Consider the following 144,179-nt stretch of genomic DNA (forward strand, 5'->3'; position numbering starts at 1 on the left):
AGGTTTGATTTATGATCTAGATCTGGGTTGCTATGTTTGAAAGTTTCCAAGTTTTATTGAATTTACCTCCCAAAATGGCACACTCATGTACACATATACATTTATCTATATCTATAACTGCACATGCATATTTATACCACATATATAGTCTATATATAATGCATATAACTATAAATATTTATACATATATTTATACACTCAGATATATACATATGCACAAATATTTATCTATATCTGCATACATACAAACAGATATATATTTATACATACTTATCTTCACATATCTGGGTATGTACACAAACATATGTAGATCTATAAATCTATCTATCTATATATATATGGATATGATATATGGTAGCCTGAAAATCCCAGGAGCAAGAAGTGATAGCCTCCATATCTATTAAGATAGACTGTTGATAATTTATCTTCATTTTTTGTTTGTGGAGAGCTGGAAGAGTCAAAGTTAAGTATGAAAAGCTTTTAATAATAACATATTTGGTTGAAAATTTTAATTTGTTTTATATCTTTTCTGAAAACGGACATTTGTCAGCATCGTTGGAGGCTGTTCTTTATTTTCTAGAATTAGAGTCATGAAAGAACCAAATTTGCAATGGCACTTTATAATAGGAATGGAAATGTTATATGTCACCCAGGTTTATGAACAAAACCTTCCCTTGACTCATAACTCTTCCTCATCTACTATGTCCAATTCTTTCCAAACCTTGACCTTTCTACCTTCCCATTTCTCATATATCTCCCCTCTTCCTCTTGATATGGCCACTACCTTAATATAAGCCCTCTTTACCTCTTGTAGGTTTCTCACCTCTCCAATCTATATTCACACAAATATGGCAAAGTGACATACTTTTTTTTTTTTTTTTAGTTTTTTTGCAAGGCAAATGGGGTTAAGTGGCTTGCCCAAGGCCACACAGCAAGGTAATTATTAAGTGTCTGAGACCGGATTTGAATCCAGGTACTCCTGACTCCAGGGCCAGTGCTTTATCTATTACGCCAACTAGCCTCCCCCAAAATGATATTCTTTAAGTCTATATCTGAATATAACCTTCCTTAATAAACTTTAATGATTCCTTATTTCCTTAAGGATCAAATGTAAAATGGTTAAAAACCATTTTACAACCTTATCACAAAGTACTTTTCAAAACTTATTAAACATGACTCCTCACACTTCATGATTCAGCTAAACTTGCCATCTTGCTCATTGTTTCATTTGCAGGAATCCTAGAAACTAGGTCATATGTATTACTTGAAGGAATTGTGTTATTTGTATCCTGGAGTAGAAAGAGGACAGTGGAAGAAAATGGTCCCTCTCTTCAAGCACTTGGGACTTGTCACATAAATTAAATGAATGAATGATCAATATTTTAAAGTACTCCCTTTCTCTCTCTCTCTCTCTCTCTCTCTCTCTCTCTCTCTCTCTCTCTCTGTGTGTGTGTGTGTGTGTGTGTGTGTGTGAGAGAGAGAGAGAGAGAGAGAGAGAGAGAGAGAGAGAGAGAGAGAGAGAAGAAGAAGACAAAGAAGAAGAAGAAGAAGAAGAGATGAGAGGACTCTCAAGAAATTTATATTCTCAAAGGAAAAACACCACATGTATGGAAATGGTTTGTCAGGGAAGAGAGCATCTGCAGAAATAAAGTTGATCCAAAGTATAGTCAGATAATATGACTCTCCCCCCCAGAACAAAGGTAATATTATAACATCAGTTAGGAAGTGACTATTATTTCTTTATCTCTATGGGAGTAAGGAGATGCCAGTCTTTTCATTTTTCCTATTAATGCCTATCATACTAGCCTTGGAAATACTTTAAAAAATCTCTATAAATGACCTTGGGATTCTTCTTTTGTGTGAAGGGCTCCTGAGAGCATGAATCTTTAACAGAGAAATGTTCCATTCAGGAAAATGTACTTTAATCAAGAGGGTAAGCATGTATCCATTATAGGTCATAGAAGTTGGGAGATAAGACAGTGATTACTGAGAGGGAAAACAAGATAAATCCATCTAACCATGTACAAGAGGAGGTGCACAGAAACAAGGATCCTTCAGGCAAGTCATTTATGTAGATACTGCATTTTGAGCAATAAATCCAGTCTTAACCTTTGGAGAAGTATATGCAATATTTGACTACTCATATACTTTTCAATTCTTAGTATCCATATAAGGTATAGGTATTCCCATGGAAAGGAGTTATCATCTGCTTTGTATAAAATTCTTGGCCTGGGATTATAGTATTTCCAAAATCTGCCTTAATAGTCCTAATTATTATTTCTCTCCCCCTTATATTTGCCAAACTGGCTTTGTAACTCTTTCCCATGTTTGACAGCTCACCTTCCACTTTTGGGTATTTGTATAGTGTTCTCCCTTATCTGAAATATTTTCTCTTTGGAACTCCATCTTTTCGAATACCCAGTAATCTTGAAAGCACAGCTTAAATGGTATCTCTTCCATGAGGGCTTTCCTTATTGTTCCCAATTGTTAGTGCTCCTTCTGTCTTGAACTTACCTTGGCTATGCTTTTTATTTATTTACTTTTGTACATTACACACTTTTAGCCAAATGCAAACTCTCTGAATTCTGTGACTTTTAGTTTTCTTTATTGTTATGTATTGCCCTGAATATAGTAGAGCATTTGCTCAGTTTATATGAGTTACCTTGACACTTATAGAGGGGATTTACTTACAGATATAACAAATTAATGATGGCTATTAGCTTCAATCAAACTAAAGGAAACAGTTAACCCTAGGGAAGACAGCTCACTATTATCTGGTATCAATAAGTTCAAATGTGCTATGATTCAGCTCATAAACCACTATTGTCAATGGCAATGCTAATTGGATGCCCTAATAACATATGTCCTTATACATATGATTGATCTGATAACACTATATTTTTATATCTCTTGAGGATAGAACCTTTATTCCAAAATTACTAAAATATATTTCTTTTATTTGAAATAATAAAATTTAACAAAATTGAGATTTTGCTCTCTTATTGTTTATGGCTCCTTATATATTTTTGAGTGACAATTTGGTCTATTCATTTTATATTATTATAATAATCTTGTTGTGAGAGTAAACATAAACCACCCTCCCCACAAAAAGAGAAATCTCAATAATAATGAGAGAGGAAAACAAAGGGCACTTCAGTCTGTGTTCAGATTCCAACAACTGATTCTGGGATGAGTTGCCTTCTTTATCATAAGTCTAGAAGTTGCTTCGATATTTTCCCCACAGTTGCTAGTACTAGATTTATTTCTCTCCACTCTTTTTCTCCCCACTCCCATTTATTCTTTTCTCTGTTTTTTCAACCTGTTCTTGCTCAGAAGTGTGCTATTTCTGAGTACCCTCTCTCATAATCTTTCCTCTCCTCTATCACCTACTCCCCCCTTCCCTCCTCCTCCATTTTCCCTTATCCCATCCCTTTCTTCTAATTTTTCTCTAGGATAAGATAGATTTTTATACCCTATCAAGTGTTTTATTTCTTCACTGAGCCATATGTGATGAGAATGAAGGCTCACTCATTTCCCCCTCGCCTTCTCTATTTCCACTCGACTGCAAAAGTTTTCCTTGACTCTTTTATGTGAAATATCTTAGCCCCCTTTTCCTCTCCTTTCCTCCAAGTACTTTCTTTTATCACCTATTGACTCTATCTTTATATCATATTATAGCATTATATTCAACTCCCTCCTGTGCTTTGTCTATAGATGCTCCTTCTAACTGTTCTTATAAATGAGAAGGTTCATATGAGTTATCAGTATCTTCTTCCCATGCAGGAATATAACCCTTCAACATTATTAAGTTCCTCATAATTAGTCCTTCTTGTCCACACTCTCTATCCTTCACCTGAGTCTTGTACCTGGAGATCAAACTTTCTGTTTAGCTCTGGCCATTTCAATAGGAAAGTTTGAAAGTCCCTTGTTTCACTGAAAGTCCATTTTTTTTCCCCCTGAAAAAGGGTGTTTACTTTTGCTGGGTAGTTGATTCTTGGGTGCAAACCAAGATCGTTTGTCTTCCAGAATATCATATTCCAAGCCCTATGAGCCCTTAATGTAGATGCTGTTGGATCCTGTGTAATACTGACTATAGAGCCATGGGAGTTGAATTGTTTGATTCTGGCAACGTTTAGTATTTTCTCTTTGACTTGAGAGTTTAAGAATTTGTCTATAATATTCCTAGGAATTTTTCTTTTGAGATCTCTTTCAGGAGGTGGTCAAGGATTTCAATTTTTATTTTATTCTCTGCTTCTAGGATCTCAGGGCAATTTTGCTGTATTATTTTTTGAGATGTGAAGTCCAGGCTCTTTGTCTGGTCATGATTTTCAGGTAGCTCAATAATTTTTAAATTATGTTTTCTGGATCTGTTTTCTAGGTCAGTTGTTTTTTGAATGAGCTATTTTAAATTTTCTTCTAATTTTTGGTTTTTTGGTATTGTTTTATTGCTTCCTGATTTCTTGCAAAGTCATCAACTTCCTTTAGTTCCATTCTACATTTGAAGGACTTATTTTCTTCAGACAGCTTTTTTACCTTCTTTTCCAGATGACCAATTCTGCTTTTTAAAGCATTCTTCTCCTCATTTGCCTTTTGGGTTGCTTTTTTTCCCCATTTGGCCTAAAGTTGTTTTTAACATGTTATTTTCTTCAGTATTTTTGATATTTCTTTCACCAAGCTGCTGACTTGGTTTTCATGATTTATCTGCATCGCTCTCATTTCTCCTCGAAATTTTTCCTCTACCTCCCTTAATTGCTTTTAAAGTCCTTTTGAGCTCTTCTGTTGCCTGAGTTCATTTTCTATTTCTCTTGGAGGCTTTGGATACAGAAGCCTCAAGTTTGACATCTTTTCAGTGTGTATTTTGATCCTTCATGGGACCAAAGTAATTTTCTATAGTCAGATTCTTCTTTTTCTGTTGTTTGCTCATTTCTTCAGCCTATGACTGATTTACCACATTTCCAAGACTTTGGGGTTTTGGGGGGATACCCCACAGGGTCCTCAATTCCTCCAAAGTCTTATGAGGGATTCTTTTGACTGTCTTCTGGTCTATGAATGAACATAGGCCCTCCCCTCTGCCTTGGAGTTGTGAGGTGGGTTACTGCTTGGCTATGGTAGTATGCAGGCCCAGATTGCGTCCTGGATCTGAGTGTGGGCATACAGCAGAGTCTTGCCCCAGGAAGAGCAGAAGGACCTCTGCAGTCTCCCCTGATCCCCCTTACTGTTTGTGGGCTGGGAGCTCTGTAAGTGCTAGGTGGCTTCTCTGATTCCCACTGCAAATTTTCACCACAGGGCTATTCTGAGGCCAGTGCTCAGCTTTGCATTTACTCTGGTGCAGAAGAATGTTCTCACCACCCCTTCAAGCTGTCCCGGGTAATCCCTGGGCCAAAAGGTTTGGAATCTGCCCCCTCTGCCATGGACCCAGGTGCCCCCACAAACCCAGGTACCCCATGGGCTGTTCCTGGAAGGCTGGAGCTGGTATGCTCTGCTCAGCTGTGCTGCTCTGTTGCTGAACTGTACTCCAGTCCCAGTGAAACAGACTTTTCCTGCAGAAATTCTAAATTGTCTTGGACTGGGAAATTGTATCCATCTGCCTTTCTATGGGTTCTTCCCCTCTAAATTTTGGCTAGAGTCATAATTTGATGGCTTTTGGAGTTTTTTGGGGAATGATTTCCAGGAATTCCTGCCTTCATGCCACCATTTTGACTTCCTTATATATATTTGTTATTGAATCTCTTTATATCTCCTCCTTCCATTGTCTTCTTTTTTTCCCTAATTTCTCCATTAGTTTTGTGTTATATTTCTTACATACCTTTGAGACTCAATGGGAATATAGTGCATTCAATCAAAGGGAATCTGATTATTTGAAACAGATTAGAAGATGATGAAAATGAAGAATTATGTGCTCTATTATGATGAAAAATGAAGCAATCCTATTTTGAAATGAAGGTATAAGATAAAATAATACATTAAACTTGATTTTAGTGCAAACTGCATGAAACAGAGTTGGACTAGGAAGAAACAGAAATAGAGAAAAAGAAAACCCTTAAAAATGGATATATACACTCTCTCTCTCTCTCTCTCTCTCTCTCTCTCTCTCTCTCTCTCTCCCTCTCTCTGCCTCTTTTTCCTATTATTCTCCTTCATTGTTTCTCTCCCTCTCTCTTCCTTTCTTTCCTGAAGTAGCATCACTCTTTCAGCCATTTATTCTGTTATTACTAAATCTTTTAAAAGACATGTTATATTATCATCATAGACAAAATCATATTATCAATTTTACTATTTTTAAAAGCATAATTTTATAATCATTAGTGTATATGATTTAATCAGTATAGGCAATTCCCTTGAAAGTAATTTTAGAGATTTCTTTGACTCAATATGAAATTAAGAGGTCAATAGGTAGCTTTCCACTAGTTCCCTCATGAGTGGACTTTGTTGGATAAAATTTATGGGATAAAATGGATAGGCATTATTTCAATTCTGTATCTCTTGTACAAATTGATGGTCTCATAGATACATTTAAATATGAACCTAATAGAAACAGAATATGCAAGCCTCCTTCAGTGAGGCAAATGTACTGACTGCCTTACCTGGTGGTTATTTGGGCAGTTAAAATCAAGATCTGTAATACTAAATATTAATATATAAAATATGAAATGTATCATTTATTCTAGGGGTGAGGAACTTTTTTTTCTGCCAAAGGTCATTTTGATATTTATAACAGCCTTTGCCTACCATATTTGTTAGGCATTTAATTTATTCATCCTTAAAAACCTCCTAGATTCATTGAAATGTCGAAGCTTGACTTCAGTTGTTGTTTGACATCAGATCACAGGCCAGTGATGTATGTACGACCAGTGGACTGGACTTTTGCCTCACCCAATCTAGACTATGGAAAATAAGTGTTATAATAAAAGGTCTATAAACATCATACCAGTGACATACAAAGGAATAGAAACAGGTATGCCATTATTGTCTGTGCTCAACTCATTTTGTGAGGGATTGATCAGTCTGAGATGAGGTACAACCCATTGCTTATTTGAGGAACATGCAAGGACAAAGAACAAGAGGCTTCAACCATCCCTTCCTCCCCCTCTCATCCCAAGCCCTTACATTACAATGATTCTTTCTGAAGGACACAGTGCTGCTATGTCAATACTCTAGAAGAGAAAGAATATTTCTTGAGCATATAATTCATGATTAGTGTTATGCTAAATATTTATATATTATATATAATATACACAAATGTATGTGTTTAACTATAGGTATGTATAATATTTGATTTTCATTTTGAATTCTTTGAAAATTATTTCCCATGGTATATCCAATTGAGAAAAAAATAATTAATTTCTGTTCCACACAATTATATGTTGATATCTCTCTTTAATACTGCATTAGTAATGATAACAGAATAAATAACCATTTATATAGAATTTCCCCTCCCCAAACAAACAAATTGAACTCAGAAAACTAATGCTTTCATGATAAGAAATGACATAAATAAAAGATTCATTAAAAACAAATGCTAGATAAATATATGATTCAGAAAAGAATCATAGAGATTATTACATTTAACCCTCTTCTGCCTCAAGAAAGATAAAGATAATGGTAATTAGAATGAAAGACAAAGAAAAACACTGAAAGAGATGCAGCATATTCATATAAAGATCTTACTAAGATGTTAAACTGACTGGAGAAATGCATTTATAGTATTTTATAAGCAGGTGTAAATCAAGTGGAGGATAAGTCTATTGACTAAGAAAAGAAATTATTCACATTTCTGGAAACTTAAAATAGTTAAACCTCTGAAGTTATCAATGCTTGGAGCAACTGGAATTCAAAAGTGGGTAATCAAAAGTAGAAATGGCCTGTGTAAGAGATGCATATGTGACTGGGGAAATAAATCCTCAAGAGAATGTGGTGATTTCAACAATAACAACAAGCTTAGAAAGTTGGGATGGGCTTGAAGTTTCAATTTTGAATATGTTCACTTTCTGATATCTGTAGAATATTCACTCTGATATGTCCCAGAGGCAGTGGGAGATGAGAGATTAGCGGGGAGGTTAATATTGAATAAATAACCTGAAAATCATCTGCATAGAGATGATAATTGCACCATTGAAGTTGTTGAGATCATTGAGAGAGGAGTAGTGAGGAAGATCACAGGAGGACACAGACATGTCTGAGGGGAATTTGGGGGCATCCATGATATTACCTGTAAAAAGGTCTGACTGAGAGAGGTGTTTCCAGAAAGGTAGGGAGAAGAGAGAACTTTCAGGAAAATGTTGAGATAAGAGAGTATTGAGGAGAAGAGAGTAAATAACAGTGTCAAAAGGTTAAAAAGGATAAGGATTGAGAAAAGAACATTAGATCAGACAATTAAGAGATGGTTAGCAACTTTGGAGAGAGCAGTTTTAGTCTAAAGATATAGTGTGGAGAGTTAAGAAGAGAGTGAAAGAAAACAATAAATATTGGGTGAAGAACTCCCAACTTGAAACTGTACTGGAGATCAATTAATGCAGGACAAGTGCCTAATAATAGATAGCAACTGCCAGTAACATTTTCTAAGCATTGATGTCCAAGTTGTATGAAATGGAGGCATCTCTTTCTAGTAATGCTGAAATAGTGTTCATGTAACAGTATAAATCTTGGAGGAGTTCCATCCCACAACTATGCTTAAGGATGACTAGTAAAGGCTACTGTCTTCATTTGGGAATATCTGCTGATGTTTTTATTTTTATCATAGTTATTTCTATCTTCAATAAAAGTTTTACTGTTTCAAATCTGTGCTCACATGTATCTGATACTATGGTTATCAACAGAGTATCTATGCTTGAATAAAAGTTCTCAGTTCAACTCAGGGCAAATGAATGAAGAAAGAGAAATGACCATGAAAAGGTCCCACAATAAATATATAGTCTATCTATTCATCTATGTATCTATGGATCTATGTATCTATATATCTATCTATCCATCCATCAATCTGTCTTTCATATATCTATCATTTTTCTATCTATATACTTTATTGAATATGAATACTACATTTCTTGCATGTTAGGAATTTTTTATATTGGTTGCTAGAGAAATTGCAGGTTGATATATTCTCTTAAGAAAATGTAATTTGGGAAATATATTTTTAATTATCAAGTTGATTAATGAATCTTAACTATAAAGGGACTTCCCGATTCAATATTGTCTATTCCTGAGTCATAATTCAAGTGAATTTTTTCATTTTCGTCCTAGAGTTCAAATAACCCAACCCCAAGTAATAAATATAAGTCCTCATGCTCATCAATTTTCACTGATGTTTCTTTAACAAAGGTCACAAAGATTAGAATATTGAAAGGAACATTGATCATTTCACAACTGTCTGATTATTCATCACACTAATTTGAACAAAGTACCTGACATGAGAAAGACTGAACTTTGAATAAATCTTCAAACTGAGCTCATACAATTGATGGGAAAGTACAACATATAAATGTTGGACAAGATTCTATCGATTGCCATGAAATAGTTGCTAGATGGAGATTCTGATCTATTCCTCCTTAACTTTCCTTCTTGCAATCTGTCATCATGGAGTAAAGCAAAGCATCTCACATGAGTATAAAATGCCATTTGAGTGCTGTTTACATTATTGTCCTTTAAACATCTGAGTTTACTATTTAGATTGGAAGATATGTGATGCATTGCACTTGGGGTCAAGGAAACTTGAGTTTAATTCTTACCTCAGACATTTACTAATTATGTGACACAGGAAATAATTTAACTCCTCTATGCCTGAGTTTCCTTATCGTTAAAATGGGAATAAAAATAACACTTACTTCATAATACTATTGTATCAAATGAGATTATATTGTGTGTATTTCTGTGTGCGAATACAAATCCTAAAGCACCATATAAATATTATTATTGGTTATTCCTGATTACAAATGTGTAGTATAATGGAAAAACACATCTTAGTTCAACCACTTATTCTTTGTGCTGTCCTAGGCAAGTCTGTTAAATTTTTTGAGTCTCATTATCCTATATGTAAAGAGTGTTGGACTAATGACCTCAAAGTTTCTTTCTTAATAATCTTATAAAATTATATAATTTTTATAAAATATATAATTTTATAACAACCCTCTAAGTTATCCCTGAATAATACTAGATGAGATTTAAAACATATGTATCCTAAACTTATAACTCAAGAGAGAGTTCACTTTTCACATGGGGAGTAGAATAATCAAACTCCACCAGGGAGACCATGTCTGAATTGGGCTTTGAAGGATGGGAGCAGATAGGGAAGTTCCTTTGACAGAACTGGGTGGAGGGGAAATTCAATTCAACCAGATAAGAGAAAGTATAGAAACCATAAAAGGTCCAGGCTAGAATGGAAAATGAAGAATATTCTAGTTTAACTAGAAAATACAGATTATATGAGATAAACCTGTGATAAAAAAAAAAAACAACCAAATTTGAATGACCCTTGAATTAGAGGAAAATTTTATATTTTACTAAATATGAGAAGTCACTGAAGGTTTCCTAATAGAGAAATTGAGTGAATGAGTCCTACTATCTTCATTGAATAGCAGGCTGAACATATTTCATAATATTAAATTTGACTATCAAATATTGTGAACCCATTGAGGGAAAATGGATGGCATTATATTTCTTTTGTATGCTCTGTAACACCAAACAGGATAGGTAATGGATAAACAAACAAACAAACAAACAAACAAATAAATAAATAGATATTTTGTGATTAATCATTGATTTGATGTGAACTAATATTCCACATACCAATCTAATATGTTCAATAGCTCTATTTTAATAGCCCTAGTAGTAGAAACATGAAGCAAGAGCATTAAATCAATTCTGCTTTGGTTTTCCTCTCCATAAACAAAATTGAAATACTGAAACATGCTTCAGTGTTGACAGCTTGATAGCAGATAGCATAGTTCAGAATAAAGCACTAAGTAAGGTCACTATACCATAGCCAACTTGGTGGCATAGTGAATAGAATACCAGACCTGAATTCATGATGATCTGAATTCAATCAAGGCTCAGAGACTTATTAGCTGTGTGACTCTAGGCAAGTCATTTAATCCAGTTTGCCTCAATTTCCTCAACAGTAAAATGAACCAGAGAAAAATGTTAAACCACTCTAGCATTACTGCCAAAAAACCTTTAAAGGGGTGGAGGAAAATTGGGCATGACTGAAACAATTGAACAACAAAGGCCAACATTCCAAACAGCTTTGACCTAAAGTATTACAGAAATTAATAAGAACAGGCTGGGTTCATTTCCAGACCAGGCAGAACACCTTAAAATGTCAGAACTAAAAATGTGATTGCTTATCTCAGTTCCTGAAGAAGTCATTCTGGGTACCTTATTTACTCCAAGGAAAATTACAACTTTAATTGTTTTAAACTCAGTATTTCTTTGTTCAATTAGAGACCAAAGGCATATGAGCTCCTTATAAGTAATGCATCTGTAGTTATTGCACATTTGTTCAGTTCTGTCCAACTCATTGTGATTCCATGGACCATAGCAAGCCAGGCCTTTCTATCCTCTGCTGTCTACCAAAGTCTATCCAAACTCATATTCAATGCTTTTATGACTATTTATTTCATCCTCTGCTAACCCTTTCTCTTTTTCAACACCAGATTAATTTTCAATGAGTCATATCTTCTTGACAGATGAACAAAGTATTTAAACTTCAGCTTCAGTATTTGACCTTCCAATGAATAGTCTAGATTAATTCCTCTCTAAAGTCTTCTCCATCACCACAATTTGAAAGATCAGTTCTGTGGTGCTCAACTTTTCTTATAAACTTCTAGTCTTAATCATACATTGTTACTAGAAAAGTCATTACTTTGATAATAGAGACTTTGTTGGCAAAATGATATCTCTGTTTTTTAGTATGCTGATCAGATGTTCTATATAGCTTTCCATCCAAGGAGCAAGCAACTTTTAATTTGAGCCTAAGAATATAAAATCATTGTGGCCAAGAATATAAAATCTGACACTGTTTCCATTTCTTCTCCCTCTATTTGATATGAAGTGATAGAACCAGTTGTCATGATCTTAGTTTTTATCTTTTATTGGTAAGTTTTATTCTAACTTTTACATTCTCCACTTTCATCTGCCTCAAGAGACTTCCTAAATACTCTTCATGTTTTGCCAATTGAGTGATATCATCTGCATATATGAGATTTCTGATATTTCTTTCGACAGCCTTAATTCCAACTTTTGATTTATCTAGTCTGGTATTTTTTATGATGTACTCTGCATAGAAGTTGCATGAATAACTAATAAATAATTAATTAAATGATAAATAGGTAACAATATACAGCTTGAACTCCTTTTTCAATTTTAAATCAATCAATTGTTCCATAATCAGTTCTAACCTTTGCTTCTTGGTCTGCATACAGAATCCTCAAGAAAAATGTAAGTTGATCTGGAACTCCCATCTCTTTGAGGGCCTGCCACATTTTGATCCTCACAATCAAAGACTTCAGTGTAGTTAATGAAACAGAAGATATTTGAAACTCCCTTACTTTATAATCTAACATATGTTAACAATTTGGTCTCTAATTCTTTTGCCCTTTTGAAAACCAACCTGGTCTTCTGGTAAGTTTTGGATCATATATTGCTGAAGCCTAGTTTGCAGAACTTTAAGCAACAGAACTTTCTGCTCTGTGAAATGAACACAACTGTTCAGTAAGTTAAATATTCTTTGAAATTGTCCTTCTTTGGGATTGGGATGTGATTTGACTGTTTCTAATCCACTTGTCACTGCTGAGTTTTCCAAATTTGTCATATGTTAAATGCACTTTAATGCAACATGCATTAATTCTCTAAGATATAGAGTTTCACTTGTGAAGCAGAACTGGAGGAAGAAGATCTCAGACTGATGATATAATATCATATATATGTGTGTATAAACATATTTGTACATATGTGTGTATATATGTAACATGATGCAAATTTTTCATATTGAAATTGAGATTTTTGCCTTTAAAAAGAAAGAAGTCAGCAAAGGCTGATTCATCTTAATGGTAGAGATTCCTGGTCCATTTGGAATGTTTTGAAAAAGAAGGGAAAGATTAAAGAATTAATTTCAAGATAGTCTTTAGCTTTAAATCTCAGTCATGGACAATTTTATTACGGGTTGTTTCAATGGTCAAGGAATTTACCCAATTTACAACTTCACAAAGAATACTTTCAGGACCTAAAAAATTTCTTCTATGATTGCTTTTTTTTTTTTTAGAGGGGAGCATTACTATCAATGACTGACTCTGTGTGGCAATTCAAAATCTTATTTATCGGTTAAGCTAGGCTTGAATTTATAACTCTATAGAAGTACAGAAGCAAATAAATGCAATTGGTTGTTATCAAGATGGCTATCATCCACTGGGACTTGAAGATGCTTAACTTTAGTTAACAATCTCTGGAAATTCATATAGATGAGTGGATAGATATGCAATGTCCTCTCAAACTTTTACCCTTATTCATGCCCCTGAGCTAATGTAACAACTTGTCATTTTCCCAATAGAGAAAAAGACAAATGACTAAAACTTTTCTCCAATCACATGTGTTTTAAAGCATCTTAACCAATATTTTGGGAAGTGTTAAGATATATTATATTTCCTCTGGCAGAGAAATCCTTGGGACCTGCTTTAGCCCTTTTTATTCAGTATAATTTGTGACTTTGGCTTGATATTTCTATTGACCTGTTTTTTTGGTAATTCAGTGCTCAAACACTCCATGGGTCAAATGCATTCTTACAGTTTATCCCAAGATACAGATAGTGAACAAGAGCTTTACATCAAAATGACAGCAGATCTCTCATGGACTAAAATTGCTGGCAAAGTTGAAAAGACCTTCCCTCTTCTCATTGAGGTAAGTTCAATATATTATTTTTAGAATGTGTGTGGTTTATAGACAATATTATTTTTGAATGAACAGCAGAGTGGTAGAGCGGATCAAGGTTTGGCCTTAACATGAGAAAGATATGAGTTCACATTTTGTCTTATCCATATGTTGTCTGTGAGACACTAGAAAATTCACTTATCATCTCAGTGCTTGAGGCAACTCAATAAGATTATAAATTGTAGAGAATGTGTCAATATATATTGATAGAAAGAATTTATTAGTCTCTGAACTCCAAAGATTCAGTCCCCTATTTTGGATATTAAAGAATATTACAAAAGAAATTAATTATTTATATTTTTGAAGAATATTTCATAAAATTCATCTCTAAGCTAAAATTTTTGAGAACATATCAATAGTGAAAGCATTCATCAAGAAAGATTTTCATGATGTCAACAAGAGCAATAAAGCACCAAAAACCTCAAACAAAAATTAAGAAATGTTTCTTTACTAGGACCTGGCAGCAAATGTCTTTTGTGCCTCTTTTCATATCCTCAGAGCTTAACCTAGTGCCTGGCTAAATAGTAGAGCCTAAATAAATGTTTATTGATTATCTGACAACAATTGACTGATGGTTCCTTGGGCCACCTTTGTGGCATAGTTGTTCACCAATAGAGACTACCTACCTTTGGAGCTTTCCTTCTCCTTTATTCTTTCAGTTTCTCATTCTTAGTATGTATAGTCAGACAAGCTTGCAGTTGGTTGAGCATTTTTGAAGGCAGATCTTTTATGTGTCCAGCAAATTCCTAGGTTTATAAATTGTCCACTAGATGGCGCAAATGACCACATAATTCAATTGAGGCAAGTTGATTAATAAAAACTATCATTTCAGAACTGTATTGATTTCCTTGATGTGGAAACACGCTGAAACCGGGGAATGGTTGTTACAACTACAATATGACCAGATTCTCAGAGGTATCATCAAGCAAGAAAAACATGTATTTATCCCACTATCCCTCAGAATTTAAGTAGCATTAAATCGTTCTAGCCATTTTAAAAAAGTATCTCTTCATACTTAATGATCTGTAGTCACTTTTCATACTCTCTTCAAATTAATAATAAATAAATGGAAGTAAATAGCTTATATTAAAATAATTTCTACTCTTTTTTTTTAACTATAGAAAATAAGGTCAAGTTTTGACCTTCCGTTCTTGAGAATGTCATTTACATCCCCAGGTGTGTAAGTTGGCAGTTGATAAGTATATAGAAGATCAATCACTGTCTAGTAAGATGAGTTGAGTATTCATGTCTGCCAAAATTTCTGGGAATCTTTGTCTTTCAGACTGGAAAATTGGGAATACAGAGAATCTACCAAATTCAATAAAATCTGGAAGTCTTTCCAAAAGTTGTGCAGATTTATATATTATTATATAAATGATGGTAGAAGTTTAGGATGAACACAATACTTATTGTCCTTGATCCTTTTTGTGTCTTTCTTTCCTTCCTTCTTTTTTCTTTGCTTGTGTTTCTGAGTCTGTCTCTCATTAACTTTCATGAATTTAACTACCATTCCAATAAGAAGACTCTGAATTTTGGCTCTGATTTCTTTCTTGAACATAACTCTAGCATCATCAATTGCCTGAAAAAATTACTACTTGAATATTTTAGATGTATTGCTCATAAACAACAAAACAAAAAAGTGCATTGTCACCCCCCCCCTTCACATTGCATTACCAAACCAAGTTTCCTCTAAACTTTCCTTTTTTTCTGTTGAGGCTCGCCAGTGCTTATTAGGGAGTCTCATAGTCATCCTTGCCTTTCCCCTCCATGCATTTCTCTCCGTAATCAGATGTCATTTGTTCTTTTGACTTCCATATCTCCTATCCTTTCCTTTCTCTACTCCTATCAACACAGCCTTAGAGTTTAAGCCCTTTTCACTCCTAATTGCTACTCCTGCTTCTAGAAAAATTCATTTCTCTAATTCATTTTTTGCACAGTAGTCAAATAAATATATATTTTTTAGTGTTTTTGCAAGGCAAATGGGGTTAAGTGGTTTGCCCAAAGGTCACGCAGCTAGGTAATTATAAAGTTTCTGAAGCCAGATTAGAACTCAGGTACTCCTGACTCTAGGGCCCATGCTCTATCCACTGCACCACCTAGCTGCCCCCAAACAAATATTTCTTAAACACAGATCTATGTCATTCCCAGCTCAAAAATTTTTAGATGTTCCTGGTTATCTTTACCATATCATAAAATCTCCTCAGTCTTTTTCTAAATTTCTAAAAACATTTCAGATAATTTTTCCTTTATACTTTGTATTCCAGTCTAACTGACCTTCTGACTATTATTCACACCTAGCATCCCATCTTCTATCTCTTTGCCTTTACACACTTATGCCCTTATGTATGCCCCCTATGTATCTATCTCTATCTCTATCTCTATCTCTATCTCTATCTCTATCTCTATCTCTATCTCTATCTATACATCTACGCCTATGCCTACACCTATGCCTACAACTACAACTACACCTACATCTAATCTATATCATCTATCTCTGTCATCTATCTCTATCTCTATCTCTATCATCTCTTTCTCTATCTCTATCTCTATCTATCTCTCTATATCTATCTATCTATCTATCTATCTATCTATCTATCTATCTATCTATCTGTCTGTCTATCTACCTATCTATCTCTATCTATCTCTGTCTCTGTCTCCGTCTCCGTCTCCGTCTATCTCTATCTCTATCTCTATCTCTATCTCTATCTCTATCTCTATCTCTATCTCTATCTCTATCTCTATCTCTATGTCTATCTCTGTCTCTGTCTCTGTCTCTATCTCTATCATCTCTATCTCTATCTCTATGTATCTATATCTTTCTATCTATCTCTATCTCTATCTCTATCTATACCTATATATCTATATCTATCTATCTATCTATCTATCTGTCTATCTATCTATCTATCTATCTATCTATCTATCTATCTATCTCTGTCTCTGTCTCTGTCTCTATCTCTATCTCTGTCTCTATCTCTATCTCTATCTCTACCTATAGTGTTTCCTCTGTGTAATAAAAGATCCTAGAAGATAGGGACTATTTACTTTTTCAACTTTAACTGCAAAGGCCTAACCTAGTGCCTATCACATAGTAAACCCTTAAATGATTGCCTTATTGAACTGAATATATCATAAGCTTAAATACTGGCATAGTTTTATCAAGTACTGGAAACTGGAAGTAAAGAAAATAGCAACAAAATCAATTTCAAAAATTAAAGATAAAAAATGGAAAGTTCAAACTCAAGATTATAAGATACATACATTCTATATAAATATATAAATATGTATGTATACACACACTTATATAGAGCAGATTTTTGAAAGAAGAATGATCAATGGAAAAAGGGAAAAAAAAATCTCCCCTATCCTTCAAAGTAATGGGAGGCGGTTATGATCACAGAATGTTACATATGTTGACAGATATGTCAGCTTATTGCATCAGTTCTTTCCTTAAGTTTTCTTTGTTATAATAAAGGATTGAGTCATGAAATGACTACACTGTATAAAAATAGTGACATTAGTACTATGTGAGGAAAGGAAAAGGTATGTGCTTTGACTGCAAACAGATAGGTGAGGCATGGATGAAGTTTGAAAGGGTAGAATTCCTATTGGGTGATAGTTGATTCGGAATCTGACTATATTTGTTAAAATGAGGATGATTTGGGTAAGAGATTTTGTCAGGGTAATCCTGGGTCTTGGACTAGCCCAGTAATAATTAGAGGTAGTGCTGTGTGTAAAATTAAAGGGCTTCCTATGAAGCAATCTGGGTTCATCTGCTTTGAAGGGGTGAGCCTTGGGATAGCTAGGTGGAACAGTGGATAGAGCACCGGCCCTGGAGTCAGGAGTACTTGAGTTCAAATCTGACCTCAGACATTTAATACTTACCTAACTGTGTGACTGTGGATAAGTCACTTAACCTCATTGCCTTGGAAAAACCAAAAAAAGTAATAATTTCCTAACTGAGTGACCCTGGGCAAGTAATCTAACCCCAATGTCTTGCAAAAACAAAACAAAATGAAGAGCTAAGTCTCACTACATCTATTAAATTTAATGGGCAGGGAGAAGAAGGTGAGTTTCAGTTTTTTCTGATGCTTATTAATCTTTCCATTTTGGACTGAGAACAAAATCAGGTAATTTTTTTGATTTTTGGTAAATTTTACTCTTACTGATAAATTCTGCTTTTACATTCTCCATAGAAACTGTGAGACATTCCATGATCCCTATTCCCTAGGAAGTTTTCCTATTCCTTTCCAATTTCCTTTATTATCCTTGGAATATGTTTGAATATATTTTAATTATCTGTAACTATATGAATGTGGTGACTCCTGTGCCTAAAGATAGGTCACAACACATCATCTAAGTAGGAATTCTTATAGGGTTACAGTTGTAAGAGACTCAACAGATTATTTAGTTGGACCTCGTTTTCTCCACTCACTTCTTAGTTGAAGAAACTGAGTTTCAGAATAGTTAAAGTATTTGCCTAAGGTTGCAGAGGTAGTAAGTGACAGATAATGGATTCAAGCTCTAATCTTCTGATTTCAAATCTAAAGATTTTAAAAAATGTAATATATTGCCTCTTGAAGGTTGCTGCGAGCCCAATTTTTTTTTCCATTTGCATAAAGTCACATTTGGTTTGATAATGAGGCAATGTGGTCAGGAGTCAGAAAATTTTAACCTTTCTATCCTGGATCCAGCCCAGTCAATTTCTGTGACTTTGGACAGATTTCCATCATAATCTATTCCTCACTGGTACTATCCTTATGATAGGAACATTATTAAATCAACATAAATATTTATTAATCTCTTGAGAGATAGCAGACACTCTTGATAGATAAAATATATTGATAGATAAAAGCACTAGATAATATTTCTTTTATTACTTGTAAAGTGATTTTCTTTAATTTGACATGTCACTTCCCTACTCAATAAAGTAATGTTATAAAACTTCCCTAATCAAATGTAAATTCCTAGAATTAATTAAAAATTTTTTAGTCTTTCCAGTTTCTTTTTTTAAAAAATATTTTATATATTTTGAGTTTTACAATTTCCCCCCCCATTTTTGCTTCCCTATCCTGACCCCCACAAAGAAGGCATTCTTGTTAGTCTTTACATTGTTTCCATGGTATACATAGATCTCAGTTGAATGTGATGACAGAAATAATATCCTTAAGGAAGAAAAATAATGTATGAGATAGTAAAATTACATAATAAGATAACTTTTTCCCCCTAATTTGAAGGTTCAAAGCCCACAATTATTTCTCTGGATACAGATGGTGGTCTCCATTGTAGATAGCCCAAAATTGTCCCTGGCTGTTACACTGATGGAATGAGAAAGTCCATCAAGGTTGATCATCACAACCATGTTACAGTTAGTGTGTATAATGTTTTTCTGGTTCTGCTTATCTCATTCAGGCTCAGTTCATGCAAATCCTTACAGGCTTCCCCAAATTCCCATCCCTTCTGGTTTCTAATAAAACAATAGTGTTCCATGATATACCACAATTTGTTAAACCATTCCCCAATTGAAGGGCATTCACTTAATTTCCAATTCTTTGCCACCACAAACAGGGCTGCTATAAATACTTTTATACAAGTGATGATTTTACCCTTTTTCATAATTTCTTCAGGGTACAGATCCAGTAGTGGTATTGCTGGATTAAAGGGTAGGCACATTTTTGTTGCCCTTTGTGCATAATTCCAAATTTCTATCCAGAAAGGTTGGATGAGTTCACAGCTCCAACAAAAAATGTATTAGTGTTCCAGATTTCCCACATCCCTTCCAACATTGATCATTGTCCTTTCTGGTAATATTGGCCAGTCTGAGAGATGTGAGGTGGTATCTCAGAGATGCTTTAATTTTCATTTCTCTAATAAATAATGATTTGGAGCAATTTTTCATATGCCTATGGATTGCTTTGATTTCCTCAGCTGTAAATTGTCATTGCATATCCTTTGACCATTTGTCAACTGGGAAATGGCTTGGTTTTTGTTAAAGTTTGACTCAGTTCTCTGTATATTTTAGAAATGGGTCCTTTGTCAGAAATACTAGTAGTAAAAAATTGTTTCCTAATTTACTACATTTCTTTTGATCTTGGTTACAGTGGTTTTGTCTATGCAAAAGCTTTTTAAATTTAATATAATCAAAATGATCTAGTTTGTTTTTAATCATGTTCTCCATCTCTTTCTTGGTCATAAACTGATTCCTTTTTCCATAGATCTGACAGCTAAACTACTCCTTGATCTTCTAGTTTGCTTATAATATTGTTTTATGTCTAAATCCTGTACTTATTTGGATCTTATCTTGGTATATGGTGTGAGGTGTTGGTCTAATCTAAGTTTCTTCCACACTAACTTCCAATGTTCCCAGCAGTTTTTATTAAAGAGAGAGTTTTTATCCCAATAGCTGGACTCTTTGTGTTTATCAAACAGCAGATTACTATAATCATTTCCTGCAATTGCACCTAGTCTATTTCACTGATCCATGACTCTATTTCTTAGCCAATACTAGACTGTTTTGATGACTGATGCATTATAATATAATTTTATATCTGGTAAATCTAAGCCACCTTCTTTTGCACTTTTTCCCATTGAATCCCTGGACATTCTTGACTTTTTATTTCTCCATATAAATTTATGTACAACTTTTTCTAACTCATTAAAATATTTTTTTGGAATTTTGATTAATAGGGCACTAAATAAGTAGTTTAGTTTTGTTATAATTACCACTTTTATTATATTAGCTCGACCTATCCATGAATAGTTGATGTTTGCACAGGTATTTAAGTCTGATTTTATTTGTTTGAAGTGTTTTGTAATTGTTTTCAAAAAGTTCAAAAAGTTTTTGAGTCTACTAGTAGTTTTTTAGATGACTTTTTGGTATTTTCTAGGTATACCATCATGTCATCTGCAAAGAGTGAGAGTTTTGTCTCTTCCTTGACTATTTTAATTCCTTCAATTTCTTTTTCTTCTCTTATTGCTGAAGTTAACATTTCTAATATGATATTGAATAGTATTGGTGATAATGGGCATCCTTGTTACACCCCTGATCTTACTGGGAATGCTTCAAGCCTAAATCTGTTGCATATAATGCTTGTTGATGGTTTCGGATTGATACTGCTTATTATTCTAAGGAACATACCATTTATTCTTATACTCTCTAGTGTTTTTATTAGCAATGGGTGCTGTATTTTTTCAAAAGCTTCTTTGGCATCTATTGATATGATCATATGATTTCTGATATGTTTGTTATTGATAAAATTTAATTATACTAGTTTTCCTAATATTGAACAAACCCTGAATTCCTGGGATAAATCCTATTTGATCATAATGTATTATTCTAGTGATAACTTGTAATCATTTTGTTAAAATTGTATTTAAGATTTTTTTGCATCTATATTCATCACAGAGATAGGTCTATAATTTTCTTTCTCTCTTTTAATTCTTTCTGGTTTGGGTATCAGCACCATATTGATGTCATAGAAAGAGTTAGGCAGAGTTCCATCTTCACCTATTTTTCATAAAGAGTTTGTATAGAATTGGAACCAATTGTTTCTTAAATGTTTGATAGAATGCACTTGTGAATCCAACTGGCCCTGGAGATTTTTTTCTTAGGGTGTTAAATAATGACATGTTGAATTTCTTTTTCTGAGATGGGGCTATTTAAGGTATTTAATTTCCTCTTAATTTAACCTGGGCAACTAATATTTTTGTAAATATTAATTCATTTCATTTAGGTTATCAATTTTATTGGCATAGATTTGGGCAAAATGATTCTCAATTATTGCTTTAATTTCCTCCTCATTGGTGGTTCACCTATTTCATTTATGATATTAGAAATTTGATTTTCTTCTTTCTTTTTAAATCAAATTGTCCAGAAGTTTATTAATTTTATTTTTTTCATAAGACCAGCTCTTGGTTTTATTTATTAGTTCAATAATTTTCTTGCTTTTGATTTTATTAATTTCTCCTTTAATTTTTAGAATTTCTAATTTAATATTTAATTGGGGGTTTAATTTGTTCTTTCTCTAATTTTTTAGTTGCATATTTAGTTCTTTGATTTCTTCTTTCTCTAATTTATTCATGTAAGCATTTAAAGATAAAATGCATCCCCTGAGAGCTTCCTTGAGTGTATACCATAGGTTTTGGTATGTTGTTTCATTATTGTCATTATCTAGGATTAAATAATTATTTCTATAATTTGTTGCTTGATTCACTCATTGTTTAAAATGAGCTATTTATTTTCCAATTAGTTCTGGGTCTAGATCTCCTTAGCTCAGTATTGCATATGACATTTATTGCATTATGACCTAAGAAAGATTTATTCACTATTTCAGCCTTTCTGCAATTCATCATTAGGTTTTTTATGCCCTAGTAAAGGGTCAGTTTTTGTCTAAGTGACATGTGCTGCAGAAAAAAAGTATATTCCTTTCTATCCCCATTCAGTTCCCTCCATAGGTCTATCATACCTAGATTTTCTAAGAATCTATTAACCTCCTTAACTTCTTTCTTGCTTATTTTATGATCAGATTTATCTAAAACTGAGAGCCGGAGGTTGAGGTCTCCCACTAGTAGAGTTTTGCTTTCTGTGGCTTCCTGTAGCTCTTTCAACTCCTCCTCTAAGAATCTGGATGCTATACCATTGGGGTGCATACATATTTATTATTGAAATTGCTTTATTGTCTATAGTACCTTCCTCATCTCTTTTAAAGCTATCTGTTCTTGCAGCTGCTTTTTCTGAGATAAGGATTACTACCCCTGCTGTTTTCACTTCAGCTGAAGCAAAATATATTTTGCTCCAACCTTTTACCTTTACTATATATGTATCTCTCTCTGATTCAAATGAGTTTCTTGTAAGCAGCATACTGCAGAATTCTGGTTTTCAATCCACTCTGCTATTTGCTTACTTTTTTTAAGGGAGAGTTCATCCCATTCACATTCAGAGTTATAATTACTACGTCTTTATTGTTTTCCATGCTATCTTCCTTCTGTTTTCATTCCCCCCCCGCTTTTCCCTTTTATCCATATAGCCCAATGTTTTGCTTTTTAATACCTCCACCTTCAGGTTGTTTGCCCTCCTATATCAACCTTCTTCCCCTTTTCTTTCTCCTATCCCTTTTACCCTTCTTCCTTTCCTTCTGTTAGTTCCCCCTTTTCTCCCCCTCCCTGTCCCCCCTCCCCTTTCCCCCTTTTAATACTTGAAAGGTAAGTTAAGTTTCTTAAGTTAACTGAGTGTATTTTAGTTAACTTTAAGTAAAGTCTGATTAGATGAAGATTCAGGTTCTTCTCCTCTATTACAAGGGGTATTTTTACCTCTTGATGTGATGAGATTTATGCCATTTATTCTCCTTTCTCCTCCTTTCTCCTTACTGTCCTCCTTTTTATAAGGAGGTATTTTTTTAACTCATCCTATCTGAATCACAGAAAAGTTATGTGTCTATCACTTCTGGCTAAGTATATTCTCTCTAATAGAATTACAGTTATCAAGAGTTATGAGACTCTTTCTCCCAAGTGGGTATATAGCCAGTTTCATCTTATTGGTTAGTAGTTTTTTTTCTTTACCCTTGTTTAAAGAAACTTTTCATGTTTCTCTTGAGCCTCCTGTTTTATGTCCAAATTTTCTATTTAGCTCTGGTCTTTTATTCAGGAATATTTGAAGCTTCCCATTTCATTAAATGTCCCTTTCCCCTGGAAGAGAAGGTTCAGCTTTGCCAGCTAGTGGATTCTTGGGTTCATTCCAAGCTCCCTTGCTCTATCTCATTCCAGGACCTTTGATCCCTTAATGTTGCTGTGGCCAGGTCCTTCGTAATCCTTACTGTGGCTCCTTGGTATTTAAATTGTTTCTTTCTGGCTGCTTACAGGATTTTCTCTTTTATCTGATAGTTCTGGAACTTGACCACAACATTCATTCGTGTTTTCATTTTAGTATCTCTTTCTGGAGGGGACTAATATATCCTTTCAATAACTATTTTGCCCTCTGGTTCCATGATACCAGGGCAATTTTCCATCACTAAGTCCTGTAATATTAAGTTTAGTCTTTATTTATCTTCAAAGTTTTCATGAAGGCCTATAATTCTCAGTTTGTCCCTTCTTGTTCTGCTCTTGAGGTCTCCTGAGGTAGGTGTTCTTCTCCTAGCTTCTCTTTCTGGGTTTTGTCAATCAAATTTCTGTTAAGAGGTTTCTCTCATATTATTTTTTGAGGGGGAAAGAGGAGAACTTAACACAGTGCCTGTCTTCTCTCCTCCATCTTGGTTGGAAGTCCAGTCTTTCCAGTTTCATTGACCATTAATCCACTCTCTGAATTAGCCACATTTTTTCCCCAATCTTCACAAGTTACAGTCACTGTGTTCCCTACCTCCACGTGTTTACCTAGCTATCCAACATCGTTGGAATATTCTCTGTCTTGATCTCCACCTTAGATTCTTCCTTTTTTTTGAGAGGAAACTGTATTTCACACTTTCCATCAGCTTAAGGTCTTTTCTAATGCTTTTAACTTTTCTCTCAAATTACAGTATATATACATTTTTGCATTTGTAGTTCCATATTTACTGATGTATGTCCTTACTATTTTTATTAAAGTATAGATTCGATAGGGGCGGCTAGGTGGCATAGTGGATAAAGCACCAGCCTTGGAGTCAGGAGTACCTGGGTTCAAATCTGGTCTCAGACATGTAATAATTACTTAGCTGTGTGTCCTTGGGCAAGCCACTTCACCCCATTTGCCTTGCAAAAAAAATACCCTGAAAGTATAGATTCGATGAAAGTAGGAATTATTCTATTCATTGTATTTCTATCCCTAGTTCCTAACACCGTGTCCATATATTAGGTCCATTATAAATGTTTGTTATTGATTGATTGTCCTTACAGAAAATAAGGCAAAACTATATTAGGGAGGATTTTCAATGCCAAACAATGAAATTTGTGTTTAATCCTAAAGGTAATAGGGTACCATACTATGAAATGTCATTTTTTAACTCAAATGAAAAATGTTACAATTATGTCTATTAAATTTCATATCATTAAATTAAAATTCATATGTCTTCTAATCTGATTCTGCAAATACACACACATATACACACACATATGTATATATATATATATATATATATATATATATATATATATATATATACACACATATATGTTCTCAGAAAACACCACATGTCAGTCTTGGACTTAGAGATCATTGAGAGCTATTTAGAAGATGGGTTAAAATGGCAGCAGATATTGTTAATAAGCAAAAGAATTGTATGTAGCATATTCAAAAAAGTTTTAACTACTTGTGCTTCATATTTGGAAAATATGTGTATTTGTGAGATAGAAATCCAAGATAGAATTTGTTTATAATACTTTTAATCCCATGAAGATAGAAAAAATTATACTTGCTATAATCTCCCATAAATGCTAATTAATATGTGGAGAGGAATAATTTTCACTATGTGGATTATTGGTCAGAATTTTTTATGAGAAAGGTAGAGATTTCAGAAGGAAAAGTGCTTAGATAATTATTATTGTTGGCAGTTATTAAAGAAAATTAGGTGCTTCATTTTACACACAACTAACCCCAGATCCTGAATATTTATGTAGAGCATCGATGAACATGTTGTTAAGGTCAGGTTCAACCCAAGCTTCTTGACTCTTAGACTGATGCCTTTCCAACTTACTACTATAAGCTGCCCATCTCAAGGCAAACATTTTCTGTTTTGATGAAACAATATAACAGAACCTACAAATGATGTTGCTTTTGGAGCACAAATTGTAGAGAAAGGTATTACTTTTTTAAGTGACTGTTGCTGCCCCTTTACTCTTTTGCTTTACTTCGTGGTGTAGAAAAATGTTAGTAAAATATAAAATGAAATAATGAATTAGTTACATATACAGCATGATTAGGAAATTTAGTGATGGCAACTTAGCCCTTACTCTTCAAAGTTTCTCTTAGAAATAAAATTTACAGGAAGATCCCTTGCAAAGTCAAAAATACTCCAGTAAATCTACCTATGTGTGTGAAACTTGAAAAAGACTACTGGGAAATTCCCAATAAAACTTTTTCAGTAGCTAAATAGCATTTGTAAAAAATTATTTGAGGATAAAATCCTTTCTGCATGACAAAAATTGAAATTATATTTTAATTGAATTCTTTGGGGAAGTTTGGGCAAAATTGGTTCTGCTGCTTTGGAATTGAATAAATTTGCAAATGTTCATCTTTTTTCATTTAAGTGAAAATGAAGCTTTCCTTTGTAGTAAGTATTTTGTAAAAGTCATAAGTGGCAGGAACTATAAAACCTGTGCATGCTAAGCCTCTGGTACTTGTTGATGAAAGAGAGGGCCAGTCATAAAGGGCCAGGTTCACAGAAAAAAATTTAATTTCCTTAACATTCCTCAGTGGGGACACTACATAGGAAACAGCCTCGAAACTAGGTATGCTTCTTCATTGATGCAGCTGCTACCTTCATATTTATATAGGTTATAGGCTATAGGGCAGCATTTTCTTAAGGAGCAGGCTGGGAGTTTCTGTTTCTTTCCATGGGTACATTTATATTTTTATTTTTTTAAATTTATTTATTCATTTCAACCATTTGTGCATGCATATTTCCAAGTTACAAAATTTCCATCCACCCTCTAATCCCACCACCATCCCCTCCATATGCCGTCATATTCATGGACCATAACTTGTTCCAGTTGATAGACATCCCCTCAATTTCCAATTCTTTGCATTTAGAACAGAGCTATTAACAATATTTTGGAACATGTAGTACTTTTCCCCTTTTTTTATAATTTCTTCTGGATATAGACCTAGAATTGGAATTGCTTGGTCAAAGGATATGAACAGTTTAATTGTTCTTTGGGCATAGTTCCATATTGCTCTCCAGAAAGGTTGGATCCATTCACAACTCCACCTGCAATGCAACAATTTTCCCAGTCCTCCCACAACCTCTCCAGCATTGATGATCTTCTCTTTTTCTCATCTTGGCTAATCTAATAGGTGTAGGATGATACCTCAATGTTGTTTTAATTTGCAAATATCTAATCAATAGTGATTTGGAGCATTTTTTCATATGATTACATATAGCTTTAATTTCTTCATTTGAAAACTGTCTCCTCATATCCTTTGACCATTTATCAATTGGGGAATGGATTGTGATCTTTTCAATTTGATACAATTCTCTATATATTTTAGAAATTAGAACTTTATCAGGACTCCTGGCTGTGAAGATTGTTTCTCAACTTACTGCTTTCCTTTTAATTTTGACACCATTGATTTTATTAGAGCAACCCTTTTAATTTAATATAGTCAAAATCATTCATTTTCAGTGTATATGATATACTTGATTTCTTGTTTGATCTTAAAATTGTTCCCTTTCCATAGATCAGATAGATAATTTCTTGATTCATTAATTTATCTATGGTGTTGCTCTTTGTGTCTAAATCCTGTACCCATTTTAAATTATTTTGGTATAGGGTGTGTGATATGAATCTATTCCTAGTTTTTGCCATACTATTTTCCAGTTTTCTCAATAATTTTTGACAGAGTGAATTCTTATTCCAGAAACTGATGTTTTTGAGCTTGTCAAATAGTAGATTACAGTAGTCTTTTACTGTGGTTTCTTTTGAACCTATCCCAATCCACTGATCCATTACTTTATTTCTTATTCAGTACCAGGCAGTTTTGATGAATGCTCCTTTATAGTATAGTTTTAGGTCTGGTAGAGCTAGGCTACCTTCCTCTTCATTTTTTTTTTTTCAGTTTTCTTGCTATTCCTGCCCTTTTGTTACTCCAGATGAATTTTGTTACTATTTGTTACTAAAATAGTTATTTGGTAGTTTGATTGGTATGGCACTGAATAAATAATTTAATTTGGGTAGAATTGTCATTTTTACTATATTAGCTTGACCTAGCCATGCACATTTAACATTTTCCAATTATCTAGATCTGACTTTAATTGAGTGAAGAGTATTTTATAATTTTGTTTTTCTGGAGTTGTCTTGGGAAGGAGATTCCCAAGTATTCAATGTTGTCTATAGTTATTTTAAATGGAATTTCTCTTTCGATCTCTTGTTCTTGGGCTTTGTTGTTCATATATAGAAATGCTGGTGATTTATGTTGGTTTATTTTATATCCTGCACTTTTCTTAATTTGTTCATTGTTTTAAGGAGGGTTTTTTAGATGAATTCATTGGGTTCTCTAGGTATAACAGCATACCATCTACAAAGAGGGAAAGTTTTGCTTCCTCATTGCCAATTCTGATTACTTCAATTTCTTATTCTTCTCTTATTGCTACTGATAGCAGTTCCAATACTATATTGAATGGTAATGGTGATAATGAGCATCCTTGTTTCACCCCCTGATTTTATTGGAAATACTCCAAGTTTATTCCCATTAAATATAATACTTGTTGATGTTTTTAGATGGATATTATTTATTACTTTAAGGAAAACTCTATTCCTAAACTTTCTAGTTATTTTAATAGCAATGGATGTTGTATTTTATCAAAGACTTTTTTCAGAATCTATTGAGATAATCATATAATTTCTGTTATTGTTGCTATTGATATGTTTAATTATGTTGAGTGTTTTCCTAATGTTGAACTACCCCTGCCTGCCTGGTAAAAATGCAACCTGATCATGGTGTATTATCCTGTTAATAGCTTGTTGTGGTTTCATTATTAAAATTTTAATTTAATATTTTTACATCAATATTCATTAGGGAGATTGATCTACAAATTTCTTTGTTTTGGCTCTTCATGGTTTAGGTATCAGCACCAAACTGGTGTCATAAAAGGAGTTTGGCTGAACTCCTTCCTCTCCTATTTTTTAAAAATAGTTTATGTAGAATAGGAATTGACTGTTCTTTAAATGTTTGGTAAACTTCACTTGTAAATCCATCTAGACCTAGATAATTTTTTCTTAGGGAATTTATTGATGGTTTCTTCAATTTCATTTTCTGAAATGGGGTTATTTAAGTAATTTATTTCTTCTTCTGTTAATCTGGGTAGTTTGTATTTTTGTAAATATTCATCCATTTCTCTCAATTTAACCGATTTATTGGCATACATTTTTGGCAAAGTAGCTCCAAATTATCTCTTTAATTTCCTCCTCATTGGTGATTAGTTCACCCTTTTCATTTTTGATACTGATAATTTGTCTTTCTTTTTTAAATCAGATTAATCAAACTTTTGCCTATTTTATTGGTTTTTCATAAAACCAACTCTTAGTTTATTTTATGAGATCAATGGTTTTCTTTCTTTCCATTTTATAATCTCACCCTTGATTTTCAGAATTTCCAATTTGATATTTAATTGGGGATGTTTAATTTATTCTTTTTCTAGCTTTTTAAGTTGCATATCCAATTCATTTATCTCCTCTTTCTCAAATTTATTCTACAGAAATTTAGAGATATGAAATTTCTCCTCAAATGCCTTGGATGCATCCCATAAATTTTGGTATGATGTCTCATTATTATCATTTTCTTGGATATAATTATTGACTATTTCTATTATTTGCTATTTGATCTGCCCATTATTTAAAATAAAGTTATTTCATTTCCAATTAGTTCCTGGTTTATCTTCCCTGACCCTTTATTACATGTAATTTTTATTGCATCATTATCTGAGAAGTGTGTATTTTTTACTTCTGCCTTTCTGTATTTGATTATAAGATTTTTGTGTCTTAGTTATATGGTCAATTTTGGTGAAGGTGTCATGTACTGCCAAGAAAAAGGTATTTTCTCTTGTATCCTCTTTAAGTTTTCTCCAGAGATGTAGCATATTTAAGTTTTCTAAGATTTCATTTACCTTCTTATCTTCCTTCTCATTTATTTTCTTGTTAGATTTATCTAGTTCTGAAAGAGGGAAATTGAGGTCTCCCATTATTAAAATTTTGCTGTCTGTGTCTCCTTGTAATGCACTCAGCTTTTCCTCTAAGAATCTGGATGCTATAGCACTAGGTGCATACATGTTGATATAACTTCATTATCAATGGGGCCTTTTAAAAGGATGTAGTTTCCTTTCTTTTTCCTTTTAATGCAAATGAATTTTGCTTTTACTTTGTCTGAATTTAGGATGAGTACTCCAGATTTTTTTACTTCAGCTGAGGCATAATATATTTTGCTCCAACCTTTGTCCTTTAACCTGTGTGTATATCTATCTGCTTCAAATGTGTCTCTTGTAAACAAAATATTGTAGGATTCTGGTACTTAATCCATTCTGCTATCCATTTCTGCTTTATGGGACAGTTCATCTCATTCACATTTACAATTAAGATTACTAGTTCTGTATTTCCCTTCATGCTATCTTTCTTCATTTATATTTATCTCTTTACTTTCCTCTTGTTCCTCCTCTCCAAAATTTTATTAATGTTCCCCTTCTAATTTTCTTTTAAAAATTTAACTTTCAGTTTATTTTCACTTGTACTTTTCCTTCCCTTTTATTAGTCCTTTCTTCCCTTATTTTTCCCTTACCCAGTCCTCCCCCCACCCACCCCAGGTTAGATTGTTAGATTTTTAAACCCAAGTGGAATGTATCTTATTCCCTCACTGGGCTAAATCTGTTGAATACAATTTACTTAGTATTGACATTCTTCCATCTTTTCCTCTAAAATTATAAATCTTTGTGCCTCTTCCCTTGGTGTTATTTATTGCTCTTTTATTATTAATCTGGTATCATTGATCACAGTTGGATCCTATTGTTATCAATTATCATCACAGATTGTTTACTTGATTGCTTGATAAGCAGCATTGATTCAAATTACATCAAATTATAATTATAATCATTTGTGTCCTGCCCCCTTTTCAACTATCTTTCAAGTACACGCAATCCTCCTCAAGAGCTAAAGTATCATCCAAAGTCATATCATTCCTTGAATTATTTGTGCCCCTCCCCCCCAGTCCAATTTTCTTTCACATTTTAACTTAACCCCTCCTCACCTAGGGTACTTAATACCTTGTTAAATGAAGACCCCCTTAAGTCAAACCTTGATTTAAGTACTGAGAGGTTCTGGAGGTCTTACCTGAGAATTTAAAAATGATTATAACTGAGACACTATCTCAGGTCCTTGAACTTTATGATGCCTTCTTTCCATAGGCACTTAATACATATTTATTGATTGATTGCTTGGTTGTTGCTGCTACTACAGTGCTCCTTTTCTGATGGAAGTAGGAGGTTTCAGTCCCAAGATCAGTCAGGCTGGCATCACTGTCCTATTTTTAAATGTAGCTATGCAGATTGATCACATTGCTATTTGTAGCTTCATAGGTTTCCTAAACATGTGATGAATTTAGGATTTTTATATTTTTCTATTACACTTTTAAATGATGTGGTTTAGAAACAAAGGATAATTGCAAAATCAGCATTCTGAATAAGAATATTATCTCTGCTGCCTTGAAAATATGATGATGTGTCATGCTCTTCCAAAACATTTTCTGCATTTTTAGAAAAAGTAATTAAATGTTTTCTGAAGTATGTCTCTAACTCTCTTCATCCCTAAAACTGTGCCTTTTGTCAGTTGTAAGAAGTTATTAACTGATCTGACTGACAACGCATTTATATTATTGCAAATCAGTGCATCTATCATTTATTCTATCTCCATTTTACCCATATATAAGGTGGTATTGAAGGTTATTATAATGAAAATCGAGCTCACCTTGAAAGGTGTTCTCTTTTAACAAAGGTCTATGCCTGAGTTGATAAAGGTGCCAGCAAAATTGATGAGAATTTCTTTTATCAATCAGGGAAATAATAGATACAGATAGCAATTATTTTAGTTACTGTTAATTGAATAACTGAAAGCTAGTCTTTAGTGAGGACTAGTTTAAAACTATCACACTTCATTTAACCTGCAACTTTAAAAAAGGTAAGATCTTATACTAAGTGTGAAAAGGTTTTGAAAGGAATTACTTAACCTGAAATGACATTATACATACCAGACAAGAATTCTTTTTCAATAAAATGGGAAATGAGATTATATTTTCTGGAATTATTTGTAAACTATCAAGAGAGGTTAGAAATAGGAAGATTTCCATATGTGGAACATGTGGCTCTCTAGTCTTGCTTTTGAGGAACAAAAGTAGGACTGAGATGTGGGAGAGAAGGGGGCAGTTGAAGAGGGCCAACATCTCTATGGCAATTTGGAATAGAAGGCCTGGTCTGAGCAACGTCCCTAGAAAAGATCCAGTCTTCTTCCAATTTCACCTCAAAATGGTTGTCTATCCATAGATACTATAATATAATATGTTGTTTCATCATCTAAAACTTTACAGAAAATTGAATTCTTCTCAACCAAAAAGAGGTTATAATCAGGGAATAACTAAGAATAGTCATGGTTGTAATGTTATTTTGAGAACTCAGCCTCTGCTTAAATGTTATGTTTTTTTTTTTCCTGATTGGAGACTTGGAGTAATTATGAATGAACTCTGACTTTTCATCTGAAATAAATTCCCTAAATCTCAATAAAGTGAAATGATTATATTGGTCCCTAGTTTCAAAAGAAATTAATTACTGTAACAGAGTATTTCACATTCTTTTCATAGCAAAAGGGTTGGGTGGGATAATTATTTAAATGATTCGTGAAAGTTGTCATGCACCAGGACCCTTCAGAGTTAAAATGGGAGGAAGATAAACTGAAAAAAAAAATACAGAATTCTCTATTTTCAGAACATAACAGTCATCATCCATTGGAGAATGTGTGATATATGTGACACTGCCTGATACTCTGGTTGGGATACTTCTCAAGAAATTCTGAATTTGTGAGTATGTCACCAGAAATGGCACCCCAATAGGTTTCTATACATATTCCATGGGATGGTCACTTACTGTTAAAAGTGAAATGGAACCTTTCAAAAAGTTATAAAACCTCTTTTTAATATCTCTGTGTTGCTATCTTAAATAATTGAAAAGTACATACAATCATATCTCAAGAAAGTATGTATATGTAAAATTATAAGTTCAAACTAAATTGAAGAATAATATTTGCTTAATTGAACTTTGCTCCCAAATGAGTTTATAGTCAGAGAATATCCAATTTTATAGATGATGAAATTTAAATTCAAATAAATTAATACCTGATATCTATGATGTAACTGGAACACCAAAATCTTGCTGATTTCATTTATACTTCAACATATGTATGTATATATATATATATATATATATATATATATCTCCCATACACATGATGTAGAAGAACATTCAAATAAAATAAGGAATCTTCTCTTTTTTTCATCATGTAAATTGTGAATCATAGGGGTCTTCTTTTAATACAATAGAGACATGTGAAAGAAAAGAAATACAGAGGATTCAGGGACATTGGATTTGGGCAGATAATTGATTCTTTAGCTAATGAGAATAAACATTTATTTGGTGTGTATCTTTAGGTTTAAACTGATTATAAATTATTTAAGATAAGGTTGGGTATAATTCCTTTAATTTATTTAAATATTATCTTTGTATTTCCAAACATTTCAAATGGAAATACCTCATATATTTTTAATTTAGATTTACTTTGATAACTAAGGGGCAAAAGCAATTTTAAAAAATTTTTTAGTTGTTGGAAGAAAATAATTTCATTCTTCAGAGGAGAAATAGAATACAAGGGAGCAAGTCATTTCTTTGTGCACTTATATTAATTTTTTGACTGTTCAGGTTCAGAGAAGCCTGAGGGGAAAATGAACAATGATATGTGATTTCCTTATAGCTTTGCTTCTTTTTATAATCTCAGTTTTTGTATTTTAACTGTGGAATTTCTTGTATATTTTGAGATCTGATACCAAAAAACTTTCTAATCTCTTGGTAGTTGATCAAATTTATATCCTTACATGAACATTAACCTACTAAATATACAAAACAGAACAGCAACAAGAAAACCTAACCTTACTCTCTGAGGTCATATTTGTGGGACAAGTTCTCTAGAAGTCTAGGTTATTCAAGAAAGTTGCTATTTTTCATTGATATTTGATTTTTTTTTCATTTTCCTAAACTGAAACAGAGAATTTCTGTTTACTTAAGACTAGCTTGATTCTTTAAGAATGTTATATAGTAGAAACTGGGTCATTCATCATTCCTATTCCAAACTTTCAATCTATGCTTGAGAAATCCAAGCATTTAAGCAACAAATTCAGAAGAATTCAAAAAAGTAAATACTTGGCTTGAGACAATTAACTGATTCACTCTATTAAATTTACAACTAATTTAAAATTTATATTTTATTTCTAAAACCAACATGGAAACTATTAACCCTATTTTTCTGCTCCATTCTCCCAACTTCTCCATAACCAACAATTTCTAAACAGTACTAAAATAGAAGCTAAAATTTAGTTACTAAATGATATGAATAGAAGTATGCCATTAACCAGGAAACTCTCCTGATTTAGTTATCATGCATGATATACTCTCTTTTCACCTAATATTAGACTAAATGATTGGTGTTACTTATTTTTAGATTGGGAACAATCCTAAAAGACAAATCAAAAATGTTTCCAAACACAATTTCCTTATAATTGAGACCTACTTAAATCTGTTTTATAATTTATAATTAAGCTTTAAAAATTAGACATTATTTTCCCAGGCAGCAAACTATCATATTAAAGAGAGTGTTGAACCTGGGGTAAGGAAGATCTGGATTCAAATGTGACCTCAGTCACTTATAATCCCAAGTCACTTAAGCTTTGCTTGCCTCAGTTTTCTCAACTGTAAAATGGAATTGATAATAGAATTTATCTCTCAGGGTTGCAGTGAGGATCATAGGATATATAAGATGTATAAATACCTTAAAGCAATGTATGGCAGGCAGTAAATAATGAAGACCTATTTTCCTTCCTTCTTTTTTTTTTCTATTTACCTATATATCATCATCATCATCATCATCATCATCATCATCATCATCATCATCATCATCATGTGTATGGGTCAACTCAGTCACATATGCATACAAAGAAGTAGCACACAATTGGGGAGATTCTCTGGTTCTCCCCTTCTGAAGGTGAGGGGCAGAAGGCAATTTTTTGAAGGAGATTGAATAATAGAAGATGATCTTATGATAACAATGTTCCTGTATTCACCTCTCACTCTCACCATCTCTCTGCTAATATGCCTTACCTATGAACAATTCTTCACTGAGAATAATATGCAGCCTACTCATATTCCTAATGCAGCTTTCCATCATGCTTCAGTTTTTAAGAGGCTTTGACTTTCAATGACTCACTTCTATGAAAAATCACCAGAAACATATTAATGTTACTGCATGAGATTTTTGTTGCTGTTTTGTAGGGGGTGAAGAAGTATCAGATCATAAACATTCAGTTAAACCTATATATTTTTTCATATGTATACACATAATTATTTAGCAAAAACAAATCTAGAATCAAAGAGTCACATAAAAGGATAATGATCCCTTTAGAATGATTATTAATAAAATAAATGAACAGTTTTATGTTAAATAAGAGATTCAATTTAGCAACAAGAAAATATTCTGATTCTTCTTGTTGATGAAGCAGGGGTAGATGATGGGGCTTAGAAGGAGATTTAAAGATGGTTATAAAAACTGATGAGATGTCAGGTAGTATACTTCTGTGTTTGGATCAAAAAATGGAAGATGGTTTGTACCTAACCAGGAAAGGAGGCTTAAAAGAGGGCAGAATGTATGAAGGGGAATCAAAATATAAAGCTCGACTGTCCAGAGTTTTGATTCAAATGATCATTTGATGAGAGATTTAGCTAAAATATGACATGTCTTTAAGAACTCATATTCATTATTGTGACAATTATAGAATCACTTTAATGCATCTTTAGGAGCTAACCTTTAATTTGGGAAGCATTTTTAAAAAGGCAAACCTGGATTATAAACTCATTAAAAATAGCCTCAGAGATAATGTTTTGCTAAATCATTGGATTCACATGTATTTTTCAGTAAGTCTACAGGAGATTATCAGAATGCCCATGGGTAAAACAGAAACAACTCTAGATCACACTGTGTCTGGCCTTTCACCTGATACTCAGTTCAGTTTAATCTAAAATGGACAAAAGAAAAAAATGAATTTCCAAAAATTCTTCTATTCCAAATGTTTCTATATGGCAATTTAATACATGGAAACTGTGGAAGGGTTCATCAAGAAATAGAGATATTGTCCCAATATTTTGAAGGCTGAAAGAGACTTTTGAAAAGTGAATTTTCTAATAAAGGAATTCTTCCTACCAATGTAGTTAAATATGTACTCTGAAGCTTAGAGTTCTGTACATATACACATACACACATATACACATATGTATATATATATATATATATATATATATATATATATATATATATATATATATATATATATATGGTGCTAACAGATAAAGTTCTTTGTCTTAGATGACACTTCCTGTGTATGACAATGGTTGAATTCAAACCTACATCTTCCTAGTTCTACTGTTAGTTCACTATCTAGCAACTAGGAAGTGGGAGTTGACAATATATACAAAAATACAGATAGAATCAGGAGTCTACTCTTGAATCTTATAAGGACACAAAAATGAACTTTACCAATACATATGTTACTCTAGAAAGAAGGGAGAATTTAATTTCTATTTACTTGCTTTTAGTACCAGCAAAACCTAAAGATATCTACATTTTCTATTCCAATCTTACAATTTACACAGTAAAAATCGAATCTCTATTAGCAATACTTGCAGAGAGACATGATGTCCCTGCCAGCTCTACATCTTTGACCTTAGGGAAACAGTCTTCCTATATTAGCCTGAAATTTTCATATTTATCATTTGATTCATTATGTCCATGTCCTCCAATTTCTCATATATTCACCAGTGGATGGGCATCCATTTTCCTTCTATTTCTTTGTGCTTTTTTTCCCCCAAAAATAAGTAGACTATGTGAAAAGATTAGGATTCTACAGGCTTACTGTAAATAATGGCAGGTATATGGTATAGTTTATAGAATACCTGGCCTGGAATGAGGAATATTTTTCTTCCTGAGTTCAAATCTGGCCTCAGACACAGCCTAGTTGTGTGACTCTGGGCGTCACTTAACTCCATTTGCCTCAGTTCCTCATCAGTAAAATGAACTGGAAAGGGAAATGACAAATCACTCCAGGATCTTTGCCAATAAAACTTCAAATGGAGTCATGAAGAGTTAGATGTGACTGAAACAACTGAACAAAAACAAGAAATTTTAAATAAGAACTATTACCTTTATGAAAGTGAATGATTGTGCTAGAAAATGCTATTTGATTGATTTAATGAAATCTAGGATGAGGAAACTCCCTCCACTGGTTCAGATTGGCAACTTCTATGCAACATATAATCCTAGTTGGTTAAATCATGGAGAAGCTAAGTGACTTTCTGAAGTTGACAGTCAACATGTGCTGGAACCACTTTTTGAACCAAGGCCTTGCAAGTTCTGAGGCCACCTCTCTACACTCTGGGCAGGTTGTCTAATCTTACATGAAATTTAGAGAGAAAAAGAATGAGGGAGGGGTAGCTAGGTGGCACAGTAGCCCTGGAATCAGGAGTATCTGAGTTCAAATCTGTCCTTAGACACTTAATAATAATAATAATAATAATAATAATAATAATAATAATAATAATAATAAGACACTTAATAGCTGTGTGGCCTTGGACAAGTCACTGAACTCCATTGCCTTGTACAAACCTAAAAAAAAAAGAATGAGGGAATGGAAATTGGTCACTTCAATGCAAGCTTAGACCTTTCACCTTCCAATGTCACTTCTCCATCCCCAATTTGTTTCCCAGGTATTTCTAACTGAATATCCCAGTAGCAGTTCAAACTCAACATATCCAGTATTGAATAGATCATCTTCCTTCTTAAGTCTTGCACTTCCTCCAAATTTATATATTCTTTTCATTAAGCCACCTTACATATACACATATTCAAAAATTGGCATAGTAGAAACTGTACTATTTTCAGAGTCTAAGTTAATCCTGTCACCATAGGTGAAGCCTTTAATAGTAATAATGATAACTGCTACTTATGAAGTGTCTACAATGTGTCAGATCTTAAGGGAAATAGATGCTTTATCAATATAATCTTATTTTTTCTTACAAAATTCTGTGAAGTAGGTACTATTATCTTTGTTTTACAGCTGATGAAAGAGAAGTTAATTGACTTGAGCAGGGTCACATAACTAGTAATTGTCTAAGGTTACATTTGATTTGAGGCCTTCTTGCCTAGCACTTTATCCACCATAACATTTATCTACCTGTACACATATATATTTATACTCACAAAGCTTATATTTCTTTTCTATATGATAGAGATACTTATAGTACCTACCACAGAGGGCTACTACAGCAATAAAATGAGATAAAAGCATTACAAATATATATAAATATATTTTTCACTTAATCCCTGTACACAATCAATTTCTAGCTAATCACAATTTTCCCACAGTGATATTTCTTGCATCTTTCAGGTTTCCTAAATTTCTGCTGTCACCACTCTATGCCAGGGCTTCAATGCTTCTATACTAGACTACTGTATCAGATTTTTATGTAATTTTCCTGTCTCCAATGTATCCATCTGTTCTGCCATCCATATTTCATATAGTTGCCCCAAACTATAAAGTTCCGTTAATCAATGACAATTTACCTATCTGCAAGACAAGATTGAGGGGAATCTTTACTAAATCTGATTCACATATCTAATCACTTTAATCCTGTGCTAAAAAAAAACCCTCAGTAGCTTTCTATACCCAAAGGATATTAAGGAAACTCTTTATCCTAATATTCAAGGTATTCGATTACAGTTTAATTCAAGTGCACCTACCCTATCAAATTTCACATCACATCATTTTACATGCTCTTCTTAATTAGTTGTAAACTTCCTGAGGTCAAGGAATTTATAATTTTTCATCTTTGCATTCCCAACACATATACTCAGCACAATTATTTTTTTAAAGAATCAAAACATGATATTTTAGAGAGTAAATAAGTATAACAATCTGACAAATTTCAGAAAACATTAATTCCAAGAATTAAAAAAAGGCTAGAGTGGTCTAAAGAATAAAATCACCAAAGTGCTTCTCTCTGTCTTTTTAGAAAAATGTAGTATATAAAAAAATTCTCCTTTGGATTTTTGTGAACATATGCTCATTTTAAACTTAATATTAATAAAATGATATTTTACAGTGTTTTAGACTTAGATTCTTAAAGATCTCGTGGGAAATTTGGCACCCTATTTAAATTATAAGAGGAGTTTGATGTCTAAGTTCAATGCTTTGTTTCCTTTTCATATTACTCTCTTTCTTTTTGCAATTTCATATTTAATACCATCCTAAGATGTAGTGGAAGGAATTTCATGGATGAACCAGTTCAGATGAAGAGAATGGGGTTCCTGAATTCGTAGGATGAGTAGTAGACATTTGTAATCGAAGAGGACCATGACATCATATATATGATGGTATGATATGTATATTATGATTAATATAGTGAGGAGAATGTTGTGGAAAGACATCCTTTCCACCACCTTTTCCAGAATTGACTTGCCATATGACCTGATTTGATAGGAAACAGGACCACTGGTGATGGTCTGGATGCTGTGGGAATACTTGACCTTTTGAAAATGGTTTCGCTTCCATATCAATGAGGTATCATGACACTCCAGCAACATTGGATTTTGGCAACATCCAAGTCCAACTCTTGATGGTCATTAATCATCAGTATGACCTTTTCCTCTATGACTTGCAACCATATTCCTCCTGGGACCCAAAGATTTTGGTTTTCTGGAAGCTGCCTGGTGGATCATGAAAATAATGCTTCTGGATTGCTATTTGGCTTCAACCTCTGGCTTTTATTCTTGATTAATGAGAACATTTTTGGCAAATGCTTTCACTCTGACTTTCCCATACCCAAGTAGCAGGGCCAAAACTGGAATCTCATTCTGCTTCTTTGAGATCTGTTTCTAGTAGCCTTTCTCACATGGATGAAACTATACCACGATAAAAATGTGAGTATGAATTTTGCATCAAATCTAATGCGAAATGGAGAAATGGATAGCCTAGGAATCTTTTAATAAATTCAGTAAATGAATGCCTTTCAATTCACAAAGGAAACTTCTTTTTTTCTTATTTTTCTCTAACACATTGATACAGTCAGTCAGTCAATATACATTTATTAAAGAACCTACTATATAAAAGGTACCTTGCTAGGGTAAAAGATAGTCCCTTCTCTCAAGGAGTTTATAGTTTAATGGAAACAAACTGTAATACATCTTTGCTTGCTCATCCTGTTTTAGCTCTTGTCTATATCTTCCTTTATGATCACCAGAAGTGGACCCCAAGATGCTAGGATCCTCCCTTTAATCTTCATAACACCAAAAAAGGTTCAAAGGAAGCATGTTTGTCCATTTCTTTTAACAGAGATCCTATTGTTTACACCAAAAGCCCTTTGTAATACCTGATTTATAATCATTTTCTCTAGGGCTTATCATGGCAGGAAGGTGATCCTGGGCTTATAAAGGTTATGCAAATAGAATGAGAATTCTGAAATCTTCTTTAGCCTCTAACAACTTTCAAAATGGTCTCACTTGCACATATGTGTTGTTTATTAGCTAGGCAACTATGGAGAGGCTAATTACCAATGGACTGGTCACTTTCTGATTCTTTCTTTAATCATGTCAGCCCTTGATTGGACATGTGCTAGGGAATTCAATTTATATGCCATGAAATTCAATACTATGATTTTTGACATTTTTTATAAAAACTTTGTGGCCAAGTTGCTAAGTATATTCAGTAAATAAAAAGGAATCTTTCAATGTTTGAAAATCCTAACCATCATTTTCAGTTCTTTTGATTAGTATGGAAAAAAGAAACATATTAGACTTATTCAAAAACCTCATTCATAAAGTGCTTTCCTATTAATGATGAAATATCCTCTGACTCTGATGATATCTTTTCCCTCAATATGCTGAATGAATCATTTCAGAAAATCTTTTCCTTTTTCACTCTTTCATCTTTTCACATAATAGACCCCATGTTTTATCTCTGTTTTTTACACAGATGACATATGTATGTTCTTAAGTGATATCTCTTTTCTGTATTCAAAATGGGCAATTCTTTCTCTCCTTTATGTGACCTTTGTGACATCTCATCTTTTAATTAAAAGGGAATGTTTGCATGCAATATTTATGTTTTAGTTACTTATTCATTTTTATATACTTTGGACATGTATTCTTTTCTTCTCATTATAATCTAGACTCATTGTTTGAAAGTAACAGTAAATTACAGCTTTATTGGGATGGTAAAGATGCAGGATATTGCTTTAACCTTTGGGTTTTGAAAGGGGACATTTTCTTCTCCAGAGACAAGTTGCCTTGACCCTTTTCTTGTGACAAGTTCAACAATATCATGGAAGAGCACAGCTTTACACTGCTATCACACCCCAGGCAAGTCACCTTTTATACCTTCTTTTTTTTGCCTTTGGTTAACACAGGATTGGCTCTCCATCCCTCTTTCTCAAAATTTAATCTTTTATATCAGGGTCATTTACTCAATTTTCCTTAACTTAAAATATGTTTTTCTTCTTGACCCAATCTAAATTTTAGCCATGCTTATTAAAGACCAACTTTCAAATTTTCCTCCTTGAAGTCTGTCTTGACCACTCCATCATACAATGATAACATTTATTCTATCCAATCATCTCATCATTTGAATTGAGGAATTAAGAAACTTTATAATCAAGTTAAGTGCCAGAAACTATTTATATAGCTTTAGAAAATTTCATAAAATCTTTTAATTAATCTGACTTCCTATACAATCAGAATCACATAAGTTGAAGTTGGAAGGGACTCTCTGAGTCATTCCATAAACAAATCTTGATTACAACATGCCTAGCAAGTCTATGACCTTAGTATGCATAGAATTCATTTAGTTAAAAAAATCATCTACTACTACCTTATGTTGTAAAATTGAACTGTTATTTATGTGTTTTTCTTTAGCTTTCCTTATATGTATTCTTGTCTATCCAACTATATCTTAAATTATTTGAGAATAGGTATATTATCTAATATATCCCCATTAAGAGTCTAGTTTAAAGCTTTGTATATATATATATATATATTTCTCAATGAACCTTTGTTTATATTTTCCCTATATTATGACTTGAACATGATTTTTCTCCACCCCGTTCCAACTTACTTTAGTTGGTTAAATATTTTTCTTCCCTTTTTCACTGCCTTCCTTGAACCCAAATATTTTTCCCTATTTCATACTAGTACCTGAATTGGTTTTCTGAAAACAGGCCTTTAGGTGAAATAGTCTTTTACAGATACAGTGAATTCCACAAGAGTACAGATGAAGGATAGCTTTCTGAAAACTCAAAAGTAATATTATAAAAGTCTAAAACGACTATAGGGTTTTTTTTTTTACCTATAATAGTGCTTGGTCTGGGTGGACTTTTGAGACATTAACAAGGGATTGTAAAGGTATTTTGCAGAGTCTGGAAGATTCTAAATATTTAAACCTCATATATCAAGGCATCAAAAAATGTATCCCAAGTTTGAGACTTGCTTTCTACAGCATAAGAATGAAGTAGCAGACTGGAGGGTGAGAGTAAAGCACTCATCATTCTCCCTTTTTCCTTTTAATATTTATGTACATTTCTTTTTCTCATCTTGTTTTTTGTGTAATATTTTCCCTCTTCCAGTGTAGAAGGGAATTGTTATAATATATTTTCTCTTCTTGTTTCTGGTATATCAGCTCGACCTATTTCTCACTTCAGAATCATGTTAATTCTCATATACTTTCTCAGCGTCCATCTATTTTGTTTCCCATAGCTCTGCCATATATTTCTTTTACACTTAAATACCAAGTCTCTTTTTCTATTTTCTTGTATTGTAAGTTCCTTGTCTACTCTTCATTTTTTTCTTGGACGGAATATTTTTCAGTTTTTTTTTTGAATTGTTGTTATGTCCCCTTCTGTGCTATTTACTCCTCAGGCCCATTGCCTTTTCTTTCAACCTAGGCCAGTTTCTTCTTCCAAGACAGCCTTCTTTTGTGTCACAGATGCTCACCTTTACCCCCTATTCTGCAGTATCACTGACTTCAATATACTCCTCCCTTTGTCATACTCAACAGGAAATTTCTATTCAGCCCACTAAAGTTGATTTAAATAGCTGTGCTTTCCCTTGAAGTACATTTCTATCTCTTTTTTCCTTTTCCTTTAGCAGTTAAAGACCCATACATCTTCTTCATTTTGCCCCACTGATAATTTGCTATTTATCTTCTTACATGCAAGATTCATCACCTTTTCTACCCATTATACATCAGGTTCATATTTTTCCATTTTGCATTAAGGTTTTGTCAGCTCTTCAAAACTCTGATGTAGCACCTATTTCTCTCTTCCATTTCCAAACTTCTTTATTTACAATACAAGTGCTTTAAATTCTCTTTTCAAATTAAAAGTAAATAATTTTTTGTTGCCTTTTATGTTTTATAGCCAGGTCTTATTTTTCCTCTATATTAGGGATCCCTACTACTTGTCCTTACTTTAATTAGTTGGCTTCATAGTTCCTTTTGCGCTTCATTTTTTTTTGTTTGTTTTTGAGCCTGGGCATCTCAGTCTTGCCCAAGCTAGAAGTGATATAGCTGCTCATGGGTTGGATTTCTTTATTGATCTGTGAAAGAACTCTCATCTGCTCCACTTCTGATCTGTGTCAGTTTGTCCTTTTTTAGGCAACTCATTGGTGTCCTACTCTCAAGGGCTTTCCATATTGGTGGCAGATTTCCTGAAGATACCCTAACAGGATAGGTACTGTAGGCTGAGCTCAAGCTGTTCACTAGCCTTAGCTTCTGCAGTATGAAAGTGTTACCATGTATGAAATCTTTTTAAAAAATATTTTGGTCACATTTGTTTTCGTATGTTTATATCTGTTTATGAATGTCTGTGTGTATGTGTATATAGTTTCTAAATGAACTCTCTTCGGTTTGAATTAAAATTGTCTCCTTCTCTTTCTCTCTCTCTCTCTCTTTCTTTTTCTCATTGATGAGTTCATTTGAGTCATTTCTACTTTCTTAGTCATATCCCGGTTAGCTGGTCTTGTCTTTCCTTTTTTAATTTTTTTTAAAATTTATTTAAGGCAATGGAGTTAAGTGACTTGCCCAAGGTCAAACAGCTATTATTTAGTGTCTGAGGTCACATTTGAACTCAGATCCTCTTGACTCCAGGGTTGGTGCTCTATCCATTGCTTTACTTAGTTGCCCTCTTGTCTTTCCTTCTTTAAGATTCCAAGGATATTGATTAAGCACTGGCCCTGGAGTCAGGAGTACCTGGGTTCAAATCTGGTCTCAGACACTTAATAATTACCCAGCTGTGTGGCCTTGGGCAAGCCACTTAACCCGTTTGCCTTGCAAAAAAAAAAACAACCTAAAAAAAGATTACAGGATATTTCCTCTATTTGAATGTCTGCTCCCATTGAACCCCTTTGCTTATTTCCTTTTTTTGTATTGATATTTTTCTCAAAAACATGCTATGAAAATTTTTTCAACATTCATCTATATGCATATGTATATTTTTAAATTACAACATTTCCTTCCACCCTTTCTTCCCACTCCCCTCCCTTCAGTGATGAACAGTTCGATTAGCATTGTACATACATATTTTTGATAAACAGGCTTACAGATTAGTTATTTTTGGTATGAAAAATTAGGATTAATTCCCAGAAGCATAAGAGATATGTTTATTAAGTGTTCATCAGTTTCTGAAGGCTATTTTTTAAAAATTTTTGTTTTTTCTTCCTCTGGATGGGAATAGCATTGTTCTAATATGGTTGTCCTAGCTTTCTGTAGTGTCGAGAGGAGCTGCTTCCATCAAGGTTGATCATCTCACAACGTTGTTGTTAATGTGTGCATCATTTTCTTGGTTCTACTCCCTTAGCTCATTCCTTGCTTCTCTAGAGTCCAACCATTTATAGTTTCGTATAGAACAATAATATTCTATAGTATTATCGTACCATAACTAGTTTAGCCATTTCTCAATTGATGGGCATGTATTTTTCCCTTAACCCCTGACAGGGGGACATTTTGTTTTTTTGTACTATGTATGAATGGTTTTTGTCCTTGTTTTCTGTACTGCTAGCTTCCTGTGCTTGCAATTTCCTTATATCTCTTGCTTAGTCTTTTCACTTATCTCTAAGATATCCTTTCACTTATCTCTAAGATATCCTTTCACTTATCTCTAAGACATCCTTTCACATCTAAATTCTCAGAGTTCCTGACCTATTACACTAGCACCTAATCCACTGATTCTCTTGATTCCTGGATCACTTTTTTCCTTTTATTTTTTTCTTTTATTCACCCATAACTGCTTTCTCAACCCCCCCCTAATAATTCAACTTAACATAGTGATTTGCAATTTATAAAGAATGTCTCAAAGTGAGAAAAGCAGGTAATATAGAATTTTTCTTCTTTTACAAAGAAAGTAGTTAATGCCTGAAGACAGGAAGTAATTAAATAAATGTCCCATAGTTATGACTATGGAAAAGCACATAGAGGAAGAATTGGATATTTCTTACAATCAGAAATATATATATATATATATATATATATATATATATATATATATATATATATAGTTTATATAAAAGACAAAGCTCATATTAGCAATGATGGGTTCATTTAAAATGAATAAACAAACTCAGTTAGGATTCAACAATCATTATCCTTTCTATTACATCATGCTTTTTACCTTCATCCTTTGCAACTCAAATTCATTGAATTGGCTGTCTTTAACCTCTATACCTGTGGCATCCTATTAAGGAAAGAGAGGATAATGAGTTAATGTGGGTTTGAAACCTGGATCTGCTTCTGATTAATCTATGATCTTGGTTGAATCATTTTAGCAAATTAGATCTTGAATTTTTTTGGAGATAAATTAAGTAAAAGTACTAGATTTTTAAGGTTTCTTATTGCTCAAGTTTCTTATTGTTGGCTATTATACTCTAAATGTAATGACTTCAATAAATCTGATTTTGAAGAAGTATCTTGTCACACCTCAATTTCAATCTAGGTGCTTATATTTTCTCTTTGAGCCTTTAAAGATATTTTATTTTCTCCTTTCATATTTCATTGATTCTTCTGGTTCTTTCTTTGCATACAAATAAATTATATTTTCTCCCTTTGTTTACCAGGTAGGACTTTTATTTGTTTCTGTATTCATAGGTATATGGTTGTCTTTTCTTGGAATATTTCAAATGATGGTCACTTCTTTGTCTTTTTTCCCTTTTTGGTTTGGAATACTTTGTATTCTTCCTCTAATCCAAGTTTAGTCTCCTCATGCCCTTATGCTTCAAAGTATATTGTCTTTGTTCTTGGTGTATTTCTTTATCCTATTTCAACAATGACTTACACATATTTTGTTTTTCCATAACTGTGTCCCTCTTTGCAATTGAGATATAGAGATTCTTGTTTTTTCTTGTTTAGGCCAAAGCACATCTCTTTCCTCCAATAAAAACCCATTTTTATCAAGTCAGGACTTGATCTTCAATTCCTATTTGCTTGTAGTCTACCATATTTTATCACTCTCTGCCCCAGTCTCTGCTACCAAATGCATTATACTTCCCATCCATTAAGACTTACACAGATATTGTCTTTTGGCCCTAGATTCCAAAGGTGATTTTTATTTTCTCTCAGTGGATTACAGTTGCACTAATTTTGCAAATGTGCCCTGCTGCTTCTCCCTGAGGATATCTTTGCCTTCTCATTAGAGAGTTCTCATGATGCTTCTCAGGAATATCAGTTTTCCTTGAATGTGCCTTAGAGGCTTTGCTTCTGTGCCCAAATCACACACAGTATTGATGGCAGGTTAATTTGTGTGTGGGAGTGTGTGTGTGTGTGTGTGTGTGTGTGTGTGTGTATGCATGTGTGTGTGTCTCTGTATGTGTGTGTGTATGGGTGTGTGTCTGTGTGTGTATCTGTGTGTGTGTCTGTGTGTATAGATTGGACGGAGAGAGAAAGAGGGAAAGACGGAGGGAGGGAGAGGGAGAGGGAGAAAAGAGAGAATATTTCTATCACTCCCTTTCACAGAAGCTCTCAGTTTTGTATATTTTTATACGCATAAGGTAGTTTTTCCTCCTTCAAAATATGCTCTGGTGCTTCATTTCCTATAAGGTTCCCTAGGCGATATTGTTTTTCCTTTCATTGAGCATAGAGTCCCTCAGATAATTCTCTTGCAAAATACAGGACTCTTTTTTCCTAATGCTTCTCAGTCATGTCTTTCTTTTTCTTAATGATCTCCGATTGTATTAGGTCTCTCTCTCTCCCCCCTCCTTTCAGTAAGATGCTTCATTTTTTCCCACTGGACTCCAGATACGGCAATTCTTTCCCAGATGTATCATCTCTTCCTATGTGATCCAGATGTCTCATATTTTCTCCAGGTGCAATCTAGGTATTTTATAAATCCTCCCAGTTGAGTCATCATTTCTCTTGAGGTGTCCAAGTCAGCTGTGTTCCTACTCCCATCTCAAATGTGCCACAGATGCATTCTGTGGTACAGATGCATCATCTTTTGACCTTATGTTCTCCCCATTATTTTTTTCTTTATGGATCCCTAATATATCATTTTTACCACTAATGTTGCCCAGCAGTATTATCTTTTCTCACTACAATGAGATTTACTATTTTTCCCCCTCCAGAATGTGAAAGGAATATTATGATTTTTTTCCAGGTTAGGCCCCTGATGTATCTGGCTTTCTTCTCATACATGTAATGTATATTTTCCCCTTTGCCACTGCCAAATATTTCAACTCCTTATCTTATTCCTATTCTCAAAGTTAACACCTAGTTTCTATGATATTCATTTAATGCCTAATCAATATTGGTTTTAATTTGTCTTTAATTCTTATATATATGGTGGGCATATTGGGATATAAGACTCACTTCATTTGAATTCCACACAAGTTTGAATACACATAGGCACTATTTAAATTAAATACAACCTAATTTATGAAACACTAAGTTCCATGTATACTCCTGCTTCTATCTTTGTGTCCTTTAGCTTAGAATGATGGATCTGGAATCAGGATGACCTGAACGAAAATATAGCCTCAGACTCTTATTAGCTATGTGAATCTGAGGTAGTCATCTAACCTTTGTTTGTCTTGGTTTCTGCAATTGGATAATAGTGATAATACTGGTCTTGCTAGGTTTTTGTTAGGATCAAATGAGATAATATTTGTAAAATCCTTAGCATGGTACCTAGCACATGAGAGCTTGTTTTTCCCTTTCCCTTTCTCCTTGTGGTACAGATGGGTCAGCTTATCTATTACCCATATACTTTATGAGCATTCCAACTTTATGAGCCTTTATCAACCTTACATCATAGAGTCATTACAGGGAAATCGCCTTAGAAACTATAAAGCACTAGTGAATATTGCCTAGTCAGGTAATTCCTGCTACCGATGCAAATTATCAAATACCCTGTAAGTAGTAATAGTGAAAAGTAGTATGTGGCACTGAGAAGATAAAGGACTTGCCAAAGGTCTTATGTTCATATGGTCAGAGTGCTTAAAACTAGACCACTGAGTTGTTAACAATAATATTTATGTAAAGCATCATTCTTAATTTACAAGTATGTCATTCATTTTTTCCCCTTAGCTCCTTATAATTGTCTTTGATTTTGCTCTCTGTGGACAATAAGTATCCAGTTTCACTCTATATGACTTTGAATATGAGAAGGGATTTATGTCTTCTCTCCTAACCTGTCTGAGATGTGACTTTTATTTTCTCTCTCTCTGTGACTTTCATTTACTCACATTTTTGTTCTCTCTCTCTCTCTCTCTCTCTCTCTCTCTCTCTCTCTCTCTTTCTGTGTGTGTGTGTGTGTGTGTGTGTGTGTGTGTGTGTGTGTGTGTGATTATTTCCTTCTACCTCCCACAGAGTCATTCATTAGGTTTTCTCTGCCTATATCAAAGGTTTGCTGTTCTAAGTTACTGAATGTTCATATTTCATTTTTTTGCTATTTCAAAGAATCACATATTCTCCTTTTGCTTTACAGATGTATCTGTATATTTCATTGGTAGATGGTCTGTTTTCTGTTGGAAATCTATTTTTTTCTCCTATTTTATTAGACCATAATAGTTATCCATTTTTCCCTGAGTAATTTTATTATTATTTGATAAATAGATTATCTTTTACATAGCTCCATGTATCCAAATAGTGGCCCTGCTTGGTATACTGCTCAAGTCTTATTTCTCCATCAAACTTTTTCTGACCACTCCAAATCTTAATGATCACTCTCTTCTTCTTTTAAGTACTACCTGGATATATCACTTGGATCTCTCACTTTTAATATATATTCCTTTGACTTGACTTGTTAGCTTGATATTACAATTTGGATGTCTTATTACATTGTAAACTCCTTTAGAATAAGATCTAGTTCTGAGCTCTTCTGATACAGGGCTTAGAAAGATGTGCTGAAATTGGAAAATAGACAAACATATATATATATATATATATGTATATCTATATCTATCTATCTATCTATCTATCTATCTATCTATCTATCTATCTATCTATATATCTTTACCTGATTTTTTTCAATTGCATGACTCTATATAAGTAATCTTAGACTTACTCTCCTCTGAATGTTGATGATCTTTTATTTTGGGACCACAAGAAGGTTGTCTTACTCCTATAGCAGAAATGTCTTCCCATCCACACCTTTGGCATTTGTTCTTGGTACCAGAATTTCTGGTTTATTTATTCTTTATTTAATATGCTAACCCCTTTTTTATTCTTTCTATACTACTTTTGTTTCCTTCCTTTTGTTTCCTTTCTTGTTATTCAGAGTATATGTATTGTTCTGTACATTACAATGACTTCATAGCTTCTCTAGTGTTTCTGAAATATTGTGGTACAGTGAAAAGAATGCTAGAAATGAAGATCACCTGTGTGATCTTGGGCTAATTATTTATCCTAAGAGGAGGCATGTTATAATAGTTATGAGTTTATCAATGCTCCAATTCTGTGTCAGGAATCCTTTATCTGTGTGGACCTGGGCAAGTCAGTTAAGCTTTCTGAACTTTGATTTCCTTATTTGTGTAATGGACTGAATAATAAAATCTATCATAGAATTGTGAGACTCAAAAGAGATGTTATATATAAAATTATTTACGAACCTCAAAATTGTTATATAAATATGAACCTTTATTAACCTTTCTTCTCTTCTCCTTAGTTTCCTGGTCTATAAAACAAGATGGTTGGACTCCATGACCTCTACATTCCCATGATGTTTTACAAAATTTGATGTCTATGTTTGAGTCTTCTGAATGCTCCAGGTGCCCTCTCCCTACAAACTAAAATGTTGCTATCCTCTATTTTCATGTTCTAAAGTTTCACTATATCTGTCCCCTATTCATCTGTACTAGATTTTTTCCATTTTGATTCCTAACTGTATTGATTTTATTCCAAACACAGTTTAGGGGCATCACTTCTGTTTTGTCACACAATTGTAATATTCTGCTCCCTAAGCAATTCAAGTGTATGTTTATTTTTCCTCCCTTCACTACCACATAACCTTTTCCCTAGTATCATTTACTTTTAGTAGAATTTTACTACTTTGTGTGCCTTAGTTATAGTATCTTGTCCATAGGGTTTTGCTTCTTCTCTACATGTGCCACAGATGTTTGAGCTTATGTCCCTGTGAATCCACATTACATCATCTTTTTTTCTGCTTCATGTCCCACAAGCATTATTTTGTTTTCCTCTGCCTCTCAGGTTTATTGTTTGGGTCTCAGATGTGTTTTTATTCTTTTCTTTTCTTTTTATGCATCTCAGGTGTGACATCTTCTTCTAAAAGTTCCAGGGCATTACGTTTTTCTTCCTGAGAATCCCAAAGGTGTCTATGTTGCTCCACAGACCCATCCTATGTATTCACTAATTTCTTTCCACCACCCATGTGTGTCATATTTCCTGCCTAATCTCTCTTCATAACTCTCCCCCATAGTTTTATTCTGTATTCCACCTGAATTTATATTATAATTATTATAATGATAATAAAAATATTATCTATCTCACTTTCATAAAGATTTTTAAAGGATATAGAGTTTTTTCTTACAAAAATCTTGTTTTAGTTTTGCCACTATATCCCCTCTTCATGACATATAATGAATATTTACTTAATAATTGTTGACTGATTGACCATAAAATAGATAATTTAAGGATCTCATTCCCATTCAGTTGAAAACCAAAGAAGAGAAATTGTTTTTCTCAGGGTCACAGTTCCCTTAATTTTAAGTCTAGTGTTACAACACATCACCCTTTAGACCAAAATTCTTCATTATAATTTTGCACCTTCTATGCTTCAACTGTGTACTTTTTAAACTAATTTAGCATATGTCCTGTATTTTAATCCATCATATATACATCATCCATCCTCCATGTACCCATTCAAATAATCAAAGTTTCTCCAGAAGCATTTACTTTTGTCTATCTCCAGTTTTTTTTTCTTTTCCCCCTAAAACATGCTTCATTTCTTTTGTACAAAATCAGTATTATGGAGAACAGAGCAAAAAAAAAACATCAAAGAGATAGATTGACAAAAGTTTGGGTGGCACCTTGCTGTGTTTGAGAGTCTCCACAGCTACTCTTCAGTACTTCAGAGCTTCAGAAAACAGTGGAACTGTGGCAACAGCAAGCAATAATGCCAGCACACCTGCAGCTGTTTCTAAGGGAACCAGAGAGGAAGAAGTGGACCAGTGTATTTAGAATTCTATTGGCCCATACTTGGTGATGAGAGCATGTGGGAAGAATCCCTAAAACAAGTTCAAGACAGATTGATTGAGGATGATAGGGACAATGCAGCTGAAACACCAAAAATGTTTGTATCCAGCTCTTCTGCCATTGTGTTATTATTTTGGTGATATAGGGATGCTCATGAGTGTCTCTTTTATTCACCTTAATGTCTGCTGCTGTTCCAGAGAGATCTACACACACACACACACACACACACACACACACACACACACACATATACATATCAGAAATGGGAGTAGAAACTATGATAAAAGTTTTGATTATTCAGACTGGAGCTAGAGACCTCAATTTTAATAGTTAAATTCAATTTCTCCCCATTTTGTGGAAAAAATGTGCCCAATATTGGGCAGGAGACATCTTGTATTTCAGCATATTAGCTGCTTGTTTCTTTATTTATCAAAATTAATTCATTTAGAAGGTAATGGTTGAGATTAATGTGGTCTAAGCATGGATAACAAACATCTCAAAGACACTGGTTATGAGTTGGAAATGTACTGTAAGAATCCCAGTTTGCTTAGACTTATGTAAATGTTAGTGTAATATTCAATAAAGTTGACATTGTAAGTTGGAGTCAAGTTATGAAGACTTTTAAATGCTTAATAGGGAAGTTTATATTTGACCTTAAAAAGGGAGTAGATATAGATTACTGAGCAAGGAGAGACAGGCTTAGGTTTTAACATTAGGAAATTACTTTTGTAATTCTGTGCAGGACAGAATAGAAAAAGAGACAGTAGAGATAGGGAGACTAATTTGATGACCAATTAGGAATCTTCTGAAATAGTCTAAGCTGAAGTAATGGGGATATGAGCTAGGTAATTGCTGCATGAATAGAAAGAAGGGGATGGATATGAGAAATATTTTGAGGGTGAAAAGCACATATTTGGGGGGGAATTTTATTGAATAGAATATATGAGGAAAAAGAAGACATTTGGCAGAAATTAAGTTTGAATTAGAATCTTACACTATATGCCAGAATAAACTCTAAATGGATGTGTTTTCAAAATTTAAAGTCCATATTGAAAAAAAAAGAGAAAAATCAAAGGACAGGAAATTTCTTTAAAAATAAAGAATTTATGGCAGATAAAATAGAAAACTTTTATTAAGTAACAATTAAAAAGCTTATATATAAAATTAATGTAGTCAGAATAAGAATCTAATTGTGAATTAATAGAATATTTGCATGAAATACTTCTGATAATATAATATCCTAGACATATAGAAAATTCACAAAAGAAGTCAATAAAGAGAGAGAGAGAGACAGAGGCAATTTTCAAAAAAGAAATGATTGGTTAAAAATTTTCTAAACATCCAAACAAATCTAACAATTTTCTCCATATCATTGATAAGAAGATACATTCATGTAAAAAAAGCTCCATTTTACTTTCTAGTTGCCAAATTATGGAAATTTATTTATTTATTTAATCTGTTAATTTCTTTATTCATAAAAGGAATTGATTGATTGATGTTAAAGGGCCTTTGAATGGGTAGATTCCCAATATACTATTGGTGGAATTATGACCTATATTTCTGGAAATTCATTTGCATGAGAAAAATCACTTAGCTATTGAAATATTTGCTGGTACATAATTTCCAATGAGTTTAGAAAGAAAGTTCCTGTATGTAACAAAATATTTATATGTGTTTTCTGTGTAGTAGCAGAAAGAAGCAAACATAAAATCCCATACAAAACCAAACCAAATAATAAGAAAAACAAATAAAACAATAAAAAATTAGAGCAGAATAACAACCCATTCAGCAGATTATGGTATATTGATGTCATGGAATATTACTTCACAGTAAGAAATATTCAAGCATGATGAGTTCAGTTAAGTATGGGAAGTCTTATATGGGCTCATACATATTGAAGAAAGCAGAAAATACCTTTAGTGATGTCAGTTCCATAAATGAAAATAAGAAAAAGAAACCTGGCTTTGATGAATTATAAAGAGTAATCTCAGTTATGGAGAACTGATGAGGAAAGGCACCTTTGCCCTCTTAGGAGCAATGTGGGACCTGTGGAGGATCTGGAACTTTATAACATCATTTGTATACTGTGATTGTGTCAGTCAATGTATATCTAAATGTTTTATTTTTTTGGTTTGGTTACAAGCAAGGTTTTAAAAGGTGTGTGAAGATTAATGGAAAATGCCTCCAAATATAAAATTAAGAGACAATAATAAAACTATTTTACAAACAAGTGAGGACCTAGCATTCTTCATTTTATCATGAAGCAACTTTGGATGAACAGGGTAAGGTAATTTATATTTCAGGGCTAAATCATGTGATTCAGATGAAAATGTCTGCAGGACCTCAGGGTAAAAAGAATAGAAAAGCCAGAAAGACTATCTGAGGCACATTAATCCAGGGAAATGTTCTCATTTTGCAATTGTAACTCTTATTTACTAAATAATTTTGCAATACAGTCAACTTCTTAACAGGACAACAAAGAAGAACAGTGGATAGTGCATTGGCTTTGAAATCATGAAGAATCATCTTTCAAATTGGGCCTCAGACATTTAACTGGGTGAACCTGTATATGTGACTTAACCCTAATGAGCTGAAGAAGGAAATGACAAATCATTCAAGGATCTTTTCCAAGAAAATTCCAAAATGAGGTCATGGCAAGTAGGATATGACTGAAATGACATAACAACAATACAAATTCTCTTGCTAATCTAATCCTCTCCTCATCTTTTTCATTTCTTTTTCTGGGTTCACTCATCAAATCAATACTACCACACTACAACTCTTGTTCCTGGGAGGATAGAAGAGGAATGCCACTTCACTGCCCTGTGGATCAACTCATCAATAGCAATCCTAACCCAAAGAATATTTGTTCTCCTTCACTCTAATCCTAGACCAAAACTTTCTTACTGGGAATTACTACTCTAAAAGATTTTTTTTCTTCTACTACAATAGAAATTCCTAGGGGGGGGTTGAGAGGAAACTTTTTCATGTTGCAATTGTATTGCTCACTAGATGATTTTATATTCATTTATTTGAATTTTTTATTATTTCTTTATTTTTCCAATTATATATAGAGATAATAATGTCAACATTCATTTTTGTAAAATTTTCTCCCTTCTACCTTTCCCTCCCCCCTCTCTAAGATAGCAGGAAATCTCTTATAGGTTATGCATGTACAATCATGTAATGTACATTTCCACATTGATAATTTTATTAAAAAAGAATCAGAACAAAATGGGAAAATCCATGAGAAGGGAAAAGCTAAATATGAAATTATAATGGTGAAAATAGTTTGATTGAATCAGTATTTAGATTCCATAGGTGTTTTTTTGGATGTGAATGGCATTTCCCAACTCAAGTAGTTTAGAAATGTCTGATCACTAATGTATCACTTTGGTTCATTTATTATTTGTAAAGGAGGTTATGTTAATGGTTGCTCTTTTTGTTTCTGAAGGAATTTTGAAGTCTATGGGGGAAAATGGTATTTTTGTGTGATATGGAAAATCCTCATAGTCTCTTTATTTACTCTGTCTCTCCTAAAGACAATAGCTATGGGAAGGGTTGGTTGAGCCAGTTAAAAGAAAATAACATTTCTAGCTCTATCTCTTTTCCTATAATTTCTGATACTGAGGTGGAGGGAACTAAGGTCCCACTCAAGACTGTTCAGCTTATATTCTTTTTTTTTTAGGTTTTTGCAAGGCAAATGGGGTTAAGTGGCTTGCCCAAGGCCACATAGCTAGGTAATTATTAAGTGTCTGAGACCAGATTTGAACCCAGGTACTCCTGACTCCAAGGCCGGTGCTTTATCCACTATGCCACCTAGCCGCCCCTGTTCAGTTTATATTCAGTCCTTCCAACATTAGGCTATTAAAATACTGGAAGCAGATGCCAATTTTTCCATATAGTTCACTAGAACCAAGAAGGCAGTTCTGAACATGATCATTTTATTCTTCATATCTTCATATTGTGTTTTCCCCAGGAAGAAAAATTCCAGTGCTTGATTTTTAGCAAGGTTATTTTAGGGAAACTTTGAGAATGAATATCATTTTTTTATAGTACAAGAAAAGAAACATTATTGATCTGAGTTGCATATCAGACTAATCATAAATTGTGCACCTGAAACAAATGTTTCTGTGATCCTTTCCATTACCTTCACATTTGTTGTGAACATAGTATTTGGGGTTTTTTTTTGTTTTTGTTTTTATATTTAAATCTGAAATATCTGGTCCAAAATCTCTAATAATGTCCCCAAGCCATAATTGCATACATAGAGATGATTTGCATTATTTTTAATGCAAAGTGAGAGGATGATGGAGTGCAGAAACCTGTGAGCAAAGAATTTTGTATCCTGTGTCCCAGTGAAATCTTTATATGCTGGTAGTATCTGAAACTGAGAGGCATTAAATTGTTTAAATCATTGCTGAGTTATTTAATAAGAAATAAATGCATCTATCTTGCAAAAATTCATGCAGAGAATATTTATCCAGCATATGAAAAATGAATATCAGGGAGTGGCTGACAGTTAAAATGACTACAGCTATGAGTCACTTGAAAAATATATTATACATAATTTATAAACTAGATAAATTAGCAATTGATAACTTGTTATGCAAAATGATTCTTCATTTGAAACAGGATTTACATTATGATTCCTTTTAAATGATCAACTTTAAAGTATTTGAATTCTGATTTGATTCTTTTTTTAAAAAAATAACTTGTATTAAATCAAACATTGTCAACTCTTACTATTTTGGATTAACCTATGTAGTTTCATTTGCTCTCTGTTCTTAGAGAAATTATGCAATTTAAATTTCCAGTGCTGGAAGGGAATAATGAAAGGAATGGGGGTAGAGGGGCAGGCCAGGACTCCCTCTACCAAGGAAGATCTAAAACTCATCTCAAATTTACAATAATAGAGTTTCCTTAGGTAACTGAGAGTTTTAGTCACTTTTTCATGGAGTCAGGACTTGAACCTGACCAGTTCCCTCTCTTCCTGTTTCTTACTAACATGTACTTACAGGTTGCTTTAAAAAACAAAAGTACAGGAACTGTTTTTTAAAAAAAAAATAAATGTAAATTTTCTTTTTTATATGTATTTGGGAAAATAAAATATTATTCAAAGATAGTAAAAATGAGTGCACAAAATTCATTTTTAAAAATTGATCAGTTTTCCTTTTTTATTTAAAAAAATAAATTGCATTTATATCACTTACATTTCCATATTATTACCTCTTAGTTCTCTCCTACAGAGCCATATTCTCCAAATGATGGGGGGAAAGGTTCAGCAAAACCAATGAACACATCAAAAGCAATCTGAAAACATATGCATTCTTTTATAACCATAATCCTTCATTTCTACAAACCATCTAATTAAAAATCCAAATCAGGGTAGATGACATAAGAAAAGTAGCAAAGAGTTTGGGAGTCTCTTCTCATTACTGGCTATCTCTCCCCACATATCCACTCCACACTCTCCATAGATACTTCACTTTCTCTCCTATTATATCAAATATCTTCTCTCCAACTTTTCAATTTGTGGATATGAGCCCCAAGGATGTAATGTGACCCCATGTCACCATTTCACATGAATTTTATCCTTAAAAATACAATTCTTTTTTTCACTTTCATTTAATTTCATTGATGAGACATGTTCTTTGGAATGGACTTTCTGTGTCCCTCAATTTTTCTCTTTTAAGTTTCATTTGTTTTCTGGTAGCTATGTTCCCTTTTCCAACTGGCTACAATGAGGTGATACATTCTTTCCCTGGTCATGAAAAATCACCCATGCTACTTCTTTGCATCATTCGAGGACTCTGATGACAAAAGAAAGTGTTAAGAGCTAAACCCTTTCTATTCTTTCTTTTTCCTGAACAGATGGGGACAGTGGGCACCACTCACTTCAGGCACCAAAAAAAAAAAAAAAAAAAAGCACTTTGTGAAGTTGCCAGGAAGAAAAATGCAGACAGCAAAGAGCAGCTAAATTACTGGGCCCTCCTTGCCAGAATAAATAAGGTACTCCAAGGAAAAGAGACTTTATTATTAGACAGTGCTGAAACACCAGGAAGCATACCTGCACTGAGCCTTTGTCCTTGGTGATAGTATAAGGATGGTGGCATTTTTCTTCAGTGTCTTTTCCTCATTTTGGTTCTTTTTTCACTTAACCCCTTAGTTTCCTCTTTCCTCATTGATTCCCAGTTTTGTCACAGTTTCTTTTCATAGGAAATTGATTCAATAAACAAATTCATATTTATAGTATCATGAGATAGAGAACTGAAAAGTATTTTCAAGGCCTTCTAGTTCAATATTAATATTTTAGCAATGAAGGAAGTGGTAACTAGAAACTTGGAATGTTTTGCCCAAGATCATAATGGTAAAAAAAAGCTAGGAATTAACCCAAGTCTTCTCTTTCCAAATGTAGTACTCATTTTATTTAGTGAATGCATTTAGTGAATGTATTTGATCCAAGATTATTTGTATCTTCAGTTAATTCTATAGAGAGAAGGCATTGTTTAACCTAAAGGTGTCCAAGTCTTCAATTTAATTTTATTTTTATATTCTATCTATCACCTTTATTTTATAATATCTCCCCATTTCCCCCTTACTCAGGGCTACATTTCTAAGGGAGAAATTTAAGGTACTGAAGGACAGCAAGGTAGTATAGAGGATAGAGAGTTAAGCTCAGAAGACTGAGGAAAATTCATCTTTCCTAGTTTAATCTGGTCTCAGACACATCCTAGCAGTGTGACCTAGGCAAGTAACTTAACTCCTATTTGCCCCAGTTTCCTCTTCTCTAAAATGGAGATAGCAATAATAGCACCTATCTCCTAGGGTTTTTGAGAACACAGTGAGATAATAATTGAAAAGAACTTAACATAGTACTTGACATAATGTGGGTGCTATACAAATTTTATTTTTATTTCATTGTTTTATTAATAAAAAGAACAATTATCAATATTTATGAAAATTAATCATAACATTATCAATTATTTAATAAAAGACTATTAATATATAACTTTTATCATGAGTTAAGCATAAATAATCACAGAACCAGAGGGTGTCAGAGTTGGATGAGCATTCGAAGGTCATCTAATATGATCAAAACCTGGAAAAGAAACACTACCATCATTGACCCTTTTTTAAAAGATATCCAGTGTGGGGGAGAGTATAGGGGGAAATAATTATTGCCCACGACAGCCCATCAAAATAAATTTGTATGAATTGAGAATATAATTCCTAATAATTCCAAAGGATTATGTGACACCAACCTTCCATTCTTGGATACCAGGTAACATATCTAATTATAAGTATTCTAATACCTTAGGTGACAGATGCCACCCCTTGAATGAGAGTGGCCGACAGACTATTGAAGCTAGAGAATGGATATATGAAATGTTGCAGACATAAAATTTATAGGTCCTGACACCTTGTAAAGATTTTTTTATAAGGGGTAAAAGTTCATTCCAAAGTTTCAGATTTAGATGCTAGATTCCTGGGAAAGCTACTGACAAAACCAGGAAAGTGATGAGAAGATGCAAAAATTTTGGAATAATGTGCTTAATTTGGTGATGAGTTTAAGAAGCTTCTGGAAGTAGCTATCTATATGGAAGCATCTAGTAAATAGATGGAAATTCAAGCCTCAGTTTGAGGAGAGTGGAGATAGTTGGGATCTTTATATTTGAGAATTATCAGCCTAAAAGTGTTAATTGACCTAAGGTAGCAGAAATCACCAAAGGAGAGAGTCTAAAGAAAAAGACATGTGTCAGAACCTTAGCAAGATACTCACAATTATTGGACAGGAGGAAAACCAAGATCAAGAAGGAATGATCACATTCTAGTAATAAACAAACCAAAAACCAATCAAATAAAAGCCATCATTCTTATGGGGAGCTATGAGAGGAGATAATATTCCCATTGAATACTATTGAATATCAAGGGATCAATATTAGCTATTGCTACAGAATAAAAAGAAGAAAAGTATTAAGAAAATCAAGAAACCACATTTAACTTAGAAAACAGGAAATCACTAGAGAACTTTGAGTTGGAATTTCAGGAGGCAGATTGCTAGAGATTGAATGAAGTATTAAAATAGGTTGACGAAGTCAGTCACTTAACATTAAGTCAGATTATTAAATAACGGCATTTATACTGTACTTCAGGTATTGTGTTAAACACTGTAGAGAAAAGAAAGGTGAACAACAACATATCAAAATTAGTCCATGCTCTTAAGGAAGTCAAGTCTAATGGGGGATACAACATGTACATCACGCTGCACAAAAAAAATAAATAAACAAATAAATAAACAAACAAACAAATAAATAAATAAATAAACATATATTCAAGCTAAATGGGGTATAATCAGTAGGGGGAAGACACCAGCACTGACAGTAATAAGCAAAAGTTTATTGAAGGAAATGTGACCTTAGACAACATGTACTTGAAGGAATACAGGGAAATTAGGAGATGGAGATACAAAATAAAGTAAACAGAGTCAAGTAAACTTATGAACAATGCCACTAATCAAGTAGATGGAAAAAAAAAGTTATGAAATCCTAAAACAGAAGTTTGATTCCAAAGATATACAAAAATGATACTTCCCCTCCCTCCTTTGAAAAGGAAGAGGAGTCCACAGGTGTGAAACACTGCATGCAATGCCATTTTAAAATATAAATATGTCTATATGTACACATATATCTGGATATTGGTTTGAACAGATTTTTTCTCTTTCTCTTTTCTTTAAAAGCAAAACCAAACAACAACAAGATGAAGAACAAACCCCTTGATTTTGAAGAATGGTTTAAATTCCAATACATTGATGAATCATAATTTGTTTAGCCATTTGCCACCAGATGAATTTACTTTTTTCCAGTGGGTTTTTTTCGTTAACATGAAAAATTACTGCTACAAAATTGTGCAATTTTATGAACTATTAGTTTGCTGATCAATGTCTTTCTTGAGTATTTACCTAGAAATAGAATCCTTGGTTCAGATGGTATGAAAATTTGAGCCTTTTTATTTGTAGAATTCCAAGTCACCTTCCAGAATATTTGTAATAATCTACAATTCCAATAACAATTGAGTGAAGTCAATGAGTATTTCAAACACCAGTTCTATACATGCATATTTCAGTGTCTTCACCAATTTTCTGGGTATGGGTTGAATCCTTAGGGTTGTTCTGATTTACATTTCTGTCATCATTGGTGATTTGAAGCACTGGAAATCAACCAATGAACAGCTATTCTTTGGATCCAATCTTTCAACCAGTTTGTAATCTAATCTAGTCCATGTCTTATGATATTTTCACAAAAAAGCAATATGAGATACTTTACTGAATGCTTTGATAAACACTGGGGAAATTTGATTGACAGCACTTCCTTGATATTAAAAGTTTAACTTTGAGAAAAGAAAATAAATTTAGTTTGGCATGACCTGTTCTTTACAAAACAATTCTGTCACATCGTTACCTCTTTTATCTTGGCGTTCCATGACTAATGGAATTAATTATATATTTGAGAATTTTTAAAATACCTTGTTTTTAATAAGTATGTTAAAAAAGTCAGTGAAAAGAGAATTCATCAGGTTATCATTTGAAGATACTAGGGTTTAGAAGATTGATATAATTTGGAAAGAGTCCTAGAAATAAATGTCTTGGTTAAAACTGTCACAAATTTTATTCTTACTCTGATCCTTCCACAGAAATTCCTAAATGAGTTTAGCATCCCTAATGAGTTTACTCAGTTATGTCTAGTGAAATTAGTTACTTTGTTCAGCCCTTTAAAGCTAATAATCAGTTTTGTACCAAAATTTTCATTTTTAAGAGTACTAAAATGTTGTGATTAGAGTAGATTTAGTTGTAATGTCATCAATATCATCCTACATATATGTATATATAGGTATATATATATCTTAACAAAGTCTATCTCAACAATATGTTAGAAAAAAATTTTAGAATACTGTGATTCATTTTTACCAAAAGATGGTGCTCCTGTATCTTTTAAAAGTCTACTTAGAGAGAAATGACAGATATACTATGTATTTTCAATGCTTATAAATGTTGGAGACAGAAAAATTATTTTTTGGTAGGCTATTTACACTTTATAATATAGCATTTTAAAATGTAAACAATTTAATTGGACAGATATGTTTGCTTTCAGATGTGTTTTTAAATATCAAAATCCCACCAGAGAATTAGTCTGCCAAGTTGAAGCATTTGTATAGTGGACCTTGCATTCTCTAAACATTCTCTTGCTTGTTTTCACTTCCAAGAGAAAATTTCAAATTATGAAAAGAGAAAGTGAAATAATGAATAAAATTATAAGGCCAAACTAGCATATTTTAGGTCCTAGGGACAAGAATAGAAATGACTATTTTGCCCTCAGTGAGACAGAGAATGTCAGCTCTAATTGCTGTTAGAGGACAATTGTATTGTTCCTAATATTACATTTGCCTATTGTATCTCATGCTTATAATTTGTATAGTTTGGAATTGCCTAGAATTGCTAGTGGCTATACTCATAGACCATCATTTTTTTATAATGAAATTTTTAGAAAAGTACTGCATAGAGTAAGATATTTCAGTTTATGATAACATATCAAAAAATTCACTAACTGGTGACCTTGATAGAGGGCAGCAGCAGCTTCAGGAATTTTTAGTCCAGAGATGGTAAGGGGTCAGAAAGGGATTACAGGGATTGCTTGCACTGGGCATAACTGGCACTGACTGACAACTCCATCGCTCATATAGACTTCTGAGTCTCAGTTCAAGGGACAAGAGAAGCATTAGTGCTTGAAGATTCAGGGGTTTAAGGATCTTTCCAGAGTAAATATTGGAATGCCCAATTCTCTCATTATGATACAACTTTGAGAATAATAAAAATTTGTAAGCCCCCACAGTTTTCTCTGAAAACAGTGATATGAAAAAGTTTGATGTTTGAAGCAGTGCTTCCCCATTTCCAGCTGAGCAGTGCCAAACTTTAACATACAATTCAAATCAAGAAATAGACTGGAAAAATGAGCAAGTACCAACAACGAAAATAACTGAACGGTGGCAGCAGCTAGGTTGTACAGTGGTTAGAGCACCAGCTCTGGAGGCAGGATGACCTGAGTTCAAATCCAGCCCCAGACACTTAATAATTAACACTTAACAAGCTGTGTCATCTTGAGCAAGTCACTTAACCATGCCACCTTGCAAAAAGCAAAAAAAAAAAAAAATAAAAGAACTGGATCATAAAAATCTATATAGTGGCAGGGAAGATCATCAGATGAAATGTTTAAAAGTCACCAAAAATGTTTTTTACACCCAAAGCCAACTAATATTATTACTGGAAGCATTAAATAGATAAAAATTGAAAAGGAAAAATTGAGAAAACAAATGTGATGCAATAAAATTATGAAAAAGAGAATTAACAGCTTTGCAAAAGAAGCTTTAAAAAAAGTAAAAAGAATAATAATGTAAGAAACAAGATTAGTCTACTAAAAGAGACAGAAAAATTCACTGCAGAAAATAATTCCTTAAAAACAGAATTGCCAAGTAGGAAAGGGGTACAAAATCTCACTGAGGAAAATAGTTCCTTGAAAATTACACTTAGTTACTATGGGATAATTAGAAAAAATTAAATAAAGTCCAAAGAATGAAAAGAAGAAGAAAATATCTCATCTGTAAAATGTCTGACCTGGAAAATGATTGAAGAGAGATACTATAAGAATTATTGGTCTATCTAAAGACCATGATTTTAAAACAAAGAGCATAGTCATCATATTTTTGGAGTCAGTCAGGATCACAAAATATTTAACAGCTTCTATGTTAAAGTAGCAGAGAGTTAGGAATATGTTATTCTGGAATAGGAGCTAAGATATCAAACAAGAATAAGCTTTACAGAAAAACCAAATATAATCCTTCAGGGAAAATGATATTTAATGTTAAAGAAGACTTTCAAACATTATTGATGAAAAGCCCAGAGCTGAATAGAAAATTTGACTTTTAAACACAAATTTTAAGAGAAGCATAAATAAGTAAACATGAAAGAGTAATCATATATGGAAGGATGACACATGTAACTTCTAAAGATTTTATCATTATCAAGGAGGTTAGGAGTCAATATAGAAAGAAGATATAAGTATGAGTTGATTATGTAAGAATAATTCCCCTTCCCCCTCTCTCCAACAATGAAGGGGGGGGGGAGGAAGAGAGAAGCACTGGAAAAAGGTGAAAGAGAAGATAAAATGGGGGAATTTTCTCCAATAAAAGAAGTATGAAGGAAGAGTCTTTATAGAGGAGAGAAGAGTCAATGGTGGTAGCAGGTAAATCTTGAACTTCATTATTGAAATTGGTTCAGAGAGGGGAGAATGCATGCACACATTCACCCACCCATGCCCACACACACCCAATTTGGGTATAGAATCTATTTTATCTAATAGGGAAATGAGAGAGGAAGGAGAAAAAAGTATTGGGGTGATTAAAAAGGAAGATAGATCAAGGGAGGCAGTGTCCAGAAGTAAAATAGACTTTTGAAGGAAATCAGGATAAAAAGAGGAAAAAATATAAATAGGATGGAGGGGAAAAAAGCACTTAGTTATAAATGTGAATATGTTTGTGATGAGCTCACACATAAAACAGAGGTAGCAGAATGGATTGGAAATCAAATTCCAAAACTATATTGTTCATAAGAGATACACATAAAACAGCCAAAATAAAGAGTGGGGGAAAAATTAATTTGCTTCAGTTGAAATAAAAAAAATGGGTAATAAGTATGCTGTCATATGGAAAAAAAGCAAAAGTAGATCTAATTTAAAAAGAGATAATCATAGGAACAACATTTTCCTAAAATGTACTATAAACAATAGAACAATATTTTTTTATCAAGTTTCTCCTGATAAAGCACTAATTTCTCAAATGTATAGGGGTTTGATTCAAATTTATAAAAATGGGAGCCATTCTCCAGTTGATAAAAGATCAATTGAAATGAACTGACAGCTTTCAGAAGAAAAAATATCCCTAGTGATTAAGAAAAATTCAAATTGAAACAATTCTGTGGTACCACCTCACTGGTAAAACAGAACTAGGTAACAGAATAGACTGGAAAGCAGTTTGTAACAATGTTATTTACAAGAGATTCACTTAAAACAAGAAGACATACAGAAGAACTGGAAAAAAACCTAACAAAACTATATGATGTAAAGTGAAATAAGAAGAACTAGGAGAGCATCATGCACAGAAGCAGCAATGTTCTAATGATGACCACTGATAAAGACTTGGTAAGTACAATGATCCAAGACAATTCTAAAGGACTCATAGAAAAAAAAATACTATACACTTTTATACTAACCAAAGTATGCTTCTTTTCTTCCTTTCTTCCTTTCAATTTGGAACTCAATTTAAGTAGAAAATTATATTAAAAATAAACATAAATTTAAAAAAGAGAAAAACAAATTATCAACCAAAAATATATATAATTTAGGATTCAGTGACTAAATTTGTATCATTTCATTATCATATTCTTTAGTCATAGAATAGTTAAGCATCATTTTAAATTCCTATTCTTAGATAATAACAGAAACAGAATTAGTAGACAGTCCTGCTGATCCCCAGCCCAGTGTACTTTCCCCTATACAGTGAGAGATTCTAGGAGGTAATCTAATCCACCTACAGCAAAATAAAAATTTCCTTTCAATACATCTAGAAAGGAATCATTGCACGAGGTGGTCCTTCCTGAATCTATTTTTGGAGATCTCCAAAAGATAGAAAGGTTTTTCTTTTTTTAACTTAAATTCTACATTAACCTAGGTGATTTCCATCTGTAGATCTTGGTTTTGTCCTCCTTAATCAAGAAAAACGATTGTAATTACTTTTGTACCTGTCAACCTGTCAACTCTTTGATACAGGCAACAGTCCGAAGTCTTCTTATCTATAAATAAAACATTCTCAAATCCCTCATTATTGCAGTTACTTAAATTAGAGTATTATATGATTGGATTACATGGAATATTTTGTTTTATAAAGGTTTCACAGCAAGGATTCTCTATGTTTGAAATGCCCCCAATAGAACTTTTAAAATACTTGATTTATAAAAATTCAATTCAGTTCAAATGAAGGTTGCATGAAGAACAAAGGGAACATCCAAAAAGTTTAATTAATTTAAAAATTATAAATCCCCTTATTTTCTTAATTGGGGAAATATCAAATTTTGCATAAATATTCATTAATTATCTTGTGCATTATTTCATGGTCATAAAATCTGACTTCAAGATATGTTCTGGTGAATATTCCTATGCTATCATCACATAAATCCTCCAACCAGGATATTTTTTAATAAAGTTGTATAATGATGTTGGAAAGAATAGCTTTATTGTTATCGAACTATTTTAATATAAACATGCATTGGTTATTAAATTTTATATTTCTTTGAAATCTTTCATATGACTAGAGCTAGTTAAGCACAGATATGTATCCCAAAATATCTGGCTAATCTACTAATGCTATTTCTATAATGATTTTTTCATCAAATCCACAGAAAATAGTCATCACAATTCACCAGTGTAATTTAAAGTTAAGAGCTAAATTTCCCCCATAGTCAAGAAATGCATATTTAAAGATATTCTGGGTCTCTTTGAGCATTCATTTTAGCCAATACCCTCCCACCTTTCATTACACATGTCAGTCAGTGAAAATGGAGAACAGCTGGTCACCATCCTCTGTATAATATGCCTTCATATTCTTCTCTAGACCAAATAATCTCAATTCCCTTAGCTTTTCTGCCTAAGGACTTCTTTCTAACACTTTTATCATGTGGTTGAACTGCTTTGAATCTCTCTAGAGCTAACTAACTTTCTGTTAGATACCAATAGTAGTACTCTGAAAATCAGAATTCAAGCTCCTGCAGTCTTTATTTAGAGGTAGTGAACAATGAAATGGCCAGTCAAGCATGGTAAATGCTTCTGACACTGTTTCTTTTGGTTCCATACTACCTTCCAAATATTGGCTTACTAATTAGTAATCTAAGCGTGTATTCTAGAATCCGTAATAAGATTTATGTATGTATTATTATCTTTCCTTCTAATATGGTATTAGTTTGAATTCTTTTGGGCATTCTTACTACTCACTGAGGATTTTCTATAGTATTATATAGGGTATGTATAATGGGATACCTTAAGGTGGTGATTTTGAGCCTTGTTTATGTATTGATGGGTTGAAATTGCTTTATTTGAATATTTTGCCACCCAGGTTGATGTGGAGAACTATGTTACACAGAGGTTGGTTGCTTTTTGTCATATTACCTTTTATCTAATCCATTCAAATTGCTTACTTTGAAAATATTGAGAAGTTTTGAATGATAGATTCTAGGAAGGGAAGAAAGAATTATCATGGGGAGAGGTCTAAGTCAGAAAAATGAATCATATTCTTGAGTTTGTGTTGGGCCCTTCTGAGACAATCCTTAGGCAGAAAAGCTAAGGGAATTGAGATTATTTGGTCTAGAGAAGAATATGAAGGAATATTATGCAGGGGATGGTGATCACCTGTTCTCCATTGTCACTGACTGACATGTGAAATGAAACCTGGGAGGAAATGGGCTAAAATGAATGCACCAAGAGTACCAGAATATCATTATATTTGCATTTCTTTACTATGGGGAAGTTGAGCTCTGGGCCTGACTCTGGGACAGAGTGCTTAGTGATTAAAGACAACTTTCATCTTAGACTTACTTATTCATAGAGGACCCCATACTTTACCACTTGCCCTTATACAGATTCAACTACTTTACCACACTAGCTTTAAAAATTATTTCCCAAATTACTGCATTCCTTTTACTCTTGTTTGCATTGGTCTTATTTGTGGAAATCATTTTTAATTTAATGCTGTTGAAATGATCTCTTTTGAAATTTATTATGTTCTCTATCTTTTATTTGATCACAAATTTCTCCCCATTCCATAGTTCCAAAAGAAAGATTACACCTTGTTCTCTTAAGTGATTTATGATAATACCCTTTATATCTAAATCCTGTACCCATTTCAATCTTATCTTGGTAAATGGGGGGAGATGTTAGACTATTCCTAAATTTTGCCATGCTATTTTCCAGTTTTCTCAGCAGTTTTTTTTAATCAAATATGAGTTCTTATCCAGAAGTTAGATTCTTTGGGTTTATCAAATAGTAGATGACCTTAGTCATTTACTATTATTTCTTTTGTGCCTCTGATATTCCAGTGATCCACTTCTCTATTTCTTAGCCAGGACCAAGCAGTCTTGATGACAGTTGTCTTATATCATTTTAGATCTGGTTCAGTTAGGCTACTAGATGATTTTTTGTTACTATTCTTCTAGCTCTGTAATGGAATTTTTTGGTAGTTCGATCACTGTGTCACTGAATAAGGAATTTAGTTTAGTTAGAATTGTTGTTTTTATTATATTAGCTTGGTTTAACCATGAGCAACTGACATTTTTCCAATTGTTTAGGTTGGAAACAAAATGACAGTCAGTGCCATCAAGGAATTTTTTTTTTGTTTTTGTAAGACAAAATGGGATTAAATGGCTTGCCCAAGGTCCCACAGCTAGGTACTTATTAAATGTCTGAGGTCACATTTGAACTCAGGTCCTTACTCCAGGGCCAGTGCTCTATCCACTACACCACCTAGCCACCCCCATCAAGGAATTTTCAATTAAATACGGGAAGACAACACATAAAAGGAAGCTGATCCATGGGTTAGGGCTGAGGAAAGAGAAGGCAGCCATGCTGTGGAATGGTGAAGAAAGCAGTACAGAGTCTAAGACGTAGAGATCAAAACGGAACGAAGGGAATTATTGGTTTAGTTGGTACTCTTATCTCTATCCTGCTATGCTTTATAGACTGCTTTCTAGATTACTTGTGTCATTGTTGATGTGCAGGCAGTGATTAATGATGATTTTAATCATTACAGTGAAAGGACAAATCATCTTTCTTAAATCTTGGTTTATTCATTTCTGAAGTGAAATAGTTGGGCTACATGGCCTCTAACATCCCTTATATCTCTAATTCTATAGACCTAATTCTGTAATTCTGTAATAATTCTGCATAATATTCCTTCATATTTATCTATAGACCAAATAATCTCAATTCCCTTAGCTTTTCTGCCTAAGGATTGTCTCAGAAGGGCCCAACACAAACTCAAGAATATGATTCATTTTTCTGACTTAGACCTCTCCCCATGATAATTCTTTCTTCCCTTCCTAGAATCTATCATTCAAAACTTCTCAATATTTTCAAAGTAAGCAATTTGAATGGATTAGATAAAAGGTAATATGGCTTGTCTGAATTCTCCCTTAATATCGAAGGCTTAACTCATCAGAGGACGAGTTGCAGGAACAGAGTGAACTTTCATGGTGATAAGGCTATTGGAAATGGTGAAGAATATCTCTGTACCACCCAAAATGATTTTTAAAATACCTACCCCTACTCAAATTCTTTAAAAACTGAATAAATAATTAGGAGGTTGCATTTTCTTACTTTTCCTGTCTTGGATTTTCCTTCTCTTTACCCCCTTGTGATTCAGCTGCACTGGCCAACATGAAATATCTCTAACCCAAAACTCCATCTTTCAGTGCCTTTGGATTGACTGTTTTCCATAGCTGGAATTTCTACCCTTCATCTCTTTTTGTTTTGTTTTCTTGGCTTGCTTTTATTAACTATGTTCAAATGCCATTCTCTCTAAGATGTTTTTGTCAATCCTCCCAGATGTTAATGCCTTTTTCTTTCAGATTAATTTATATCTATTCATTATGTGACTTTTATGTACATAGTTATTTATATGCTGTCTACTCAATTAGAATTGTTCCTCAAGGGCAGGGAACTTGTCTTTATTCTTTTATCTGCAGAGCTTAGTACACATACTAAGTATTCAATAAATATTTGCTGACTGACTAGCCAGTGGTATGGACTAAATATATACTCTGATTCTAGAATCCTGAAAAGGCACTTGGGAAGGGTATGGTGATAAGTAATTTGCTCTACTTATGAGTGATTATACTGGGAATAATCAGAAGTCATTAGGGTTACCATAAAATAATAGAAAACCACCTAAACTTCTCATAATTTGTCTATAAAACATCCTTAATTATAAGGATATGATTAATGTTGATTTTATATTAACAGAAAAATACATCAAGCTTCACTTCATAATCAGTGCATTTAGTTAACTCAATGAGCCCTTTTAACCATTGTAGTCATAGTTTAGAGAAGCTAATTTGTAGTTGCTAATTTGTTACATGATGTAGTAGGTCATAGTGGAATGATTGCTAGGTTTTGTTTTAGTTAACAGTGATCTCAGAACAAAGTTACTTATTCTCAGTTTTCTCATCTGTAAAATGAGATCATTCAACTAATTAGTAATCTAAGAGTCTTCCAGCTCTCTAAGTTTATGATGAGAGCATATGTCTAGTATTATGAAAAAAAAAATTAAGTATGTTGGTCAAATTTTTCTCATGATTTAACAGTGGTACTTAGAATTAGTGGGGCCAGCAAAGTCCAAATGTAGTTCCTTAAAAGGGGAATATAAAGTTAGCTATCTAATTAATGAATTGTGTAAAGTTTTTAAATATAATAACACAACCCATGTCAATATAAAGTTTCCTGATTGGTTGATAGGGAGATGAAAATGGATTCTTTCCTTGCAATTAGATTTTTCAAGTATAATTGCATATCCTAGACCTTCTATAATCCTGAAATCCTAAATATCATCAGATTTTGAGCTTTTTTTTTTATTCTGACACTGAATCCACATTGGATTTGAATTCTGCTTCAAACCTATACCAACTGTGTGATCCTGAGTAAATCACTTATCTTCTCTGAACTTTATTTTTCCAATCTGTAAAATGGGATTTTGTAGATCCCAAGGCAAATTGCTTCATCTTTAAGTTTCCTAGGCAATTCTTATGACTAGAATTTGCTAAGAACATTCAAATTTGCGCTTGATAATAAAATTTCCTTCTCTGAGGGTTCCCTTGAAATTCTCAGGGAATTATTGGTTTAGTTGGTACTCATCTCTATCTTGCTATGGTTTATAGACTGCTTTCTAGATTACTTGTGTCATTGTTGATGTGCAGGCAGTGATTAATGATGATTTTAATCATTACAGTGAAAGGACAAATCATCTTTCTTAAATCTTGGTTTATTCATTTCTGAATTGAAATAGTTGGGCTACATGGCCTCTAACATCCCTTATATCTCTAATTCTATAGACCTAATTCTGTAATTGATTTTTGTAGAGGTGCTTTTTATGGTTGACACAGTGAATAATTAAGAGAATTCAAAGTACTCTTTACCCTTTCCTCCCAAGATCATAAATTCTATATGATAAATTTTGCCATCTTGTGTCCTGAAATGGAATTGACTTTAGGTTTCATAAAGAAGAAAGCTTCTCTATTTTAGTTGCATGAGTGAAATTTTATAATTATTTTGTGGTCAGAGTCTCATGAAACAGGGTTGTGGATTATGAGTTACAAGTGATTTCAGAGGATAGTGCATTAAAACCTCTCACTTTACAGATGGGAAAAATGGAATTCAGAGAGTTGAAATTACTTGCCCTAAATCTTACAGTTAGTGATAAGTGACAAAATAAGGATTTGAAGTTGTGGCTGTTGATTTCAAATTCAACATCTTTTCCATATAACTAAAATAAAACAACAATATGTCCCACTTTTTCAAAATGAAAAAAGTATATTAATTTTATGCTTTGTCAGGTTATTTTTCATTAACTAATATTCAAATATCTGTTTATTACTATTATATAATTATATACCTAATATAAGTAGTAAAATTATCTTAATTAAAATATTGAAATTTATGGTATTGAAATTTATCACTGCTTAATACTTTGATTTTTAATTCAATTTAATTTAATTTAATGTTAGTTTTATATATACAGAAACATTTTATTCATTGTGTATTGTTGTAGGTAACATCACTCATAAATGTAAAGCTTTTATAACTCACTATGGCTATTAGGCTACCTCTATCAATTTAAGAACTCATTTGAAGCATATTTTTAATTGATTCATACTCAGTTCTGTTTTGTATGTACACATGATAGAATTAGAAGCAGTCCTTATTGCAAAAATAATTGAAAGAAATTACATACCCTGGGATGTAACATAGTAGTTTAAGATTGTAGTAGAAAAAAAGAGATATTAATTCTGTGACATAATGTCAGCTTGTCATCACAGACCAAAGACAGAAGAGAACAGTTGGGACATGCAGAGGTCTGTAATTAACACCCTTGGGGCTTTAGTTAAATTTACTAAAATGATATGCAAATAATGATCCAGGAAGATGAAATCCCTTTGATTTTTTTTTTTGAGAATTGTAATTACAAGCTAAGTATTTAATGGTGACTGCTGAAGTAGATTTTGATCATTTTTTAATTACTTCAGGTGTTCTGGTAGAATTTATACAAATACCTTGTTTACTGATCTAATTAAGTGTTTACAACTTGTTCATTTAGGTTTCACTGAAATTTTCCTTTGTTATGATTATCAATTAAACAATGTGCAATTGTAGTGAAGAAACATCAAATTAAGAACAATTTGAAATTTGGATAAATTATAAATCTCTTACAATTAAATAACATATGTAAATTATTTTCAGTTGTGGTAATTTAGAAGAATTGCAACATCTCTTGTTTGAAAAGTTGGCCAGAGTTATTGGTTCTAGAGTAAAAAAAAAAATCTCATCATGAATTAGGTCCAATTCATAAAATCAATATATCCAAAATTGGGCATATGAATTAACATTTCATAACATCTTTAAAGATAAAGAAAGAATTATCAGAACTTATTTGTTTTAATTTCACATGGAATGATAAAACCTGGCTTTTTGCATAAATTAAGAGATCTTTTAAAGTAAAACTTATATATTTGCCAGCTCAACTTGAATCAGTTGAATAAGATTGAAAAAATTAATGTTTGAATATTTTCTAGATGATACTGTACAGATCATAAAGCAAATATCTTTTCTGATATGAAGAGACAATTTCCACCAATGTTTAATGAATTAAAGAGTGATTATATTATTAGCTACTTTGTGAATCCTGCTAAATCTAATGGACATATATACTTGAAAACTGTATCATCTATGTTCTCAGTTACTTTGGCTTCAGTTCAAACCTATACCAAAAGGTCAATGGAAGACACACACACACACACACACACACACACACACACATACACACAAAGTCACAATAACTTATGAATTCTAAGTTATATTTATATATTTTGACTGATTTTGGATAAAGAAGTCAGAGCAATTGAAGGTACTATATCTACTGTCACTAGACCTAGAAAACGCCCACTTTTAAAAGATGGTTTAAACTCAAGAAGTTTTGGGTTTTAATTTTATATTTGATTTCACTAACATTATTTACCTTCCCCATTTGATTTATGGTGATGTGTTATCCTTGTTACTTTCTTAAGTAGAAGCAATTTTATTTGAGCATTTGAGAGCTGATTTATCTGCATAGTAAGCCCTCGTTTTTCTGATTTCCCATCCCAAACTTCTACTGGACAATAGCAATTGCACCAACCACTGGACATATCTAAAACAGAACTTTCCTCCCCCCAAAAAAAAAAATTCTATCTTCTTTCAATGGCATTAGTATTATCCGTGATCCCAGATTTGCAGTCTTACTATTGTCATCTACTTCCTAGTCTCCCTGATTGCTCATATTTAATTAGTTAACAAATGTTCTTTTCTACCTCTACAATATCTCTAGCATTTTCCTCCTATTCTTCATTGACCATCTTAGTCTTGATTCTCATTGTCTTCCATCTGTTCTAGTTTAAGAACATCCTAATTTGTCTTCTAATTAGTTTCCTTGCTTTTATTCCTAACCCATTCCAAATCCATTCTCTATATAGCTGCCAAAGGGATCTGACTAAAATTTAAGTCTGACCTTGTCACCTCTCAACTCAATAAACTTCATGGGCTCCTTATTACTTCCATAAATAAGTGGAAGCAATTTTATTTGAGCATTTGAGAGTTGATGATCTGCATAGTAAGCTCTAATCCTTTTTCTGATTTCCCATACAAAACTTTTTCATTTAAAGCCTTTTTACATTCTGGCCCCCATCAGCTTAATTATATAACACTAATTATATACCACATTCAGTCAAAGTGACTTTCTTGTTTCTTATACATGGTACTGGTTTTCCCATCAAGATGTATTTTTCATTGATAGAACAATAGTTTTGATATGTATCCCACTCATTACCTTTCCCTCGTGGACTATCTAGTTATCTTCAAGTCTCAATTTATATGTAACATGAAATATTTCCTCTTCCCTAAACCCAGTCATTAATGTTTACCCTCTAAATTATTTTGTATCTTATGTATTTATCAAGATAAATATATGCTATCTTGTTTTGCTAGATTTGCAAGCTCCTAGGACACAAAGACTTTTATTTTTATTTTTCTGTACATAGCACTTAGCACAAAACTTGACATTTTCTAGTCACATATTTATTTATTGATTAAAGACAAGATGACAAGTTTCTATGAATTTCCTGCCCTTTACTTTTGTATTCAAGAACATTAATGAACAAACCCTTTTTTTTCTTTTTTTTGAAAATCACTTTCCCAGCAACCTTAACTATTCAAAATATGACAAAGAATACAACTTTTTTGCCACAAAGTTCACAACTTGGTCATAGGAAAGGATTTTAGGATCTTACTCAAAGGTAGTTTAATTCATATTTGAAAAAGATTTCAAACAAGTTTTATCATGAGATTTCACAGTTCACAGAAAATTAGGAACATGGAGATAGAGGAAAATGGCAAGATTAGAGAAAGGATATTTGACAGAGAGAAGGGAAAAAATGAAAACAAATTGACACAAAAGAATCAAAAAATAACTTTGTGGTCATTTGGTACATAGGAAAAAAGCCCTTTAAAGCACAATTTTTTGGTTTTGTGTGTGTGTGTGTGTGTGTGTGTGTGTGTGTATGTATGTTTGTGTGTGTTTAAGTATGGGTATTTTTGAGGGACCTGTGATTTTATTTGCATAATGGTATTCTCTTAATCATGAAGCCCTAAAACATTTTGATGAAACCTTGAGTCCCTTCTCAAAATATTTTTAAATGAATCAAATAATATACAAAGAATGATCAAAGAAATCAGCTATATTAAAATACATGGATAAAAATACTAAAAAAATAACCAAATTCATGACTAAAGCTCTTAAGAACCCTTGAAATTTCTTGATAAGGAACTTTCTTCTAATAATGCAAACTTGATGCAGTCCAAGTGACTTAGTGTCTTTAAAAGTTGAGAGTCTAAGTGATTTATTTAGGATTACATAGATTGCATAGGATAGGATATTCATAGGATTTGAACTCAGGTTTTCCAAATTCTAAATTTAGACCTCTAGTGCTATTTATCTCAAGCACATCATTGAAGAATATCATCATAGATGGTCATAGTGATGGCCCTGAGTTTTCTGGTTAGGAAAAATAAAGCACTAAAAATGACATAATATTTATTAGTATATCAGTTTCAATGGTTTCTCTCTTTTTCACTTTAGATAAAAAGAAAATATATAGATGCTACCTAAAAGCGTCATGTTCTAAGGAACTAGAAGATGAAGACATTGGAATATAATTTAAAATAATCTAGGAAAACCTGTAAAAGTCAATCACTGTTATTCTATTTTATTTGCAGCCTCTCTCATCAGGAGGTCTTGCCTCATACCAAATGATATATCTATAGTTATATAGTTTTATATAGCTATAGCCAAAGTTGAAATGTATAGTTGAATGTATAGTTGAAATCTATACATCTGGATTTCCTTTAACATGTTACAGAACTTTGAAGCCTTATTCCTATTTTAGAATTCACTTATTGCAAGTACCTCCTATGCTGAGGCTCTCCTTCTGATTGAATGGCTCTTCTTAACATTTCTATTTAAGGAAAGCATTGAAGCCAGCCAAGTCTCATTCTTCTCCAGGCTGAATTCTGGACTTTCCAGGACCTTTGTCCAACCTCCACTCTCTTCCAGTTTCCTTTAATGTAAAGTCTTCACTCATTAATATATAAACTCTTGAAAGTGGGAATTGGCTTTCTTTTTACTTGCATTTATATTTTCAGAATTTAGCACGTCTGGCTAATAAATTCTAGTTGCCTTGTTCTTCAGCTGTGTCCAACTCTTAATGACTCCATATGGGATTTACTTGGCAAAGATTCTTGCAGTGGTTTGCCTTTCTCCAGTGGATTAAGACAAACCAGAATTGTACAGTTAATGAGTGTCTGAGATGAAATTTTCAACTCAGGTCTTCCCAATTCTAGGACTAGACTCTAGCTCTATCTCCTCAGCCACCCAAATAGCACTTTTTTCTGTTTGTTTTGGGTTTTGCCTTTACTTCTTTTCTTTTCTTTATAGTACTGTATTAAGACTTTAATTTGTGGACATCTAGGTGGCAAAGTGGATAGAGTGATAGTCATGGAGTCAGATAGACACATTTTCCTGAGTTCAAATCTGGTCTCACACCCTAACTAGACAAGTTACTTAATCCTGTTGCCTCAGCATCCTCATTTGTAAAATGAACTGGGGAAGGAAATGATAAACTACACCATTATCTTTGCCAAAAAAATTCCAAACTGAATCACAAAGAGTTGAATAAAATTAGAAATATTTTCTCCCATCTGTTTGGTTTTATATTAATTAAAGTTGCATTTGCTTTGCTTGTGCAAAGAAAAAATTAATGTAATTCAAATTATCCAATGCATCTTCTGTGATTCTCTGTATCTCATATTTGTTTATCAAAGCGGCAAAGATCAGAGATGTTAATCACCATGCCTAGTCCCAATTAATTTTTAAAATTAAATCAGTTTATCAAATCAGGTGGTTTTTTTTTTCTTGAAAGACTAATGTTCACAATAGTAAATAGAACCTATTTTTGACTTTGTTCTAAGAACTACCAATATCATGCTGCAACTGAAATTTGCATTTGTTTCTTCTGATCACCTGTGAGATTAACCTCTTATTTTAGTACAATTTTCTAATTAAATCAAATGCTTTTTTATACAGTTTCTGACTACCAACATTCAATTCATATTGTGCACCTGTAATATCATATCTATATTTATTTTAGTTCTGAATGACATACTTTTATTTCTTTGGGTTCAGCAAACAATAATTTTACACTGACGTTCCCATGCACATCCTGAGGATTGTTTTCCTGATTTGTTGATGGTGCAAAAAACTTCAAAGTTTAAAATAATATTTTTTGAGAAAGTTGGCTAAAAAAATCTATACAATTCCAAGTTGATTGTTGCTTAAATTATGACCTCCATCTTCACTGAGCCACAGAAGGACCTTGTGTGAGCTCTTGACTACTAAAAAATTTCCTTTGTCATGAGAAAATCTTTCAACAACATGATCCAAGGGGGGCAATTTATATGTATGACATTTTTCCCTTTCTTCATTATATACATAAAGTATTATAATGGATGAATATAACCATAAATGGCAAATGGAAAAGAGACATTAATTGACTAATGCTTTATAAAGCATACTGTTTTAAAAAGAATCCACCCATGGCAATAAAAAGTAAGGCTGCTTAAGTTTGCAAGTAAAACAGCTCATTAAAGGCATCTTTTGTAATTGGCAAATTACAAAAGAATTTCCATTTCTTTGGGTGAATTGTTCTGAGGATTAAAAACTTTCACAAAGCAAGATTGGAAGATATACTGTTCAAAAAGCTGAAAGTAGTCACATGTGTCTTTCTATAAACTGAGGTGATTTCACATAATGGAAACTAAACATAAATTCTAAAATGTTTGGATTGTGAAATAGACATATTTTAAAGTGTTTGTCAGTTTAGGTTATAGTCTGTGAGGGATAAAACTGTACCCAAGTTCTATACTTTGAGATATGATGTCATAGTATTTCTTATGATGAGATTTTAAGTTGTGTTTAAATAAAAAATGAAAGGACTAAAAGAGAGACCAAACTCCACAAAATGTTGCCCCTCATTAGAATTACTATTGTATGCTCATATTCTGAAAGCTTCTCTCTGTGATTCTAATTCATCCTATTGATTAAATATATTGAATCAATCACTAATATTTAGGATTATAAATTTAGGTCTCGAAATGACCTCAGGATTCATTTAGTCAGATCCCTTCAATTTATGGAACAGTATTTTGTGTTTCAGAAGTATCTAAGGACACATAACAAGTAAATGATGGAAGCAGTATCAAAAAATTAATATATTAGTTTTCTCCAGATATATGTATGTTTTTAAGTTACAAAAATATCCTTCCACCCTCCTTCCCATCCCCTCCCCTCAGCAGGAAAAGTCAGGCTAGCATTATACATACATATTTTTGATAAACATGTTTACAGATTAATCATTTTCAGTATGAGGAATTAGGATTAAGGGAAAGACATACATAGGAGATAGTTTTTATAAAGTGTCCATCAGATTCTGAAGGGTTTTTTGTTTTGTTTTATTTTGTTATCCTCTGGATAGGGATAGCATTGCACATAAATGGCCTAATACAGTTGTCCTAGTTCTCTGAACTGCTGAGATGCTGCTTCCATCAAGGCTGGCCATCTCACAATGTTGTTGATGTTTACCTTGTTCTCTTGGTTTTGCTTCCTTAGCTTAGCATCAGATCCTGTAACTCATTCCATACTTCTCTGGAGTCCAACCATGTTTGATTTCTTATAGAACAAGGATATTCCATAGGATTCATCTACCATAACTTGTTTAGGCTTTCCCCAATTGTTGGGCATCCCCTCTTGAGGCAGGTTTTAAACACAGGTACTTTGAATTCCTTCAGAATTATTTCTAATGTATTGTTTGTTTGTTTATCTCAAGATAATGTCAGTGTGAAAACTAGCAGGGATGGGAATTCAGAGAAGTCTGGAAGGATTTGCATGAACTGATGCTGAGCGAGAGGAACGGAACCAGAAAACACTGTATACCCTAACAGCAACATGGGGTTGATGATCAATCTTGATGGACTTGCTCATTCCATCAGTGCCACAACCAGGGACAATTTTGGAGCATCTGTGATGGAGAATACCATTGATATCCAGAGAAAGAATTGTGCAGTTTGAACAAAGACAATTACTGTTAATTTTTTTAAAAAGCCCTATATCTTATTATATAATTTTGCTACCTCTTATATTTCATTTTTTCCTTAAGGATATGATTTCTCTCTCAAGGCATTCAGTTTAGATCAATGTATAGCATAGATACAATGGAAAGACTATCAGACTGTCTTCTGTGGGGGTGGGGGGGAGGAAGGGCAGCGAGATTAGGAGGAAAAATTGCAAAATTCAAAAATAAATTTAAAAAAAGAGAAGGAAGATAATGTCATTATATGAGAAAGTATTAATTAGCAGTTTTTTTAGAATTTATTCAACAGAACTCTAGGAGACCTGGTGAAATATTGGTGTTCTGTGGATATAATTATAACTTGGAAGATAAGATTAAGTGATTTTAGAAATATTCTTCAATTTAGATTTAGGGTTCCATCAGAAACTCTTGCTTAATTTCAACTCCATGGAGCAATATGCCCTGTTTCTGGGTATTTCCTGGTGAAATTCCATCTCCAGGAGATTTTAGCTTCCTTTATGTGTTGTGTTCCCTTATTAGATTGTAAACTACTTGGGTACAGTGATTATTTCTTTCTCTTTTTAAAAAAAATTACTTATTTAATGCAGTGGGATTAAAAGTGACTTGTCCAAGGTCACACAGCTAGGCTATTATTAAGTATCAGAGATCAGCTTTGAATTCAGGTCCTCCTGACTCAAGGGCCGGTGCTCTATCCACTGTGCCACCTAGCTGCCTGCTAACTATTTCTTATACATATATTTTATGAATAAGTTTTAGCAATTTATATTAAGGATTTTTATTTTCAGAAGTTGGCACAGTATTTAGAATTTAGTAGAAAATAAATGTTTATTGAACTGAATTTTAAAAGTTTTAATTATACCATTTGTTTTCATATCAGAGTAATTACTATATTTCCTCCTCTCATCAACCTTCTGCTAGGAAGAAAACAAAACAAAAAATAAATGAAACTAGCATCTTTTTGATTATATCTGATAGCCCAGAAGTCCCCTACCTGTTAAAGAAAATAAAAGGGAGGGACATTTCTTTTTATTTTATGGGCCTGGTTTGATTATTATAATTATACAATGTGAAATTTTGTCTTGTTTTCCTTTTAATTTTTGTTGCTGTAGTCATTGTGAAGGAGGCATATATTTTTATATGAAATTTTTATATATAATAAAAGATAAGAATAAAAATCTATAAAAGCTACAATTCCCTTGAGAACTGTTTTTTCATATCATTGGTAATAAACTCAAATGTGTCCCTACAGCCTGAATACTGATTTTAAAACCCACAAGTTAAGATTATCTACCTTTCATTATATTTTATTAAATTATTATTTGACTTATTATTATTTTGTTAATTTCCCAAATACATCTTTAATCTGTTTTGATCATTAATCAAGAGAGAGAGGAAAAGTTTAATATCACTTATAGAGTACTACTCTAGGTTTGGCACATTCATATTAATATATATATCTTGGATATCAGACTCTAAAAAAGGGATTTAACAAAGATTGCTTTCCCAATTTATAATTTTCTCAGTTTATAGTTTCTCTTCTTAATCTAGCTTCCCTGATTTCCTCCATAAGGGTCTTTTCCCACTAGAATGTTAAGTTCTCTGAGGACAAGGATCATCTTACTTGCCTTTATTTGTATCCTTAGCATTTTGGTACAATAACTTGCATATATTGAACAGTTAATAATTGTTCTAAATTATAGAATATTGTTCCAAAGATAATTAAACTAGGAATTAGTAGAGCTGGGCTTTGCCCTGGCTCACTTTAACTTGTTCAAATATCATGTCTAGTCATCAGGATGCCATTACTTCTTTGGCATAGATAGATGATAAATAAGGTTATATGTTTCTTCTTGAAGATAGGAGAAAATGGGCTTCAGGAAAAGGGACTTAAAGATTGATCTAAATGAAATCTTATGCGAAGAAATCACCGTTCATTTAGGCAAACAATTCTATAAAATTTACAAGGTATTAAAAATTTAACAGGTTACTACAAAAAGTTCACAGGTTAAGTTAGAGAAACAGCAGGATAGTGTGCTTCTTAAAAGACACTGATTAACAGAAATCATGTTTACAAAAGTCTAAAGGGAAAAAAGCTTATATCAACAGAGATTTGGAACTGGGACCAAATTGAATCCATCAAGTTAAAAGAATGAAGGTAAAGGAAAGAAGGGGGGATAAAAAAGAAACGTGGATCCAGATATATGGAGCTAGGGTCATATTGCTCCAGTAGGATGGTCCAGACTATGTGGATCCAACTTAGAGAAGAGAAGAGACAAAGCAGCCCCACCAGACTTCAAGGAGTAAAGTGGTTCTACCTGGGGAGATTATTGCTTAAATGTATTTCCATGGTGGATAGAACAAGGGTGGTGCTTGAAGATGGTTTAGCACCTGTTTCCAAGTATTCTCCAATATACATACCACAGAAATGGTCCCCAAGGAGTGGCTAAGGCAGCACTCACTGAATATGATCACTCGCTAGTCATTGGAACTAGTCTTCTTCTGCTCCAAAGGAAGTCACCATAAAGTAATGGAGATCACCCCCCCACCACCACAGTATAGATCTCTGTCCAGAGTTCTCCTGCTACAGTCTCAGATGTTTATCCTTAGCCTGTGCCTTGATGATCCCACCATATTGCTGTTTAGTCATTCAGTCATTTCTGAATCTCTGTGGTTCCATGGAGCATTCTATTTATGGGGTTTTCTTATAAAAATACTGGAGTGATTTGGCATTTCCTTCCCCACTGGATTAAAATCAATAGAAGCTAAGTGACTTACTTAAGGTCATGCAGTTAGAAAATGTCTGAAGCAGGTTCTGAACTCAGTCTTCCCAATGGAATCCATTCAGAGTCACCTGGGTGACTCTGATTCCAACACAAATTGATAAGAAATGAACAATTGAATCAGTAATCTGGTTTCACTGCTTTTTTCCCCACTCCCTGGGATTGGGTGATTTTGAATTCAATTTAACTCATGAAGTGTCTATCAACTCTGTGCCAGTCTTTATGGGCACAAAGATAACATACATTATTTGGATACAGTCATAAATATTGGATAGTCATTAATATTGCTATGCAATAACAACAATAATAACAATAATAATAACAATATTTTTTGCAACATATTCCTGGAAAAAGGCTGATTTCTTCAGAAAGTATTCAGTCTTCACTTTACAGTCAACTTTGCCAGTAGGTGAGAGATCAAGATCCATAACTATCTCCCCTTAAGTTAATTACAAGTTCAGGAAACAATCATTAGGATGCTGGACACTTGTCCTGCCCTCTTGATCCTTAATCCAAGGAAGAATGTGTCCTTCTTCATAATTGAAAAGGAGTATTTTTCCTGTCTTCCTTGTACTTAGATTCCAGTCTCCCCAACCCCCATTGCCCTGCTGTTGTATAAGTATCCTGGTGTCTCTCTAACCAGTGTGGTCTTTACCACAATGGTTTAATGATAACTTCCAGAGAATAAAACTTCATGTCTAACCTATATTTTCTCTCATTCTATTTTAACATTATATTTTTAAGATTTAAAGTTTTAGAGTTCACATTAAGAAGACTTGAGACTCTGACTTCTAGTATGGTTCTATTTAGGTCTTGCAATAAATCAGTTGTTATTGGTTTCTTCCATATGAACACTTCTGTTATGAGAACTCTAGCTGCTGAAACTGGTTTTGATTCACCATTTTTAGGAAACTATTACAAACCTCTACTAAAAAAAAAAGAAATCAAGGTTAGAGTTAACTTGTTTAGAATCACTGGGTAAATGAGGGTAGGGTCGGGGGTAGGGTGCTATATTAAACATTTTGCAATATGGAATGATCCAATACATGATTTTAATCTTTAATCCAAATATTTTCCCATGACTGCTTCAGGTTGTGACACCCTTTTTACCATCTTCAACTCCTAAATACCTTAACAATCTGATGTCCATTGTGTTGTCTCCACAAATATCAATATCAGGTGGGAAAACTAGCTGCTTGCTGTTTGTGACTGAGAAAGTATTTTGTGATTAAAATATTTAAAGAAATAATTTAATAATTATCTCTTTGGATCTCTTTCATACATTAAACCTAAGCTGTATGAAACCCCCTGTAGCAGTGTTTATTGAACCCTGAGGAGCTTAGTTTCATTTATGGGGTAGATAAAATGGAAATAGTTTCCATTTTGAAAAAAAAATAGATTTTATAGCTGTAGAGGATTGTTCAACATATCAAGGCAAATAATTTATCCCTTTGCTAAAGAATTTGATTGCATTTTTTCTTATGTAGCCTGAAGATATGCCCACCAGAATCTTGTTGAGGAGAATAAGCACATCTTGTGATTCTGGAGAACTATTATACCACATTACTATTATACCACATTAAAGATAAATAAAGTCTTTTGTCATCTAGGAAGTCAACTGAGTTGTATTCAACTTAAGAAACTGAGCCAATAGAACTGTGGGCCTTAAAGAAAGATTGAGGAAACCCAGAGCCAGAGACTAAAGAGATCTAATTTTCAGGATCTAGGGTATGGATAGTTGGTTTTTAAGAAAAGTATAGGGAAAAAGTGCCAGAAATAGATTTGAAACTAGATACTTTCACTTCCTAAACAGTGATCTTTCTTCTCTGTCATACTGTCTCCTCAAATGACATACTAGGTTTAAGTAATAAAAAGCTTGCCAGAGTTAAAATCAGTACAACATTCTGTAACTTGAAATTGTCACTTTAGTGACAGTATCATTCAAGGGGAAAAAAGGGGTGATGATGTGAACAACCAGTTAAATTGGTAGAATTGCAGGGATGAGCAAGAGAGGCCTGAGAAAGAGCTGGCTCAGATTAAAAGATGTTAAGTCTGATAATGTATCTGTTGACCTTTTGGAAAATAAGAAAGCTTCCTTTCAATCCTTGAATAGGGAATGTGGTAACATTCCTTTGTGAACTTGACTATAAATTATCTGATACTAGGGAAGAGAGAAGAAAAAGAGAAACCAAAAAAGGGTCTTTGAAAAAGACAGTTGTCAAAGTTACTATTAAGATTAATCAGCAGGCAAATGAAATTAGCAATCACTTATTATATATTTAATATGTCCCAAATTCTGTGCAAAACTCTAGACATACAGACGCACACACAGACACACACACACACACACACACACACATAAACACACATGGATAGAAAGGTAGATAGATAGATAGATAGATAGATAGATAGATAGATAGATAGATAGATAGATAGATAGATGGGAGTAAAAGTAGTCCCTTACCTCCAGGAATTCATATTCTAACAAGCCAGATAAGCATGCAAACATATGAGATATCTATCCATTCATCCATCTGTCTATCATCTATCTATCTATCTATCTATCTATCTATCTATCTATCTATCTATATGTAAACGCAGATATATATATAATATACATATATCTCTATATACATCTATCTATCTATCTATCTATCTATCTTTCTATCTATCTATCTATCTATCTATCTATCTATCTATCTATCTATCTATCTGCCTGTCTATTGGGTCAGCTAAGCGACACAGTGGATAGAACACTGTTCTTGGAGTGAGGATGGAAGTTCGAATCCAGCCTTAGATAAATGACTCTTACTAGCCACTGATTGTCTCACATCCAGGACTATCTCCAGTCATCCTGATTCATACCTGGTCATGGACCCAGGTGCTTCTGGAGGAGAAAGTGAGGCAGGTGACTTAGCAAAGCTCCCCCTCACTCAAATCCAATTCATGTTCTTGTCATGGCATCATCTCCCTGATGCTGTGGTTTTCCTTGAAAATGAAGGATAAAAAGACCCCATTATCTATCTATACATCCATCCATCCATCCATCCATCCATCCATCTATCTAATATCATTTTGGAGGGAAGAAATTAACAATGAGGGGGACAGGGAATAGTTTCTTTTAAAATATGAGACCTGAAGGAAGCTAGGGAAGCTAGAAAGGCAGAGACAAAGACAGAAAACATTCCTTGTATGGGAGATAGTGAAAGAAAATACAGAGATTAGTGAAAAATAAATCGATAAAGGTAGACTAAATATAAAGTTATTCTAATAGTTCTTAAATGAGGTGATAAAGATTTGAATCAATTTGAAAGGAGTAGCAGAATAGGGTACATACAAGATATATAACCAAAGAGAGAAATAACAGAACTTAGTAACAGATTGGTTGTAAGGAGTGAGAAGGTGTGAAGAGTCCAGGACAACATTCAGATTATGAACCTGGGCAACTAGAAAGATAGTGTTAACCCTTGACAGTAATAAGGAATTTAGGAAGAGAGGAAGAAAATGAGATCTGACTTAATATGTGTATGGGAAAGGCAATTCACAATGACTAATAAGCAGTTGGCTATGAGACTGGATATCAAGAAAGAAGTTAGGGTTGGATAAATAATTTTGAGACTCATGTGTTTAGAGATCATAGTTTAATCAATAGGAACTCATGAAGTCATCAAGGGAGGCATTAAATATATAAAGAACCTATCAAACTGAACCTTGAGGAATAAACACTGTCAGTGATATGAAATGGATGAAGAGCCAAGAAAAGAGACTGAGAAAGTCCAGTCAGACAGATAGTCAATTAACATCCATTAGCATTTTAATATTAGTTAGTACCTATCACATGCCAGGGATTAATTAGAAAAGCAAAATACAATTCTTGGTCTCAAGGAGCACATGGTGTAAGTTGTGAGACAATATGTAAATAACTGTGTATAATTAGGATATATAGAATATCCCAAAAATCCTGGTGTATTTTTAAGCTTTGATTGCTTGCAAATGTATTTGAATATTGAATAATGGGAAAAATCTCAGAGAAAAGATACTGAAATTGAGGAAGGCAGGGAAAAATACTTGCATAAGAATGGACTTAAGTTTTGACATGAAGGAATCTGGGGAAACTAGTTCAAAAGCCACAGTCAGTGAAAACAATAGCACCTGGGCATGAAGTGTCATATAAGGAGGAAGCTGGTATCACTGAAACCAGGTGAGAAAAGTGTCACAAAAAGCTAGATAGAAGAGAGTATAAATGCGAGGAGGGTTATTACTGTTCGAGTCATTTATGGCTTTCCCTGCTATTTGTAAAGAAATCAGTTTAAGGATTGACTGGGTAGGGAAATAAAGCAAATCAATAATCCCCATCCTCATGGATCTTAAATTCTAAATAAGAAAAGCAATGACATATATAAGTTTATTCTTAAATATTCAAATCAGTCCTTGGGTTCACTCATTTTTGTGTCTTTCATTGATAAAGCTGCCAACCTATCCATACCTTGCCCTCCTATGTGACTTCCATGCATAATTTCCCAAAATTTCATTACAAAGGACCCACCCAACCTTCTGGAGTCTTTTGTTCCTTTTCCCCCTATATCTTGAGGATACCTGTGGAGCACTCTTACTCACATCCTTACTCCCTGACCAGCTCATATTTCTTTCTATAATATAATTCCTTGATGATATTCATTACTACTGATCTTATTTGATATTTCTTAATTATTATATGTTATTATCTACTTCATACCCATTATATTTCTGTCTCTTTCCCTCTGAGTAATGGTCATCTTTAATTTATCACAGGTTGTGGTGTTGCATATAGCAAACATAGTAAAATGTTTGATTTTAAATGATGGGTTTTTGTTTTTCTGGGAAACTTGGGGTCAGGGAAATAACTGCAATTTCCTGAAAGTAATATAACTCACATTTTTCTTTCTCTTCAACAGTGAACACATTTTATTGTTTACCTTATTGTTTCTATCAGTTGCATAAATTGGAGGGTGCTCATTCAGAAAAATGCAGAAATCTGAGTAAATATGTGGATGAGCAGGACTAACTCCTGTAAATGATTCCAGATCTCTTCCAAGAGTTCTTCAATGGCTTGGGTCTTGATGTAATCAGCATACAAATAGGAAAACCCAGAGGAATTCACCTTCTACAGGGAATTCCCTCTTGACATAGACTCTGTGTTGAATGAACTGCATCAGAGTAGAAACTACTTTTGTTGAGCATGCATCAACTTGGTTTATTTTTTACCTGCTGAATATGTTAACAAAGCCACTGAATAGCTTTATTTCTGTTGTAACACTCTCTGAGGAGTACTAGATGACCTTGATATGTGTCATGGAGATATCTTATAAAAAGAGCATGCAGAACAGAATTTTGCTTAACCAAGAACAATGTTTTTCACTATTAAATCTAAAAGTAATAGAAATATTATTTTACAACTTTTAATTAGCTATGAAATTATAAGATATGATCTATAGTTGAATAATACTTTACAAAGATACCTTTTCACTACTAATATCTTTAGGGAGTTTTTCTTGGATTCATGTACAGATGACTCTCATATAAATTCTGTATAGATATAAGTAATTCTAGCATGTGAGCCTATGGTCAGTAATTGTCCAAGTTTTCTCATTGCCCATTTTTAGTAAATGAGGTTTAACATTTTTCAGACATCCTTGGAATTTTCCCTCTAAAGATAATTTAAATATAAGTTCTTCAATTTCCTTGTAATCTCAGTGTCTCCAGAATACATCTCCTCTACCTATTTTTTGGTTCAATCTAATATTTTTCACTATCTTTCCTCTTTCTTGTATCATTTTACCTTTTTAAGTATCTTAGAGACTGTGATTTTCAGATCTAAGTTCCACTATCCATGATGGGGAAAAGAATAAAAAAAAGCAAACAACAATAAAAGCAATTTATTTACTTTTTTGGAATAATTCCTCCTCCAAAAATATAAATAAATCCAGAAGATGCAAAATAGAATAAATACATCTAGATGTAAAATAATCAACAACAGCATAGTTTGGAAACAAAGATGCAATCAAATTGGAAGAGGGACATACAATGAGATCTGAAATAGGTCCATGTCAAAGACAATAATTTTGTTGAGTAAGTTGAGTAAGTCATTTTGTTAGAAGTAAGAAAGTGATTTTTTTGTGGTAGAGGTAGAATAAAAAGAAATAGCTAAAAGGAATTTTGACTCTGTGTGTCTGTGTGTGTGTGTGTGTGTGTGTGTGTGTGTGTGAGAGAGAGAGAGAGAGAGACAGAGAGACAGAGAAGGAGGGGGGGAGATACAGACAGACAGAGAGAAAGAGAGAGATAGAGGGATAGAGAAAAAGAGAATGACTTCTAAATTGGGGAACCCTGCAGATCTAATGTGTATTTTTATGTGTATGTGTAATATGGGAGTGTAAATTGTTAATTCTTTGTATAAAAGATTAGGAGAAGGGACTTATGGAATATAAGAACTGATACATTAATAAGCATATTTTTAGGATCTACCATATAGTATTCTCTATGTCTTAAGTTAGGGCTAAAATGACAAAAAAGGGAATAGTCCCTACTTGAAGGAGTTTAAAACTTCCATTTTGTGATACATATTGACAGAAGGAGAGACTAGGGAGAGATTATAAGGACTTCTAACTGTTCCTCCTTTTAAAAGGTTGGGTTTCAATTTGGTTAATTTTTTGACTTCTTTCTCTGTTTCTGCTGCCATAACTCATTTGGGTTACAGAATGGAATGGGGCCTACTGCTTGTTATTTTGGTTAGTGTGAGGGATGACCAACAGCACTCTGAACTGACAACTTGAATCTGGGATTTTGTCCTCATCTTAACACTATAGTAGTTTGAATCAGCCTGCTGATCTACAACTGCCAAATATGGTTTTGAACAAAATGGGGAGAGCCTTTTGGATGAATAGTTAGACAATTTTTATGTACTGAGTTGTACTCTCTCAAAGGGAATGGAAAACAAGTATTTGTCTATGGCATTATCCTCATAACACTGAACAGATGTCACCTCTTATAATAAAGCATGTGGTCCAGTTTTACTTTGCTCACCACAAGAACCATCTATTAACATTAAAAAGAAACTTCTGCTGCATGTCCTGCAGGCTAGCCTTCTAATTGAGCTCTTGGTTGGCATCTATCTCTGGTTCCCACTGGCATGTCATAATGTGAACAGGCAAAATGACACCATGACAGATGGACAGGAGAACAACAATGCCAGGAAAGCAGCATGCAAAATAGATTAGAGTAGTTGATACTGGATCCTTGCTCAAGAACATTAACATGAGAGGACTTGATGGCTGGCTTGCTATTTCTGAGAACTGAACTGAGCAAACCTTCCTTTGAAATAATCCAACTTAGAAATATCATATCTACTTGAAATTAATATAGAATTATTTTAATGGTTAAGAAGAAATTCAAAAGGATGAAAGACAGAACAGTAATTATTTGATCTCTGAAAATTCAGTTATTCATTAGTTTCTGTCTGTCAGATATTTACTGATATGTGTAACTAGGTTACAGATTTCCATTTTATTTAGTAGAATAGAAAAGACCAAATGTAAATCTGAGGTCCAATAGCTGAAGGGGTTCTCTATTCTATTGTTTACCTATATTTATCTCTAAAATATAAATTAAATTAAAGATAACATGTAAATATCTTCACTAAAATGGAATAAGATGGGTAGTTGTATAGATAGTTGGTGTGATGTAATGTATCCCTATTGGACCCAAGAGGAGATTATCTGGGTTTAAGTCCTTCAGTGACTCATTTAACTTCTCTATACCTCAGTTTCCTAATTTATAAATTGTGAATATTAATGGCACCTATCTTATAACATTGTTATGAAAATCAATTGATAAGATGTAGGCAAAGTCCTCTGAAAATCCTAAACTATATATAGATATAGTTATTATCATTATTGTGTTATCTACATACAACATGATAGGATAGGAATCTATTTTTGTACTGAGTGGATTTATTGTCTTAAGTAGTTGGTTTCATATGGGATTCAAACAATGAAAACCTTAAGTTTAAATGAAGACAACTAAAAATCCCAATGCTATTGAAATTATTTTACCATCTTTTGTAGAAATTAGTTTCAAAGACATGGTCTAAACTCTTAGTAAATTAAGCACATATTGAAATGTCTGAAAAATGTAATTTTCGTCAAAATAATATCTAAAACAGCATCAAAACATTTAACTTAGAGAAAAATAATTACTTCATGCCATAACTCTTGATAGCTTCACCGTAGGTAAAATTGTTGTTCTGTTGGAAATCTAACATTGTAACATTTTTCTCTACTTTTAACCACAAATGACTTTTTTCTGCCTGCCTGGCTTTGTAATCAGAAAATGTCAGAATTCCATTTGCATATACCTTCATTTGCAAGAGCAGACACTGTCAAGACATCACTTTTGATAATATAGTACATAAGGGAAACTTATAGCCCTTCTCAAAGTTTCTTATTTAACTGAGATACTGACGAAGATGAATTGAGTTACTCCAATGTTAGGTTACTCCATGCATGATTGGGCAACTTTCAATTATAGAATTCTTGAAGCCTCCCTTGAACAGGGTTAGTTATTAACATTGGTCTCACACTGAGATAAAACCACATTTTCAATCTTAAAGCACTTATGGTGTGGAAAGCACAACTGCTGTTCGAAGCTTGCTGGTTTCCTACTGCTCAGGTTCACTTTGTCATCACCAAGAGAAATTTAGCCTTTTTTGAATATTTAGCTCATGTCAATGGGAGAAAAGAGATGAAATACTGGCTAGTTTCATGGTAGGACATATTAAATGCAACCCCTACTGCTCTCTTACTCACCTCTCTAGAGCACAAACTTCTTTCATTACAAGAAAATCTGCCATTATATTTTTAAGCAAAAAAGAGGGGGAAAAAAGTAGTTTGCACAAAAATTAATAACAATAGTAATTTTTAAAAGCCAAGGGATCATAATAGAAAATTTTAAAAAGCAACTGTCAATGGAAGAACTGCTTTGAACTATTTCTCATTCTCAAATGCTAGCTGCCTAACAAATCAGTATCAAGAATTCATTAAGAGTATAAATGTGTAATATAATAAAATGAATGTATCTGTCGTGGGTAATCTTCACTTTTTATTTCCATTTGGTCAAAAGTAAGGAAAAAGGCTTTAGTTTCCTGGGATGAGGGAATAATGTGATACAAAAATTAAAAGAAAAAAATAATGGAGCATTTGATTTGTATTGCTATCTTTTTAAAAATTATATCACAATTCAACCTAATTCAATGACATTTATCAAGCATCTACTATGTAAAAGATATTATGCTAAATACTTAGAGGTACAAACAGCCGATAAAATAGATAAAATAAGATAATTATGAATTCCTTAAGGATTGAAGAACACTTTTTTAACTTCATGTGCTTCTTACAATGATTTTTGATCCTACTGATTAGAAAACAGTGATTAAAGATGTTAAATAACTTGCCAACCATTATACCACCACAATATACTTTAAACATTATTTGAACCTGGGACTATGTTGTCTCTAAACCAGATACTTTATTTTCTTTTACTATATCATACCATATCCAGAGGGAGCTTTCAGGAGACTTTTTATACTGTGAAAATGATCAATGTAGGAATAATCCAAGACTAGAATGATCCAAGGTCAAACTAATTCGAGCTCCAAATTCAACATCTTAGAATTCTTTTTGCTTGGTTTTGTTTGTTTTGGCTTCATGCCTCTGTGATGCTGCTGTTACTTATCTCTGGGGAGAAATTTCTAGTCTAATGAAAGGCTGTGAATTGAGAGGTATATTCTAGAGAATCAGTCTGGTTAAGATCTATTGAGTTGTTGAAGGCTGAGCCCAAGCCTATGTGTCAGTAGCTCCCTGCTGTAAATATTCTTGTAAATGCAACAGGTGTATCCCTGTCTTTGTTTCCTGTACTATTGGATTCCTATAAATATATTCCTAAAAGCACAAATCAAATTGTACATCAGAAAAAGATCAAAGAATATTATATAAATTTGTTGTTGTTTAGTCATTTCAGTCCAATTTTTCAATAGTCCACTCATTTTTTTTTTGGACAAATATACTAGAGAGGTTTGTCATTTCCTTTTCCAGATATTATATAATTGCTTTAAGGTAGTTTCTGAGCAATTAGTTCTTTTTTACTTGATAAGAAGTCTAAAAATCAGAAAATTATGTCCCACAGATTAACAGCTAGCTTTCTAATAAATTAAGTATCTTCTGATGGATATTCTTAAATCTTAGACAGTGCTACTTACATCTAATTTGATCCTTCCAAGATCCTGTAAGAAAGGACAAAAGGACAATAATTTGAAACTGGAATGTACCTTAAAGGGCAGTTAAGTCCAAAGTCATTTTACAAATGGCAAACCAATGCCTAAAGAGCCTAAATGATTTATCCTCAAATTATACAGATTGTAAGAACAAGACCTGGGATTTCAAACCATGTCCTTTGACACTATTTTCCAGTCTGTAATATTGCCTCTACTTACTAAGACAGTTTTGCTATGATGGAACATAGACTTTCCTAAAAATCTCTGAGCTATGCAATATTGCACAATAAAACCTCAGGGCTTATGGGGAAAAAATCCAAAGCTTCACTGATTGTTTAAAAAAATAAAAGGCAGGAACCTAATAAAAACGGTATCACCGTTTCATATATATATGTATATATATACATATATATAATGAAATAGTTGAGAAAGACATAAATATTAGTGTATATAGTAACTTAGTTGTTTCAAGATGCTGTGCCCTGGTTAATGGCTATGGAAGACTCTGCAAATGGAAAAAAAACTAGGGTGCAGGGGCAAAATTACATTTTGTGGGTTCAGACAAGCCCTCTTTCACCCACAGTTTCTTCATCACAAGATGTATAGTAAATATTGCACTTGATCTTCGAAAAGACATGATATTTGTTTGTGGCAATGGGTGTGGGAAAGGGTTGCAGTTTATGAGTTATTTGGAAGGAATAAATGAAACTTTTTCAGGAAAAAAATTAGTGAATTGAAATACCTGGTAGATGGCTAAAGTGTTTTGCATGTGTTATCTAGAAGGATCAGGTGGGTACAGTTTCTGTTTCTCACTGATAAAATTGCACATAATGAAAAATAAAATTATTTTATACTCAAATTGTTCCCTAATATAGCAAATGGAACAAATTTATGTTTTCAGAATATGTTAGGAGAATTGATTGTACTGCTATTTCCATTTTACAAATGAAGAAGGAACAATTAGAAATAGAGAAGTGGAAAAATGTACCCATGGTTGAATGCTGCATGTGCTTCCACTGTATTGTTAGTTTTATTTAATTGTTTTACTCTGTTATAAGAAGCCTCTTACTGAGTAGTGTCAGTTTGAAAAGAAAGTCAAGAATTATTTATTAAATAGTAACTTGCCAGTCACTATGGTAAACACAAAGGTAAATAAAAGACAAATACTTAGTCCCTGATATTTATAACCACAATACATATAGGATATGTTGGAAATGACAGGGATGGTGAAAGAATTCTTGTAATAGTGGGGTTTTATATTGGATTTGTAGAAAACTAGGGGAGTGAATAGAAGCAATGAGGAGGGAGGGAATTCCAGGCATGGAAGATAGTTAGAGAAAATGCAAAGGTTAGATTTAAATTGCTATATGCTTTGAACTGAGAAGAGACCAAGGTCACTGGATTGGAGCACATGTGAAGTGGGGAAAGTATAAGAAGTTTCGAAACATAGGAGGGTGCCAATCTATAAAAGACTCAGAGCCAGGGATATAGAGAATCACAGAAGATGAAATGTATAATTTTGAGAACATAGTTATAATTTGAAACACTACATCTTCATTATTCCCTAGGCTGCCTGGGTTCCCTGAGTTCAAAGATCCACCAATTTCCTAATTTTTTCCTTTTACCTACTTTTTCCTGTTACTGGTTCCAACAATTACTTCTCTTTCCTTATTTTACAGGCTATTGCCTTGTACTGTAAAACATGAAACAAGCATTTTCATAGCATATTTAAGACATTAAAGGGGGAAAATGGTGTCAGAAACAATGAACCAAAGTTCATCAAATGGAATAATAATTATAATTTATTAAATGTAATAATTATAAATTCCATTTATCAGGTCCTTCCTATGCATCAAGTATTGTGCTAAAGCCCTTTGAAGTTATCATCTCATTTGAGACTTAAAATAAATCTGGGATGTTAGTATAATTATTATTATCCCAATTTTAAAAATGATGAAACTAAGGGCAGCTAGGTGGCGTAGTGGATAAAGCACCGGCCGGGGAGTCAGGAGTACCTGGGTTCAAATCCGGTCTCAGACACTTAATAATTACTTAGCTGTGTGGCCTTGGGCAAGCCACTTAACCCTGTTTGCCTTGCAAAAAACTAAAAAAAAAAATGAGAAAACTGAGCTACAGAAATGTTAGGTGACTTGTCCAGTGTCACACAATTAGTATGTTTCTAAATCCAGATTTGAATTCAGGTCTTCTGGTTTACAGCTTTAGTCCATTGCACCACCAATCTATGTATATTGAAACTGAGAGAGAGAGAGAGAGAGAGAGAGAGAGAGAGAGACATACATACATACAGACAGACAGACAGAGGAAAGAGAGAATCATTCAATTCCAAATGGATACTTTGTACTATTCAAAGTTATAATTATCTAAAATAAATTAAGTCTAGCTCAATGGAAATATGTAGTCTTTAGTCAAATAATGTTGCCATTTCATGGGATTTATTGTTTGTACTAATCATGCCTAAGATTTCTAACTGGCTACAGCTCTCTGGATTAGTATGTTCTAACCTGAGTTCTCTCTGGGTTTTTGATCATATAAGCACGGTTAATTTGTAATTTTCACTACTGAATATTAGACTGCCTGCATTTGATTATGCATTGGTTATATTCAAAGGCAGAGACAACTTTGCCGACTCAGTCTTCATCTCCAAAAGAACTGGTCAAAATGAACATAAGCCATTTTGTTTACAACTTACTGAAATTTTATAATTTGATCCTTTTTTTTCCTCAGCCTGCTTGGCAAGTATCCATTGCGAATGCTTGTTGAACATGAGATTTGGTGGAACCTCATGGGCCTTCGTTGCTTCTCCATTCTACATATTTAATTAGGAATTAATGGATTAAGAACAGTGCCTCTGTAAGGTTTCAGTAATGTCTGGTCTTGAAAATAATCCTACATTTTGACAGGTTTTTTTCCTTCATCCCTATTCCTAAATTTATTCATTGCCCATAGATTCGGAATTTTCAAATTCTAAATGTCAAATGTTTGTAAAATTACTTGCTTATATGACTGAGCCTTCCTATCCATTCCTCTGCCTCAAAAAGTAGCTAAGCATATCTATTTGCCAGTGGAACATATTAACTCTATTTTACATTCATCTTCAATTCAATTCAATAAGCATTGAGTATACACCCTCTAAATAAATCACTGAGGTAGATTCATTATGAAGATGATGAAGAATAACATAGTTCTTCTCTAACATGCTTGGGATCCATCAGTCAAGAATGAAAACATTAAATATAATAACTAGCATTTATGTATTATAGTTTGCAAAGTCTTTGACAAATATCATTGTATTATATACAAACAGTACACCTGAGAAGTAAGTGATATTATTATTACCATTTTATGGATGAGAAAATTGAGGCAGATATTAAGTGACTAGCCTAGGACCATACAGCTAAAAAACCTAAGAGGGAAAGATATTCCTGTCTTCATAGCTTGGTTCTATACTTTACTAGATAGTTTCCCTGTTGGAAGTAAATTTTTAGGGGAATACTTCTAAAACTTTTATAAACGAATACTCTAAATTTTATGGGTACCTGATGAAAATATTTTGGTCTAGTTTTTATTATTGAATATTCAAATCCAGATGGCAACTACATCAAATAGCATGATTTATATTAGATATAAATTCGTTGTGACAAAAGAAAGGTCCAGAGGAGGAACTTTAAGAAAATTTGAGAAGTATCAGATTGTTTTCATCTAACAGGATCAAGTGCGTGTTTTTGGAAGAGTTTATAGCTAAGCTAACCCTGAGAGAAATATGAGAATCTTGAGAGTAAGTGTATCTAGGCTAATTTAGATATGAAAGGTTAATGCAAGCAGCTGTGATAGTATAAGATGATTTGAGGGAATAAATGTCAGTGGGACCAGTTTGTCTGAAATATAGAGTTTATGGAAAGGAATATTATTAAATAAGGATTGATATGTAGGTTAGAGGCACACTGTATAGGGTCTTATTAAATGCCAAGTCAATGAAATTTTGTTTAATGCTGTAAACAATAGGGAGCCACTGAAAGCTTTTTGAGCAGGAAAGTGATGTGATTACTTTTAGAATATTAATTTAAAAATTATTTTAATTAATTAAAATTAATTAATTTAATTAAATGAATGTAAGAATATTAAATTGCCAGTTATATCAAAGATATATAATGGGGGAAACCCAGAAGGAGGGAAACAAGTGTGAAGTTATTAATAGTTTTCATGAGAGCTGTGGAAGGCTCCAACTAGACTGGCAACCATGTGAATGGGGGGGGGATTGGACATAAGATTTATTATGCAAATAGAATTTTGGGGTCCTGATCATTAATTTGGCTGTCAGGGATGAATTTAGAAAGGATTGAAGATGACTTTCATAGTTTTGTAGCAGAACTGAACTTCCATTTTCTCCCCTTCTCTACTCCTCTCCTCCCCACTCCCCCACAGTGTTCTGAGCTGCAACAGAATTCAACAAAAGAATTGAAGAGAAGAGGAAAGTAGGACAAGATACCTGCATGGGCAACTGGCCTTCACTAAGCCTGAGAAATAGGCACCACTATCTAGGTGAAGCTAATAAAGATGTCTGAGAAGTCACTTGGATTAGAAGTCAAGAAATGTGAAGCATTGATTTCCTAGCATGCAAGGAATATGAGAAAGCTGTGAGGTTCAGCTTCCAAAGAAACAGAAATCCAAGGGGAAAGAGTCAGAAATTGAACAGAAAAGGAACTACTAAAGAAACAAAATAGACATTATCATACATTTCAGGAGGAAGAAAAATTAGCTAGAAACCTTGAGTATAAACAGTTAAATTAAAAAAATATTAATAACAAATAGGAATATGATCACCAGATCAGTCAAACAAGTACAGGTTTCAGTGAACAAAGGAAAATTAATCAATGTCTGACAATATAGAGTACTCTGGAGATTCCCAAGAAAGTGTTAAAATATTGAATGTTTCTGAATGTTTCAAAAGAGAAGTAGAATTGAGAAAGTAATATTTAGATTATTATAGGTTCAAAAGAAACTAATTATTATAGCAAATGACTATAGTAATCTACTATTTGACAAACAAAAAGACATTAGCTTCTGGGACAAGAACTCATTATTTGGCAAAAATTGTTGGGAAAACTGGAAAATAGTATGGCAAAAACTAAGTATGGACCCACATCTCACACCCTCTCCCAAAATAAGGTGAAAATGGGTATAGCATTTAGACATAAAGTGTGAAAATATAGATACAGGACCAAGAAATTATCTATTAGATCTATGGAAAGGGAGCAAATTTAGAAGCAACCAAGAAATAGAGTTCATTATAAATTTCAAAATGATTGATTTTGACTCCATTAAATTAAAAAGGATTTTGCACTAATGATATGAATTCTGCCAAAATTAAAAGGAAAGCAGGAAGCTAGGACAATTATGACAATTAGTAGTTCTGCTAAAAGTCTCATTTCTAAAATATATACAGAATTGCATCATATTTATAAATGGTCCCCAATTGATAAATAGTCAAATAATATGAATAGGAAGTTTTCAAATGAAGAAATTAAAGCTATGTATAATCATATGAAAAAATGCTCCAAATCACTATTGATTAGAGAAAAGCAAAGGTAAGTAACTATGAAATATAACCTCCCACCCATTAGATCGGACTAAGATGAGAAAGGGAAAATGATCAAAGTTGGAGAAGTCGGGAAATTTGGGACAATAATGCATTGCTGGTGGAGTTGTGAAGTGATCCAATCAATCTGGAGAACAATATGGAACTATATCCAAAGAACAATGAAACTGTTCATACCTTTTGGCCCAGCAATTCCAATTCTAGGCTTATAACCAATAGAAATCATGAAAAAAGGGGAAAAGTCCCACATGTTCCAAGGTATTCATAGGAGCTCTTTTTGTAGTGTCAAAGAATTGGAAATTGAAGGATTGTCCATCAATTGGAGAATGGTTGAATAAATTATGACTTATGATTATTATGGAATACTATTGTTCTATAAAAAATCTTTAAATGATCACTCTACAGAAACATGAAATTAATTGCAGGATCTGATGCCAAGTGAAGGGAGCAGAACCAAGAGAACACTCTACTCATTAACAACATTTTGAGTTGATTAACCTTGATGGATGCAGCTCCTCTCAGTAGTTCAGAGAGCTAAGACAACCCCAATAGATCAGCTATAGACAATGCTATCCACATCCAGGGGAAGAAAAACAAAAAAACCTAAACAAAACAAAAACCCCTTCAGAATCTGAAGAACAATACATTCACTTTTTAAAAAAATTATCTTATGCACTTCTTTCCCTTAATCCTAATTCCTCATATCAAAAATGACTAATCTGTAAATATTTAATCCAAATATGTATGTACAATATTAACCTGACTGTTTGCAGCTGAGGGGAGAGGTATGGGAAGGGAGGGTGGAAGGAAATTTTTTAACTTAAAAATATACATATGACTATAGATGAATGTTGAAAAATTTTCATAACTTGTATTTAGAAAAATAAAATATCAATAAAAAAACAAAAGAGAAAGTAGTATTTTTGGTCTACATTTGAGAAATAATTAGCAGAATACAAAAACTAGGGGCGGCTAGGTAGCTCAGTGGATAAAGCACCGGCCCTGGAGTCAGGAGTACCTGGGTTCAAAACCGGTCTCAGACACTTAATAATGACCTATCTGCGTGGCCTTGGGCAAGCCACTTAACCCCATTACCTTGCAAAACCCCCAAAAAACCCAATAAAAAAAACTGGAAATTAGAGAGGCAAATCTCATTAAGAAATAAAAGATAAAAATGAATCACATGCTTTTATTTCAAGAAAAATAATTAAATTTATAAAAAAATATTTCTTATGTACTTATTTCCTTCTGTAAATATGTTTATCAAAATATGTATGTACAATGCCAACTTGACTGTTTGCCACAGAGGGAAGAGGGGTAGGAATGGAGGATGGAAGGAAATTTTGTAACTTAAAAATATACATGTGCATATCAATGAAAATAAATAATTTAAAGGAAAAAAAGAAGAAGCATTAAAGATAAGATGCAAAGAGACAACCTAATAATGAAAACTCTCCCAGAAGAATAAGTAAAATAATCTGAATGTGTAAAATAATCTTAATACTATAATACAAGAAATATTATAAAAATTATATATTTTACTCAGTTATCTATATATTTGAGAAATGATACTTATTACAAATTTTTCTTCCAGTTTTCTGCTTTCCAGACCAGACTCAAAATGGCAGCAGAAAGCTAACAAACTTCAGGAGGTTTTTCCAACTCAACTTTAAATTTTGTTTTTTTCAATTTTTAACATATTTATATAAAGTTTGAGTTACTAATTCTCTTTCCCTCCCTCTCTCCACTCCTTTTTCCCTGAGATGGTATATAATTAGTTACAGGTGTTATTTTATATAAAAAATTTTCATGATAGTCATACTTTTGAAGAAGACTCAATCAAAAGAAGAAAACAAATGAAGGTGAAAATAGCTATTTCAATCTGTATTCAATCTATATCAGTTCTCTCTCTAGAGCTATATAGCTTGCATTAGTCCTTTGTGATTATCCTGGATCATTGTATTGCTGAAAATAGTTAAGTAATTTGCAGTCCTTCATTGAACAATATTGTTGTTACTATGAACAATATTCTCCTGGTTTTATATACTTCACTATGTATCAGTTCATGTAAGTATTTATATATTTTTTTCTGTTTCATGCTGCTTTCCATTTTTTACAGCACAGAATATTTCCTAAAATCCACACACCACAGCTCGTTTAGCAATTCCCCAATCCATGGGCATCCATTTCATTTACATTTCTTAACCACCACAAAAAAGCTAATATCAATATTTTTGAACAGAAGTCCTTTTCCCTTTTTCTTGGAGGTCTTTGGGATATAGACCTAGCTAATGTATTACTGTATGAAAGAGTGTGAACAATTTTATAGCCATTTGGGCATTGCTTCAAATCATTGTCTAGAATGGTTAGGCAAGTTCACAACTCCACTGACAGTGCATTAATGTCCCAATTTTCCCACATTCCTCCAACATTCAACATTTTCTTTTCCTGTCATATTAGTTACTCTGATAGCTATGAGGTGGCATCTCAGAGATGTTCTAGTTTATATTTCTCTTATCAATAATAATTTAAAGCATTTTATTTTTCTATAGATAACTTCATTTCCTCATCTGAAAATTACCTGATCATATCCTTTGACTACTTATCAATTGGAAACTGACATGAAATCTTATATATTTTACTCAGTTATCTATATATTTGAGAAATGATACTTATTACAAATTTTTCTTCCAGTTTTCTGCTTTCCAGACCAGAGTCAAAATGGCAGCAGAAAGCTAACAAACTTCAGGAGGTTTTTCCAACTCAACTGTAAATGAAGCCTCTACACAGATCTTGAAGGTATCAATACCACAAAAAAAAGAGTGAAAAAAGTTCTCAACTCAAGATATCGTTAAGGATCTTCAGAAAATGTCTCCGACTGATGGTACCAAAGACCTTGATCAGATCTACAAATGTTGTATACAATCCTTTGGTCTGCTTCTGGCATTTTTCCTGGAGTTTTTGGTCAGCAAGCACCATATAGACTTTTTCTCAACCCTTTCTGAAGCCACACTGGCTCTCAAGTAGGTCACCATCTTCTAGATGAAAGATAAACCAAGGCCACACAGCTAGGTAGTTATTAAGTGTCTGAGGCTGTATTTGAACCCAGGTACTCCTGACTCCAGGGCTGGTGCTTTATCCACTATGCCACCTAGCTGCCCCAGGATCAATCCATTAAGGTGGATTCTGGCAACAATTTTACCAGCAATGACTAAGAGAGAAATTCCCCTATGATCTTCACAGTACAGCCTATTCTGTTTATCTTTATAGAGATGGACAAAGGAGGCAGTCTTGAAATCCTGGAGAATAACCTCTTCATGTCATATAACCTGGAAAATTTCAGCATCCTTTTTCTATGGGCTTATAAAACTCAGCCTGGAATAGTATCATCACCAACTGTTTTGCCACATGAAAGGAGTCTAATAATATCCAAAGCCTCTTCTTCAGTTGGAACTTCATCTAAGGATGGGTTTACTTTATTTTGAGGTAAAAGTAATTGATTGATGATGGTCTATTAGGAATACTATGCAAACATTCAGCCCATCTTTCTAGGATCACACCCCATCACTAATTAAAGTGGTTTCAACAACATTGAATCCTTGAGTACAATTTACCTTTGACCCATAAATAATCTTAAGGGCACCATAAATACACTTTAGATTGTTACTAACTGCAAAAAAAATGAATTTGAGCTCCTTTCTTAATGAATGAATACTTTTGCATCTCTCTTAATTTTCACTTGTACATTACTTTTGATGGAATTAAATGTTCCATTCTTAGAAATGGATGAACTATCCTGCTGGTAAACTCTGTGGAGTGCTCGTTTTTCATTTAGCAGCTTCTGTTTTTTCCCATCATTTTTATCAAATCAATATTGATATTTGTGAATGTTGTGACCAAGATGAACAAATGCAATGCCAACCACCAACTCTCTGAAAGTTGACCACTCCTTTTCTGTTCCACTCTGGTCAACTGTATTTTGGTTCAACTATCCCTCCAAGTTAGCCACAGACTGTATCTGCTCAGAGAGACACTCTAATCTCTAGTTATTAGTTCTTCTGGTCGTCACTTTGCTTTAGGACCACCACGATGACTGAATGTGAAAATTTACCTTGGAGAGCATCATCTCTGATCAGTCCAGAACTCTGCCCAACACATTGACTTAATCACTCTCACATCCTGTGTATCTCTTCTTACAATCACATTATTAGATGCCAATATATCCTTCAAGAGTGCATGTAGGAAGCTTTATTGCATTTAGATAAAGGGAAGACAGTATTTGGGATGAGAAAGTCATGAAATGCACTAATATTCAAAAATAAGTGACCATTGTTGTTGGTGTTTCCAATTCTATTCCTTCCAAGAATTCTCTACCCTGTCTGAAAGTCTAGCTTTAAAGTCATCCCAAATTATAAGCTTTTCCTCTTTTGATAAATTAATTATAAGTATCTCCTGGTTTTCATATTTTTTTTTCCTTTGGGTTTACCGTGGTGAGAGCATAGGCGATGATGATGGTGGCTTGGCATTTTACTGCAAGAGGCATCTTATGGTCATGACCTAGCTGTTCACTCCTTTTGGTAGCCATGCAAGCTTGCTGAGCAGATTAGTTTGATTGCAAAACCTACCTAGCTTTATGACATTCTCCTTCACTGCTGTTATTCCAGAACAATGTGATTCTAATTCCTTTTATCAAGCTGACCTTTGTTTTCCAGCTTAGTTTCATTCAGGGATGCTATTTGGATATGATACCTGTTGGGTTCTCTTGCAACAAGAGCTATTTGTCTTTTAGGTCTTTTAGATCTTGTGCTGTCTGTGAGTGTGTACACATTCCATGTAACAATGGTGAGTGGAATCTCCTTTGAAGAAGGAAAATAAATGAAACAAATTTTAAAAATGGAAAATAGGATTGGCAGAGTTCTGGCCAAGATGGTGGAGAAAAGAGAGGCACTGAGCTAAGGTCTCCTGGTTTCCCTTCAGAAATAATATGAAATAAACCTTTTAACAGAAATCCAATCACAAAACCCAGAAAGGGAAGCTAGGAAAGGAACATCTACCAAAAGGTCTGTCTCCTGGGATCAAGGGTGAACTGGGGGGCCAAGAGCAGAGAGCTAGTGGGGATGGGGTATAAGGTGGACTAAACTAAGATCAGCCATGGAGACTTTGACTGTGGCAGCTTGAGTCCAAGGCCATGGAGGCTTTGGCTGTTGGGTGCAGAGGTCTGGGGAGCCACAGAACAGAAAGTTGCAGAATGCTGCTGGACATTGATCTACTCAACTTGGGTCTGTGAATTCCATACTTTCAGTAGAGTCGTTTTCCTAGAACAAACACAGAAACAACCTCCCCTCACTCCCCCCAGGCTCAGGTATGGGCAGCAGAGCTCCCTCAGCTGAAAAGGAGAAAGAAATTCTTCCCCTGGGGCATAGACCACATCATTCAAGTATAATTCAGACCATGGTGTCAAACCTCACTCCCTCCAGGACTAGGAAGATGCCATCAAATCAAGACCACAGACACTACAGAGAAAGCAACCAGCACCCCCTACTGGCCTGCCCACTTGGAGTTACTAAACCCAGTGATCAAAGTCTCTAAAGATCTCAAAACAAAAACTTTGTGAGCCTGCCCCTCCCCCAACCCAAGACCCTCAGCAAATGAAGAAAGGTCAAGGGGGGTGGAATATAATACAATATAGAATGGAATATAGAGAACTACCTATATTGTAAAGACTGACTCTGAGAGATCCAGAAATTCTGAGGGAATATGAATTAGTCTCCAGCCCAGAAAGACTTCCTAGAAGAAATTAGGAAGGGGTTTAAAAATCAATTTGAAAAATTGCATAAAAATATCTCAAGAGAAAATTGACATCTTGCAACAAGAAAACAAATCCTTGGAAAATACAATTACACAATACAAAAAGAAAATAATTCTCTTAAATCCTCTATTGGGCAAATGCAAAAAGAAAGTAATTCTCTCAAAACTACACTTGAGAAAACAGAAAACTTCTTCAAAAATAGAATTAACCTATTGGAAAAGGAGTTCCAAAAGGTAAATAAAGAATATTCTTCCATAAAAAAAAGAATGGAATCTGTAGAAACTAATGACTTCGTGAGACAACAAGAATCTGTTAAACAAAACCAAAAAATTAAAAAATAGAAGAAAATGTATAATACCTCATTAGCAAAACCACTGACCTTGAGAGTAGAATGCAGAAAGACAACCTAAGAAGTATTGGGCTTCCTGAAAACATTGAAGAGGAAAAAAAGTCTGGACTTGATATTACAGGATTTAGTGATGGAAAATTGTCCTGACATCATGGAACCAGAGGGCAAAATAGTCATTAAAAGAATAAATCCATCCCCTCCAGAAAAGGATCCCCAAATGAAAATGCCAAGTAGGGGCTGCTAGGTGGTGCAGTGGATAGAGCAACAGCCCTGGAGTCAGGAGTACCTGAGTTCAAATATGGCCTCAGACATTTAATAATTACCTAGCTGTGTGGCCTTGGGCAAGCCACTTAAACTCATTTGCCTTGCAAAAGCCTAAAAAAAAAGAAAATGCCAATGAATATTGTAGACAAATTCAAGAACTAGCAGATAAAAGATAAAATCCTGCAAGCAGCCAGAAAGAAACAATGTAGATGCCAAGGAGGTACAGTAAGGATTATATAGGATCTGGCTTATCAACATTTAGGGATCTAAGGGCCTGGAGTGTGATATTCTGAAAATCAAGTGAGCTTGGAATGAAGCAAAGGATTCACTATCCAGAAAAACTCAGCCTTCTTTTCCAGGAGAAAAGATGGACATTTAATGAAGCAGAAGTCTTCCAACATTTCCTGATGAAAAGACCAGAGTTTAATAGAAAATTTGGACTTCGGGGGGGCAGAGCCAAGACAGCAACAAGAGAGGATCATGTCTTAGGCGCTCTATCATAAATCTTCAAAACTAAGGACTCTAAATTTTCGAGAGACAGAACCCACAGAGGGACCCAGGGAGGCAGTTCTCCTACTGAAGGTAACCTGGAAAAGAGCAGAAAGGCTGTGCTGCTCACGGTTGGAGGGGTGGCTCACCAGAGGGGTGACCTGCCAGAGCAAAAGAACTTCAGCCTCCTGTAGGCAGCCCCAGGGCACTGGTAGCCATGGGTCACAGAAGCTGGGGAGTTTCCTGACTTACGCCCAGGGGAGCATCAGGCACAGATTCAAGGAACAGCAGGGGACCTCTCCCAGAGCGAGCACATGGAGCCCAGCCATGAGGGCACACATCAAGCAGCATGGCCACCTTAGCCCAGATCCAGGAAACAGAAGCAGGCAGAGCTGGTAAGCAGGAGCTCCTAGGGCATGAGCCCATTGAACCTAGGGAGGGGAGTGAAGTGAGACTGCTGAGCTCTGGCCCTGGAACAGGATGCTGGGGTTCTGACCACATTCACATCCTGATCTCAGTCTAGGTCCCCCATAGAACAGTAGGACCCTGCCCACCTCAGCCCCATGGCAGAGCGGGGCACATATGGTCATTCACAGATCAGGAGGAAGGACAGAGCCTCACACACTGAGATCCTTGTGGGAGTGTCCCAAAAGTTCAGGAAGCACTCCCAAAACAGGCTAAGGCTGGGAAAATGAGCAAGCCAAGAAACAAGAGGAACAACATTGAGAAATATTTTGCCTGTGAGCTCAAGAAGGATCAAAACACAAGCTCCTGCATCTAAAGACTCCACGAAAAACATAAATTAGGCTCAGGCTATGACAGAGCTCAAAAAAGACTTTGAAAATCAAATAAGGGAGTTAGAAGAAAAATGGGGGAAAGAAATGAGAGAGATGCAGGAAAAACATGAAAATGAAGTCAGCAGCTTAGTCAAGGAAATCCAAAAACATGCTGAAGAAAATAGCATGTTAAAAATCAGCTTAGGTCAAATGGATAAAACAGTTCAAAAAAGTTATTGAGGAGAAGAATGCTTTAAAAAGCAGAATGGGCCAGATGGAAAAAGAGATAAGAAAGCTCTCTGAGGGAAAACAAATCCTTCAGACAAAGAATGGAACTGTGGGAGGTTGCTGATTTTATGAGAAATCAGGACACAATACTTCAAAACCAAAAGAATGAAAAATTAGAAGAAAATGTGAAACATTTCATTGAAAAAACAACTGATATGGAAAACAGATTAGGAAAGATAATTCAAAAATTATTGGAATACCTGAAAGTCATGATCAGGAAAAGAGCCTTGACATCATTTTCAAAGAATTACTACAGGAAAATTGCCCTGATATCCTAGAAGCAGAGGGCAAAATAGAAATGGAGAGAATCCACAGAGACCCCCGGGAAAGAGATCCCAAAAAATCAACCCCCAGGAATATTATAGCCAAGTTCCAGAATTCCCAAGTCAAAGAGAAAATATTACAAGCAGCCAGAAGGAAACAATTCAAATACCATGAAGCTGCAATCAGGATCTCACAGGACTTAGCAGCAACTACATTAAAAGCTCGCAGGGCTTAGAATATAGAAGGCAAAAGAGCTTAGAATGCAACTGAGAATCAACTACCCAGCAAAACTGAATGTCCTCTTCCAGGGAAAAAGATGGACTTTCAATGAACCAGGGGAATTTCAAATGTTCCTGTTGGAATGGCCAGAGATGAACAGAAGGTTTGATCTTCAAATACAGTAGTGCTCAGGTGAAGCATAGAGATTGGAGGAGAAGGGGAAAATATGAGGGACTTAATGATGATGAACTGCATATATTCCTGTATAGAAAAATTATACTGATAATATCCATATGAACCTTCTCAGTTAATAGAGCAAGTAGAGGGAGCTTTTATAGTTGAAGTACAGGAGAAAGCTGAATTTGAAGATAAAATGTGGTGTAAAAATGGAGTCAATAGAAAAAAGGGAAATGTAATGGGAGAAAGAAAAAAGGAGAGGGGGGAAAAGGCCAAGATATTTCATATAATAAGATTTTTTTTATTACAATGATCTATTTCAATGATATGGGAGGGGGGAAGGCAAGGGGGAATGAGTGAAGCTTTGCTCTCATCAGAGGTGGCTAGGAGAGGAAACAGCATATTTACTCATTGGGGTATAAGCAACAGGAGTAAGAAGTAGAGGGGGGAGGACAAGGGGAAGGGGGAATGTGAGTGAACGAGGAGAGGATGAACCATAGTGGGAGAGTGGTCAGATATAAAACATTTTCTTTTTTATGTCTTGCAAGGAGCTGGGATTGGATGGCCTGTCTGGGACCATAGCTCCAGGTGGATGCTGGGCCTAAGGGGTGGTATGGGGGCTCTAGGCCTCTTGGCTCAAGGGCCGAGGATCTGTCTGCTATGCCACTCAGCTACCCTACAGCAGAGTCAGTGAAAGGAGAGAGAAAATATAGTACATGGAAGGGGAGAAATATGAAAGGAGGGAGTTGTGATAAGCAATGGCAATGGTGGAAAGATATGGAAGTAACTTTTGTGATACATTTATCATGATGATTGTGCTCCACCCACAACAGAGTTGGTGGTGTTGGAACACAGACTGAAGCACATTTTTTTATTATTATTCATTTGGGGGATGCAGGGAAAAGGGGGCTGGCTGGCCTGCCTGGGGCCACATAGCAGGGTGATCATTGGGTGTCTGAGTCTGTATTCAGACTCAGTTGCTTTTGGCTCAAGGGCAAGTTCTCTGTCTGCTACCCAGCCACCCCTACTATTTTTACTATTTTATTTTATTTTAGGTCTTTTTTTTTTCTTTTTTTGGTTTATGCAGGGCAGTGGGGTATGGGTGGCCTGCATGTCACACAGCTGGGTGATTGTTGTGTGTAGAGGGACAGATATGGGCTTGGGTTCTCCTGGCTCCAGGGATGATGCTCTGTCCACTGCACCACCTGGCCATACCTACAATTATTACTATTATTTGTTTTCATTTTCATTTTAATTTTTTTCTCTCCCCTTTACTTTATTGCTTAAGTGAGTCTATATTTTTTGGGGGGAGGAGGTATTTTGCTTTCTCTTAAACAAGAATATTTTATTAATGTATAAAAAACATTGTACAAAATGATAATAAATAAATATTAAAGTAAAAATAAATAAATAAATAAAAAGAAAATTTGGACTTCAGACAGGAGACACAAGGGACAGATGAAAAGGTAAACACAAAAAAAAGGATAAAGAAAAAACTGCAATCCATAACATGAAACTGGCTATATCCCTACCTGGGAGAAAGACTCTAATAACTCTCAAGAATTGTAACTCTATTAGAGACAATAATATTTAGCCAGAAGTGATGGACACTCATGACTTATCCATGCCTCTGATAGAATGATTTAAAAACAATATCTCCTTAAAAAAGGGGGGACAGTAAAGAGACGGGAGGATGGAGAGATTTAATGGGGTGAATCACATTACATAAAGAGGCACAAAGGACCTATTGCAGTAGAGGGGAGAAAGGAGGTGGTGAGAACCGCCTGAATCTTACTCTCATCAGATTAGGCCTAAAGCTAACATACACAGACTCAGTTAAATTTAGAAGGCTATCTTACCTTTCAAGTATAACAAGGGGAAAGGGGAAGGGGGAAGGAAAAGAGGACCTAACAGAAGGAACAAGGGGCAAAGGGAAAGGGGAAAGAAAGGGGAGGAGGTTTGGCTATAGGAGGGCAAACACACTATTCATAGTGGTATTCAGAAACAAAATATAGGGGAATATGGATAAAGTGAAAAAAAAAGGAAAATATAAAAAGAGGGAAGATACCATGGAAAGCAATAAAGAGTTAGTAGTTATAACTTTGAATGTGAATGGGATGAACTCTCCCTTAAAACATAAGCAAATAACAGAAGCAGAATCCTATAATATGCTGCTTACAAGAAAGTCATTTGAAGCAGAGAGTTATACAGAATCTAGGCAAAAAGTTGGAGCAAAATATATTTTGCTTCAGCTGAAGTGAAAAAAGCAGGGGTAGCAATATTATTTAAGACAAAGCCACTGCAAAAATAGATCTCATTAATTAAATGATATAAGGAGGAAATTATATCCTCCTAAAAGGTAACATAGAAAACAGCAATTTCAATACTAAATACATATGCACCAAGTGGTATAGCATCGAAATTTGTAGAGGTGAAGTTGAATGAATTACAGGATGACATAGACAGCTAAACTCTACTGGTGGAAGATCCCAACTTCCCGCTCTCAGATTTAGATAAATCTAACTGCAGAATAAACAAGAATGAAGTTAAGGAGGTAAATAGAATTGTAGAAATCCTCAACATGTTAGACCTTTGGAGAAAGTTGAACAGATAGAAAAGAATATACTTTTTTTCCCATAATCCATGGCACTTACACAAAAATTGACCATGTAGCAGGCCATAAAAACCCAATAATCAAATGCAGAAAGGCAGAAATAATGAATACATCCTTTTCAGATCATAATGAAATAAAAATCGCATGCCATAATGGGCCAGGGAGAGCTAGACGTAAAACTAATTGGAAACTAAATAACTTCATTTTAAAGAATGAATCTAGCAAACAATAAATGATAGAAAGAATAAATGATTTCATCCTAGATAATGTTAATAATGAGACAACATACCAAAACTTATGGGTAACAGCCAAGGCAGTTGTCAGGGTATGTATTATATCTTTATTTTATTTAAAAAAAATTTTTAGTTTTTTCAAGGCAAGGGGGTTAAGTGACTTGCTGAAGGTCATACAGCTAGGTAATTATTAAGTGTTTGAGGTCGGATTTGAACTCAGGTCCTTCTGACTCCAGGGACAGTGCTCTACCTAGCTGTTCCTATATTATATATCTTTAAATGATTACTTGAATAAATTGGAGAAAGAGGAAAGCAATGAACTAAATATGCAACTAAAAAAATAGAGAAAGAACAAATGAAAACCTTCCCCAATTAAATACCAAATTAGAAATTCTAAAAATTAAAGGAGAAATTAATAAAAGCAAAAGCAAAAAAACCCCTACAGAATTAATAAATAGAGAAAAGAGTTGGTCTTATGAAAAAATACAATAAAATTGATAAATCCCTGGTTAATTTGATCTAAAAAATGAAAGTGGGGCGGCTAGGTGGTGTAGTGGATAAAGCACTGGCCTTGGAATCAGTAGTACCTGGGTCCAAATCCGGTCTCAGACACTTAATAATTACCTAGCTGTGTGGCCTTGGGCAAGCCACTTAACCCCATTGCTTTGCAAAAATAAAAATAAAAATAAAAAAATGAAAGTAAAAACCAAATTAACAGTATTATAAATGAAAAAGGTGACCATACCACCAATGAAAAGGAAAGTAGAGTAAGAATGTCGAATTATTTTGCCTAACTGTATGCCAATAAATATGATAATCCAAGTGAAAGGGATGATAATTTCCAAAAATATGTTTCCCAGGTTAATGAGGGAATTAAATATTTAAATAAATCTATCTCAGAAAAGAAATTCAACAAGTCATTAATGAACTCCATAAGAAAAAATCTCCAGGGTCAGACAGATTCGCAAACATTTAAGGAACAATTGGTTCCAATTCTTTATAAACTCTTTAGTAAAATAGGTGAAGATGGGACTCTGCCTAACTCTTTCTATGACACCAATACGGTGCTGATAACTAAACCGGGAAGAGTCAAAACAGAGAAAGAAAATTATAGACCTATCTTGCTAATGAAAATGGAAGCAAAAATCTTAAATAAAAGCTTAGTAAAGGGTTTACATTATGATACATTATGATCCAGTAGGATTTATCCAAAGAATGCAAGGTTGGTTCAATATTAGGAAAACTGTTAGTTTAATTAACTATATCAATAACAAAAATATCAGAAATCACATGATTATAGCAATAGATGCTGGAAAAGCTTTTGACAAATTATAGCACCCATTCCTGCTAAAATCACTAGAGAGCATAAGAATAAATGGATTGTTCCTTAGAATGATAAGCTGTATCTATCTGAAACAATCAACGAGCATTATATGCAATGGGGATAAGCTAGAGGTATTCCCTATAAGATTTGGGATTGAAACAAAGATGTCCATTATCACCACTACTATTCAATATTGTGTTAGAAATGCTAGCTTCAGCAATAGGAGAAGAAAATGAAATTGAAGGAATTAGAATTGGGAAGGAAGAATCAAAAACTCATTCTTTGCAGTTGACATTATGGTGTATCTAAAGAATCCTAAAAAAATCATCTAAAAACCTTCTAGAAACAATTAGCAACTTTAGCTATGTTACAGGATATAAAATAAACCAGCTTTGGGGATAAAAACTCTCTCAGATAAAAACCATTGGGAATATTAGAAGTTAGTATAGAAGAAACTTGGATTAGACAAACACCTCACACCCTATTCTAAGATAAATGGATACAGTTTCTAGACATAAAAAACAATATTATAAGTAAACTAGAAGATCAAGGAGTAGTTTACCTGTCATATCTGTGGAAAGAGAAGCAGTTTATGATCAAGGAAGAGATGGAGAACATCATTAAAATCAAACTAGATAATTTTGATTATATAAAATTAAAAAGCTTTTTCATAGACAAAATTTGGCCAGGTTGACATTGCCATTAACTGTGCCAGCATAGCTGTTGCCTCTAAGACTTACAACTTTAAGAAGAATGAAGTTCACTCCCTGGAGGCCTTCCACAAGGTCATCCAGGTAAACCTCATTGGCACCTTCAACATGATCAGCCTTGCCACTGGGGAGATGGGGAAGAATGAGCCAGATGAGTGTGTGTGTGGGGGGGGCTGGCCACCACAGCATTATCATCAACACTGCCAGGGTGGCTGCCTTCAAGGGCCAGGTTGGACAAATTGCATATTTACCATCCAAAGGGGCCATTGTGGGGATGACCCTGCCTGCAGACTGGGACCTGGGTCCCATGGGAATCCAGGTGGTCACCATTGCTCCAGGCCTGTTTGATACACCCCTTCTATTGGGTGACCCTGAAAAAGTATGCTCCTTACTTGCCCATCAAATACTCTTCTCCAGCTGCCTGGGATATCCAGCAGAATATGCCCATCTTGCTCAGTCTGTGGTGGAAAATCCCTTGCTCAGTGGGGGAGGTAATCCAACTGGATGGAAGTATCCACATACACCCCTGACCCTGGAGGTCTAGGTTTTGGATGCCTGCCCTGGCCTCCCTTCTGGCCCTCAAGTCCTTCTCTGCCTTAACCTCTGTTAACCTAATAAAGGTGATTTCTCAACAAGGAAATAAAAAACTGTTGAGAAAATTGGAAGTTGGTATGGCATCAACTCAGATTAGATCAAAACCCCACACCTTGTGCTAAGATCAAAATGTATACAGGATTTAGACTTAAAAGACAATGTTATAAGCAAACTAGGAGATCAAGGAATAGTTTACCTATCAGATCTATGGAAAGGGAAGCAGTTTACCACCAAGTAAGAGATGGGGAACATCATTAAAAACAAACTAGATAATTTTGGTTACATTAAATTAAAAAGCTTTTACACAGACAAAACCACTATAATAAGAACAAAAGGAATGTAGTGAATTGAAAAACAATTTTTACAACTAGCATTTCTGACAAAGGACTCATTTCTAAAATATACAGAGAACTGAGTCAAATTTATTTAAAAAACGATAAGCCATTCTTCAGTTGACAAATGGTCAAAGAATATGCAAAGGCAATTTACAGGTGAGGAATACAAAGCTATCCATAGTCATATGAAAAATTGCTTTAAATCATTACTTTTTAGGGAAATGCAAATTAAAGCATCTCTGAGGTACCACTTCACACCTTTCAGACTGCCCAATATGACCAGAAAGGACAATGATCAATGTTGAAAGGGATATGGGAAATCTGGGACACTAAGGCATTGTTGGTGGAACTGTGAACTCATCTAACCTTTCTGGAGAGCAATTTGGAATTATGCCCAAAGAGTAATAAAAATGTGCATACCCTTTAATCCAGCAATACCACTACTGGGTCTATACCCTGATGAGATCCTGCAAAATGGTAAAAACATCATTTGTACAAAAATATTTATAGCAGCTCTATTTGTAGTAGCAAAGAATTGGAAATTGAGTGAATGTCTATCAGTTGGAGAAGACTGAACAAGTTATGGTATATGTATGTTATGGAACACTATTGTACTTTTAGAAATCAGGAGGGATGGGAATTCAGTGAAGCCTGGACAGATTTGCATGAACTAATGTTGAACGAGATGAGCAGAACCAGAAGACCATTGTAACCTTAACAGCAACATAGGGTTGATGATCAACGTTAATGGACTTGCTCATTCCATCAGTGCAACAATCAGGGACAATTTTGGGGTATCTTGTGATGGACAATACCATCTGTATCCAGAGATAGAATTGTGGAGTTTGAATAAAGACCACATACTATTACCTTTAATTAAAAAAAACAACAAAATGGTTATCTTATATAATCTTGCTATCTCATAATGTTTTTTTCTTAAGGATATGATTTCTTTCTCAACACATTCAGTTTAGATCAATGCATAGTGTAGCAACAATGTAAAGACTAATAGAGTGCCTTCTGTGGGAGTGGGGGCTAGGGAAGCAAGATTTGGGGGGAAACTGTTAAATTCCAAAATAAATAAATTTATTCTTAAAAAAATGGAAAACAATATGTTTGGATCTGCATTCAGGCTCCATATTTCTTTCTTTGGACATGGATTTTGGATATTTTGGACATTTGGATATTTTCTATCACAAATCCCATAGAATTGTCTTTGATTATTGTAGACTGAGGAGTACTAATTTTATTATAATTGGTCATTACACAAAATTGCTGTTATTGTGTAAAATCTTTTCCTGGTTCTACTCATTTCACTTAGCATCAGTTGATGCAAGTCTCTCTAGGACTTTTTGAAGTCTGTCCACTCATGATTTTTTATAGAGTAATAATACTCTATAACATAGTAAACCACAGTTTGTTCAGCCATTCTGAATTGATGTGCGTTCTCTTAATATCCAATTCCTTGCCAAAACAAAAGAATTGCTATATGTTTGTACAGATGGGTTGTCCCCCTTTTTATTTTTTAAAGTTTTTGCAAGGCAATGGGGTTAAGTGGCTTGCCAAAGGCTACAAAGCTAGGTAATTATTCAGTGTCTGAGACCAGATTTGAACCCAGGTACTCCTGACTCCAAGGCCAGTGCTTTATTCACTGCTCCACCTAGCCACCCCATGTCATCCCCTTTTTAATGATCTCCTTGGAATACAGATCTAGTAATATTATTGCTAGATAAAAGGGTGTACACAGTTTTATTGCCCCTTGGTACAGTTCCAAATTGCTTTCCAGCATGATTGGATCAGTTCACAATTTCAGCCACAGTGCATCTGGTATCTCCCTGAAATGTTTTAATTTGCATTTATCTAAAGACTAATGATCTGGAGCATTTTTTCATGACTACAGATAGCTTTAATTTCTTCATCTGAAAACTGCTTGTTCATATCCTTTGACCATTTATAAATTTTTCTCAGTTCTCATTTTAGAGATTCATTTTAGAAATGGGGCCTTTATTAGAAATGTTAGCTGTAAAAACTGTTTTCCAGCTTTATGCTTTCCTTTTAGCTTTGATTGCATTGGTTTTATTAGTGTAAACATTTTTTGATGTAATCAACATTACCCATTTTGCATTTTATGTTTCCTATGTCTTCTTTGGTTTTATATATTCCTTCCCTCTCCATAGATCTGATAGACAAACTAATCCATGCTGTCCTAATTGCAGTAGTGGAATTCATTAAGTTGATGCCAGTTTGTCAGAGTAAATTTTATGTTGAGTTTGGCAAACATTGTTAATTTATATGAATCCCACCACTAATTTGGTTGTGTTTCCAGCCTTTATGTCTAAATCCTGTACCCATTTTATTCTTATCTTTATTTAAATTATGAAATGTGGGTCTAGGCCTAGTTTCTATCAAATAGTGAGTTCTTAGAAGCTGGACTCTGGGTTTAATCAAACAGTAGAAAATTATTGTCATTTACTACCAATTCTTTTGTACCTATTTTATTTCACTGATCCATCACTCTATTTTTAAATAGTTGCAAACAGTTTTGATGACTGCTGCTTTATAATTTTAGAGCTCTTATGTGATCAACCATTGTATTTCTTTACCCATTAATTCCTTTGATATTCTTAAATTTTTGTTCCTCAGATGAATTTTGTTGCTACTTTTTCCTAGCTCTATAAATTAATATTTTCATAATTTGTTTGGTACAGCACTGTATAAGTATAGCCACTGGCTATTTGAGTTTAGTTCTGCCTATGAGGAATCATTATTTAGACTTGGGAAAACAAGAGTGGAAATAAAACAAAAATCTATTAAAAAGTTTACAAGACATAGGAAAGGCTAGGGGGAGAGAGAGAGAGAGAGAGAGAGAGAGAGAGAGAGAGAGAGAGAGAGAGAGAGAGAGAGAGAGAGAGAGAGAGAGAACAGCCAAGCAGTACTGTATGGGCCTGGTCAGAGAAGACTGTGATCCTGACCCAGGGTCCAATCCAGGTTTTTTCTTGCCTCTCATCCAGAGGGAAAAAGGTGAACTCCCTTTCTTTTCTCTTACTGGACCCAGAAATAGGTAGAGGGTAAAGCCTAAGGAGATCAGGTTACAAATTTTACGTTAAACAATGGATCAATGGTATATCAAGAATGGGGGTGGTCTCCATGCAAGGAGTCTTTAAGCCTTTCTAATAGAACAATAGTGTTCCCTAATATACATATACCACAATTTGTTCAGCCATTCCATGACTGATGGACATTCACTTCATTTCCAATTCTTTGCTACCACAAACAGGGCTGCTATGAATATTTTTTGTACAAGTGAACTTGTTATAATTTTTCATGATTGCTTTAGGGTATAGGTTCAATAGTGCTATTGCTGGAACTGTTTCTGTTACAATCATAATTCGGGATTCAATTTACATCTCCACCCAATTTCTACATTCACAATTCTCTTCACCTTTCCCCTGTAGCATAAGTAATTTATTTAGGTAGTATTGTTATTTATATTATAATAACTCAACCTGACCATGAGCAATTGACATTTTCCCAGTCATTTAGACCTGATTCTATTTGTGTTTAATTGTTTTCATATAGTTTCCGGGTTTTCTGGGCAGGTAGATTCTCAAATGTTTTAGGTTGTTTACAATTATTTTAAATGGCATTTCTCTATCTTTTGCTACTGTGATTCTTTGGTAATATTTAAAATGCTGCTGATGTGTGTGTGTCTTTTATATAATGCTACTATGCTAAAGTAGCTAATTGTTTTAAGTAGTTTTTTAGTTGTATATTAAGTATATATCATATCATCAGCAAAGAATGAGAGTTTTGTTTTCTCATTTCCTATTCTAATTCATTCGATTGCTTTTTCTTTTCTTATTGCTAAAACTAGCATGAGTAATAGTTGTGATAAGGGGAATTCTTGTTGCACTACTTATCTTATGGAATGTTTGCTGATGGCTTTACATAGATACTGTTTATCATTTTAAGGAAAACTCCATTTATTTCTATGCTCTCTAGTGCTTTTAATAAGCAATTTTCATCATCTATTGAGATAATTATATGATTTCAGTTAGTGTTGTTATTGATATGGTCAATCATACTTATAGTTTTCTTAATATTGAACCAACCCTTCATTCTGGGTATAACTTCTACCTGATGATACAGTATTATCCTGGTGGTAAATTGCTATAATCTCTTTGCTTACATTTCATATAAAATTTTTGAATCATTATTCTTGAGGGAAATCCATCTGTAATTTTCTTTTTCTGTTTTGGTTCTTTCTCGTTTAGATATCAACACCATATTGCTGTCACAAAAGCAATTTGGAAGACTTTCTTTTATTTTTCAAATGGTTTATATGGATTAAAATCAATTATTCTTTAAAGGTTTAGTAGAATTTACATTAAATCTTTTTTTTAATGTTTTCTAATTATATACAACAGTAGTTTAGACTATCGTTTTCTGTAAGATTGTGAATTTTACAATTTTTCCCTCTACCCTCCCTTCCCTCCCTCCCCATCCCCTCACAGAAAAGAGTCTGATAATCTTTACATTGTTTCCATGCTATACATTGATCAAAATTGAACATTTTGAGAGAGAAATTATGTCCTTGAGGAGAAAATAAAATATTAGAGATAGCAAAATTTTGTAGTTCATAAGACTATTTTTAAAAAAAGAATTGAAGGTAATGAACTTTAGTCTTTGATTAAACCACACAATTTTTTCTTTGGGTATAAATGGTATACTCTGTTGCATATGCTCTAAAATTGTCTCTGATTATTGCATTGATGGAATTAAGAAATCTATTAAGGTTGATCATCACCCCCATGTTGCTGTTAAGGTGTACAATGATTTTCTAGTTCTGCTCATCTTGTTCATCATCAGTTCATGTAAGTCTTCCAAGACTTCTCTGAAATCCCGTCCCTCCTGGTTTTTAATAGAACAATAATGTTTATAATATACATATACCACAATTTGTTCAGCCTTCCCCAATTGATGGACATTCATTCAATTTCCAATTCTTTGCCACCACAAACAGATGCTATGAATATTTTTGTACAGGTGATGTTTTTATCCTTTTGCATGATCTCTTCAGCGTATATATGCAAGAGTGGTATTGCTGGATTAAAGGGTATGAACATTTTTATTGTGCTTTGGGCATAATTCCATATTGCTCTCCAGAAAGGTTGATTGAGTTCACAGCTCCAGCAATGCATCAGTGTCCCAGATTTCCCACATCTCTTCCAACATTGATCATTGTCCTTTCTGGTCATATTGTCCAATCTGATTGGTGTGAGATGGTATCTCAGAGATGCTTTAATTTGCATTTCTCTAATAAGTAATGATTTGGATCAATTTTTCATATGACTATGGATAACTTTGTATTCCTCATCTGTAAATTACCTTTTCATATTCTTTAACCAACTGTCAATTGGGGAAAGGCTTGGTTGTTTTTTTAATAACTTTGAATCACTTCTCTATATATTTTAGAAATGAGCCCTTTGTCAGAAATACTAGTTGTCAAAATTGTTTCCCAATTTACAACATTTCTTTTGATCTTGGTTACAGTGGTTTTGTTTGTGCAAAAGCTTTTTAATTTAAGGTAATCAAAATTATCCAGTTTGTTTTTAATGATGTTCTCCATCTCCTCCTTAGTCATAAACAGCTTCCCTTTCCATAGATCAGACAAGTAAGCTATTCTTTGATCTCCTAGTTTGCTTATAATATTGTCTTTTATGTCCAAATTCTGTACCAGTTTTTATCTTATCTGGGTATAGGATGTGAGATGTTGGTCTAATCTAAGTTTCTGCCACACTAATTTCCAATTCTTCCCAACAAGATGAGTAGAACCAGAAGAGCACTGTACACTTTAGCAGCAACATGGGGGTGATGATCAACTTTAATAGACTTGTTAATTCCATCAATGCAATAATCAGGGACAATTTTTATCAAAGAGAGAGAGTTCTTATTCCAGAAGTTGGATTCTTTGAGTTTATCAAGCAGCAGATTACTATAATTGTTTCTTGCTATTTCTCTCTTGCACCTAATCTATTCTACTGATCTACCATTCTATATCTTAGCCAATACCACACAGTTTTGATGACTGATGCTTTATAGTATGATTTTAGATCTGGTAAGGCTAATCCACCTTCTTTTGCACCTATTTCATTAAATCCCTGGCAATTCTTGACTTTTTGTTTCTCCATATGAACTTAGTGACATTTTTTTTAGCTTATTAAATACTTTTTTGGAAGTTTGATTGGTAAGGCACTAAATAAGTAGATTAATTTAGGTAGCATTTTCATTTTTATTATATTAGCTCAGCCTATTCATGAGTAGTTGATACCGCTCCAGTTATTTAAACATGATTTTATTAGTTTGAAAAGTGTTTTATAGTTGTTTTCATATAGTTTCTGAGTCTGCTTGGGTAGGTAGACTCCCAAGTATTTTATAAAGTCTGAAGTTACTTTAAATGGGATTTCTGTTTATACCTCTTGCTGCTCTATCTTGCTATCAATATATAGAAATGCTGAGAATTTATGAGGGTTTGTTTTATATCCCATGACTTTTCTAAAGTTGCTATTTTTTTCTAGTAGTTTTTAAGATGATTTTTTAGGATTCTCTACGTATGCCATTATGTCATCTGTAATGAGAGAAAGTTTTGTTCCTTCCTTTCCAGTTCTAATTCCTTCAATTTTGTTTTTCTTCTCTTACTGCTGAAACTATTATTTCTAATGCAATATTGAATAGTTGTGGTGATAATGGGCATCCTTGTTTCACTCCTAATCTTATTGGGAGTGCCTCTAGCTTATCCCCATTGCATATAATGCTTGTTGATGGTTTCAAATAGATACTGCTAATCATTCTAAAGAATAATTCATTCATTCCTACACTATTGTTTTTTAGTAGGAATGGGTGCTGTATTTTGTCAAAGGTTGTTTCAGCATCTACTATTGAGATAATCATATGATTTCTGTTAGGTTTGTTATTGATATAATCATTTATACTAGCAGTTTTCCTAATATTGAACCAACCCTGCATTCCTGGGATAAATCTTACTTGATCATAGTGTATTATTCAAGCAACAACTTATTGTAATCATTTTGCTAAGATTTTATTTAAGGTTTTTTTATCTATATTCATTAGGGAGACAGGTCTATAATTTTATTTCTCTGTTTTGACTTCCTGGTTTAGGTATCAGCACTACAATGGTATCATAGAAAGAGTTAGGCAGAGTGCCATTTTCACCTATTTTTCCAAAGAGTTTATATAGAATTGGAACCAATTGCTCCATAAATGTTTGATAGAATTCACTTTTGAATCCATCAGGCCCTGGATATTTTTTTTCTTAAGGAGTTCAATGATAGATTGTTGAATTTTTTTTTTTCTAAGATAGGGTTGTTTAGGTATTTAATTTCCTCATTTCACTCATCACCCATTTAATTTAGATTATCAAATTTTGTGGCATACAATTGGACAAAATAATTCCTAATTGTTTTTTAAATTTCCTCCATAGTGGTGGTGAATTCACCTTTTACATTTATGATACTAGTAATTTGATTTTCTTTTTTCTTTTTTTAATCAAATTAACCAAAGCTTTATCAATTTTAATGTTTTTTTATAAAACCAACTAGATTTTAATCATTAGTTCAATAGTTTTTTGCTTCTAATTTTATTAATTTCTTTTTTAATTTTTAGAATTTCTAATTTGGTATTTAATTGGAGATTTTTAAATTTATTCTTTCTCTAATTTTTTAATTGCATATTTAGTTTGTTGATTTCCTCTTTTTCTATTTTATTCATCTAGGTGGTTAAAGATATAATATATCCCCTAATATCTGCCTTGACTGTATGTGGGTCTCCCCACATTCTCACCAGAAGAACAAGCAGCCACAGCATATCCCAGGACTCTTAAAGTTTCCAATTCTGTTGGTCCTTTGCATATCTGTACTGGGTCCCATTAACCTGTTAATTCCAAGGGGACCTTTTCGTCTTTGATTCCTTTGCTGTGAGGATCAAACTCCACACTCCCCTCCCTGCCCTTTTCTCCCTGACACTGGACACTCCCCCCTCTTCTGGTCTCCACAGATCCCCTGGACCCCGTGTAAAGCCCCTATGCATTTTGTGTCGGTTCCCTACTCAGTGTTTATTATCCAGGTCCTCCCAGCCCTTAATGAAAAAACAAGGGGGAGATGTGGGAACACAGGCTGTTCTAACAGACAGCCACCTGGACAGTCTCAGGAGCTGGCATGCTGCCCTTAGAATAAGGTGCACCAGAGTCCTTGGGAGCTGGACATTCTGCCCCACAGACCAAGGGCACTAGACACAGCTGTGTTTTATCACCTCCTCCCTAACATACCCCCTTATCCTGTAATGCAAGATGCTGAACATACCCTGCTTGTATACTCCCCCATTCCCTCATTATTCTTTGTTCTACCCCAGAAGACCTAAGAGTATATATGTAGAAGCTAAGCAGTAATAAAATTGAGCTGGAGGCATAAGGCAGTCGTGGCTTAACTCCTTATTCTCAGTTGCCTTCCAGGAGGGAGGTCGCCGCTGTGGGCCCCAAGGTAAAGCAAGCCACAACTATATCCCATAAATTTGGTATGTTTTCTCATTGTCATTTTTCAAATTTGAAATCATTAATTCTCTCCATAATTTGTAGTTTGATTTAGTCATTCTTTAAAAATGAGGTTATTTAGTCTCCGTGGCAGATTATTTCACACAATTTTTATTGCATTATGATTTTGTTTTCACTATTTCTGCCTTTCTACCTTTGATTATAAGGTTTTTATGACCTAGTGCATGATCAATTTTTGTGTAAGTGCTATCATATACTGCAGGAAAAAAATATATTCTGTTCTGTCCCCAATCAATCTTCTCTAATATTCTATCATGTCTAGGTTTTCTAACATTTTTACCTCCTTAACTTCCTTCATGTTTCTTTTTTTTTGTTAGATTTATCTAAATCTGAGTAGAGTTTTGCTGTTTATGTCTTCCTGTAACTCATTCGGCTTCTCCTGTGAGAATTTGGATGCTGTACCACTTGGTGCATATATTTTTATTATCGAAATTACTTCATTGTCTATGCTACCTTTTAAGAGGATAGAGTTTCATTCTTTATCTCTTAATAATATCTATTTTAGCAGGTACTTTGTCTGAGATAAGTATTGCCCTGGTCTTCCAGGCCAGTGGACCTGACTGGAGTGATGTCTAGCTGTTGTGCTGGAGCTCTCCAGCCCATTGTGCTGGAACTCTCCCTCCAACCTTTGCTGGAGCTCTCCTGCCCACTTCCAAAGCCAAAATCTCCTTTGGCTGTTCTGATGTTAGTCCCAGATCTCACACCACCACCACCCCTGCCCTGGCTCTCTGCTCTGTGACCTCCAGCTCCCACATTCCCCTGAGACAGACCTTGTTGGTAGATATTCTTCCATTTTGTTCTTCTCTGGTTTTTGTGGATTTGAATTATGTTAAGAGGCTCATTTCATATCAGTTCTGAGGGAAAGCCAGTAGACCTTAGTACAGTGCCTGGCTTCTCTCCACCACTTGGCCAGAAGTTCTCTTCTATCGAATTTGCATTTAAATCTATCAGGAAATTTATCCTTACTATGTTCTTTGATGTTTTGTTCAATTTGTTTTTTGAAATATGGTTAAGTATTTTATTTTCTCTTCTGTTAATTTGGCTGATTTAAATATTTGTAAATATTCACTCATTTCACTAAGGTTGTAAGATTCATTGACATTCAATTGGTGCAAAAATAACTTTCCTTATGGGTGGTGAGTTAACCATTTTCTTTTTCTTTTTTTTTGCAATACAATGGGGTTAAGTAGTTTGCCTAAGGCTACACAGCTAGGTAATTATTAAGTGTCTGAGGCTGAATTTGAACTCAGGTCCTCCTGACTCCAAGGCCAGTTCACTATCCATTGTACCACCTAGCTGTCCCCAAGTTCCATTTTCATTATTGATACCAGTAATTTGGTTTTCTTCATTATTTTTTAGGTTTTTGCAAGGCAAATGGGGTTAAGTGGCTTGCCCAAGGCCACACAGCTAGGTAATTATTAAGTGTCTGAGACCAGATTTGAACCCAGGCACTCCTGACTCCAGGGCTGGTGCTCTATCCACTGCGCCACCTAGCCGCCCCTGTTTTCTTCATTTTTAAAAAAAAAATTAATCAAAGGTTTATCTACTTTATTATTTTCCCCCTAAAACATCTCTTAGATTTATTTATTTACTCAAGTATTCTTGCCTTCAATTTTCTTAATCTCTTTTTCATTTTTATAATTCATAACAGTATTTTATTGAGGATTTTTAATTTGTTCTTTTTGTAGCCTATTTTCATGCATGCTCAATTTATCAATCTCTTCTTTCTCTCTTTTATTCATATAAGCATTTAGTTATATGTAATTTCCCCTAATAACTACTTGAGTTATATGTCAGAAATTTTGGAATTTGGTATATCTCAGAAATTTCTGGTTCTTTCTTGTCATTGTCTAGGTTGAAATTATTGATTATTCCTAATGTTTGTTGTTTTCAGTTTTTAAAATTGTTATTTAATTTACATTTAGTAAATAATAATTTTAGTCCACTTTTCCATGGCTCTTAACAACACATGATTTTTATTGCATCATGCTATGAAAATGTTGCATTTAATATTTCTGCTTATCTGCATTTGATTTTGAGTTTTTAAAAATTCCCTAATATGTGGTCACTTTTTGTGTAGGTGCCACTTAGCACAGAGAAAAGGAGATATATTCCTTTCTATCCCAATTTAATTTTTTCTAGAGGTCTATTATAGCTAACTTTTCTAAAATTTTGTTTACCTCCTTAAATTTTCTTCTTGTTTATTTTGTGGTTATGTTTATTTAATTCTCAGAGACATTCAGGTCCCTTACTAGTACTGTTTTATTCTCTGTGTCTTTCTGTAACTTGTTTACTTTCTTCTCTATGAATTTGGATATTATATTATTTGTTGCCTATATGTCCTCTTAAGTAGAGGTGTAACCAGTTTTATCTTACTGAATGACATTCTTTTTCTTTTCTTTTATTTACCTTTTTATATATCTCTCTTGAGCCTCATGTTGGAATATCAAATTTTCTGTTCAATTCTAGACTTTTTATCAGGAAAATTTGAAAATCACCTATTTCATTCAATGCCCATGTTTTTTCCTCTGAAACTGTATGCTCAGTTTTACTGGTTAGTAGATTTTTCATTGTAATGCAAGCCCCTTTGCCCTCTGGAATATCTTATTCCAGACCTTTTGATCCTTTAATGTTGATTATGTCAAGTCCTAAAAAATCCTGCAGTATTTTCTTCTGGACTTAATAATTATGGAACTTAACTACAATATTCCTTGGAATTTTCTATTTTTCAAAGAATTGCTTCTATCAGTTAGTTTTTGTATCTCCTTTGCCATATGACCAATTCTGTTTTTGCAAAGCATTGCTTTCTTTTTCTATTTATCCAATTTAATTTTTTAAAGTTACTTTCATTTTCCATTTGTCCAATTGTATTTCTGAAGGAACTGTTTTCTTTTCAAATCGCCAAATCTACCTTTTAATGAGTTATTTTTTTGTCCATTTGTCCACTTGTATTTTTAAGGGGGTTATTTTCTTCAGTCAATTTTTGTGCCTCCTTTAGCAAGATGTTGAATTTCTCTTGCATTTGTCTTCTCAGTTTTTCTACTTGATTTTTTAAATCTTTTTTTAATTCTTCCAAGAGGTGTATTAGGTCTAGAGATCAATTCATATTCTGCTCTGGGGCTTCACATGTAATGCCTTTTCTCCCATTTTCACCTGAGATACCATTCTGATCATTTTTATCTCTATATCAGCTTTATATTGACATGACTTTTCTCTGACTTTTCTTTTTAAATTCTGTTCTTGGGCCATAGGGAATGTTGTCCTTAGCTTAAGATGTCGAGGTAGGTCCCCTTGCAGACCTTCAGTGTAGGTAACTCTAGCAGTTTGCTCCTTAGGATAGGTGTGCCTAGTCCAGTTGTGGGGTCCCTGTTTTGGAACCCTCTCATCCAGCCTGCCATACTATGATCCGTTAATCTGGGACCCACAGAGCTCCTCTGCAGTTTTCTGTTGTGACTGAGAATCTGAAGCTGATCACCTCCATATTCCATCCAGCCTGGTATCTTCTCCCTGTGCTGGATTATGTTCTTCTACCCTAGTAAGACGAACCTTTTCTGAAGTCCTTCCCAGATATGTTAAACTGGAAAATGCTCTTTTCTGTTCTTTTTATTGGTTCTATAACTTCAGAATATGTTTAGGGGCTTGATTTGTTTTCAATGGAAGCTCAGGAGAGTTTAGTGAAGCTCCTGACTTCTCTCTGCTATCTTGGCTCTATCCCTTCTAGTAAAATAAATTCTTATTTGGTTTGGCAGCATTGAGTCTTTCATTGGATGGGACTAAAACCTTGATGAAACAATTGCAACTTCTATGCCAAGGACTTTTTTCTCTTTAATTTTTAACAAATTCCATTTCTGTTTCCTATTGTAAGTGTATAATTTTAACAGCAGCCTGTTGACCTGGAAGGTTTTGAACCCACAGATAGCTCTTGGTTTCATTCATTTGATGTATTCAAAACCATTTTTTCTATCCTGTTGATCCTTGACCAAATTGATAAATACTATAGGAGTTTATCATGGTTTTCATTAAGCTACATCTTTTTAGAGAGTGTACAACTTAGTCCAGCTCAGGAAGTGACCATACTGGAAGTTTGTCCTTCAGATATGATATAATCATGAAATTATATGGTATTCATCAAGCTCCATAACATGTTGTAGAGGTTCCCAAATTATATATTCTGACAGCTAATACATCTGTAGCAGGGGGTTGATCATAAATGTGGCCAGTCCAATGTCATCATTTTTGATCAGCTAGAAAATTAAACTTAAGATTTAGAGAAAGATCTATAAGTTGTCTGAGGTCTCCCATCTTCCTGTGTAGAATCTGAATGTATAGCATAAAGTGAAAAATCATTCTTACCTTGAATATCCTAAGTGAATTAATTCAAGTTCATCCAAAGAAACATCAGTACCACTCTTAGAGACTCAAAATGGACTGGGAGATCCAAAATTGATGTACCCTTGGAATTCAGAGTTATTGATATGTTTTTTGCCTGCTAACTCTTACACATCATCTTTCAAATTAGATCAATACTTTTCTGTCAAAAACACCATCAGTTCTATGACTATTTAGAATCAACTCCCTCACACACTTAAGGCTTTCATTTGGATGAATGAATCTACTTCCTGGGGGGGGGGGAGTTATTTGCAAAAAAACAACAGCTGCAAGCCTAATTGATGCTCTTCTATAATTCTTAAATGTAACTTTTAAAAAAAAAATTTCCCTTCGTTTTTCATCTCCCCCTTTCATATACTTGTCTATATAAAATGTTCATGTTGATAGACAAGTCATATTAAAATTGTAATGGGAAAGAATCACAGAATACAAACTGTTTTGCAGTTATGCTATCTTGCCTAGATTTTCCTTGCTGTTTAATAAAGTAACAATTGATAAAGTTAAGAGGAAAATGAATGCTTGACATTATTAGATTAAACTTGACTTTTTTGTCTGATTAATTTTACTTTTAAAATCATAATATTGCATCACACAAAAGTTAAATTGCTAAGCATACCAGCAGTGTCCCTAAGAATAAGAAGCTATCAAGATTTAAAAGTATAGGAAATGCAGTACCAACTGTTATATAAATGGATATCCTGGTTATGGATCACATTTTATTTGAAAGAATTTCTTCTCCAGCATCATTTGCCTTTGTTACCAGTGGTATGCTACCTATTTTATATATCTGGAAATTCTCAAGAAGTGCCTTAACAAAAGTTGACTGAAATATGAGATATCAAAAACAATATTTCCTACTATTCATTTCATCTAATTTTTGAGAAACATTGGTACTAACAAGCAACACACCCCTGAAAATTTTCAAATAGAATTGAATATGATTTTAGTAAATTAAAAATTTCAATGAGGCAGAACATTAAAAGGATAAGGTTGTGTAATCATTCTAAGATACAAATAACAGCAAAACATATATTTATTTTCTTCTCCTTTTGAGAAAAGGAGTATTGTTAGAAATGAACTAATGCAATGCATACATACATATATAGATAGATAGATATGTATATATATATATATATAGAGAGAGAGAGAGAGAGAGAGATAGTTTTGTTTTAAGTAAGATATTTATGAGTTTATATCATTTATTCTATTGCTGCTATATATTTGTTTTTGTTTTTGTTTTTGCAAGGCAAACGAGGTTAAGTGGCTTGCCCAAGGCCACACAGGTAGATAATTATTAAGTGCCTGAGACTGGATTTGAACCCAGGTACTCCTGACTCCAGGGCCGGTGTTTTATCCATTGAGCCACCTAGCTGCCCCACTGCTATATTTTTTTTTAAAAACTAACATTTAAGAATACATCTACTGTTAATTCCATTTCAGTAAGAAAAAATATAGATTATTGTTGGATCTAATTTGATACCTAATTGCATAAATTAGCTGTTATATATTTCAAATAAAAGAATTTGAGCAAATAAAGGGCAATATATAATGAAGGGAGAGAAAGAGAAAAGAAAATCAAAAAAGGAGCATATATTCAGAAGCTTTTGTTTCCAATTTTTTGGAGATGAAAAATTTAAAGGAAATCAATATTTAAAAATATTAACTGGAAATCAATATTTAAAAATATTAAAGAAATCAATTATTAAAGAATTATGAAAGAAATCAATAATTAAGCTTACCAGTCAGTTGATATGATATCTACTTTAACATTGCATTTGCCTGTCTAATGGAATAATTATTTTTTCACTAAATGAATACTAAAGAAGCTTCATGTTTGTTTGCCTTTTAATCTAGTAATTTTATTATGGATATATGTAAAGATGAATTAATAAACACATCCACAATGTGCATGCCTATATACACAAGCATATATACATAAATATAAACAAGGAGCTCATATACATATATATGCATATAAATCACTTTTGCATATGCACAAATGTACACATACATATATCCTGTTGACCTGAATAATTAAAAGAAATTTTAAAGGTGATTAGCTTCTAATCAAGGATTATTTTAAGCAAGGAAAAACCAAGTTCACCAAATATAATTTAATGTAATTAACTCAATTTCTCCCTACAGGTCCCTCTAGATAATTGAAGCAAAGTTCAATTGAATTAATATGAAATAAATGCTACTTGTTTTACCAATTATTTGCAACATAATGAGCAATCAAAATGAAGAGGCATCCCCTTCCTTACTTTTTAAACCATAGAAGTGAAGTTGGATCAATAACATTAATGAATTTTTAAAAAAAATAGCCAAAAAAAAGTTATGTATGCAACTCTTGATGAGCACAAGATTGAAAGATGTGTAATTCTCTAATAATAAGATTGGCCTATTGAGAATGGTAGGTGGAACCCTGCAGAAGCTGATGAACACTTTATAAAAATTATCTCTTATGTATCATTTCCCTTAATCCTAATTCCTCATACCAAAAATAGCTAAATTATAAACATGTTTATCAAAATATGTATGTATAATGCTAACCTGACTATTCATCACTGAGAGGAGTTGGTGGAAGATGAGATGGGACAGTGGAAGAAAATTTTGTAACTTAAAACAATGCATGTGCATATGGATGCAAATAAATTTTAAAAAGGGGAATAGTAGATGGAAAGAAGAAAAAGTAGATTCTTCATGGGAATGTAAATTCTAAATGTCCTTTAGGAGAAGATTATTATGCCAGTAGTATATTTAGATGCTATAATAGTAGATAGAGTGATGGGCCTGGATTCAAAAAGACTCACCTTCCTGAGTTCAAAGCAAGTACCACACACTTATATGATCCTGGGGAAGTCATTCAGCCCTGTTTGCCTCAATTCCTCATTTGTAAAATGAACTGGATAAATAAATGAAAAACCAATCCAATATCTTTGCCAAGAAAATTTCAAATGGAGCCAGGAAAAGTTGTACATGACTGATAAATGATTAAACAACAAATAACTATTATAGTGGACATTTTTAGCAAAGAAGTAATCTGGCAGTGTTGGCTCAAGACTATGGAAAGCTTTAAGTCCTGTTCTTTACTTGAATTATATAATCATAGGAAAGTAATTTAACCTCTTTGTTTCTATTGCAAAAGACCTTAATAGCCAGTTATGCCAGTAGAATTGTCATGAGTATCCTTACTATGATTTTGTTAAAATAATATCATAGATCGCAAGTTTTAATAATAATAACAAATGTTTCTTTTGCTTCCTCTGTTATTATCTCAGTATTGTTCTATCTAAATCATACTTGTCATGACATTATGTTTTGCCATTTCCATATTGATTATTTTCAAGTTTGAAATAATTTAGATGAAGAGAGATATGCTTCAATTTTTCTAATTATGAGACATATTTTCTCCTATTTGTTTTCATCTGTGGTGAAATTCCTTTTCTGTCCTTCATTAGTTTCTTGAACATCAAATCTGAAATCTTTCCTTTATCCTACATAGGTGTTATGCCATTTAAAAATATTACCCCTCCATACCATTTTTGTTCTGTCTCACTCTTACAGATATCTTTCTTTCACAACCTGTATTATCTCACAACTTGACTAATATGAAAATAAGTTTTGCATGATTACATGTGTATAACTTTTATTAAATTTCTTGCCAGCTCAGGGATAGGACAGGGGAGGGAGGATTTGGAACTCAATTTAAAAAAAAAATGAATGTTAATTTTTTTCACATCTTAATTAGGGAAAAATAAAGTTCTATTTAAAAAAAAGAAAAAAAAAGAAATATCATTCCTTGAAGGGAGCAGGGTTCAATGCATGGAAAATCATCCCAAGTCATACCTGTGTCACAATTACACTCATGTTCTACTCCAAAATCAAGAAATCCTGTCTTCTATACCACATTGCTGTGTTTCTCATTGCCCTTCAGGATCTATATATGAATTGTTCATTGGTGGATGAAATCTGGGGAGATATAATACATTCTCAGAGATGATTTGTGTGGTAACTTGAAAACAGAGTGTTGGAGAAGATAGTATTGAGATGCTAAGTGTTAACTCTAAACAATTCAATGGTGCCATTAATAATTTTATATTATTTCATTATTTACTTAACATGATTAATCTATATAATTGCCATTTGCTGAGATTTGGGGAATTGAAAAATGCCAAGAAAACAATTATTACACCATTTTGATTCTGAAACATAATTTTATGTCTTTTTTGCTTGTGCCTATATGGTCATTTGCACTGAAATTATGGTGTATCAAGGAAAATGTTATTTATCTTGAAAGAACTTGCTAAATTCAGTAGAAAAGCCAGAAATATATATTAAGTAACTACTATAAAGTTCCTACTTTGATCCTGTTGGCACTTGTGGTTCCTATGAGTCATTTCTCAGAAAAAAAAAATTTAATGCACTAAATAAAATACATAGTGCTACAGAGGTTGACCAATTGTATTGGAAAAAAATGATTCTATGGGTTCTAAAAATGTTTTAAAAATTCATGAGCATCATTTCAAAAATCCTAAACATAAAATGTGTCAAACTCAAAGTTGTTTTTGTGTTCATTATCTACTTAAATTCATCATTAGTAATGCAAGGAGAAATGGCCAAGGATCTGCCAAAGAAATGTTGTTCTTGACTTTGGGGAATGTTGAAAACCACTCTACTTATTCATTTACTTGCCTTGATGGGGAAAACTGCAATCAATTCTTCACTTTAGGTGCAGCTTCCCTATACTTTCATTTTCATTTTTAGCAGGAATATCTGAAAAATCTTTAGGCAAATCTTTTTTTTTAGAATCAAATATACAAAATGTTGAAGGCTTAAGTAACGATCTTTTTCTGAAAATAATTTGAATTTCTAATGTAAAATTTAAATTATACTCTTTTATTTTTTTAAGCTCTGTTCTCTGAAAAAATGAAATTCTGTTGGATTTTGGGAAATGTTGGGAAATGGATTCTGGCTGTGATTATTACCAAGCCATTTAAGTGATTTTTCTTTGTGTGTGTGTGTGTTTGTGTGTGTGTTTGTGTGTGTGTGTGTGTGTGTGTGTGTGTGTGTGTTTAGAACATTTAGACCATTCAGTCACTTCAGAACAGCTGTGTGTAGTGTGTAAACAGAAATTTAAATAGTTTTTTTATTCTGCGATATGTTAATAATTTCCACTTGGAATTGATGATCTTTTATGAAATCTTTGCTGGAAATCTCCCTTGAAATCTCCACCTTTTCCAATTGACTTGGTATCTGATGGTATTAACATGATGAGAATAAATTGATACACTGCAAAATGGCCAGCAAAATCATTCATATTCAACAGAAGCTCAATACTAATCCTTAGAAAGGAGTGGAAGATTAGTCAGATACTCCTTTGGGAAAAATATGTAATTATTCTGACTATTGAATTTCATAGCAACTCCCATCCTTATCCCTAGATGATTACTGGAAGCATTGCCTATGCAGCTGCCCACACAATTACTTAGTGGATTTTTTCCCCTCAAGTCTGTTTTTGATCTCATGAATTCTAGGGAAGCAAAATCCTAACATACCCAGGAAAGTTGAACTCCAGTGGTAAACTTTATGAAGTATGCATATTTGAGCCAAATTATGACATGTCACAAATAGCTACACATTGCATTTTTTCCCATAAATTGCATTCTACCCAGGTAGCTGTAGGAAATTTTTCAGTAATATTTCTGTAAGTTTCAGGAAAATTTAATTAGATCATTTGAATGGAAAGATGAATAAAAGCTTGATAGCATCCATATAATCAATTAAAAATATGTCAGAACTTTTCCTTAATATTTAAAGAACTTCTAGGGTTAATTTAGCAAAATATTCTCATTTCATAATAATAGAAAATGAGATGAATGATTAGGTTGCTAAAAGCCACAATGTTAGTTAGTTTAAAGTTAATTCAATATTTATTAGACATTCTCAAAAATATTTCATTTATATATTTGCCCTATTTCTTAAAATATCTTTTGTTTACACATTACCTTCAATTTTTCAAATAGTTTTCTTTCCCCTCTTTAACCTAGGGAGCTATGCCTTAGTGGAAAATAATAGAAAAGGAATGAAGTAAAACCAAGTGATCAAAAGCAACAAACTCTGTAAACATATACCTTCATCTTTTCAAAGAAAGTAGGCAGATTAATTTTCTACTTCAGAGTCAACCTCCTGGCTTTATACTCATTGTAGTTGATTTCTTTCATTCTTTTTTTGGTTGTTCTCCCCATTTACACTAGAAAAATTCTTTTGTGTCTTCTAATTCAATTTACTCTATATTAATTCATGTGTATTCCCATGCTTTCCCCAAATTTTCACATTTATTATTTATTGTTTTTTAGTTGTTTGTAATAAAAAGCCCAAACATCTATCATTTCTTACAGCACAATAACATTCCATTACTTTTAAGTACTCAAATATGTATATCCTTTCCTCAATCAGTAAACATCTACTTTGGTTCCTATCACATCTACTGGACATCTGGGAACCAAGATGGCAGAGTAAGCAAAAATCTCTGTAACCCTACCATTTTTACCTTCAAATAGCCAAAAAATAGTTCTCTATAACAAATTCTGGGACAGTAGAACTAGCAAGGTAATAGAATTTGGGGAGAGCAGAGGAGCAAAGTTCAGAATGAAAAGTGACCCAACAAGACATTTAAAAGACCCACCTCAGAAAACTGGTGGAAAATCCTGAACCCCTACTGTGGTGGAGCAGACAAAGGTCAAAACCAGGACCCCTTAACCCCATTCCCACACTTAATTTAGCAGAGTCAGGGGGAAATAGCAGACTTCATTTCCACATGTTTTGGTACAACCCTAGACAAGCAGTCATCCATCAGCAATCAAATTATTATGAATCAAAAGTTTTTGTCCATAAAACTCAATGTAACTAAGGAAGAAAGTAAAAAAAATAAATAAATAAAACTGGGAAATAATCTTTATAGTAGTATGTCTGATAAAGCTCTAATTTCTCGAACATATAGATAATTTATACAAATAGAAGCAGGTTTCCTCAATTGATAAATGGGTAAGGGATATTATAAGCAGTTTTCAGAAGAAAGAATCAAAGCTATTTATAGGCATATGAAGAAGTACTCCAAACAACTTTTGATTACAAAAATGAAAATTAAAATAACTCTCAGATAATATCTCATACCTATCAGTTTGGATAATATACGAAAATATAAAAATGATAAATGTTAGATAGGGTCAGGAGAAATGAGGTCACTAATGCACTATTACTGGAGCTGTGAACTGATCCAAGCATTCTGGAGAACAATTTTGAATTAAGTCTAAAGGGCACCCAAACTGTGTATACCTTTTGATCCAATAATACCATTACTAGGGCTATATTAAAAAAGAGATCCTAAAAAGGGAAAAGGACCTCCATATGCAAAAGTATTTATTGCAATATTTTCATGGTGACAAAATATTGGAAACTGATGGGATGCTCATCAATTAGGGAATGGCTGAACAAATTGTGGTATATGAATGCAATGAAATATTCTGTGCAGTAAGAAATGATGAATAGGCAGATTTCATAAAAAAAAACCTCAAAACACTTATAAGTTGAAAAGTGAAATGAACAGAACAAGGAAAACAATGTATACAGGATCAGCAACATTATGTGATGATCAGCTATGAAAGATTGAGATCTTCTCAACAGCAAAGTGATCCAAGACATATCAAAAGACTCAAAAAGAAAAATTCTATGTATATCCAGATAAAGAACTGATGGACCCTGAATGCTGATTGAGGCATTTTTTCAAATTATTTTCTACTTTCTCATGGTTATTTTTTCTTTTTATTTGTTTCTTATTTCACAACTGAGTCTAATATTTAAAAAATGTTCTAAATGATAGTACATGTTATAACTGTATCAAACTGCCTACAATTTGCAGAAGATCATGGAGGAAGAAGTGAGAGAGAAAATTCTGGAATACAGAAATCTTGTAAAACTGAACACCAAAGTAGAGTCAAGTGCTAGAGCAAGATTCATCTGAGCTTTTCACAAATCTCTTCCAATAACTTTAATTGATGACTAAATAAATTCAAGTACAGCAATATCCACTAAAGGAAAGAGGAAAACAATTCTCCTGATCAAGACAACTTGGAAGGTCAGAAGGAAGGTTTACTCACCAATATGAGCAAGGAGCAGGCCACACCAGGCTGGTCCAGCCCCAGTAAACCCCAGTAAACCAGGAACAGACCTTGGGGGGCCATTGAATTAGCAGTGGCGGCAACTGCTTCTGGAGTTCTCAGTTCACAGATAGTAAGTAACAAGTATAAATGAGATTTCAAGAGTCTCTTTGATAACACCGATGTAGAACTCTGTTGCTTGAATCCTGGTTTAAGTCCTGGGAGACATGCCCAGGAAGAGGAGGAACAGGAGCACAACAAAGACTGGAGCTACAAAACAGAAAAGAGTGCTTGTGGTCACTCATAGATCAGACAACAGGTCAGGAGAGTAGCAAGCAACTCTCCTTAGATCAAACTACCTTGGATGAACTGAAAACTTGTGGATACTCAGAAGTATCTCTATTTTTTCTTTTTTAAATTTTAGAATGCTGTTATTTATTTTGAGTTTTACAATTTTTCTCCCAGTCTTGCTTCCCTACCCCTACTCCCGGCAGAAGGCAGTTTGATAGTATTTTTTTTTGGCAAGGCAATGGGGTTAAGTGGCTAGGCAATTATTAAGTGTCTGAGACCGAATTTGAACCCAGGTACTCCTGACTCTGGGGCCAGTGCTCTATCCACTGCACCACCTAGCTGCCCCTACAGTTTGATAGTCTCTATGTCATCCCCATAGTATGCATTGATTTAAGAATCAGAGATGTTTAATTTGCATTTCTCTAAAAATTGGTGATTTAGAGCAGTTTTACATATGACTATGAAATGCTTTGATTTCCTCATCTATAAATTGCCTTTGACCATTTGTCAACTGAAGAATGGCTTATCTTTTTTTAAAAAAATTGTCTCAGTTCACTGTATATTTTAGAGATGAGTCCTTTGTCAGAAATGCTAGTTGTAAAAATTGTTTACCAATTTATGACTTTTTTTTATCTTGGTTACAGTGGTTTTTTCTGGGCAAAAGCTTTTTAATTTGAGGGAATCAAAATTATCTATTTTATTTTTAATGTTGTTCTCCATCTCTTCCTTAGTCATAAACTGTTTCCCTTTCCATAGATCTGACAGATAAACTATTCCTTGTTCTCCTAGTTTGCTTATAATATTGTTTTTGTGTCTAGATCCTGTATCCATTTTGATCTTATCTTGGTAAAAGTGTGAGGTGTTGGTCTAATCCATATTTCTGCCATACTAACTTCCAATTTTCCTAACAGTTTTTATCAAAGACAGAGTTTTTTAATTCCAATAGCTGGAGTCTTTGGGGTAATCAAACAGCAGTTTACTATAATTAATTCCTGCTATTGCAGGAATTGCAACATTTTGTTTCTTAGCCAATACCAGACAATTTTGAAGACTGATACTTTATAATATAATTTTATATCAAGTAGGGCTAAGCCACCTTCTTTTGCACTTTTTTTTCATTAAATTCCTGGAGATTCTTGACCTTTTTATTTCTCCATATGAATTTAATTACAATCTTTTTTTTAACTCATTAAAGTAATTTTTTGGAATTTTGATTGGTAGGGTACTAAACAAGTAGTTTAATTTTGTTAGAATTATCCTTTTTATTGTATTTGCTTGGCCTATCCAAGAGCAGTTGATATTTGCCCAATTATTTACTTCTGATTTTATTTGTGTGAGAAGTGTTTTGTAATTGTTTTCAAAAAGTTTCTGATTCTGCCTTGACAGGTAGACTTCCAGGTATTTTATATTGTCTGAAGTTATTTTGAATGGGATTTCTCTTTCTACCTCTTTCTACTGCATCTTGCTAGTCATATATAGAAATGTCGAAAATTTGTGAGAGGTTATTTTAGATCCTGTGACTTTGCTAAAGTTTCTAATTACTTCTAGTATTTTTTAGATGATTTCTTGGGATTCTCATGTCATCTGCAAAGAGTGATAGTTTTGTCTCTTCCTCCCCTATTCTAATTCCTTTGATTTGTTTCTCTTTTATTGTTGAAGCTAAAATTTCTAATATGACATTGAATAGTAGTGATGATAGTGGGCATCCTTGATTCATCTTATTGGGAATTCCTCTAGCCTATCCCCATTGCAAATAATGCCTGTTGATGGTTTCTGATACATACTGATGATTATTCTAAGGAATACTCCATTTATTCCTAGAGTTTTTAGTAGGAATGAGTGCTGTAATTTGTCAAAAGCTTTTCAGCATCTATTGATATAATCATATGATTTCTGATAGGTTTGTTATTAATATAACTAATTCTACTAAAGGTTTCCCAATATTGAACCAACCCTGCATTCCTGGAATAAATCCTACATGGTCATAATTTGTTATCCTAGTGACAACTTGTTGTAGTCATTTTGCTGAGAATTTATTAAGATTTTTGCATCTATATTCATCAGGGAGATGTCTATAACTTCTTCTCTGTTTAAACTCTTCCTGGTTTAGGTATCAGCAATGTGTTGATGTCATAGAAAGAGTTAGGCAGATTTCTGTTTTCACCCATTTTTCCAAAGAGTTTATATAGAATTAGAACCATTTGTTCCTTAAATGTTCATTAGAATTCACTTGTGAATCCATCTGGCACTGGATATTTTTTCCTAGGGAGGTCAATAATAGCTTATTGAATTTCTTTTTCTGAGATGGGGCTATTTAGGTATTTAATTTCCTCTTCATTTAATCTGTTCAACTTATATTTTTGTAAATATTCATCCATTTCATTTAGATTGTCAAATTTCTTGGCATAGAGTTGGGTAAAATAATTCTGAATTATTACTTTAATTTCCTCCTCATTGGTGGTGAGATCACCTTTTTCATTTATGATATTAGCATATATCATATATCTTCTTTCTTTTTTTAAATCAAATTGGCCAGAAGTTTATCAATTTTTTTTGTAAAACCAGCTCTTGGTTTTATTTATTAGTTCAATAGTTTTCTTGCATTTAATTTTATTAAATTTTATTAAAATATATTTTGCTCCAACCTCTTACCTTTACTCTCTCTCTCTCTCTCTCTCTATATATATATATATATATATATATATATATATATATATACACACACACATACATATATCTGCTTCAAATGAGTTTCTTGTAAGCAGCATATTGCAGGATTCTGGTTTTTAATCCACTCTGCAATTTGCTTATGCTTTTAAGGGAGAGTTCATCCTATTTATATTCAAAGTTGTAAGTCCTTTAAATTTTAGAATTTTTAATTTAGTATTTAACTGGGAGTTTTTAATTTCTTCATTCTCTAATTTTTAGTTGCATATTTAGTTCATTGATTCTCTTTCTGTAATTTATTCATCTAACCATTTAAAGATATAATATATCCTCTGACAGCTGCCTTGAGTATATCCCACAGGTTTTGGTATGTTGTTTCAATAGTGTCAATATCTAGGATAAAATAATTAATTCTTCTGTAATTTGTTGTTTGATCCACTCATTCTTTAAAATGAGGCTACTCAGTTTCCAAATAGTTTTGGCACTATATCTCCCTGGCCCAATATTGCATGTGATTTTTATTGCATTGTGATCTGAGAAAGATGTATTCACTATTTCTGCCTTTCTTCGGTTGAATATTAGGTTTTAATACCCTAGTACATGACCAATTTTTGTATGTATAAGTGCCATCCATGTACAGAAGAAAAGAAAGTATATTCCTCTCTGTCCCCATTCAAGTTCCTCCATAAGGCTATCATGTCAGGGCAGCTAGGTGACATAGTGGATAAAGCACCGGCCTTGGAGTCAGGAGTACCTGGGTTCAAATCCTTTCTCAGACACTTAATAATTATGTAGCTGTGTGGCCTTTGGCAAGCCATTTAACCCCATTTGCCTTGCAAAAACCTAAAAAAAATAAGTCTATCATGTCTAGGTTTTTCCAACAAACTATTTACCTCCTTAATTTTCTTTCTGTTTATTTCATAACTTGATTTATCTAAATCTGAGAATGGGACGTTGAGGTCTCCCACTAGTAGAGTTTTGCTATCTATGTCTTCCTGTAACTCCTTCAACTTCTCCTCTAAGAATCTGGATGTTATAACATTGGATGCATACAAATTTAGTATTGAAATATCTTTTTTGTCTATGGTACCTTTTAGGAAGATATAATTTCCTTCCTTATCTCATTTGATGAAATCTATTTTTGCAGCTGCTTTGTCTGAGATAAGGATTGCTACCCTTGCTTTATTCACTTCAACTGAAGCAAAATATATTTGTTCCAACCTCTTGCCTTTACTCTCTCTCTCTCTCTCTCTCTCTCTCTCTCTCTCTATATATATATATATATATATATATATATATATATATATATATATATGTATGTATGTATGTATGTATATCTCTGCTTCAAATGGGTTTCTTGTAAGCAGCATATTGTAGGATTCTGGTTTTGACTCCACTCTGCCATTTGCTTATGTTTTAAGGGAGATTTCACCCTATTTACATTCAAAGTTATAATTACTAACTCCTTATTGCCCTCCATGTTATCTTCCCACTGTTTTTATTTCCCCCCTTTTTCCATATTGCCCAGTATTTTGTTTCTGAATACCTCTACCTTCAGTGTGTTTACACTTCTATATCCAACCCCCTCCCCTTTTTACCCTTTCCCTCTTTCTTCCCTTCCTTCCATTGATTCCACCTTTCCTCCCCCTCCCCTTTTCCCCTTTTAGCACTCTAAAGTTAAGATAAGTTTCTTAAATTAAATGAGTGTGTTAAGTTAAAGCAATCTGATGAGATTGCTTTTCAGGTGGTTCTCACCTCCTCCCTCCTTCCCCTCTATTGCAATAAGTCCTTTTTATCTCTTAATGTAATGAGATTTACCCCATTTAGTCTCCTCCATCCTCTATTCTCCTTCCTGTCCCCCTTTTTAAGGAGATATTCTTTTTAAATTATTCTATCTGAGTCATAGAAAGGTCATGAGTATCCATCACCTCTGGCTATTCTCTTTACTAAAATTACAATTATAGAGAGTTACTAGAGTCTTTCTCCCAGGTAAGGATATATCCAGTTTCATCTTATTCCTTAACAGTTTCTTGAATAAGTCATGCATGTCCAGCCCTTCTGGCTAATTAAATTTTCTCTAATAGAGTTACAATTCTCAAGAGTTTTTAAAGCCTTTCTTCCAGGTAGGAATATTTCCAGTTTCTTTGATAACAGTTTTTTTCTCTCCCCGCACCCCTTCTTAAAATTTTACCTTTTGTGTGTGTCTCTTGAGGCTCTTTATGGAATTCCAAATTTTCTATTAATCTCTGGTCTGTTCATCATGAAAAGTTGGAAAACTCTTATTTCATTAAATGTCCATCTTTTGCCCTTGAAGCAATGGCTCAGTTTTGCTGAATAATGGATTCTTGGCTGCATTCCAAACTCCCTTGCTATCCAAGAATATTGAATTCCAGACCCTTCAATCATTTAATGCTGATGCTGTCAGGTCCTGTGTAATCCTCACTGTGGCTCATTGGTATCTAAATGGATTCTTTCTGACTGCTTCTCAGATTATCTATCTTATCTGATAGTTCTGGAATTTGGCTACAATATTCCTTGGTGTTTCATTTTAGGATCCCTTTCTGGAGGGCATGGATGTATTTTTTCCATAACTATTTTGCCCTCTGGTTATCAGGGCGGTTTTCCATCATTTAATCTTGTTATATTTAGTCTAGGCTTTTTTTTCTTTTCAATGTTTTCAGGAAGGCCAATAATTTTTAAGTTATCTTTTCTTGATCTATTCTTGAGGTCAGTGGTTTTGTTGATGAGGTTTTTAATATTTTCTTCTATTTTTTCAATTTTTTTTGTTTGGTTTAACAAATTATTGTTGTTTCATAAAGTCATTGGTTTCCACATACTCCATTCTTTTTATTAGGGAAGAAATTTCTTCATTTACCTTTTGCAGCTCCTTTTCCAATTTATCAGTTCTATTTTTGTAAGAGTTTTCCCTTTGATCATTTGAGGATTTGAGAGAAGTATTTTCTTTTTGCATTTGTCCAATTGTAATTTCCAAGGATTTGTTGTCATGTTGCAAGGTGTTAATCTTCTCTTGGGTTTCTTTTCCTAAATTTTCCAATTGATTTTTAAACTCCTTTCGGATTTCTTCAAGGAAACCTTTCTGTGCTGGAGACTAAATCATATTCTCCTCAGAGGTTCTATGTCTCTTTGAATTAGGGTCTTTTCCTTCTAGGAATTTTTCTATGATTCCCCTTTTCTGCTGGCCTTTCCTTATTTTCCTAAGACCTTGTGTTGGGGGAGGGTCTGGTTCACAGAGGTTTCCTGCTGGGATCCCTAGAGGTTTTACTCACTGAATGTAATAACTACAGTTGGCCAGTAGGGGTGCTAGAGACTGGAATTTACCTTCCAGCAAATCCCAGACTTTCAGTCTCACAGCTCTGGTTGTTTCTCAGAATGAAGTGGTTCCCACAGCTAAAGTCCACCCCTCCTATAGCTGACCTTGCCCCCACTAGCTTTCGGCACTCTGCACTCATGAAACCCCTAATCCCCAAAGACAGACCACTCCAACATTGATCATTTTCCCTTTTTTCATCTTGGCCACTTGATTAATGTCCTCTTGATGGTGTTATGAACTAATTCAATCATTCTCTAGAGCAATTTGAGACTATGCCGAAAGGGTTATAAAACCAAACAACCTCACATACATTTGACCTAGCAATGCCACTATTAGGTCTTTTTTTCCAAAAGAGATGAAAAACAAAAATGAAAAAGACCTATATGTATAAGGATAGTTGTAGCAACTGGTTTCTAATGGCAAGGAATTGGAAATTTAGGGCATGCCCTTTATTTGGGGAATGGCTGAAGAAATTGTGGGGTGTGATTATGCTGAAATACTATTTTACTTTAGGGAATGATGAGCAGGATTCTCTCCGAAAAGCCTAGAAAGACTTAAATTAGTAGATGCAAAGTGAAATGTAATTTATACAAAGTAATAGCAATATTGTAAGATGATGAGTTATGAATGACTCAATTTTCCTTAGAAATACAATGACCCAAGACAACTCTGAATGTCTTATGATGAAGAATACTATCAATTCCCAGAGAAATAGCTGATCATTTTCACAATACTTGATGTATACTTTTGCTTAAGCTTTATTTTCCTTGAAGTTTCTTTTTATTTTTGGTGGGATGTCTATTTTCTTTCACATCATGTCTATTTTGAAAATTTTTTGTGTGACTACACATTTATAACCTGTATCAAATTACTTGCTTTCTCAATAGCATTATTGGAGAAGCAGGAAGGGAGAGGATTTGAAACCTCAAAATTTTAAAAATTAAAATATTGTTTTTACATGTAACAGGGAAATGCCATACTAATAAAAATATTAAAAAAAGAAAATAGAAGGGGTCATTAGTATTAATAGATAGTAGGATTTGATATGTGAGCATGTCCATTGAAATTTCATTCTGGCAGAGTAAGGTAGAACCAGTCTAGAATTACAATGAAACTTATATGCATCATATATATTGTTTTTTTTCCCACATAGACTTTTTCATTAAAAATTTATTTATTTAGGGTAATGAGGTTAGGTGACTTGCCCCAGGTCACAAAAATAGGTAATTATTAAGTGTCTGAGGCTGGATTTGGATGCAGTCCACCTGACTCCAGGGCAGGTGCTCTATGCACTGGTCCAATTAGCTGCACCTCTCATAGACTCTTGATTTTTTAAATGGTATGCAATGGCTTCTAAATGATCAGCAATTGACCTGAATTAGGGCATTCAAATTAATAACTCATTTTTTTCTGGGGAAATTGTGTATAGTTTCTGTAATTTGTAATTCTTTATCATGACTACTTGAGTAACAAGAAAACATTTTGTCTATTAAGGATCATCAAATGACAGAAAAGTAATATATATATATCTATATATATATCTACATATCTATATCTATCTATCTATCTATATATATATATATATCTATATATATATCTATATATATATATATATATATGAAGGTCCTTGATATATATATATATATATATATATATATATATATATATATATATATATATATATATATATATATCAAGGACCTTCATGGCATGTACTGAAATTATTAAACTAGAACCTCATCCTCATAGTCATTATCTAAAGTATTATAAGCTATGAACTTTAGAAAAAAGGAATGAAATTTTGATTTAGAAACATGATGACTGTTATCCAAAGTCAACATGAATACTATTCCTTTCTTAGTTATACCTTTAGACTGATGGCAGCAGCCTATATATTTATTTCCTTTTAAAAATATTTATTTACTTATTTATTTTTACAATTCTATGTAAAGGATAATTTTCTACATTAATTTTTGCAAAGTTTTCTCCATATAACAAATTCATGCCTAATGTTAGGATAGCCAAGTCATTTGATTAGGTTATATATTTACAATTGTGTTAAACATATTTCAAAGTTAGTCATATTGTGATAGAAGAATAAGAAAATAAAGGGGAAAAATTGTGAGAAGGAAGAAAAATTAAAAAAACATGAAGACAGGATACTTCGATCTACATTCAGTTTCCATAGTTCTTTGTCTGTATGTGGATTGAATTTTTAATTGTAGTCTTTTAGAATTCTTTTTGCTCACTGTATTGCAAAAAAGAGCTATCAGAGTTGATCATCACCCAATGTTGCTGTTAAAGTGTATAATGTTCTCCTGGTTCTGCTCACTTCACTCAACATCAGATCATATCCTTCCAGATTTTTCTGAAATCTACTTGCTCATCATTTTAACCAGAACCATAATATTCCATTGCATTCAAAAGCATAATTTGTTTAGCTATTCCCCACTTGATGAGCATTCTCTCAATTTCCAATTCTTTGCTACCATAATAAGAATTGCTAAAAATGTTCTTGTACATGTGGGTCCCCCCCACTTTTTGGTGAACTCTTTGGGACACAGACCTAATAGTATTATTGTTGCATCAAAGGGTTTGCACAGTTTTGTATTACTTTGGGTATAGTTCCAAACTCCTCCTGGGAATAGTTGAATCAGTTTACAAATCCACTAACAATGCATGAGTGTCCCTGATTTCCCACATCTGCTCCAACATTGATCATTTCCCTTTCTCTTGTATAAGCCAATCTGATAGATGTGAGGTGATATCTCGGACTTGTTTTAATGTGTATTTTTCTATGTAATACTGACTTAGCACATTCATATGACTTTAGATAGCTTTAATTTCCTCATCAGAAAACAGACTGTTCATATCCTTTGACCCTTTATCAATTGGGAGATGAATTGTATTTTTATAAATTTGACTCAGTTCTCCATATCTTTGAGAAATGAAACTTTTATAAAGAATACTGCCTTAAATTTTTTTTTCCAGCTTTCTGTATTCTTTCTAATCTTGGTTGTATTGATTTATTTATGGGTTTATCAAACTTTAGATTAGTATAATTATTTACTACTGTGTCTTGTGAAGTTAACCTATTCCACTGGTCCACTACTCTATTTCTTAGCCAGTACCAGTTTCAATAACTGCTGCTTTAGAATGTCATTTTAGATCTGATAAGATTAGCCCACCCATCATTGCACTGTTTTCATTAATTCCCTTGATATTCTATACCTCCAGATGAAGTTTGCCGCTGTTGTTTCTATGTGTTACTATTGCTGATAAAATAATTTCTTGGTAGTTTTATTGGTACAGACCTGAATAAGCAATTTAATTTTGGTACAATTGCCATTTATATTAAATTAACAAATATTTGTACCTCATTTTCTACTTGGCCTAGTCTACTTTTAAAGGTATTGTTTTCTTAAGTCAATTTTTGTGCAACTTTTCAAATTTTTTTATAATTTGCCTGTATGAAACTCATTTCTTTTGCCAGTTATTTTTCTATCTCTTTTACTTGGTTTTTAAGTTCCTATTGCTTTTTTGTGAAAAGTGTTTTGTAATTGTATTCATATAATTCCTGAATTTGTTTTGGCAGCTATACTTCCAAATATATTGTCTACAATCATTTTGAATGAATTTTTTTTCTTTCCATCTCTTGCTGTTGAGTTTTCTTGGTAATATATAGAAATACTGATTATTAATATGGATTTATGTTATATCCTTTGCAGAAGTCATTTTTTGTTTTAAGTAGTTTTTTTATTTTATTCCTTATGATTCCCTACATATGCCATCACGTCATCTGCAAAGAGTCATACTTTTTTTTATCATTGCCTAGTATAATTTTTGTTTTTTTTTCTTTTCATTGCTAAATAAAGCATTTCTGGTACAATATTAGTTTATGATTGTTTTCCCAATACTGAACCCATCCTGCATTCCTGATATAAAGTCCAGCTGGTTATGGCATATTATATTGGTGATAACTTGCTCTAATTTCCTTGCTAATATTTTATTTAAAATTCTTGATCAATGTTTATTAAGGTAATTGGTCAATAATTTTCTTTCTTAGTTTTGATTCTTCCTGGTTTAGGCGTCTGTTACATATTTGCATCATAAAAGAAATTTGGTAGAATTCCTTTACTTATTTTTCCAAATAATTAATTGTTCTTTAAATAATTTATAGAATTCACTTGTGAATCCATCTGACCCTGGATATTTTTTAATTAGAATGGTTACTGATGGTTTGCTCAACTTCTTCTTTGAAATGAAATATTTTATTTCCCCTTCTGTTCATCTTTAGCAATTTATTATTTTTGTATATATTCATCTATGTCATTTAGATTTTCAGATTTATTTGCATATGATTGGGCAAAAATAGCTCTAAATTATTTTTTTTTATTTTCCTCTTCATTGGTGGTAAACTCCTTGTTTTCTTTTTTGGATAGGAGTAATTTGATTTTTTTCTATTTTTTTTCTCAAATCAGCCAAAATTTTATTTATTTCACTGATTCTTCCCAAAACCAACTCAGTTTTATTTACTAATTCAATAGTTTTTCCTGCTTTCAGTTTTATTACTCTCTAATTTCTAATTTAGACATCTTTTTTGGGCATCTTAATTGGGCATCTTTTTCTAGCTTCTTTAGTTCCATGCCTGATTCATTGATCTACTTTTTCTATTTAATTCATGTATGTCTATGGGGATATAAAATTTTGCCTAAGAACTGCTCTGACTGCATCACATAAATTTTGGTAAGTTGTCTCTTATTGTCATTTTCTTGAATAAAATTATTGATTCTATGATTTCATGTTTGCCCTACTCATCCTATATAATTAGGCTATTTAGTTT

General features: G+C 33.5%; 1 pseudogene; it reads left to right on the top strand.

The window, feature by feature from the left end:
• The first annotated feature begins 13,749 nt into the window (after positions 1 to 13,749).
• LOC141511898 (3-hydroxyacyl-CoA dehydrogenase type-2 pseudogene) lies at positions 13,750 to 111,474 on the top strand (annotated as a pseudogene).
• The last annotated feature ends 32,705 nt before the right edge of the window (positions 111,475 to 144,179 follow it).

The sequence above is a fragment of the Macrotis lagotis genome, chromosome 2 (assembly GCF_037893015.1).
Source record: "Macrotis lagotis isolate mMagLag1 chromosome 2, bilby.v1.9.chrom.fasta, whole genome shotgun sequence".
Taxonomy (NCBI): domain Eukaryota; kingdom Metazoa; phylum Chordata; class Mammalia; order Peramelemorphia; family Peramelidae; genus Macrotis; species Macrotis lagotis.